At 48.4% G+C, this 121534-nt stretch overlaps 3 protein-coding genes and 1 non-coding gene across 15 annotated transcripts; 3 read left to right on the plus strand and 1 right to left on the minus strand.

Moving 5' to 3' along the window:
* Positions 1–4955: 4955 nt before the first annotated feature.
* WIPF2 (WAS/WASL interacting protein family member 2) lies at positions 4956–52581 on the plus strand. The gene is made up of 9 exons (XM_036268396.1): positions 4956–4997; positions 13184–13288; positions 28024–28152; positions 34671–34803; positions 35477–35593; positions 36371–37027; positions 44914–45120; positions 47372–47473; positions 47712–52581. Exons 3-9 carry the CDS (start codon positions 28093–28095, stop codon positions 47750–47752), a joined length of 1317 nt encoding a protein of 438 aa, XP_036124289.1. The 5' UTR covers positions 4956–4997; positions 13184–13288; positions 28024–28092; the 3' UTR covers positions 47753–52581.
* On the minus strand, positions 17068–17174 carry LOC118635196. Its single transcript, XR_004960520.1, has one exon. It is a non-coding gene; the product is annotated as a U6 spliceosomal RNA (small nuclear RNA).
* A 2454-nt stretch (positions 52582–55035) lies between the features above and the next one.
* On the plus strand, positions 55036–66622 carry CDC6 (cell division cycle 6). Of its 2 annotated transcripts, none has more exons than XM_036268963.1 (12): positions 55036–55262; positions 56521–56711; positions 57611–57892; positions 58015–58214; positions 58459–58634; positions 59045–59151; positions 59610–59749; positions 60797–60897; positions 62055–62119; positions 65159–65361; positions 66041–66181; positions 66488–66622. In XM_036268963.1, the coding sequence occupies exons 2-12, from the start codon at positions 56534–56536 to the stop codon at positions 66575–66577; spliced, it is 1683 nt and encodes a 560-aa protein (XP_036124856.1). In that variant the 5' UTR covers positions 55036–55262; positions 56521–56533; the 3' UTR covers positions 66578–66622. The 2 variants fall into 2 exon arrangements, with proteins under 2 accessions (XP_036124856.1, XP_036124855.1); XM_036268962.1 differs by lacking the exon at positions 55036–55262 and adding an exon at positions 55747–55793.
* A 7109-nt stretch (positions 66623–73731) lies between these two features.
* RARA (retinoic acid receptor alpha) lies at positions 73732–118270 on the plus strand. Of its 11 annotated transcripts, none has more exons than XM_036268968.1 (9): positions 73732–73852; positions 94881–95421; positions 109585–109733; positions 111033–111174; positions 113146–113306; positions 113598–113774; positions 115154–115358; positions 116049–116207; positions 116816–117551. In XM_036268968.1, the coding sequence occupies exons 2-9, from the start codon at positions 95244–95246 to the stop codon at positions 117031–117033; spliced, it is 1389 nt and encodes a 462-aa protein (XP_036124861.1). In that variant the 5' UTR covers positions 73732–73852; positions 94881–95243; the 3' UTR covers positions 117034–117551. The 11 variants fall into 11 exon arrangements, with proteins under 11 accessions (XP_036124861.1, XP_036124860.1, XP_036124866.1 ...); XM_036268967.1 differs by lacking the exon at positions 73732–73852 and adding an exon at positions 82767–83062; XM_036268971.1 differs by lacking the exon at positions 73732–73852 and adding an exon at positions 86497–91000.
* The last annotated feature ends 3264 nt before the right edge of the window (positions 118271–121534 follow it).

Genomic DNA, 121534 nt, shown 5'->3' on the forward strand with positions numbered 1-121534 from the left:
TGATATAATCTAGTATGGGGTAAGCTGTCTGAAATTTTCAGATAAGTGAGTTTTCCTTCTTTTCACTTCTGCCCTCCCAGTGCTCAGCTAGTAAGCAGGATGTTTGTCATCAAAGATCCAGGTATGAAGTATTTAGACACTTTCCATCACTTGTCTTAGAAATAAGGACAGGACTGTCTTTAGCAAATTTTACTTTTTATTTTATTTTATTATTATTTTTATCCTCATCTGAGGACATTTTTGCATTTATCTTCAGATAGACTAGGAGGGAGAGAGAAAAACATTGATGTGAGAGAGACACATTGAGTGGTTGCCACCCACATGACCCCAACCGGGGCCAGGGACAGATTACAACCAAGGTACGTGCTCCTAGTGGGAACTGAACCCGGGACTCTCTGGTCTGCAGGCTGATGCTCTAACCACTGAGCCAAACCGGCCAGGGCAAATTTTACTTTTTATTTATTTATTTATTTATTTATTTATTTATTTCTAAACATTTTTATTTATTTACTTTTATCCTCACTCGAGGACATTTTTTCATTTTGTTGTTGTTGTTGTTGTTCAGATAGAGTGGGAGGGAGAGAGAGAGAGAAACATTGACGTGAAAGGGACACGTTGAGTGGCTGCCTCCCACACAACCCAACCAGGGCTGGAGACAAACTGCAACCGAGGTACGTGCCCTTAGTGGGAACCGAACCCTGGTCTCTCTGGACTGCAGGCCGACGCTCTAACCGCTGAGCCAGACCAGCCAGGACCAAATTTTACTTTTTAAATAGATAATACATTAACAAAATTTGAAGGGTAAAAAAGGATATACAATGAATATTCTACCTTCTGCCCTTAGTCTACTGTCTACTCATAATTCAGTTCATCTTCCCAGAGGCAACTAATATTACCAGTTTCTTAAGATCCTTCGCAGCCCTGGCCGGTTTGGCTCAGCGGTTAGAGCGTCGGCCTGCAGTCCAGAGAAACCCGGGTTGGTTCCCGCTAAGGGCATGTACCTCAGTTGTAGTTTGTCCCGGCCCTGGTTGGGTCGTGTGGGAGGCAGCCACTTGACGTGTCCTTTTCACATTGATCTCTCTCTCTCTCTCTCACCCTCTATCTGAACAGAAAACTGGAAAAATGTCCTCAGGTGAGGATAAAACAAAACAAACAAACAAAAAAATAAGAAAACAAGCGTGACACACTATTAGTACGCTCTACTTTTTCTTTTTAACTTATTTTGGCAATCATTCCGTATAAGCAGTATGGCAGTGGCCCTATACTAGTAGACATTTTATTTATTTACTTATTTATTTTTATTGATTCTAGAGAGGGGAGGGGAGAGAGAGAGACACATGCATATCAATGTGAGAAACATTAATTGGTTGCCTCCTGTCTGGGAGTCAAACCTGCAACCTGAGTGTGCCCTGCCTGGAAATCAAACCTATGACCCTTCAGTGCATGGGATGATGCTCCAACCAATTACTCCAGGGAATAATCATATATATTTGGCCCTTTGCATGTGTGACTGTATCTGTAGGGTAAATTATAAGGATGGGTAAAAGTAGGTTTACAGTTTTCCATATGGAAAATAATACAATAATTAATAAATATAACACAAGAATAGCCCTGGCCAGTATGGCTCAATTGGTTGGGCATTATCCCATGCACCAAAATGTTGCTGATGTGATTCCTATTTAGGGCACATGCCCAGGTTCAGACTCAATCCCTGGTAGGGGGCTTGTAGGAGGCAGCAGTCAATGTTTCACTCTCACATCGATGTTCCTCTCTCTTTCTCCCTCTCCCTCTTTCTAAAAATCAATTTTAAAAATAATAATACAGGAATAAACTCAATGTTTTTCATACTCACAACTAGAAACCTACTTTTACCCACCCTGTGTAAGTAGAGTTGCTGAAGCTGATTTTTTGGGAGGCCCTGTTATTTACTAATTTGACAAGAATTTTTTGCTGCTGTGTGCCAAGCAAGCTCTGGGCTATATGCTGGAGCTAAAGCAGTGAGCAAAACTGAATCAGTCCCTGCACTCACATGGTTATGGTCTAGCAGGGAAGATCCAGTAAACAAATAATTACTTTTGCTTAAATGCTTTAGAGACAGCTAATTGGAAACCTAACCCAGGTAGATTGGGAAAGAGGGTAGTTAGGGAAGGTTTGTGAGGAATGACTTTTAAGGCTGAAACTTAAAGGATGTGGGGAGGACAAAAGACTGTTCTAGGTAGAGGAAATGGCATAGGTGAAGGTCCTGAGGCGGGAAAGAACATGGCTATTTTGAAGAACTGAAGAAAGTTCCAGTGTGAAAAGCAGAGAGGTAGGAGGCAAGGCTTCTGAGTATGAGCTCTCCAAAAATGAGTAAATAGCATAGTGAATTTTGAGCTCAACCTTTATGGCAGGGATTTTTTTCTGTCCTTTCCACAGATATTAGTTTACTGGTGTTAATGCTTAACCATCAACATCTTAAAGAAATCTGATGCTTATACAGTGGAACATGTTCTCTATAAAAACTTCCCTGGATAAAGCCTATTTTAGTCTTGATTTCTTTTAGGTCAAATTAAATCTGTGTGACTGGATTAGGTCTTAAAGGTTTTAGGATCTTAGAACTTGGTATAGATATTAGTGATTATTGGGGAACAATTCATTTTATTAAAAAAAATTATTTTTAGCCCTGGCCGGTTTGGCTCAGCGGTTGGAGCGTCGGCCTGCGGTCCCGAGAGACCCGGGTTCGGTTCCCGCTAAGGGCATGTACCTTGGTTGCAGTTTGTCCCCAGCCCTGGTCGGTCGTGCGGGTGGTGGCCGCTCGATGTGTCCCTTTCACATCAGTGTTTCTCTCTCTCTCTCTCTCTCTTCCTCTCTCTCCCTCCCACTCTACCTGAACAAAAAATGTCCTCCGGTGAGGATAAAAAAAAAAAAATTATTTTTAAAATTCTCACCTGAGGATATTTTTCCATTCTCAGATAGAGTGGGAGGGAGGGAGAGGGAGAGAGAGAGAAACATCGATGCAAGAGAGACATATTTACTGCTTGCCTCCCACACGACCCTGACCAGTGCAACAGAGGCACTTGCCCTTGACTGGAATCAAACCTGAGAATCCCTGGTCCACGGGCCGATGCTCCAACTGCTGAGCCAAACTGGCTAAGGCCAATTTTTTTTTTTTTTAATTGATTTTTAGAGAGAGAGAGGAAGTTGGAGAGAGAGAGACATTAATTTGTTGTTCCACTTACTTATGCATTCATTGGTTGATTCTTTTTCTTTTTCTTTTTTATTAATTAATTTTTGTTACAGATGTTTCTCCCATTGGTTGATTCTTGTATGTGCCCTGATGGGGGATCAAATCTGCAGCCTCGGCATATGGGGATGGTGCCCTAATCAACTGAGCTGCTAGGCCAGGGCCTGGGGGGCAGTTTTTAGATAATGGGGATGATGGAGTGTCAGTTTGCCAGACCTCCTACTTAGGAAACAGAAAACATGTCGATGTTTCTCTTTCTCTCTCTCCCTCCCACTCTGTCTGAACAAAATATTGAAAAATGTCCTCGGGTGAGGAAAAAAAAAAGAAAAGAAAACCTACTTCTAGGGAATATTGACTATTTTTTGTAAGCCTTATGGGGCTAGAGAGAGTGCACAGATGTTCTTATTATGAACTGGCGAATATAATAGTCTGTCATATCCTTCACCTAAACCATATGTCTTAATGTGACACATGATTTTTGTTGGACATACAAATGAATCAGTAGCCCAAGGGCCATTATAAAAAAGCATGAAAGCATTTTTTCTGCAAGTATATTGACTTTTTTCAGAAATTACAGTACTCTTCCTCAAAGCCCAGATGGGCCAGTTTGATTTAGTGCCTTTATTGTGTAATTGGATCAGCTTGCACTATTTTCATAACTTACAGTACACTCTTGGTTTAGCTACCCATCACTAGTGATCAAGGAATGAAAATGTGCACATTTTTCTAGCATTTCAGCAAGTAACATCTGTGTATCTGATGGCTTAAGGGTCTTAGAGTGAGAGAGAAGACACTGCTCGACAGTGAAAGTCACCGCGTTGTTATTAAATTATCTGTGGTGAGTTGGGACTTAATATATTATCTTTGAAATGAGGCATAACACTTCTCTCCATGTGAAGTCTGGATCAACATTTCATTGAGTATCTGTTTATTTTCCTTCAAGCCTTTTTTTTTTTTATCCTCACCCGAGGACATTTTTCCAGTTTTTGTTCAGATAGAGGAGGGAGAAAGAGGGAGGGAGGGAGAGAGAGAGAGAGAGAGAGAGAGAAACATCGACATGAAAGGGACACATCAAGTGGCTGCCATCCACACAACCCAACCAGGGCTGGGGACAAACTGCAACCAAGGTACGTGTTCATAGCGGGAACTGAACCCGGGTCTCTCTGGACCGCAGGTCGATGCTCTAACCACTGAATCAAACCGGCCAGGGCCCTTCAAGCCTTATTATACTTGAGATTGTCATCACTAGGTTTTCCTTCTCACTGTTCTCAGTATGTGCTTCTCTACTTTTATTATTCTTTTTAAGAAATTTATTTCTTTTAAAATATGTTTTTATTGATTTTTTTTTTTTAGAGAGAGAGAGAAACATCGATGTGAGAGAGAAACATCAATTGACCGCCTCCTGCACAACCCTCAGTGGGGATCAAGCTTGAAACCTCAGCATGTGCCTTGACTGGGAATTGAACTGGGACCTCTCAGTCCATGGAATGACACTCAATCCACTGAGCCACACCAGCTGGCTCTACTTTTATATTTGGGTTGTGCTAATGAAGGATGGCACATGGAAGTTGAGGGCTAGTAATATGAGATCTGGCCAGCCTAGAGTGAAAAGAATGGTTATCAATGACTAGGTTTCGGCTCATCTTGTAATCACCTTTTTAATCTAATTAATAATTTTTTAAAACTTCTAAAGATGTTTTATTAACAGATACTGGTTGTTTTTGTTTTTCAGTTAGTGAATTAAATTGAAAACAAGTCCTAAAAAGGATCTAAGGTAACTGATTTTAAGATTTACCCCTCTATTTTTGTGCTTACCTTTACAATTAATTTTGGTCATTTTTTTTTTAATCCTTACCCGAGGACATTTTTACATTTTTTGTTCAGATAGAGTGGGAGGGAGAGAGAGGAAGAGAGAGAGAGAGAGAGAGACATCGATGTGAAAGGGACACATCGAGTGGCTGCCACCTGCACGACCAACCAGGGGCCCGGGACAAACTGCGACTGAAGTCCATGCCCTTAGCGGGAACCAAACCCAGGTCTCTCTGGACTGCAGGCCGATGCTCTAACCGCTGAGCCAAACTGGCCAGGGCAATTTTGGTCGTGTTTTTAAAGTGACCTGGAAATTCCTCACGTATTTGACCTATGGTGTAGAGTAAGCTCTGGAGTGGTGAACATTGGTTACACCCATGCTGTGGCAGAGATTCAGGTCACATTAGGCGGCCTGTTTCCATTAGCACCGAAGTCAAGACACAGGTTCAAGCATAGTAGCCTTTTGATTATTTTCTTTTGGGGGGATTTTGTACTGTCTTTATATCAGTAACAGAGTAGTATTGATTGACCTTATTTTTATTTATTTATTTATTTAGATTGACCTTATTTTAAAATTTTTTGATCAATCTGAATCTTGGTTTTCCTTATATAGTGTTAGAATTTTGAGGGTTTTGGTAATTTTTTTGGGGGGGTACGTGTCCCTAGTGGGAACCGAACCTGGGACTCTCTGGTCCGCAGGCCGAAGCTCCAACCGCTGAGCCAAATCGGCCAGGGCAGTTTTGGTAATTTAAAAAAAATATATATGTACTTATTGATTTTTTGAGAGAGAGAAATATCAATGAGCGAGAACATCAATTGGCCACCTCCTGCATGCCCCCTACTGGGGATAGAGCCTGTAACTGGGGTGCAAACAGGGCATGTGCCCTGGCTGGGAACTGGAAATTGAACTGGGGCCTCTCAGTCCATAGGACAGTGCTCAGTCCACTGAGCTGCACTGGCTGGGCTGCTTTTGTTTTTTTATCAAAATAGTAAGAACACATAGTTTAAAGAGTCAAATAGTACCATAAGTCTTATTATTAAAAAAGAAATAGCTGTTGCATTTCTCCTCGTTTGTCCTGTTACTTTTTTTTTTTTTTTTACTTTATTGATTTTAGAGCGAGAGGAAGGAAGGAGAGAGAGATAGAAATATTCATTAGAAAGAACATTGATTGGCTGCCTCCTGCATGTCCCCCACTGGGGACTGGGCCCACAACTTGGGCATGTGCCATGACCGGGAATTGAACTGGCAACCTCTTCGTTGCATGGGTTGATGCTCAACCATTGAGCCACACTGGCCAGGCTGTCCTTAGTTACTTTTCATCCTTTTACTGTTTTTTATTTCCTGATGTGTATTAACTTCATGTTTCTACATAGTATTATACTCTTATTTCTTGATTTTTTTTTTTATTCTTAGGTATTATCTATTGAGTGTCTACTATGAAAGATGATTTTGCATTCTTATACTTCTACCCACCCTCAACCCTTCCTGCTAACTTCCTAATACAGATATATCATAATCTTGACTAAATCAGTGTTTTGTGTTTTTATATTGTAATCAGAATTCATTCAGAAAGAGAAACCATTCTTGATATTTCAAATAGAATATTAGATGCTTACAAAACCATTGGAAGGCTATGGGAGCATAGGTGAGAGAAAACCATTTTACAGGGATCTGTAAGAAAGTGCTGCTATTAATAATCTTGAATGCCTTAAACACCAGAACCGGAAATTTGCGGAATATTGGAAACTTGCAAACCACATGTCTCTCATCTACTGGAAACCACATACCTGCTCATTGCTACTGGAAGAGCAATAGTGGCATCTACCTTTCTCCTGTCTTCCAGATCTTTTTTTTTTTTTAGATTGAGAGGAAGGGAGAGGGTGAGAGAGAGAGAAACATCAATATCGATTGGCTGCTTCCTATATAGCCCCTGCTGGGGATCTAGCCCACAGCCTTGGCATGTGCCCTGACCAGAATCAAACCAGCGACCTCTTGATACATAGGTTGATGCTCAACTGCTGATCTGCACTGGCTGGGCTATCTCCCAGATCTTAAGTGAGTGTCTTGTATTCTCAGAGTTTAAATCACAACCCCATTGACAGCATTCTGGGAATGTAGTTCCCAGGCCTCCAACCTCTTCTCACCTGCTACTTCATGAGTACAGAGGGGAGTAGTAGTGAATGTTACCAAAAGAGAAAAAAATTAGCATCCAATATAATGATTATGTGTACTATGATTATATTTCCTTATGTATTTTTCCCTAAATGTAATAATTGCCATTCTTTTCTTTCTTTCCTTTTCTCCTCCCTTCATTCTTCTTTTGCTTGAGTTACTGAGTATTAATTACTAGTTGATCCCTAAACTCAGACAAAAGTATAAATCTCTTTCCAATACATTCAAACACATTAGTAGCGCCTCTTCCAGAGGGTTTATGAAAAAGGGTCCATTGGAGGGGGGGTGCCTTTTTTGAGGTCTTGCATTCCTAACTTACCTTTTTTTCTACCTTCCTGACAGTTGGTAGTTTGATTAGATATAATTTAATGTTGGAGATCATATCTCTTTGGAAATTTTAAGCCTTGCTTATAACTTTCAAAAATGGTGTTGTGAAGTTTGATGCTATTCTGTTTGTGGATTCTTTGTATGGGATCTGTTTTTTTTCTCTGAAAGGTTTTAGGATCTTGTCTTTACCTCTAGTATTCTGAAATACAATGATGTTGTGCCTTGGTGTGGATATTTTAAAATTCATGTTTGGCATTTAGTGGGCCTTTTTAGTCTAAAGCTTATTTCTGTCCTGTGTCCTGTGAAGTTTTCTTGTATTATATTTTTGATAATGTGTTCCCTTTTTCATAATTATTTATGTCTTCTCTCTTTCTGGGAACCCCTGTTATCCAGGTGGTAAAACTTTTAAACTGGTCCTCTAATATTTTTTCCTTGCAAATTTCTTTTTTTTACTCATTCAGTGGTCAGATTTCCTTAGTTTTTTTCTTTCATCATTTCTGTTGTATTTTTTACTTCTAGTATCAGTTTTATACATTTCTAAGAGCTCTTTTAAATCTTAGAGTTTTATTTACTTTAATTTGTCAATGATCTTTTTTTTCTTATCCTCACCCAAGGGCTTTTTTTTGCATTTATCTTCAGATAGAGCTGGAGGGAGAGAGGAAGGAAGAGAGAGAAACATCAACGTGAGAGAGACACATCGACTGGTTGCCACCCACACGACCCCAATGCGGGCCAGAGATGAACCGCAACCAAGGTATGTGCCCTTAGCGGGAACTGAACCTGGGACTCTCTGGTCCGCAGGCTGATGCTCCAACTGCTGAGCCAAACCGACCAGGGCTCAAATGATCTTTAACTGAAATATTTTCCTTTGTAGCTCTCTTTTTAAAATATATTTTTATTGATTTTTAGAGAGAGAAAAAACATCAGTGTGAGAGAAAAACAATGTGAGAGAAACATCGGTTGGTTGCATCCTGGAAGCACCCTGACTGGGATTGAACCCGAAACTTGGGTATGTGTCCTGACTGGGAATTGGAACTGGTGACTTTTCCATGCACCCAATGATGCTCAACCAACTGAACCACAATGGCCAGAGCTTCTCTGTAGATCTTAATTAGCTGGGCATTCCACTGTACCACTATTGATACCATCTATGATGTCATGAGGTTAGCGGCCATCAACATTGCAACCCACAGACTAGGCAGTCCCCAGGATCTCTTCAGTGGTTCTAGGGATTCTCTAGCTAAATACTGGTACCACATCTGTTGTGCAATGTTGACAATCTCATCAAAAGTGATATTTCCATCCGGCCAGTGTGGCTCAGTGGTTGACCATCCACCCATGCACCAAGAGGTCACTGGATTGATTCCCTGTCAGGGCACATGCTTGGGTTGCAGGTTCTATCCCCGGCAGGGGGCATGCAGGAGGCAGCTAATCGATGTTTCTATTTCTCTCTCTTCCCCTTCCTTTTTCTCTAATATCAGTAAAAACGGTTTTTATTTTTATTTTTTAAAGTGATATTTCCACTGCTTAATGTTATTTTGCTTCTTTCTGACTGGTGACAGTTCTTTGAGGGCTTTGATGATCAGGGCAGGGGCAGAGGCAGAAGGCACTGCCTCAATCTGGGTCTGTCTGTTCTGAATAGTCAGTTTCACTGATTTCCTTAGATCCTTCCAATCACTGGTTGCTTTGACAGTGTAATCACCAATGTTTTTTGGAGACATGCTCAGGGTGCTGATCTTAGGGGCCAGAGCAGACATGGCACCAACTTCCCCACCAGTAAACTTCAGTGGCATGGTAGAGGCAGCTTGTGTGGGATGAACCTAAGAAAGTTGCATCTAAGCCTCCTCTGAGCCAAAAGCCAAAAAGCTCAGGATATTTTTTAAAATATGTTTTTGTTGCTTTTTTTAGAGAGGAAGGGAGAAAGAGAAAAACATTGATGAGAGAGAGAAACATTAATCGGCTGCCTCCTGCACCTCCCCCTCCCCCCCCCCCCCAGTGGGGAATGAGCCCGAAACTCAGGCATGTGTCTTGACCAGGAAATGAACCTGGACCTCTGAGTCCTTGGGATGACACTCAATCCACTGAGCCACACTGGCTGGGCTCAGAATTTTATATATAAATATTTTTGCATGTTGTCAGGAATTTTGTTTGTTTACTTTGATTTCTACTTTCATGTCAGAGGTTTTCTTCAAATGTCTGATGATTCTTGTCTATCTGTTCATTTTTAAGAACGAGGTACTTGCACTGGCTGGTGTTGCTCAGTGATTAAAGTGTTGGACCTCGGACTGAAGGGCCAAGGGTTCAATTCCTAGTCAGGGGCACGTGCCTGATCCCCGGCCTGGTCAGGCTGTGTGTGGGAGGCAACCAATCAATGTTTCTCTCTCACATCAATGTCTCTCCCCCCCCTTCTCTTTCTACTCTCTCTCTCTCAAAATTAATGGAAAAAATATTCTTGGATGAGGATTAAAAAAAAAAGAATGAGCCCTGGCCAGTTTGGCTCAGCAGTTAGAGCGTCAGCCTGCAGTCCTGAGACACCTAGGTTTGGTTCCTGCTAAGGGCACGTACCTCGGTTGCAGTTTTTCCCCGGCCCTGGCTGGGTCATGTGGGTGGCAACCACTCAATTTGTCCCTTTCACGTCGATGTTTCTCTCTCTCCCTCTTCCTCTCTCTCCCTCCCACTCTATCTGAACAAAAAATAGAAAGATGTCCCTGGGTGAGGGTAAATAAATAAATAAATAAAAATTAAAAAAAAAAAAAAAAAGAATGAGGCACTAATAAGTCCTGGCTCATCAGATGGTGGGCTCCACTAAAGGGCGAATTGGTGGCTGGTCAGTTTCCTCAGAAAGGATCTGCCAGTCTCTTGCCCAGAGAGTATAAGCCCAACCCAGCAGCAGGTGTTTTTTGGAGCCAAGTCAGAGAAGAGAGATGAGAGTAAAAGTTAGACTTTTATTTGACCCCCTATTTTCAACTTGGCACTCCTGCCCTTAGCTGTGACCAGTACCTGGGTTCAGAGGTCCTCTGATTCAGCTTCTCCAATCTTCTGCTTGACAGTATAGGGAATGGAAAAGGGGATGGAGGAATTTATTTCTTGTACAGATTATCAGGTAATCTTCCTGTTTTAGCTATTGTTATTCTCCTTTGTCCAGAGGTACAAGGTGCCTCCAATTTCTGAGCCTTTTCTGAGACTCTCTACTAGGACTCTGCATCTTTCCACTGCAAGTGTTTAGCATTTTTCTTTCTGTAAAGTTATTTACCACTAGTGCACCTGCTTTCCAGCTTCCAAATTTTTCTTAACATATCTCTTTCTGTTGTTTCCTATTTTCTTTCTTTCTTTTTTTTTTTAAGTGTATGCCTTTAAGAAAAATATCCCTTTGGGTAATTTTAATGGTGTTTTATGATAAAATGCATGTAGCACATTCATGTTTAACCAACATACTCATCAGATTTTTCTTGCTGACATCTATTCAGATAGTGTCTGTGTAGTTGATTACTAATACTCCTTTAGTGTTTTCTAGACTTCCCTAACACCAAGAATTGAATAAACAGATTCCCAGATCTTTCTTCTGGAAAATTTATGATTTTCGAAGGTCAAGGATTAGGGCCCAGAGATCTTTTAATGTTTGTTTTTTAACAAATGCCCTAGGATGTGTCTTGACTTCAGGCAAGTTTGGAAACTCTTTTTTAGAAGGATCTTTTAAACCATTTATTGCTATCTTAAACGTTCAAGGCAAACTCCTTAGGTTTCCCCTAATTTTGCTTTTGTATTCAGACTATGTTTTAGACTGTCTAGCTTTGGTCTGGATTTCTAAGTTAGAATGTGTGTTCTTCATCTGATTACTTCCTCTCTTCTCTAGTTAAATGCTGGCTGATGGTAATAACTTTGGCCTTGTGTGACTCCGTTTTTTAGCCAAGATTTGTAAACCTACTGGTTTCTGAGACGTGTGGGTGGGGAGGAAATATTAGTTATAAACATTGAGCTACTTTCTGCATTATTTCATTGTCCAAACCTAGGAATTTTTTTTTCTGACACTTTAAGAATTTTAAAAATTGATTATTAGAGAGAAAGGGAAAGGGAGAGAGAAACATCGATCTGAGAGCAGAACATCAATCGGCTGGCTGCCTCCTGCACGCCTGAGATCAAACTAGCAACCTTTTGGTGCACAGGACAATGCCCAACCAACTGAGCCACACTGGCCAGGGAATCTTGAATTTTTTTGTAAAATGAGAAATTAACTCAGGCTTTGAAAACAGATTTACTTCCCTGGCTGGTGTGGTTCAGTGGTTAGAGTGTTGACCCTCACACCGAAGGGTCTGTGGTTTTATTCCCGGTCAAGGGCACATACCTGGGTTGTAGGTTTAACCTCTTGTGGGAGGCAATCAATAGATTTCTCTCTTTCTCCCTTTGTCCCCCTCCCTCACCCTCCCTCTCTTTCACTCTCTCTAAAAATCAGTAGAAAAAATATCCTTGGGTGAGGATTAGCAAAAAAACCAAAAAAACTCCACATTTATTTTAAAAAAGAAAGAAAACAGATGTACTAATGATCTGCCTTGGCTATATGCAGCATCGTTTTGGGAGATGTTAAAGCACTGTGATTTGAAGTTTGTTTTTAACTTTGATGGTCTGAAAGGGCATGTTCTCTTTTGTGTATTTCTAGATCCCCAAGTCTAAAAAAAAAATGGCTGCCCTGGCCGGTTTGGCTCAGCGGTTAGAGCGTCGGCCTGCGGTCCAGAGAGACCTGGGTTCAGTTCCCGCTAAGGGCATGTACCTCGGTTGCAGTTTGTCCCCGGCCCTGGTTGGTCGTGCGGGTGGTAGCCACTCGATGTGTCCCTTTCACATCGATGTTTCTCTCTCTCTCTCTTCCTCTCTCTCCCTCCTGCTCTGTATGAACAAAAAAATGGAAAAATGTCCTCGGGTGAGGATAAAAAAAAAAAAATGGCTGTATCTTTTACTGCCAACCTGTAAAGCATCTGGAAATGAGATGTTTGCAGCTGTGACTTGCTTGAGGGTCAGGAGCCAAATAGCACCTGTCTTAGTAATGTTGTAGAAGCCAAGTGTAGTACCCTAGTTCTCAGTTCTTGGAAGTCTTGTGGCAATTATTAGCTATTGACTATTAGCAGTTGACTATTTTCTGTACATGTTCCCCCACCTTCCCAATACTTGAGTGCTTTCAGGATAACAGGATATTCTCTTGGCTTTGGGGTATTGTAGGAACTGGGGATATTTGGTGAGGTCATTCCATGTTAGTCTGTTTAGGATGATTTTCAGACATTTAATTTACAGTTCTTGTATTAGTTATCTTTTTATGAAGCCATTCTTTGCAGCTGTGGTAATTTAATTGAACACAAAAGGTGACTTCTCATTGATTTGCTATCATTTTAGATGAGACGACTTGACTCCTGGGTTACCCTGTATCTGGGAATAACCTGTGGTACCTACATATTGACCACATCAAGTAGTATGTGAATAAGTACATTCCTGACTTTCTTTTTTTAGGGCTTTTAAAAAGTAACCTGGGACAAGAGGAAAGAATCATATAATGGAGAAAAGCTGCATTATTAGGATGTATACTTATGTTTTTATTAGAGAAATGATATTTGAAAGGATTTCATCATGTAGTTATATATTGTTCTTCTGCCTCCTTCCTTTTCCAGGGTTATGTGCTGCTTCTAACTGTGAAAAATAATTGATTTAAAGAATAAACCATTCAGGCCTAGTTGTTGAAGTCCTAGGATTTTCAGTTTAAATATTCACAGTGGGTATGTGATTTTTTATTACTTGTTGGATCAATCAGATTTGCTTCATAGTTGAATTGTCTGTGATTGAAAAATGTCTACAGTTGGAAAAATGATTTTTTTCTCTTCATGGAGTAACCTTGAAATTCTAATTAATAGATTTGCTTCATAGTTGAATTGTCTGTGATTGAAAAATGTCTACAGTTGGAAAAATGATTTTTTTCTCTTCATGGAGTAACCTTGAAATTCTAATTAATTCCATCATGCTAGAAATCTGTTTCACCAGAGTTTTGACTGAATTGAATTTCAAGGGGAAGTTAGCACCTTCTTCTTTGAGAAGAAAGTGCTGTGGATCATTTTCACACTATACAAAGCCTTTGGGGGTGGGAGAGTGGTAGACTTTGTATAACTTGAAAGTTATTCTAGTCTGTTTCCTTATATTTTAAACCAAAAATGCCTTAGTGGAGACCTCTACTATATTCTGCCCTAGAGCACATGGAGGTGTGTTCATAATTCTATGTTGACATCAGTTCCCATGTAATTATAGGAACCTGTTGGGCTCCTGCTGTTCGTTAGTCTCCTGGAATGGCATGTGAATATTCTTAGGTAGCTTCTGGCTCTTCTCCCATGTTTGGGTTCTTTGGCTTAGGAGCTGCATGCTATTGTGCCACTGTGGAAATGAGCTCCTACCACCCCATGCTGTACTACATTTTCGGAGCAAAGTTGAAGGGCAGGTGGATAGGCAGGCAGATTACCATCAGGTGACTTTTAACTCTGGAAAATTTCCAGTTAGTATATAGGTCCCTAGCTGTGCTGGCTAATGAAATAACTGATTGAATTTGAGGTTTCCTTAGGTGTGAAGCTATTGGTTCAGTTAGACTTTGGTATTATAGGCATATTAAATGGAGAAGGATACCACTTTTGGATTTGGGGGATGACCTATAAGGCTTCAGATTTCATTTGCTGCCACTCTTTTTACTGTATTCTAGCTGCCCTGGCCTTCTTACTAATTCTCTTAACACATCAAGCTTATTCCCATCTTGGTGGCTTTTCATTTGCTGTTTGTTAATTCTTTTTGGAACGCTCTTCTCCCAAATGGTCATAGGGCTTGCTCTGCTCATGGAGACACTTTGATGAGCCAGGCCCTCGCCCCTGGCCTCTTCTCCTTGCAGTTCTGTCTAAAAGAACATTACACTTCAGCCTACATCTACACTCTCCCTTTGTGATTCTTTATTATTACTATTATTATTTTTAATCCTCACCTGAGGATATTTTTTCCATTGATTTGTAGAGAGAGGGGAAGGGAGGGGGAGAGACAGAAAGAGAGAGAGAGAAACATCAGTGTGAGAGAGACACATCGATTGGTGGCCTCCTGCATGAGCACCGACTGGGGTCAGGAATCAAACCCGCAACCTGTCAGTGTGCAGGCTGATGCTCTAACCACTGAATTACTGGCGAGGGCTCCCTTTGTGATTTTTTGGTTGACTTTTTTTCCATTCCATTTATTAGTACTGAGATACTGAGATGTTTGTTTCTTGTTTCTCTCTTCCACTAGAATGTAAGCCCAAGATTGTAGAAATTTGACTTGTTCAGCTTCTAGAACAGGGTTCATTAACCTCAGCATTATTGACATTTTAGTCTGGATAATTCTTTGTTGTGAGGGGCTGTCCTATGTGTTATGGAATGTTTAGCAGCATCCTTGTTTTCTGTCTACTAGATGCCAGTAGCGTGGCAATAAAAAATGTCTTTAGACATTGCTAAATGTCTCCTGGGGGACAAAGTCACCCCTGCTGAGAACCACTATTATAGAACAATGCTGTGGTATCTGGTGGGTACTCAGTAAATATTTATTGGATGATAGGTGAATTCATGAATGAATGAATTCAGCAAGTTAACAAATTTTAGAACAATGACCTATGTGCATAGCTTCATGTTTCTCTAGATACCCATTCTTCTATCTTTTCTGTTTCTAGCACATTGATCTATCCTTTGCTGCTTTTTTAAATCCTTATCTGAGGATATTTTTCCATTTATGAGCAGATAGAGTGGGAGGGAGGGAGAGAGAGAGGAAAAGAAACATCAATGTGAGAGAGAGACAATGAGTGGCTGCCTCTTGCATGACCCGACCAGGGCCGGGGACGAACTGAAACTGTGGTACATGTCCTTGACCCGAATCAATCCCGCGACTCATTGGTCCTCAGGCCAACGCTCTAACTGCTGAGCCAAACCAGCCAGGGCAATCCTTTGCTGCTTTTTTTTCCTATTCATATTTGCTTGTTCTTTTAGATAGTGCTACTTACTATACTCTTAAGTTTACTTTCGTTCAGTTCAACAAGTCACTATCGAGCACCTACCCTGTGCTGTAAAATAATCGGAGAGAACTATAAAAATATATGGTGCTGTCTGAGCTTAAGAGCTCATTGGGGCCCGGGCCGGTTTGGCTCAGCGGTTAGAGTGTTGGCCTGCGGTCTAGAGAGACCCGGGTTCGGTTCCCTCTAAGGGCACGTAACTCGATTGCAGTTTGTCCCTGGCCCTGGTTGGGTTATGTGGGTGGCGACCACTCGATGTGTTCCTTTCACATCGATGTTTCTCTCTCTCTCTCTCTCCCTCCCACTCTATCTGAACAAAATATCGAAAAATGTCCTCGGGTGAGGATAAAAGAAAAAAAAAAGAGCTCATTGGGTAAAATGGACAAAGATACATGAAATCTTCCTTTCAAGTTTGATACCTAATTAAGGATATAATGTCTAACTGGTACTAATGGGCCACCATAGGGTTATTTGAGTCAGTAGTTATTAAGTGCTCATCAGGGGGAAATTGCTGTTGAATTTGGAATCCAGTTTTAACAAAAAACTACCCATTCACTTTTTACTTTTTTCCATTTGTTGTAATTACCCTTGAATTCTTGCTATTAAGTTTGTTTGTCTAAAACAGTGGTTCTCGCCCTGGCCGGTTTGGCTCAGCAGTTAGAGCGTCGGCCTGCGGTCCTGAGAGACCCGGGTTCGGTTCCCGCTAAGGGCGCGTACCTCGGTTGCAGTTTGTCTTCGGCCCTGGTCGGTTGTGCGGGTGGCAGCCACTCGATGTGTTCCTTTCACGTCGATGTTTCTCTCTCTCTCTCTGTTCCTCTCTCTCCCTCCCACTCTACCTGAACAAAAAATGGAAAAGTGTCCTCGGGTGAGGATTAAAAAAAATAATAATAAAAATAAATAAATAAATAAAACAGTGGTTCTCGCCTTGGCTGGTTTGGCTCAGTGGTGAGAGTATCAGCCTGCGGTCCACAGAGATCCGGGTTCGGTTCCCGCTAAGGGCATGTACTGCGGTTTCAGTTTGTACCCAACCCTGGTTGGGTCATGCAGGAGGCAGCCACTCAATGTGTCCCTTTCACATTGATGTCTCTCTCTCTTTCTCTTTCTCTCTTCCTCCCATTCTATCTGAACAAAAAATGGAAAAATGTCTTTGGGTGAAGATAAAAAACAAAACAAAACAGTGGTTCTCAACTTTCCTAATGCCGTGACCCTTTAATATAGTTCCTCATGTTGTGTTGACCCCCAACCATAAAATTATTTTTGTTGCTACTTTATAGCTGTAATTTTGCTACTGTTATGAATCGCCTTCGGAAATAATGTGTTTTTCAGTGGTCTTAGGCGACCCCTGTGAAAGAGTCATTTGACCCCCCCCCCCAAAGGGGTCGCGACCCACAGGTTGAGAATCGGTGGTCTAAAACCTGGTTGAGAAATACACAGACTGGGCTTGCTCATTTTGAAGTTTTTTTATTTTTTATTATTTTTTATTTTTCTCTCTGTAAAAATATGGAACGCTTCACGAATTTGCGTGTCATTCTTGTGCAGGGGCCATGCTAATCTTCTCTGTATTGTTCCAATTTTAGTATATGTGCTGCCGAAGCGAGCACCATTTTGAAGTTGTTTGATGTGAATGTTTCTTCAGTTGGTTACTTTCTTAAATGGTTATGAACAGCTGATTCATCAACGGATTTTTTAATGTCCATGCTTAGAAAAGTCTTGCCATACCACCTGCCTGGGTTATTGAAGCCAGATTAGGCAAGGTTGTAGTTCCTTCTGGCTGGGATTAAAATACACCAAACAAAAACCCTGTTCTCTGTTATGTGACTTTCTTTGTCCTAGAGCAACTGACTTTCTGTCAAACATTTATGTTCCATCTCTGAAACTATTAGAAAGATTTCTTCTGATTTGAACTATGGGATCAGAAGAATTCCACTGCGGAGAATGTCTGGAATGTTCTCCTGAAGACACAACTGTCTTCTCTTTAGATTATCTAGAGATAGTAGGAAGGTTTGGTCCTGTTTGGTCCAAAGAGGATCTTGAAATGTCTCTTTACCTATTTCTCTTTCTTTATATCAGGAAGAGATTTGATAGAATATTAAAGAATTGAACATGTATTTAAGAAAAGAGATAATTTTCTTGTTGACATCCCAAATTCTTATTCATGTAATTTATTCTTGAAAGGTGGAACTGAGGCCCTTGAGACTTTGTTGGGGAGGCAGCCTACTTTTTAAGGTCAGTTTTTTCCTCTAGGATTTTGTTGGGTACTTTGATACAAAAACTGTAATGTGCTCTGTAGTCAAATCCAAGATTAAAGGAAAGTGCTGTTACCTAAGTCTGTTAGCATGAAAGTAGATGGAATTAAGATTTAGGTCCTTTTATTTATTTATTTTATTATTATTTTTAAATATTTTTTTAATTGATTTTTAGAGAGAGAGAGGAAGGGAGAGGGAGAGAGAGAGGAAGGGAGAGGGAGAGAGAGATAGAAACATTGATGAGAGAGAACATCAACTGGCCGCCTCCTGCATGCCCCACACTGGGGATCAGGTCCACAACCTGGGAATGTGTCCTGACCAGGAATCAAACTGGCAACCTCTTGGTGCATGGGCCTATGCTTAACCACTGCGCTACACCAGCCAGACGGATTCTTTTTCTTTTTAAAATAACTTGCAATTGTAGGCCTTGGCCAGGTAGCTCAGTTGGTTAGAGCATCGCCCCAATATGCCAAGGTTTCGAGTTGGATACCTGGTTAGAGCATATACAAGAAGCAATATACATAGAAGCAATATACATATACAGGAAGCAATCTCTCTCTCTCTCTTCCCTTCCTCTCTTCTTTCCCACTCCCTCCCCCCACCCCTTCTCTCTCCAAAATCAATAAATAAATTTAAAAAATTAAATATATATATACATATATACATACATCATACACACACACACACAATAAAATAACTTGCAGTCGAAACCTGAGTTTTATAACAGCAGAATGTTATTTGAATAAAGGCCCCAAACTGTTGTGGTAACTAGTATACCTCTTAGATTATTTTAAATACATGAAAAAAAGCAACAACCGAATTGGATTCTTTTTCTTTTTTTAAAAAAATCCTCACCTGAGGATATTTTTCTATTTTTGTTCAGATAGACTGGGGGAGAGAGAGAAAGAAACATCAATGTGAGAGGGACACATCAACTGGTTGCCTCCCGCCTGACCCCAATCAGGGCCGAAGACAAACCGCAACCGAGGTACATGCCCTTGACTGGAATTGAACCCGCAACTCATTGGTCCACGGGCTGACACTCTAACTGCTGAGCCAACCGGCCAGGGCACTAAATTGGAATCTTTTCTTCTCAAGGGCAATAGTCAGTATCTTTGTACTTGGAAGTGTCCTGCCCTTAAAATACAGGAATATTTGGGTATAATGTTAGGAAATTGAATAGAAAAATGGTTTTGGTCTTTTGAGGAATAGAAGAAAGCAGTTTATAAAATTGTGTTGATTGGTTTTATGAAGACACCTCTAAATTCTGTGATAAATTTGACATCAGGAAGATTTAAAATAATTCTCTCTAATCTTTATTTAAAAGAAATTGACTCCTAAGGATGTGAACAGCTTATTATACCATGGTTTTTAAGATGGATGGGCTTAAGAAGGGAATGAGAACTGCTGTGTTGCTGAACTAGAGGCAGTCTCAAATATTTCTGAAAATCAGAGACTCTGAAGAGCACAGATGGGGAGGTTTGTTGTTCTAATTTAATAGATCAGAAAGGAAAGATTTAAAATTCTGTAGGGAACTCTCTTTTTTTTCTTTTTAAGTTTAATCTCAGATATGTTAGATTCCTAAAATTGCAATAGACAGTGCTCCAGAAGGCCTGAATTTGTCCTCTGACTAAAAATAGTTGGTCACTAAAATTTATTTAAATTTATCTTTATTGTTGAATGTATCACAGATGTTCCTCATTTTTCTCCTATTGACCCCCTCCTCCCCACTCCCACCTCTCTCCTGCCTTTCCCTACACTGTTGTCTGTGTGCATTGGTTATGCATATAAGTTCTCTGGTTTATTTCTTCCCACCCCTCAACCCCCTTCTCTTTGAGGTTTGTCAGTCTAGCAACCAATTTGTTCTTAATCCCTTCACCTTTTTCACCCATCCCCTCAAACCCCCTCCCATCTGGCAACCAACAAAATGTTCTCTGTTATCTATGAGAATGTTTCTGTTCTGCCTGTTCATTTTGTTTGTAGATTCCATTGTCAATAGATATGTATTCATTGCCAATTTGTTCATATATTTTATCGTTTTCTTCAAAAAGACCCTTCAACATTTCATATAATAACGGTTTGGTGGTGATGAACTCCTTTAACTTTTTCTTGTCTGGGAAACTCTTTATATGGCCATCGATTCTAAATGACAGCTTTGCAGGATAGAGTAATTTTGGTTGTAGGTTCTTGCTTTTCATCACTCTGAATATTTCTTGCCACTCTCTTCTGGTCTGCAAAGTTTCTTTTGAGAAATCAGCTGACAGTCTTATGGGAACTCCCTTGTAGGTAACTTGCTGCTTTTAAGATTCTCTCTGTCTTTTTTTTTTTTATCCTCACCCGAGGATATTTTTCCATTTTTTGTACAGATAGAGTGGGAGGGAGAGAGAGAGAGAAACATCGATGTGAAGGGACACATCGAGTAAACATCGATGTGAAGGGACACATCGAGTGGCTGCCACCCGCACGACCAACCAGGGCCGGGGACAAACTGCAACCGAGGTACGCGCTCTTAGCGGGAACCGAACCCGGGTCTCTCCGGACCGCAGGCCGACGCTCTAACCGCTGAGCCAAACTGGCCAGGGCCTTTTTTATGTGACCCTAGCGGGAACTGAACCCAGGACTCTCTGGTCCTCAGGCCGACACTCCAACTGCTGAGCCAAACTGGCCAGGGCTCTCTCTTTGTCTTGAACCTTTTGCATTTTGATGATGATGTGTCTTGGTGTGGGCCTCTTGGGGTTCATCTTGTTTGGGACTCTCTGTGCTTCCTGGACTTGTATGTCTGTTTCCTTCACCAAGTTAGGGAAGTTTTCTGCCATTATTGTTTCAAATAGGTTTTCAATTTCTTGTTCTCTCTCTTCTCCTTCTGGTACCCCCAAGATGCAAATGTTGGCTTGAAGTTGCCCCAGAGGCTCCTTACACTCTCCTCATTTTTTTGGATTCTTTTTTCTTTTTGCTGTTCTGATTGGGTGTTTTTTGCTTCCTTATATTCCAATCGATGGTTTGCTTCTTGGCTTTACCTACTCTACTATTGAATCCGTGTAAATTATTCTTTTTTTCAGTTAGTGCCTCCTTCATTTCTGACTGTGCATCCTTCATTTCTGACTGGTCCTTTTTTATGCTCTTGAGGCTCTCACTAAGTTCATTGAGTTTCTCACTAAGTTCATTGAGCATCCTTATAAGCAGTGTTTTGAACTCTGCATCTGTTAGATTGCTTATCTCCATTTCGCTTAGTTCTTTTCCTGGAGTTTTGTTCTGTTCTTTCATTTGGAACCTGTTACTTTGTCTCCTCATTTTGGCTGCCTCCCTGTGTTTGTTTCTATGTGTTACTTAATGAGAGGTATGGGGCTAGCTGAGACCAGATGCTGCTTGTTTGAAAGAATTTAGGAAAACCTGAAGCAGGATCCAAGACAGGCCAATGCTGTGGTAAAGCAACTGGCAACAGCTTGGGTGGGCCTGAAAATTGGGTGGAGCAGGACCTCAGGGAATCACCAGGGTGGGGCAAACTGTGAGCCAGGTTGCTGGAAGTCCCAGATATGGCGGCTGTGTGCCGCCCCAGGGAAGGGCTCACCAAGGGAACAAAGGCGTCTGATAGCACGTCTGTCCAGGAGAAAGCTGCCTCTCCAGCCCTTGCTCCAATGCCTGACAGCTCCATTCTTCCCGGTATGTCTCTGGTGCCCCTCGAGCTGCCTCCCCTCCAAGCTTAGAGGGAGAGAGTCCGATAAGTCTGTATGCAGGCCCTTTAAGGAGCTGCCTGGGGCTCCAGCCGCCTCAGCCTCCCTGAGCCTCAGTTTTCTCTGGTTTTACAGCCCGAGGTTATGGGGACTTCTCTTCCTGGCACTGGAACCCTGAGTTGGGCGCCTGGTGTGGGACGGGGACCCCTCAGTCCTCAGAGAGGACCTTCTCAGCCAAGGTGTCCTCCTGATTTTTATCTGCCACACGATGGTGTGGGGCCAGCCCGTCCGCGCCTCTGCTCCTCCTACCAGTCTCGATGTAGCTGCTTCTTTAGTTTTATAATTGTAGGACTTCCATTCAGCTTGATTTCAGGTGGTTTTGAATGATGGTTGTTCTGTAGTTTAGTTGTAACTTTGATGTGGTTGTGGGAGGACGCGATACCACGTTTACCTACCTGCCGTCTTGACCTGAAGTCCGCAGTTGGTCACTAAAATTTGTCTTTTTGTCATAAAACTATATGAACTGTTTAGCGTTCATCTTTAATTTTTTTAATTTAAATTTAATTTTCAATTTATAGTTGACATGAAATATTAGTTTTAGGTGTGCAACATAGTGATTAGACATTTATATACCTTACAAAATGATCACCCCTTTAAATCTAGTACTCATTTGGCATTGGTTCATTTATTTTTAACTAAAAGTAGTTCTCAAAACAGACTTTGAATTAGATTAGTGATGGCAAGGGTCAATCCTAAATTTGTTGGAATAAAGCTTCTCTGTGGATTTTCAGGGAAAGGAAAGTTGTATTAATTTAATTTTACGTAAGTAGGACTGCTCTTGGAAAACATCTATAGAGAGAGCTGATTGTATTCTATAACTAGGATAGAAACTTGGAATGGGTTGAATTTTCATTTGGAAAAATAGTAGAAAATTGTTAAACCCAACCAATTTTTAGTGGAGATTGTTTTCAGTGATTAGTGAACTAGGAGGAGATCAGAGACCTAAGTTTGAGACCTAACTTTGCAGTTGACTCCTGAGCGATGTTGGGCGATCACCATTAGATCAGTCAGTCTTCCTCTCTCTAGTGCACATGCATGCACACTCCTGAAGCTTCAGTGTCCTCACCTGTAAAGTGGCATCGATAATACTCTACTATAGAGTACCATTGTATACTAAATGTCACTGATTGGAGCATGGCATGCATGCAGTCTTTACGGAAGCAGAAGAAAGGTTGAGAGCCACTGCTGGTAGTCAACATTAAAGTCAATCACTTGAAGGTGATTTTTTTTTTGGATGGATCTATTTTGAAATTAAGGTTTGAATTGAACCTACTTTAAGAAGGCATCTTTAAGTGTGTAATATATTAGTGGTCTTTTGCAGTGGGTGACTTTAGAAAAAGATTTGTCTCGTTAGTGATGACTGCTTTGCCTAATAAGTGGTCTCACAGTCAGGCATAAGGCTATTCCTTTAGGTCATTTCTTACTTTGTAGCATGTAGATTGGATCACTTGTGGATATGGGAAGAATTAGGGACTTGTCTGAATCTCTTTTCCAGATCATTCTAGGAGACTGTTTCAGTTGTAGCAATGGAAAAGGTAGAACTGGAAACTCAGAAAAGTTAGAAACTGAGGTGATTGAAATTAGTTGAAAACATTTGTTTCTGAATAGACTATTATGTTTTTTACTATTCCTGCTAGTCTTTTAAAAGAATGCTGTGGGGGCATTGGAGTGTACTGGTAGAGAACCCAGAGAATTGAAATAGAAGAATTTTTTTTCCTCTTCTCCATGTTTCTTTTCTAATTTTGTTTCTTTATTGATTTTTAGAGAGATAGGAAGGGAGAGAGAGATAGAAACATCGATGAGAGAGAATATTGATTGGCTGCCTCTTGCACGCCCCTCTCTGGGGATTTGGCACACAACCTGGGCATGTGCCCTGACCAGGAATCGAACTGGTGACCTCTTGGTTCATGGGTCAATGCTCAAGCACTGAGCCACACCCGGCCGGGCTGTTTCTTTTATTTTCAATTTGTGTCCCGTTCCTTCTCCTCCCCCTGTGATAGATGCTCTGCTTATGAGGATTTACTATTCTGATTTTTTTTTTTCTTTTAACCCTCACCCAAGGATATGCTTACTGATTTTTAGAGAGAGGAAGGGAGAGAGAGAGGAAAACAAAACATTGATGTGAGAGAGAAACATCAATGGGATGCCTCTAGTAGGCACCCAACCAGGAATTGAACCTGCAACCTAGGTATGTGCCCTGACCAGGAAATGAATTCGCAAACTTTTGGTGTATGGGATGATGCTCCAACTAACTGAACCGCCCAGCCAGGGCCTGATCAATTTTTAAAGCCTCATGTGTTCGATCCCTGGTAAAGAAAGACTAAACTTGGCTTTTTCTTTATTTTTTTTAATCCTCACTGGAGGATATTTTTCTATTTATCTTCAGATAGAATGGGAGGGATGGAGAGAGAGAGAGAGAGAAACAGCGACTCGAGAGGGACATCGACAGGTTGCCTCCCGTCAGGGTCGGGGATGAATTGCAGCCGAGGTACATGCCCTTGGCCAGAATCGAACCCGTGATTCATTGGTCTGAGGGCCAACGCTCTAACCGCTGAGCTAAACCAGCCATGGCTAGACTTAGCTTTGAAAGCAGCACCAAGAAGGTATTTCCCTTGGAGGGGAGTCAGCTGCTCATTATTTGAAGTGAGTTCTGACACCATCCACCATGGGAACCACCTAGCCAAAGTGCTGTCCTGTTCATCTGTGGTTGGAGCAAAAATCCCTGTTGGCCAGCCAGCCTATAGTGACATTATACTGGGAGGAGTTGGGATTTTGAAGACCTTCACAGTCATATTTCTGATCAAATTCTACCCACCTATAAAGGTTCTTGGTTTTGTAGAACCTTTGGAATATTTACCTTTTCCTTTCATCATTCCCAAGGCATTGAGATACACATTTAAGTGGTTACTCCTTTAATCACAAGGAAATTTTGATCACCCTTGTAAAGAGTTCATAATCAATGCTCCCAAATGGATTGCCATACTGGATGGATATTTTAGGCTTGGCTTGGTACACATGGTCACCCATCTGTGCTAGGGCCTACCCGTGAATTTTCCTGTGTCCTAATTTCGATAGTCACAATGCTTGGGAGCAGTTCTTCCATGAATTAATTGATGAAGTTGATTACCCTATCCTGAACCTTTTTTGTCGTGTCAGTTATAGTTCCCCGGTGGTTATGTTATTTTAATTTTGATTTTGTGGGGATCATGAAGTGGGATTTTCTTGGGACATCTTTTTGGGGGTATTAGTGTTCCTGGGTTTTGGTTTTACCTTTGCCCCCTACTTTAATATCTTATGGTAAGACAGTTCACTGGCTTTAACTTTAAAATGAGGATTACTTACACATCATAGTAGAGGGACAGCTGTATTGTTGTTTGTTTGTTTTTTTGTAACCTGATAAGTAGCTAAATTTGCAATTTGCACATGGTTTTTATGCTCTCATCAGATTCCAGTGATATGACTATTCTAGGGGCTATTAATCTATTGTCCATGAGTCAGTTATGATCCATGGTCTGTTTTTATATGACCCATGAACTAAATGGTTTTTATTTATTTTTTAATCCTCACCCAAGGATATATATTTTTTCATTGATTTTAGAGAGAGGAAGGGAGTTAGAGATTTTGAAATACTGATGTGAGAGAGAAACATCGATTGGTTGCTTCCACACGTGCCCCGATCAAGGATCGAATTTGCGATCTAGGTGTGTGCCCTGACTGGGAATCGAACCTGCAACCTTTTGGTGAATGGGACAATCATTGCTCCAGCCAACTGAGCAACCTGGCCAGGACTGGCTTTTTACATTATTTTAATTTTTTTAAACATGTTTTATTGAAATTTTAGAGAGAGAGGAAGGGAGAGAGAGAGAGAGAGAAATGTCAATCAGTTACCTCCTGCATGCCCTCTACTGGGGATCGAGCCTGCAACCTGGGCATGTGCCTTGATAGGAGATTGAACCAGGACCTCTCAGTCCATGGGATGACACTCAATCCACTGAGCCACACCAGCCGGACATTTTACATTTTTAAAAAATGCTGTAAAAATCAAGAGAATGAGAAAACAGGCTACAGACTGAGAGAAAATATTTGCAAAACACTCATCTGATAAAGGACTGTTATCCAATTTATACTCTGTTTTTTTTTTATCCTCACCTGAGGACATTTTTCATTTTTTGTTCAGATAGAGTGGGGGAGAGAGGAAGAGAGAGAGAGAGAGAGAAACATCGATGTGAAAGGGACACATCGAGTGGTTGCCACCCGCACCACAAACCAGGGCCGGGGACAAACTGCAACCGAGGTACGTGCCCATAGCGGGAACCGAACCCGGGTCTCTCTGGACCGCAGGCCGATGCTCTAACTGCTGAGCCAAACCTGCCAGGGCCCAATTTATACTCTTAAAACTGATTAAAAACCAGGCTTAGTGGATTGAGGGTTTTCCCATGGACTAAGAGGTCCTGATTTGATTCCCAGTCAGGGCACGTGCCTGGGTTGCGGGCTCAATCCCCAGTAGAGGACATGCAGAAGGCAGCCGATTGATGTTTCTCTCTCTCTCTCCATTTTTCTCTCTCTCAAAACAATTTATACAATTATTTAAAAAAAAAAAAAAAAAAAAAGCGAGCCAAAAGACCTGAACAGATACCTCACCAGATGAGATACAGTGTATACAGATGGCAAGTAAGCATATGACAAGATGTTCAACTTCATGTCGTTAGGGAATTGCAAATTAAAACAATGAGACACCACTACTCACTTATTAGAATGGCCAGATTCTAAAACACCAACACCACCAAATACAAGAATGTGAAGCAGCAGGAACTCTCCATTGCTGTTGGGACTGCAGAATGGTACAGCCACTTGGGAAGACAGTTTGGCAGTTTATTAGCATGTGATCCAGCAATCATGCTCCTATGTATTTAGTCAAATGAGCTGCAAACTTGTGTCTGCACAAGGATATTTATAGCAGCTTTACTCATAATTGCTAAAATTAGAAGCAACCAAGATGCCCTTCAGTAGGTGAATAGATAAATAAATTGTGGTAAATCTAGACAATGGAGTATTATTTAGTGCTAAAAAGAAACCAGCTATCAAAATGAAAATAACACGGAAGAAACTTAAATGCATATTACTAAGTGAAGGAAACCAATCTGAAAAGGCTACCTACTATGGTTCTGACTATATGACATTTTGGAAAAGGCAAATTATGGAGACAATAGAAAGATCAGGGGTTGAGGGGAAGGAAGGATGAATAGACAGAGCACAAATTATTTTTAGGGCAGTGAAACTCTTCTGTATGATAACTACAGTGGTGGGTAATTGTCATTATACATTTGTCCAAACACATAGAATGTACAACACCAGGAGTGAACCCTAATGTAAACTGTGTACTTTGGGTGATAATGAGGTGTCAGTGTAGATTCCATTATAACAAGTGTACCACGGTAAGTTGTAGATAGTTGTGGAGGCTGTTTATGTGGCAGAGGAGGGACATGGACAGGGATATATGAGTGCTGTCTGTACTTTCTGTTCACTTTTGCTCTGAACCTAAAAAAAAAGTTAATTAAAAAAAAAAATCAAGTCTGGCTGGTGTTGCTCAGTGGTTGAGCATCAGCCCATGCACTAAGAGGTCACTGGTTCGATTCCTGGTCAGAACACAAGCCTGGGTTGTGGGTCCGTTCCCCAGTGGGGGCATGCAGGAGGTGACCAATCGATGTTCTCTCTCATCGATGTTTCTGTCTCTCTCTCCCTCTCCTTTCCTCTCTCTCTAAAATCCATAAAGGAAAAAAAAATCAAAATACCCCTGGCCAGTTTGGCTCAGTGGTTAGAGAGTCAACCCACAGACCAAAGAGTTGCGAGTTCAATTCTGGTCAAGGGCACATACCTGGTTGAGGTTCAGACCCCAGCCCTGGTTGGGGTCATGCAGGAGGCAACCAATTGATGTTTCTCCCTCTCTCCCCCTCCCACTCTATGTGAAGATAAATGGAAAAAAAAGTGTCCTCGGGTGAGGATTTAAAAACAAAAAATCAGCCCTGGCTGGTTTGGCTCAGCAATTAGTGTCGGCCTGCAGTCCAGAGAGACCTGGGTTCGGTTCCTGCTAAGGGCATGTACCTCGGTTGCAGTTTGTCCCCGGCCCTGGTTGGTTGTGTGGGTGGCAACCACTCGATGTGTCCCTTTCACTTTGATGTTTCTCTCTCTCTCTCCCTCCCACTCTATCTGAACAAAATATGGAAAAATGTCCTCGGGTGAGGATTTAAAAAAAAAAAAAAAAATCAAAACAAAAAGAATAATATATGTGGCCAGCAAAGCCTAAAATATTTATTATCTGGCCTTTTATTAAAAAAAAGTTTAGAAAGTCTTGGGCTGTATAACAGTGGAACTAGGAAAGAGGTGCTTAGTTTTCTGGTGTTACGCTCATTCTCCTAGTTCTGGTACTCAGTGCCTCAAATGGTGAAGTTTTCATGAATTTGTTTTATTTGCAGGTATATGAGTGACCTAAAGCTGCAAATTAAAACGGAGAGAGAGCAGTGCCAACTGCGAGCAGGGCAAGGATGCCAATTCCTCCTCCCCCTCCACCCCCTCCTGGTCCTCCACCTCCCACTTTTAATCAGGTGGGTAATCCTTCCACTCAGCTATTTCAAAACTTTAATGAATACTTAAGACTTCCTGGTATAAAACATATCATACTCAAAGACTTGTGGTGTAGTAAGATGGAGAATAAGCAAGTCAAATCTGAACTTATCAACTAGTTCTGATTCCTGAGAGGTCCTCTTAGGACCATAATGGCTTTTTGTTTTCTTGTCCTGGTTTGGTCTAAATGGAGATCGGACAGGTGGCATCAGAATAGGAACTGGTGTTTTCCTCCTAAATCTATTTGTTCTGAAAAGGTCAATGCATTATTTCTCTGGCATCCCTCTGAGAAAAGGGATAGCAATTTCTGGTGGTTGTTTCATGCTACCATTTCATCTTCTCTTCTTCTCCAAATCAGTTCATTTTAAAACCTAGTCCATCAAGTCTAACACCACATCAAGAAAGAAAGGAGTTTATGGAATGTATTAGTAAGAAAACCTAAAGGGTTGATAATGTTTTCTTTTTTTTTATCCTCACCCGAGGATATTTTTGCATTCATCTTCAGATAGAGCAGGGTGGGGTGGGGGGAGAAACATCAACATGAGAGAGATACATCGAGTGGCTGCCACCCGTACGACTGCAACCGGGGCCGGGGACCAACTGCAACTGAGGTACGTGCCCTTAGCGAGAACTGAACTCTGGTTTCTCTGGACTGCAGGCCGACGCTCTAACCACTGAGCCAAGTCAGCCAGAGCGATAATGGAAGTTTTAAAAACTGTGTGACTTCTGAACCAAGGAGGCAGCCACTTTTACTGTATCTGGATGGTGTGACATGAGAAGAAACAAACTGGGTGCTTTATCTCATTTTTGTAAAATTTAGAAGCAAAAGTAAGTTTAGAGAATGAATATCCTGGGGGTGTGTGTGTGTGTGTGTGTGTGTGTTAGGTGTTTAACAGATGAGAAACTGTGCTATGAAGAGGAAAAGTGACTTGCCAGCTAATTTATTTCTTGAACCAAGACTAGAATTCAGGTCTGCCAACTTGTTTTTTTCCCCATAACTTCTGGTTTTCAGATATTTTATTTGAAGACATATATGAAGCCCCTTTTTGGATGAAATTTTATGTGGAAGCCCAATAAGTAAAGATAAAAGCAGTGCTGCTCTGGTTATAGTGGGATTCAGCGAGCCAAAGTTTATCCTTGGATCTCTATAATGTCTTGGATTACCACCCTGCATCATGCTATTTTAGTCATTCACTCAATAGCCTTTTGTTGGGGGCTTACTATGTATCAGGGACTTGGCTAGGTATACAATTTAGAAAATCTAGATAATTTTACTCCATATTTACATATTGCTTGACTCTTTTCCAATAAGAATTTATATATATAATTAAAAGAAAGAAAGGGGAAAATATACAGATGAGAAAAAAAAAATCATCTGTAATGCCATCACCCAGAAGTGAGATAGTTTCTGCTTTCAAGGGCTCTCAGCATAATGGGTGACACAGACAAGTCAACAGGCAAATTCCATGCTAGGCACAAGTATATGGGGCCACAAAGAAGGGCACCTCGTCTAGTGGGAGGAGGCAGTCAGAGAATGCTTCTATGGGGCAGGTGATAACTGAGCTAAGTCTTTTTTTTTTTTTTTTTAATCCTCACCTGAGGATATTTTTTTCCATTTATTTTCAGATAGAGTGGGAGGGGAGGAGAAGGGGAGAGAGAGAGAGAAAGATCAGTGAGTGCCTGCCTGAACGGCAACCGAATTATATGCCCTTGACTGGAATTGAACCTGCAGATCTTTGGTCCGAGGACTGACGCTCTAACCGCTGAGCCAAACCAGCCAGGGCTGAGCTAAGTCTTAAAGACTGAGTAGGTTTTAGCCAAAAAGAGAAGAGAGAGGAAGGAAGTTGAGGAAGTAGAATGTGGAAAGGAGCTGATTTGTGAGAAAGCACTCAGAGGTTTAGATTATTACTTGAGAGGGAGGTGAAGCTGGAGGTGTGAGCTGAGGGTTTGGATTTTTCTCCCAATGATGATGGGCAGGTATTGAAGTATTTTCAGGGACAGGAGTAACCTGATTGGGTTTGTATTAGAAAGATCACTCTTAATAGTATGGATAGTGGGTTGAGAGTTGAATCTGGAGACAAAAGCCTGTTGCAATTGAAAATTGAGGGCCTGGACTAAAGCTGTGAGGATGGAGAGTGGAAATGAGAGATACCTAGAAAGTAAAATCTTAAAGAGTTTGGTGACAGATGGAAGGAGTGAGAAAGAGGAAAGAGATTTGAATGACTCTAGTTTGGGGTATTGACTGAATGATGGTATACCCAGGCATTCCCAAGCACAGAATGATGGTGCTATTTGTGGAGGAGGATGTAAGCTCAAATTTGATGTGTTTAGTAATTCTTTAATAATAGTTTTCTCTTTACAAAAGTAATATGTTCAAGAAATTTATGAACTGTGGATAAGCAAAAAGGAGCAATTACCCATAATCCAACTATATAACAGCTTTGTGTATATCCTTTTCTTCTCTTCCTCCCATTGTCTTCCTAGTTTTTAAAAAAAGTGGTTGTGCTTTATCTATGTACTGATTTCTAATCTGCTCCTTACTCATTAATATATCATGAATGGCTTGTCATGTCATTAAATGGTTAATGATATCATTGAAAATTTTTTTGCTGTACTGAAAATGTGGGGAAAAATTAGAGAATACAAATAAATATAGAAAATGTTAAAGTATATAATTAGCTTTTGTTAACTTTTTTTATGTTTTATATATATTTATTGTAGGAAAGCTAGAAAATATGGATAAACAAATAATTATTACTGGAAGTTCACTTTTGCTAGTATTACTATGCATCCTTCTAGAAATTTGCTATGTGTATACTTTTTTCTTCCAAATGTAATCCAGCTACTGTATATTGAGCTTTTATTATACACCAGACACTGCTAAGCTCTTGAAAAGTGTTATCATTTAATTCTCAAAACTACCCTGTGAGATAGGTTCTTAGGTTACTCCTATAGAAAATTGGAATCATGGTATTTTTTTTTTTAATGTTTTTATTGATTTTTTTAGAGAAAGGGAGAGAGAGATAGAAACATCAATGTGAGAGAGAAACATCAGTTGACTGCCTCCTGCAGGCCTCTGTTGCAGATCAAGCCCGCAACCTGGGCATGTGCCCTGCCTGGGAATTGAACTGGAACTTCTCAGTCCATGGGATGACAGTCCACTGAGCTACACCAGCTGGGCTATATGTATTGTTTTATAATATTTTTTACTTGATTGTGGCAAATATTTACTACCATGAAAAGATTTTTTATTTATCCTCACCCAAGGACATTTTTGCATCTATCTTCAGATAGAGTGGGAGGGAGAGAGGGAGGAGGAGAGAGAGAGAGAGAAACATTGATGTGAGAGAGATACTCCAACTGGTTGCCACCCACACGACCCCAACCAGGACCGGGGACAAACTGCAACTGAGGTACGTGTCCTTAGCAGGAACCAAACCCGGGACTCTCTGATCCGCTGGCCGATGCTCTAACCGCTGAGCCAAACTGGCCAGGGCTACCGTGAAAAGATTTTTACTTGTACTTCTTTTTTTTTTTAATCCTCACCTGAGGATATTTTTCCATTTATCTTCAGATAGAAGGAGAGGGAGAGATAGAGACAGAAACATCAATGCGAGAGAGACATTGATTGGCTGCCTTCTGCACAACCAGAGCCAGGGACCAAACCAAAACCCAGATACGTGCCCTTGACCGGAATCAAACCCACAACTCTTCAATCCATGGGTCAACACCCTAACTGCTGAGCCAAACCAGCCACGGCTTTATTTGTACTTATTTAAGAGCTTAACTGGCATCCCGTTGTGTGGTTATCATTGTTCTTTTTTTTTTTTTTTTATCCTCACCCAAAAACATTTTTTCATTTTTTGTTTAAATAGAGTGGGAGGGAATGAGAAGAAGAGAGAGAGAAACATCTATGTGAAAGGGACACATCAAGTGGCTGCCTCCTGCACGCACGACCCAACCAGGGCCGGGGACAAACTGTAACCAAGGTATGTGCTCTTAGCAGGAACCGAACCCAGGTCTCTCTGGACCACAGACCGACGCTCTAACCTCTGAGCAAAACCTGCCAGGGCGGTTATCATTGTTCTTTTTGATCAAACTTCTAGATTATTTTTAGTTTTATGCTATTATAAACTGTTTTTTGTTATTAATAATATTTTTGTGCACTTACTCAATTATTTTCTTTTTTTTTTTTTTTTTTATCCTCACCCGAGGATATTTTTCCATTTTTTGTACAGATAGAGTGGGAGGGAGAGAGAGGAAGGGAGAGAGAGAGAAACATCGACATGAAGGGACACATCGAGTGGCTGCCACCCGCATGACCGACCAGGGCCGGGGACAAACTGCAACCGAAGTACGCGCCCTTAGCGGGAACCGAACCCGGGTCTCTCCAGACCGCAGGCCGACGCTCTAACTGCTGAGCCAAACTGGCCAGGGCTCAATTATTTTCTTAAAGTCAGTTCCTAAATGTAGAATTCTTGTATTAGACTTTTATTTATTTATTCATCTATTTTATTTATTTTTCTTTATAGATTTTAGAGAGAGAGGGAGGGAGAGAGAGAATGATAGAAACATCGAAGAGAGAGGACATCGATTGGCCGCCTCCTGCATGCCCCCCAACTGGGGATCAGGCCCACAACTTGGACATGTGTCCTGACTGGGAATCGAACTGGCGACCTATTTGGTGCATGGGTCGACAATCAACCATTGAGCTACACTGGCCAGGCTTGTGTTAGACTTTTAAAAGGTGTTTAACACATAAATTACTTTCTAGAAAGATCATACAATTTATCTGACTGCAGGTAGTATTGAAAGAGTACCTGTTTCCCTGAATCCTTCTGAGCACCATAGAGTGTTTTTTTATTCTAGACATTTTCTGAACCTCTGCCATGTGCTAGACACTGTACATCATTGCCCACTGGGGTTCCTGCCTTCATGAAGCTAGCAGTCTCTTTAGTTACAATTTTAATTTGTACCAGTGTCATAGGTAGATAATGATACTGTGTTTTAGCCTGTATTTCTTTTATTGTAGTTGATTTTTTTTTCATATTTGCTGGCTTTCTGATTTTTTTTATATAGTAGTGTTGTTCATATTCTTTGCTTATTATCCTGTTGATTCCTAAGTCATCTTTGTATGTTAATGCTCTATAGATTTTGGACACTACCTTTATGTCTATCATATGTTACATTTGTTCCAGATGATTTTTCCTTCCAGTGTATCATCTGTTTGTTTTCTTATATTCCTAAGAGATAATTTGTACTAAGCAAATCTGTTGATCTTTTACTGTATTTTAGTTGTGCTTAGAATGACCTTCTCCTAGCAACTTTTTAATGTAGTACTTCTGTAGTATTTTTTTACACTTAAATATTATAATTCAGCTAGAATTTGTTTGAGAGTAAGCTGTGAGGTAGGTATTTAACTTTATTATTTTTTTCCAAAAATTGCCAGTTATTAACACCTTATATTTAATAACCTATCCTTTCTGATGAAATACATTATTATTATTATTATTATTATTTTTTTATCCTTACCCGAGGACATTTTTCCATTACTTGTTCAGATAGAGCAGGAGGAAGAGAGAGGAAGAGAGAGAGAGAGAGAGAAACATCAGCGTGAAAGGGACACATTGAGTGGCTGCCACCCGCACAACCCAACCAGGGTCGGGGACAAACTGCAACCAAGGTACGTGTCCTTAGTGGGAACCGAATCTGGGTCTCTCTGGACTGCAGGCCGACGCTCTAACCGCTAAGCCAAACTGGCCAGGGCTAACAATTTTTTTTCTTTTTTTTTTATCCTCACTCAAGGACATTTTTCCATTTTTTATTCAAATAGAGCGGGAGGAGAGAGAGGAAGAGAGAGAGAAACATCGACATGAAAGGGACACATCGAGTGGCTGCCACCCGCACAACCCAACCAGGGCCGAGGACAAACTGCAACCGAGGTATGTGCCCTTATCAGGAACTGAACCTGGGTCTCTCTGGACCACAGGCTGATGCTCTAACCACTGAGCCAAACTGGCCAGGGCTATTATTTCTTATATAGAGCTGGGCCTGCTTATGGACTTTCAGTTTTGTTCCATTTATCTAGCTGTCTGTCCCTATGCTCCTGGTGTAGTTGGTCATAGGAATATTTCAAGATTTAAATGAGATAAGAAAAGTAACATGCTTAGCACAATGCCTAAGGCATAGCAAGGGCTCAATAGATGTTTGCCTTGATGAAACTGATACATCTAAAGCATCCAACACACAGACCTAGTGCATAGGTACTCAGTGAGTATTAGTGCAAGCCTCCGATCACAAGCATCTGAATAGGAAGCACAACAGGAGAAACAGGACTAAGAAGAATGGTAGTGCACATTACCATTATGTGCTGTGTGGCATATGTATCTGGTGTAGTTAGACAGGCTTCTCATGGAACCCAATTTGGCTTAAGGTATTATCCCAAGCTTGTGATGAAAGGAACTATTTAGGGTGAACTTACATATTCTTCTTCCTCTAGGCAAACACAGAGCAGCTCAAGCTGAGTAGAGATGAGCAGCGGGGTCGAGGTGCCCTCTTACAGGACATCTGCAAAGGGGCCAAGCTGAAGAAGGTGACCAACATTAATGATCGGAGTGCTCCCATCCTTGAGAGTGAGTCTAAGCCTAGGATTAATTTGGAGATTTGGCTGGGTCTTGAGTGGGAGAGTTTTGTCCTCAGATGGTCTTTGGCTATCTTCCCATCTGTTCATTTGAATACCTTAGAAACTTATTTTGACCTTTGGGAAGCGTTCTCAGGGTTAAGACTGCCGTCTCCCACTGTCACTAGTCCATGTTATGATTGTTAGGGCACATCTTTGACTGTTCTCTCAGACCACCACAGACTCAAAAACCACCCAGCTGAAACCAGTGATGATCTCCTTAATGCTACCAGTGTCGATTCTCAAAGGCCTCTGGAGAATTGTTCACACCTGGCCTCTGAGGCATTGACCCCCCTTACCATCCCCGACTGTGACAGCAGAGCTCAGAGAACTCTGTTGAACATATCTTTATCCAGGTTATCCCTCTGGCCCAAATAAGGGAAGATTGGCCCCTTGTTCCTTTTGTTGTTTTTCTTTCATCACAGCGAAGACTTTCATTCTTACATGAACCTGTGGAGTAGAGAGGCTTTGATCTTTTTTTTTTTTTTTTTTTTTTTATGGAAAGGCAAAAGGCAAGATTGGTTTGTTTGCAAATTAGAACCCAAGTAGAGGAGTTTGTCGTCAAGCTTAACTTGGTCACCAGCTTGGAGCATGTGAAATGAAAGCTCTAATGGTATACTTTTCAGAACCGAAAGGAGGCAGTGGTGGTTATGGCTCTGGAGTAGGTGCCCTACAGCCTAAGGGAGGTCTCTTCCAAGGAGGAGTGCCGAAGCTTCGACCTGTGGGCGCCAAGGATATTTCAGGTATCTGACAAGTACTTTCTGAGAATATTTCCCAAGTGCATTAATTTTTAAAAATTTATTGATTTGAGAGAGAAACATTGATTTGTTGTTCCACTTATTTATGCATTCATTGGTTGATTCTTCTTTTTTTTTTTTTTTTTTTAATAAAGGAGGAGGAAACAGGATTGGCAGACAGAGTCTTTTTTTTCCCTTTATTGATGTTAGAGAGAGATAGAAACATTGATGAGAGAGAACATTGATTGGCCACCTCCTGTATGCACCCTACTAGGGATCGGGCCCACAACCTGGGCATGTGTCCTGACCGGGAATCGAACCCGCAACCTCTTGGTTCATGGGTCGACACTCAACCGCTGAGCCACACTGGCCTGACCATTGGTTGATTCTTGTATGCACCCTGATCAGGAATTGAACCTGTAGTCTTGAATGTATATGAACAATGCTCTAACTAACTGAGCTACCCAGCCAGGGCCCCAAGTGCATTAATTCCTGACTGGTCCCAAGTGGTCCATCTGGGGTTGAGGAGTGTGGTAGAGGTGGGAAGGAGTGGGAGCAGGGGTGTAGTTATAGAGTAGAATAGAATAAAGCAAAGGCATTATTTAAAAATATATTTGGCTTATATCAGCAGTATTTGTTAATGGGCCCTGAGCCAGATTAAAACCCAGCACTATACAAATACTTTCCCTGCTGCTGTGCAGGGAAATGAGGCTGGGTGAATTAGAGATACTGACCAACATATCTCTAGCTCTGTTGACCCAGTGCCGTCTGGTTTATTTGTAGAGAATTTAGCTGGTAAGCCAGCCCTGCAAGTTCCCAGTTCTCGAGCTGCTGCCCCAAGGCCCCCAGTGTCTACAGTCAGCGGGCGCCCTCAAGATGATACGGACAGCAGCCGAGCCTCACTCCCAGAACTGCCCCGGATGCAGAGACCTTCATTACCAGACCTCTCTCGGCCTAATACCACCAGCAGTACGGGCATGAAGCACAGCTCCTCTGCCCCTCCTCCACCACCGCCGGGGCGTCGTGCCAACGCACCCCCTACACCTTTGCCTGTGCACAGCAACAAAGCCCTAGCCTACAACAGAGAGAAACCCTTGCCACCTACACCTGGACAGAGGCTTCACCCTGGTCGAGAGGGACCTCCAGCTCCACCCCCAGTTAAACCACCTCCTTCCCCTGTGAATATCAGAACAGGACCAAGTGGCCAGTCTCTGGCTCCTCCTCCTCCACCTTACCGCCAGCCTCCAGGGGTCCCCAATGGACCCTCCAGTCCCACTAATGAGTCAGCCCCTGAGCTGCCACAGAGACACAATTCTTTACATAGGAAGACACCAGGGCCTGTCAGAGGCCTAGCACCTCCTCCACCCACTTCAGCCTCTCCTTCTTTACAGAGTAATAGGCCACCTCCCCCAGCCCGAGATCCTCCCAGTCGAGGAGCAGGTAAGTTCCTGCAAGCACCTTTTTTTCTATCATACCAAGAGTTGAGCTTATCTTCTCTCTTCACTCTTTTCCCCAAAGCTGTCTTTTAGTGATTGAATATAATAATTCACTTATTTATTCAGCAGGCTTGTTGAATGCCTTTTTGTATGTTAGACTTTATTGTTAGGGAAACAGCAGTAAATAGAGACATTTCTGTTCTCCTGTATAGTCAAGCAAATAAATTATTTTTAAAGATGTATATATGTATGGAGAGACAGAGACATAGTATGTAGATGCTTTAGAGAAATACAAAGTGGAGAAGGGGGTAGGATATACTGGAGCAGGGAATGGGGTGATGATATTTTCAATTACAGGAGTGGAGGTGCGGTTAGTGTCAGGGAAGGCTTTACTGATAAAGTGACAATTTGGCAAAGACCTGAAGACAGCAAGGGCATAAGCTAAGCAGGCATTGAGAACAGGAAATGCACAGGCCCTGAGATGGGACTAGAATGAGTGAGGGGAAGAGTGGCAGAACGTGGGGGTCAGAAAGCTAGATTTCCATGGAAGAGCATTCATTATAAGATTTTGTAGACTTCAGGTTTTATTTTGTTTGATATTGGAAGCCACTGGAAGGGTTGGAATAGAGAAGTAGCATTGATTTACCTTTTAAAAATATCACCAGTCCTATGTTGAGAACACTTCAGGAGGACAAAGGTGGCAAAAAGGACACTGCTTATGAAGCTGTTGTAAGAAGTTGGGTGGGTTTGGGTAAAGACAGGTATTTGGTTTGGGACAACTCAAGTTTGGGGTGCCTGTTAGACTTTCAAGAGGAAATAATTAATTGGTGATTGGCTATCAAACTCTGAAGTTCAGGGAAGAGGTCTGGGCTAGAGAGAGAAATCTGAATGATACTGGAAACCACAAGCTGGGTGAGATCACTAGGGAGAGAATATAGAGAAAAGTCCAAGGCCAGGGGTCCTCCTACATTAGATCAGAGACATGAATACCAAGGAGGGGAAGCCGAGAAAGAGCCTCTAGTGAGGGAGAAGGTAGGGAAAGGAAGAAAGACAGTGTTGAAAAAACTCCAAGACTGAGTGAACCAGAATTCCTGGGTATATATTTCAGTCATGCTCTTTTGTAAAAAGAATATACAGTCTCATCTACCTCTTCTAGGGTTGTGTCCAATGCTACAACTGGGTCAGTTACGTTAAGAAGGGGATTAAGGAAGCCTAGAAGAGGTATTCTTTTTTTAATTTATTGGGGTGACATTGGCCTGAGAATGACATAGGTCTCAGCAATATGGGAGTCATTTTTGGAGACCCCAAACAACATAGGACCTTTTTGGGTATTAGTGGAGTTGTGGAGGGAAGGTGGAAGTGAAAGTGTAACTGGGATGAGTTCACAAATTCGGGAATAGGAGAGAAATTGGAGATAATAATATAGAAATCCCTGAAAGCAGTTCCTGTAACAGGGAGTAGGGGAGTGCAGATAAATGGAATGGTTGCTGGAGGAGGGTGTGGGATTGAGGGTTAGGGTTTTTTCCCTCCCAAGACGGGAGATGTTTCAGTATCTGTATACCGAAAGAATGATCCAGTAGAGAGATGGGGAAAATTGCCTGCATAATGTCCTTGAGGAGGCAAGACAGAATGGAATATGATCCATAGGTAAGGGGTTGGCCTTAGATAAAAACACAGATAGTTCTTCCATAGTAACAGAAGGGAAGGCAAAGCAGATAGGCATAAAAGCAAGTGGGTAGGAGGTGTATAGTGCTAGGAGCATGTGATATGTTTTTTCTGGTTTGCTTCTGTTTTCTTGGTGAAATAGTAAGGTGATCCACTGTGAATGAGGGGAGAGAAGGAGAAGGAGATTGGAAGAGAGAAAAAAAGGGCATGAAATGGTAATTTGGGAGTGTGGGAGAGTGAATGGAGTAGGGAAGTGTGCTTATGATAACCAGGAACACGAACCAAGACTAGGGATCGTCCATTACAGTGAGGTTAGTCAGCTCAGTGTGTGTTCTGTGCATTTGTAGGTACTGAGTCGGAGCAGAGTTGTATTTAACCAGGGTTAGCATTTATTTATTTATTTATTTATTTATTATTATTATTATTTTTTTTATCCTCACCTGAGGACATTTTTCCACTTTTTTGTTAAGATAGAGTGGGAGGGAGAAAGAGGAAGAGAGAGAGAAAGAGAAACATTGATGTGAAAGGGACACATCGAGTGGCTGCCACCCACACAACCAGCCAGGGCCGGGAACAAACTGCAACCGAGGTATGCGCCCTTAGCGGGAACTGAACCCGGGTCTCTCTGGACCGCAGGCTGACGCTCTAACCGCTGAGCCAAACCGGCCAGGGCTTTTTTTTTTTTTTTTTTAATTTTTTCTGGGTTAGCATTTTTTAGGCACATGTGAGTGAGGCAAGGGAGTTAAGGGTGTGTAAGGGAGTGATTATAGCAGTGGACCATGGTCCAAAGCTGGGTAAGAAGGGGATTAAGAAGACCTAGAAGAGGTATTCTTTTTTTTTTTAATTTATTGGGAGGACATTAATTAGAAATTGTGTATTCTTATTACAAGATAGTATGACTGAATGTAGAGAGTGAGGGAGATCATAACTACTGTCTGGGGCTTTCTTAGGCCCAGAAATCTTGACTCCCACATCCTCTTGTATCATTGGACTTTGAGCCACATCTTCCACAAATGGCTTTTGAGCTTTTAAACAATCAATCCCTGCAGATATAGATAATTAAGTAATAATGAGCATATTTTTTTTTTTTTATTCTCACCCGAGGACATTTTTTCCATTTTTTGTTCAGGTAGAGTGGGAGGGAGACAGAGGAATAGAGAGAGAGAGAAACATGGATGTGAAAGGGACACATCGAGTGGCTGCCACCCGCACAACCGACCAGGGCCGGGGACAAACTGCAACCGAGGTACGCGCCCTTAGCGGAAACCGAACCCGGGTCTCTCAGGACCACAGGCCGACGCTCTAACCACTGAGCCAAACCGGCCAGGGCCACTTAAGAATTTTTTAAAAGACCCTTTATCTGAGCTGAGTTTGTATCTTTCTAAACCTGTCCAGGAATAGAAGTGGAGAAAATGTAATTTCTGTGGATTGAGCTGAGTAGTTTTTTTTGTTGTTGTTTTTTTATCCTCACCTGAGGACATTTTTCCATTTTTTGTTCAGATAGAGAGGGAGGGAGAAAGAGGAAGAGAGAGAGAGAGAAACATGGACGTGAAAGGGATACATCGAGTGGCTGCCTCCTGTATGACCCAACCAGGGCTGGGGACAAACTGCAACTGAGGTATGTGCCCTTAGCGGGGCAGACCGATGCTCTAACTGCTGAGCCAAACCGACCAGGGCTGAGCTGAGTAGTTTTAAATGTCTGCAGACTTCTTGCTTCCCACTTCTCAGTTCTTTCTCTGTGGTTTCTTTAGAAATATGTGAAGTTATCAGCCTTATTCTTCTGTCCATTAACCATAACCAACTCTGAGATCTAGCAGAGGCCTCAGCCTGTTTTCCATATCAGAAACCAGAGCAGCAGTTCTTAAGAGGGTGATACACTAAAAAAATTGAGATATGGCCCTGGCCAGTTTGGCTCAGCGGTTGAGTGTCAGCCTGCGGACCAGAGAGTCCCGGGTTCGGTTCCCACTAGGGGCACATACCACAAAAAAAAGAAAGAAAAAATTGAGATATGTTAGTCAGATACAGTTTGAGTATTGGTTCTGTTTGTTGTGTGACATTGGGCAGATCACTCTGATTCTCTGACTTTGTTTCCTCATCTGTTAAATGGTGTTCACAGTACTTTCAGAGATGGTTATAAATAAAAAGTTATGTATAAAAATGCTTTATGAACTGTAGTATGATGATGAATGTTAGAGGTTTTATGCAAAGGACTTCCAGCTAGTTCATGTTATTAACTTATGACAATATTATGTAATAATATATTTTTGTTTCTATATGAATTATTTCTATGCGAAGGACAATGGCCATCCTGGATGCTCAGGGACTAAAAAATCTCACATTATTGGTTCATAGAGTTTGTGTCCTGAATTTTTTCTTTTTCTTTTTTTTTAAAATGTGTTTTTATTGATATTTCAGAGAGAGAGGAAGGGATAAAGAAATAGAAACATGGATGTGAGAGAGAAACATCCAGCGGCTGCCTCCTGCACACCCCCTACAGGGGATCGAGCCTGCAACCCAGGCATGTGCCCCGGCTGGTAATCGAAACAGGACCTCTCAGTCCATGGGAAGACGTTCAGTCCACTGAACCACACCAGCCGGGCTGTGTCTGAATTTTTTTCCTCTGCAGAGTAAAACGTTTTTTTTTTAATCCTCACCTGAGGACACATTTTGCATTTATCTTCAGATACAACGGGAGGGAGAGAGGGAGGAAGAGAGAGAGAGAAACATCAATGTGAGAGAGACACATTGAGTGGTCGCCACCCACACGACCTCCAACTGGGCCAGAGACAAACTGCAACCGAGGTACGTGCCTTTAGCGGGAACTGAACCCGGACTCTCTGGTCCGCGGGCCAATGCTCTAACCACTGAGCAAAACTGGCCAGGGCTAAAACATTATTTTTAAGAGAATTTTTTTTCTTTATGAAAGAATTGATCCCATCATACTTTCCTCAAAATAGGGTTTATCTTGGATTACAAAAGGCAATCTCCCACTCCAAGCTTTCTTTTACAAACTGCTTGTTTCTTAGGGTCCTTGGGTTCTGGCTCTGTCACTTGAAAGTCTTAAAACTAGATGTAATGCCAGTTTGGCTCAGCAGTTGGAGCATCGGCCTGCAGACCAGAGAGTCCCGGGTTTGGTTCCCACTAGGGGCACATACAAAAAAAAAAAAACAAAAAAAAAACCTAGATGTAACAAAGAGCTCAGAAACTTGCTGGAGATGGCAGAACCTTGCTGGGACAACCGTCCCTGAGGGATAGACTTGAAGAGCCAAATGGGTTGCTCTTGGTCCTGCTATATTTTGTCAGGTCAGGTTGGCTCTAATCACCGCCATCTGCTCAATGTCTATCTGGTGTTCTTTTGAGCTTAACTCATTCATTCTATCCTACTCTCCCTGGCCCAGCCCTAGGAGTAGAGATAAATTCTTAGGGCCCTGAGAAATCTGGGTTTTAGGAAAATATTTTGAGGATGACCGAAAAGAGCTTCAGTTTGGGCAGATTTGGAATAAAAACAGGTTCAGAGATCTGCTGGGAAGTATTAAGATTTTCCTTTAATTATTGCCTCTAATGGCCCCTGTCCAGATTTAGAACTTGAAGAGTGAGGGATAATTGAAATTCTGAGTGTCTTTTTTTTTTTTTTTTTTTTTAAGTTTTTTAAAATTGATTTATAGAGAGAGAAAGGGGAGAGGGAGAGAGAAACATGGATGTGAGAGTGAAACATCAATGGGCTGCCTCATGCACGCCCCCTACTGGGGATAGAGCCTGCAACTTGGCGTGTGCCCTGACTGGGAATCGAACCGGTAACCTGTCTGTGCACAGGATGATGCCCAACCAACTGAGCCACACCAGCCATGGCCCTGAGTGTGTCTTATGGGAAGTGAAAGCTTAACATTTACTGGGCCTATCGTGCCAGACCCCTTGTCTGTATACATATCTCATTACTGTTCATGCTTAACTGTGGTCACTCTACAGAAAATCTGACGCTAATTTAGGAGGAATAATAAGATTTGCTCATATTGCTAAAATAGTCTTGTCTGTTAAGCCAAGTAGTCTCTCCATGTACTATTTATTTATTTATTTTATCCTCACCTGAGGACATTTTTCTATTTTTTGTTCAGATAGAGTGGGAGAGAGAGAGAGGAGAGAGAGAAACATAGACGTGAAAGGGACACATTGAGTGGCTGCCTCCCGCACAACCCAACCAGGGCTGGGGACAGACTGCAGCCGAGGTACATGCCCCTAGCGGGAACCAAACCCGAGTCTCTCTGGACCGCAGGCCGATGCTCTAACCGCTGAGCCAAACCAGCTAGGGCTCTCCATGTACTATTTAGATAACAACTATTTATTGGACATGGACTAAGTACCAAAAGACACATTTTCATTTTCCTGGGTTATAAATTTTGGGGGGAGATAAGATATATGTAATATATGTTATGAAAAGTAGTGTGGTGGTAGTGGAAAGAGCAGACGTGCTGAGTCTGTGATATGTAACTTTAGACAAATAACCTACTTCCTAGTTTTCTTATTTGTGAAAGGGAATGATACCACATACTTTGCAGGGGTGGCTGCAAGAATTTTTAAAGATTTAATGCATATAATGCAGCCAAGACAGTGCCTGGAACATAGTGGATGCCAAATATATAGTAGCTGCTATTGTTAGTTAATGCAAAGCACAAAAGTATTAGAACCTATTCCAGTGGTATTGCCGTTTCTTCAAACATGCTTTTGATAATACTTTCTACTTAGTGGCAAATTTTTGTCTTTTAAGGGTGAACTTGATTTTTGAAAATGGCCAAAAAGCAGAATCAGACGTAGGTATGAATATTTTTGTTATTGTTGGTGCAACCTCAGAAATGAGATATGACCATCATGTAATCATATTTATGGATGTGTCTGATAAACTGGGTTTGGAGGCAATTCCAATTGCGGTGTTCCCAGTTTTTTTTGAGCAGTGAGACTATTGTTGGAGATATGTAACTTACGCAGATGTATCTACTATCCATTTTTTCTTTTTCTTTTTCTTTATAGGTTTTAGAGAGAGAGGAAAGGAAAGAGAGAGAGAGAGATAGAAACATCGATGAGAGAGAACATCAATTGGCCACCTCCTGCATGCCCCGCACTGGGGATCAGGCCCACAACCTGGGCATGTGCCCTGACCAGGAATCAAACCGGCAATATCTTGGTGCATGGGTCAATGCTCAACCATTAAGCCACACTGGCCGGGCTATACATATTTTTTAAATAACTCATTTTAGTCTGTACTAAGTGCTAGAATAAGTGACATAACCTGTAAATGCTTTGGGAGACCGAAGAAGGAGGGGATCAGAATAGAGTGTGGATTGCTTTGAGAAAGCCTTGAGAAGATGGAACTTGAGTTGAACCTTAAAGGACAGGTAGGATATGGTAGTAAGGGAAGTGGGATGGCATTCCAAGTATTGTGGGGGAGTCACAAGAGCAAAGCATACATAATTCGGTTTATTCAGCAAAGGTTGATTGAGTACCTACAATGTGCTTTGCATTTGGCTAAGCTTGGGAGCTTAGATGAATGGACACTGCTGTGACTTTAAGGGATGTACAGTATACTGGGGAAGAGGCATATATAATGAATGATTATAGTACAATATAGTAGAGTAGTAGAGATTTGGAGGAGAGAGATATGGAGGTGATGGTGGGAGGGCAGATGAGGGGTATCTAACCCAGCCTAGGAATCAAGAAAGGAAGAGGAGACGGTGAGATCAGGCTGACTGACGTGGTGGGTTACTGTGTAAGAAAGGAGTATATTGGGGAAAACCCAATCAGGGTGGAAACTAAGGATTTGAAACTTTATGATGTAGGAAATGCAAAGCCCATGAAAAATTTGAGCAAATATTTTGGGGAAATCAGTGAGTTGGTGGTGTGCAGAATGGATTGGCAGGATAAGAGATTAGAAGCAAGAACATTTGGGAGGCTTTTTGCAGTAGAACAGGCTAAGTATGAGAAAGCCCTGAATTAGAATTTGGAGGAAGACATGGAAAAGCAGGAAAAAAATAATAATAGGTGGAGTTCTTGACGTACTTATTGTGGGAAATGAAAAAGAATCACACATTTATTCTGAACTTTGGTATCCAGAAGAAGGCTGATGCTATTAAAGAAACAGGGATGAGAGGAGGGTGAATGTGATATTTAACATGGTGCTCAGAGGCGCACAGAACCCCTTCATCCAAACCTAACTGCTTTGGATTTTAATTGCAGCTCCTCCACCCCCACCACCCATGATCCGAAATGGTGCCAGGGATGCTCCCCCTCCCCCACCACCATACCGACATGGGTCAGAACCTCTGAGCCGAGGAAAGCCTCCACCTCCTCCCTCAAGGACGCCAGCTGGGCCACCGCCTCCTCCTCCACCACCCTTGAGGAATGGCCACAGAGATTCTATTACCACTGTTCGATCTTTCTTGGGTGAGTAGCTAGCTGTTTTAGTCTCATAATTCCTGTGGTGATTTATTAATTTCAGTGGCCATTGTAGAATGGGAATGTCATTTGATAACTGTTGTTCACAGCACTTCCTCTCCTAACTTTGTCTGACTTCTGGGCCTTATGCATTTGTCCTTTTCCTTATGCTAATTCTAGGTATGGTTGCTTAGGGATAGATTGAAGTAAAATTAGCAGGTGTCATGCTAACTCTTAAGCCTTTCTCTTACTCCCCAAAGATCTGTGGTTACCTTTTTTTTTTGGTACGTGCCCCTAGTGGGAACCGAACCGGAGACTCTCTGGTCCGCAGGCTAACGCTCCAACCGCAGAGCCAAACCAGCCAGGGCTGTGGTTACCTTTAAGTCAGAGACTTTATCCTCTTCGGGATTATTCAGACAGGAAGTATGCATTCCCTTAGGAAGGAGAGTTCTTTTCTGGCCCTTTAAAAACAAAACAAACTTGCCCTGGCCGGTTTGGCTCAGTGGTTGGAGCATCGGCCTGCGGACCAGAGAGTCCTGGGTTTGGTTCCCACTAGGGGCACATACCAAAAAAAACAAATTTTCTTTCCAACTTGGGCCCAGCATAATGCCTCCTGCAAAAGATGGTGAGAAGACAAGCCATTCCGCCATCAGCTAGTTAGTGACCAGAGAATACACCATCATCATTCTCAACTGCATCCATGGAGTAGGTTTCAAGAAGCGTGCCCCTTAGGCACTCAAAGAGATACAAAAATTTGCCATGAAGTAGATGGGAACACCAGATGTACACATTGACAACAGGCTCAACAAAGCTGTCTGGGCCAAAGGAATAAGGAATGTCCCATACCACAGAAGATTCACTGAATAAGCTCTATGTGTCAGTTACCTACATACCTGTCACCACTTTAAATAATCTACAGACAATTAATGTGGATGAGAACTAACTGCTGATTGTCAAAGTTATAAAACTGCCACACACACAAAACCCCACTGTGCAGATAACATTTATGTAGTAATCCAAAGCCACTAATTAGCTGTGTTACTTTGAGGAAGTTGCTTCACTTCTCTGGGCCTCACTTCCCTTATCTGTGAAATGAGGAGGTTGACCAGATCAGGAGTGTGTCAGATTAACTTTTCCAAGGTTATTAATGAATTTTAGGCCCTACCTAAGAGTTTTTTTTTTAACAAGCAAAAAATTTATTTAGAAAGTCACAGAGGTAAAAAAAAGGTGAGCCAGTTGAGCTGCATGGCCTAGGAAATGAGTTATAGAAGCCAAGCAAGGGCCCTTGGAGCTTAGGAAAAAGAACGACAGAGAGACCTCACCTAGGGGATAAAGGGGAGGGCAAGAGAGAGATAAAGAGAAAGCACATGAGCATGCAAGTGAACCCTGGAGAAAGAAAGGGGTGGGGAAAGGTGAGGTCATGCTCAAGAGAGAGAAAGAGCTATCTTAAAAGATTCCAATTCATTAGGTCTAGGATGGAGTCCCAAGCAAAGGTTATCCAGAAAGAATCACTAGATCCTCTGTTGAGGACTCCTGGGAAGATCTGTACAATCCCTTTCAGATCTAACACTCTAGATTCTTGAATGGTTGACTCTTCTCTGCTCTTGCTCTAGTGTATTCTGATTAGGTGCACCAGGGTTTTTGCTTTGAAGATAAAGTCCTTTGGAATGTCATCTAGCCACACCCCTAGAGCATTTGATCCTTCTTGTAGAGGAGCCATGGAAAGTGGGAGTGGGAGCCATGATATAGCTATTCCCTTGGGCACTCAAAGAGATACAAAAATTTGCTAAATGAGGGTAATCTGGGTCAGAAGGGAATTATCTGGTCAGATCTCTCACTAATTGGTGACAAATATTCCCATTTTAGGTTAATTTCTACCTATTTGTGGACTGAGTTCAGTTGGTTTCTCTAAGATGACTGTGTCAAAGAACTATATTTCTTTCTCCTCCCATGCAAACAGCTGGGCTCCTTTCCTGTTACATGTCTGATTTTTGGTGGAAATATCTTGAAAAAACAACAGTTCAAAGACTAATTGCTTAATGTAAAGAGCCTTTGAGCACATCTTCTGTGCACACGAGGCACATAGAGTGCTGTTGTTGTTGTCCTCCGGAACCTTGGTTTAGTGGGCAAGGCAGGCCCTCACATACATCAGAATGCATGATGACTAGTAAGGGGAGGGTCAGAAGTGGTACAGAGGTATTTGGAAACACAAGGAAGGGACAGAAGGATGATATGAAATAATATTCTGTTCCTTTCGTAGATGATTTTGAGTCAAAGTATTCTTTCCATCCAGTAGAAGACTTTCCTGCTCCAGAAGAATATAAACACTTTCAGAGAGTATATCCCAGCAAAACAAACCGAGGTGAGAAGAGTAGTCATGAAAGTTTTTTCATAATTGCATAGAAAATAGAATTGATATGCTTTTCTTAGGTTAAAATTTGATTCTCCTCATCTACATTTTCTTTAAAAAGCAAAAAACCTGGTCCTCAAATTTTAAAGATTAGCTTAAAGAGCCTCTCTCTCATTTTGGGAATGTTTGGGTTATTCAGGGTCTGGTGGGTGATCTTGTGTATGTGGTTTTTATTGTTAATTTTTTTCAGCTGCTCGTGGAGCCCCACCTCTGCCACCCATTCTCAGGTGAAGCCTGGGGTGGTCCTGTTCCTCAGGAAAAGGATGGACCCTCTCCTCTTCTCAGATGGTCCCTTTCATTCCCCCAAAACCTGCATGAGAACTCCTAACATGTTCCTCCAGTGCAACCGACCTCTAGACTCCAAGCGTCCTCCCAGCTCACCTCCATCTATGCATCTCGTCTTCTGGACTTGGTGATTGGACTCTTTATATTGACAGTAGGGTCTCAAACCCTGCATCCAGCCCTCCTCTGGCAATCCCTGCTAGCCAGATGAGGAAAAAGCTTCCATGTCGCCTGCTTTCCTTGTGGGGAAAGGTGCCTTGTTGTGATGAATTAACTCATTGTTGGGGCAGGGTGGAGAATGGTACTCCTACCTCCTCCTACCCACTTCGGGGGAAGCTTGGCGGATATATCATATTTCATCATTTAGGAGGTTGACGTGGCCAGGACTTGGGGAGGTGGGAACATTTTTAGTGAAACAGGAAAGGAGTTTGCAGAGAAGTGATCTGTTTTAAAGGTCAAGTTTGGAGAAAGGGCAAAGGAATGGGTCTGCTTTATATTTAGGGGTATTTTGGTTTTGCTCTTATCCCACCTCATACTCTCACTCCAGGGATAAGTTGGATATAAACACTAAATATGAATCAGTTGAACTAAACATCTAATAAAAAGAGAGGGTAAATTAACTGGGAAGCCTTTCAGTGCTAGTCAGTTCCTCTGCAGCAAAGGGACCAGGAACCATTTAAGTCCTCTGGGGCTCCCCACCCCATTTCCTCAGAGTGGTGAAGCTGAGGAGTGTTTTTCCTCCCCCCATCACCCAAACCCTCAAGAGAAAAGTCACTTTCATTCATTCCATATTCACAAACCCCCAAAACGTCCAGTGGGAGATAGGAAGATAGGGCTGGGGTCTTGGCCTTAACCTTGACCTTGAGTCCTCGTCAGTCTTTTCTCACGGACCCTGAAGGACACTGGCCCTTTCAGTCCTGTCTAGAAACTACAGCCCCTAATGGGGGGCTCCACGATGACAAACAAGGGAAGGGTGAAGCTTGTTGTGGAGTTCACAGCCCACTGACTGAAAAAGCTCTTTCTGTTCTTTTCTCCAACACCCTTGCCTTTCCAAGACTGCAGGGGTTAACAGCAGAGTAGAGGAGGGTGAGGAAGTTTATGGGTGTTGTCAAAGATTCCTCTGTGCCAAGAGGCACAAAGACTTTGGTGAGACATGTCTCAGCCCAGCTATCTTCCTTAGCAGCCAGCAATATGTTGTTTCTTGTCTTCCAGGTCCTAGTTAAAGAACACAGAGAAAATGGAGGTTCCCAATCTAGACTGGAACTGAGCTTGAATGATGGGACAGGGACTTGCCCTTCTACAGCAGAATAGGACTCCTGGGCTCCACACCCAAGTGGTTTGGTTTGCCACAGCTCTTGCCAAGTGCAGAGGCTACTCAAAGCTTGGAGTAAGAGCAGGGAGGCCATGGTGATTTCTCAAAATGGTTGGGGAAAGTCAGTTAAAAATTTTTACTAGATACATCACAGGCTTGAACTATCTTAGAAACCTTCCCAATCTATTGGATCACAGACTAAGGATCTGTGCATGGTGCCAGGTGAACTTCCCAATACTAGAAGAGAGAGGGTTCAACTTGGGTTATTTGTATGAGGTCTGCTATCCTTTGTCATCTCCTGGACCACATTGATTCTTTTTTTTTTTTTTTTTTGGTACATGCCCCTAGTGGGAACCGAACCCAGGACTCTCTGGTCCGCAGGCCGACACTCCAACCGCTGAGCCAAACCGGCCAGGGCACCACATTGACTCTTGAGACAAACAATGATTAGGTCTATCATCAAACTTTTTCTAATCATTATCATTCTTATTTCCAAACCTACTAGGTAATTACCTCCCAGCAATATCCCTGGCATCCTGAAGTGAATAGAGCTGAGAAGGGGACGCTAGTGAAGGGAAAAGGAGAGAGTACAAGAGTGGATACCACAGCAGAGTTCCAGGGTAGATGCTAACTAGTTGCTAAACTTGGACTGTGAAGTCTTCCCATTTATTTTTGAAATGGGAATTGATGCCTTTTGTACAATGTTATCAAGTGTATGTTTTTTTCCCTTTCCTCAAACATAGAGCATCAAAATAAATATCACAAGTAAAAGCCAAACCCCAGCTTTTCATTGGGGCTGATATCTTCCTCCCCTGTGACCTGCTGTCCCTCATATTCCCCAGCATTTGGACTGTGTCACATGGGTACTGATGTATTTTCATTTTCTTGGCCTCATGAAAAAAGGCCTGGACCTAGATCTAGTCAGATGCATTTTATTCAGCGCATGTTGGTGACACAGTACTTATTTAAATGTCTTTGCCTTATACATTATTTGGTCCCTCTGTTAATAACAGATTTATTATCATGTATATTTACTATTGAAGAATGGGAATGTGATCTTCATAGTTACTGATCTATTTTGTATGTTGTAAAAAGCTTGTAATATAGATTGAAGGTGGGCTGGCTGCAAGAGCACTAAAACTTCTCACCTTTAACCCACTCTTTTTATCTGCTTGTGGGAATGTCGTCTCTTCAGTGGAACATTGGGTGGTCTCATGTTGAGGCTATTGCCCTGTCCCGTTAACCCCCTTATCCCCTCCCAGAAGGAGACATTGCCCAACTAAGCATCAGGAAGCTGTGTTAAAAGCCCTTGTGCGGGTTTGGTTTTATGATGTTTTTCTCTAGTGGGGAAAACTTAATACTATAGTTGTTTCTTACCGCCCTTTCTGGGAAGCAGGGCCGTGGCCTCCAGGTTTTTAAATGAGCTAGATGCCCCTCTTCCCCCTCTTTTCTGGTTACCAAACCTGGATCAAAGCACTTTGATATTCCAGGTGTGGTTTTCCCTATCGTGGGGATTTCCTCCAGCAACAGAGCCCTATCATATTCACAGCCTGGATCCACAGAGCGTCTAGGGCTACCCCACCCAGTGGATGTGAAGCTGCTGTCTCCAGAAATTCATCCCAGCCCTTGCAACTGGCAAAGGCAGGGAGACTAGCCACTGGTCATTGCATGGGGGGGCACCCCGTCACCCCACGGTTTCCCAACTTGGAACCCAGATTTACCTCCATGGAGAGGTGAGAAAAAATTGTAAATAGACTTGCTACAGAGCAACTCAGGTTGGGGTGTGTTTTAATTCTCCTGATCACTTGAAATAATCTGTAGGCTGAGTGCTTATGGGAGTGGGGGAGAAGTGTGACTCCAGGGTCTTCTGCAAAGCTCTGGGGGTGGAGTATAGGGCATCTGAGGCCCTTTGATGGCACTACACTGAGCTGTCTGTCCTTCTGGAAACCCAACCTACAATCAACTGCAAATCAAATTCTTCACATTCCAGTTGTAGTTTCTTTCCCTTTTAAATCTCAGTTCCTGGCTGTGTAGTTAGGGTAGCTTTCTGTAAGCCAACCTAACTTAGGGAATAGAAGGCATTGCAACACTGCCTTTGAGACCCATCGAAGTGAAACAAAACTACAACCACCTTAAAAACATAAAAAAAAAAAAGAATAACCGAAGGAAGGGTTTTTTGGTTCCATTCAACTCCACGTTCATTGTGCCTTTACTTGTGTAGATTTCTGTGCTTTCTTCCTCTCTCCCTCTTTGAAGCAATTAAAATCTTCCTTGATAACTGCTGTTTCCTTTCCTATTATTTCTAACATCTTAGTGGGTTCCCTAATTGTCTTAAATCTCATTTTACTGATGGCAGAGGGGCCAAGCCTACTTTTCTCATCTATCTTTTGTCATTTCCCAAGACGACCAGCATGGAAGTCATAGTCAACACTGAATAAAAGACATGTGTGAAGAGTGTGAGTGTGTATGTGTGTGTCCATCTTTGTCTACACGTGGATCAGTTTCTTTTAAAAAGTAATTTATTGTATGATTTATTTTGGAGTTATATTCTGATTACAGTGCTCTCTCTCCCAATTAGCATTGATTTTTTTTTTTTTTCCCAACCCCCTTTAAAATGTATAATCTGGTCTCAGGATGGATTCTTTGGTACATTTGTTCCTTCTGGATGCTGTGCAGTTTAATTAAACCTTGCTTAAAAACAAAACAAAAAACTGGAAACTGTGTACTCTTGTCTGGAATACCGCCTCATGTGGTGGCATAGAGAGGAGAGAAAATCTGCCTCGTGGTCCAGGTTGTGTAGTGATTTGACTCCAGTTCCTTTGAGGAAGTAAATACCCTGACTTGGGCAGAAGCAGCTGCAGCTTTTTCAAAGTTTTTTTTCCTCTCCACTTGCTACATTTTGAAAGTCATTGTAGGTAGCCATGCCAACTGACTGATTCTGATAGACTTGGTCATTATTTATATTTGCTACCTAACCCCCCTTTGCTTATGATTTCGGGAAACCCAGGACACCTGGCCTCGTGTCCTTTATATTACGATTCTTTCTGCCTGTGTTGCATGGCAGATTCTCACACTGATGCATGGAAGAAAAGGTGGGGGCAGAGCATGCAGACTGTATGTCTTGTTTTTATGTGGGTGTTGGCTGCTTTTCTTCACTGCTTTTTAAGTTGAAATCTTAACTGGCTTTCTTGAACTTTGATTTTAGGTGTAAAAATTAAACCAGACATTCTCTGCTTGCTTTGGTCAACTGACATAATCACTACTCAGACTTATTGAACTTAATTTGCACTTTCATCACTAGCAAAGGTCTTGAAATTGTTTCCCATACTGATTTCATAGTGGGTGTGTGTATGAATCACTTTCACATAATTTAGATATCAGAACCTATGAGGGTGAGAGAGGGAGGGGGGGAAAGGGCTCCTTTCATTTTCATCCATACTTGCCAAATTGGCCGAATTCCTGATTATTTGACCCATTGTTAATATGATTAATAAACTACTTATTTATTTATTTATTTATTTATTTGTTCTTCCTGTGACTTTCAAATGGAGCTTGCCTAAATGACCCTTAACTTCCTAATGCTATAAGCTTTCTCCAACCTATTGCGATGGTATTGCTAATGTATGTGTGTGTGTGTACTCGTACAACAGGATGCTGGACAGGTCCTTCCAGTGTGGTTTGATTCCTTCCTTCATAATACTGTGTGTGAATTAGCAGTTGATAAGGACAGTAGTTTGCCCACTCTAATTATTACTGGGACACTGCTGCTCACTGTGAATGTGCCTCTTCAGTATTCCCTGGCTCAACCCAGATACAAACTGCGACTCCCTGCAAAGAAAGCTGCTTGTCTCTGACTTCCTATTATTCTGCAGAGGTAAGAAAACTGAAATGTCAACCTAAGGATTCTAACTGCCCAGAGAATAACTATGGGGGAAAATACTTCACCTCTGACATCACTGGAGCCCAGAAGTGGAGAATTTCTCCACTTCTGGGTTTAGGTGTGTGAGATTTAAAGGACTACATGCCATCTGTCCACAAAAAAGTGTTCATGCAAAAGGTGGATACGCACTTGGCAGGAATGTCCTTTCCCTACTTGACTCTGTGCCAGGCATCTGCAATATGAAGATGAATAGGACATGGACTTTGCCTCCAAGGAGCTCAGAGTTGGTAGAAGACTTCAGGACAGAAACCTATGCAGGATATTAAAAGGCTTTATGGTAATTAGCCAGGGAAGGAGGATAGTGAGCAGTCCTCCAGAACTTGGAAATATCAAGGACAGAGGCAGAGAAGCAAGAAATAGTTTGGTGGTATGTGCATCACGTTACTGGAATATTGGAAAGGGAAATTTTCAAGTAGTTAACCTTTTAGAGACCTTTCAATCCTGACATTCTGTGATTTTCTGCCTGCTTCCACTATTTTTTGGACCAGTATTAAACTTCCTGGTGAGTGTTTTCATAGGCTCCAATATGCAGGTTAAGTACTCAACGCTTTGCCCTGGCCAGTTTGACTCAGCGGTTGAGCGTCAGCCTGTGGACCAGAGAGTCCAGGGTTCAGTTCCTGCTAGGGGCACGTACCCCCCCCCCCACACACACACACATACACAAAGTACTCAACGCTTCCTCTGCTCCCTCTCTCCCACTGTAACTGAGGGAGATTGTTCACTACCATCCCTTAAAGCTGGCTGGGCACATGGTACCATTTCAGGTTACTAAGGACAATTTGCAGGTGCCCAGTTATAAAAATAAATAGGAACAGTGAAGGTTGCTTCCTAGGTTCTATTACCCTTTTGATAAATACCATCTGGTCAAAAGCTTCCATTCTAGGATAACACTTTTTATGTTCATGGCTGCCTAATATCTTCACTCTTAATGGTTTTCAGCTCCTAGGAAGCCTTTCCAAAATGTGCTTCTTTACCATCTCTTCCTATTTAGAAGTCCACTTTAGAACTGCATCTGGCCCTGGCCAGTTTGGCTCAGCGGTTAGAGTGTCAGCCTGCGGTCTAGAGAGACCCAGGTTCGGTTCCTGCTAAGGGCATGTACCTCAGTTGCAGTTTGTTCCCGGCCCTGGTTGAGTCGTGTGGGTGGCGACCACTCAATGTGTCCCTTTCACGTCGATGTTTCTCTCTCTCTCTCTCTCCCTCCCTCCCACTCTATCTGAACAAAATATCGAAAAATGTCCTCGGGTGAGGATAAAAATAAAATAAATTAGAACTGCATCTATCTAATCCTCTCCCATGTTTAAGTGGTTAAGAGTTTGAGCTGTCAGACTTTCTAAGTTCAAATTCCAGCTCTTCCACTTACTAGTTGTGTGACCTTGGTAATATTTACTCAACCCCTTCCATTTTCATTTCTTCATTTGTAAAATGGAAATAATACCAACTTCGTGGGGTGCTTGTGAGAATTAATAAGGTGATATAGGTAAAATGCTTGAGCTCAGTCCCTGGCATACACTTAGGCACTCAATATTGGCTCTTATCTCCTATATGAACTAACTACAATTAACCGACGATTGTAATATTGTTTTCCTATTTCTCAACTTTATTGCTGCATTTTATTTGATGTTGAAGGATGAAAGATAAATGCTTACCATCACCTAAAATTGGGTTTTGGCCTTTAACAGAACTGGAGGCTTAGCTAGGTTATTAGCTTTGGAAGCTGGCCTATAAATTACTGCTGTAATTTATCTTTTTCATTAAAAGCTCAGCTTGCCTCTTCTATAGCAGTCTTCTCTGGCCCTGAAACCCTAGTGTTTCGCCATAAAAAAAAAGATTTTAAAATTAAGGGGTCATAATTCTCTCCACTCCCCTACGAAGTGTTGATTAATGGGATTAATGATAAGAAGGTACACAAAATATCAGATTCTTACCTTTAACAAAATAAAAACAAAGGCCTGGCTTTATTTCTCACCTTTGAAACACAAATTGAGGATACTGTAATGAGATGTATTTCTTTATGCATGTGTAGAACTTTACAAAAAAACAACATTGGTTTGGGTGTCAGGAAATCTGGGTCCTAGGGCCCTTCTTCAGCAGGATGGTGTGACTCCTAATTAACCCTCTGCACAATTGCTTTATACCTTGCAGGGTTGAGCATTAGATAAATAAAGCGCCTAGCATCATATCTGGCACCCAGAACTGTCCCCAAAATGGTATGTATTATATAGTAGCTCTCTAAAAATGTAGTCCATTAGGATGATGAAAATGGGTAACTGCAGCAGTGAGAAGGAGCAACCACATATTTACACCTCCCATTGAGAGGAAGCCGTAGAAATAAAGCCGCGAGCGACAAAGACTACATCTCCCGCCGGGCTGTGCGGCGTGTGCAGTTCGCCTTTCCCAGAGTCACTCCCTCCGCTACCGCGCGTCTTTCCGCGGAGATCCCGGATGTAAATGTGCACCCTCCGCTCGGTGGGCGTGGCCTCACGGGGGCGCTGAGACCTGGGCTCTCTTATTGGTTGTGGATTGGACGCGAAAAGGAAGGTGGGCGTTGTCCAAGTTGCGCGGCACTCAGGCGACAGCCAATCAGAAACCTGGTTGGACTTTGGCGGGAGGCCGGAAAGCTACGGCGGTGCAGATTTGGCGCGAGGGCGTCTGGATTTTGCTGTTGCCGGTTTGTTTAGGAAATTGTGAAGAATCCCTGAAGCCTTGTGCCGGAGAGGTGAGAAGGACGCGGCATTGAGGTGATGCAGCCCTGTGGGGTGGAGAGGAGAGGATTGCTCCGGGAGGCCTGGGGTCAGGGAAGTAGCGGAGGGGGGTGACAAGGCCCGCGGATTCCGATGATGCCCGAGGTGAAGCGAGGGGAGTTGAGCTCAGACCGCGGGAGATCAGGTGGGGTGAGGGATTCTATGTGCGCCCACGGAGTAGTCTGGCAGTTGTGCGTAGGCAAAGGAGCTGAATGTTGTAAGAGGGGTATGTTCCGCGTGGGTTTGAGAGTTGCGTAGAGGGGGGACTGAGTGCAGAGTGAGGCCTGGGGGGTGATGGCGAGGGGGAGACTGTAGGGATAAAGATATACCCGGTAGCTGGAGTGAGGGAATTAGAAGTACTGTAGAAATAAATCAAAATGAACTTATTGCGTTGCTCAAGTGGGTAAGAACGTGGAGCCAGAGTGCCTGGTTTGCTGTGACTTGGGCCTCTGTGCCTCGTAGTTTTCTCATCCTCAAGATCACGTTAATAATTGTACCTATGAGGCAGTACCTAAAATGTTTGTAACAGCTTCTTACCGTAGTTGGAAGACAAGTTTTTTGCTGTTATTGTATGGATGTGGATGGGAAGCAGAACCGAATGCTAAAATGTTATAACATTATTTACTTATGAAATGTGTTGATCATGGGTATACAGTCCATGTTAGGTATTTTTCTTTTAGTTTTACATCTTGATTGGCTTTCCTGTTCTCTTTTTTGTGTCCAGCTGTGTTGCCATCATGCCTCAAACCCGATCCCAGTCACAAGCTACAATCCGTTTTCCTAAAAAGAAGCTGCCTCGGACATCGAACAAAGCTAAAAACTCGAGCGACGCCAAACGGGAACTGACAAATGTCCAGGCCATATCCCGTTCTCCTTGTGTAAAAAGTCTGCCTCTCAGCCCCAGAAAACGTCTGGGTAAGCTATCCGTTATATAAGTACTTTTCGATTGGTAGCATTTGACCTCCTCTCTCTCTTCAGTAATAAGAGTGCCTGGCCCTTTGAAGCAGGTAAGTTCTGTTAAGACCCTCTATTCACTTTGGTTATTTTCAAGATGGTTGCTAGGTTCTCACTGAATTTCAGAGTTAGGATCACTTTCTGAAGTATTTAATAGTTCTTAATTGAACTTAGTATCTATCAGTATTTTAAATGACTTAGCAGTTAACTGTAATGTATAGTATTTTTAAACTTGCCCTAATAGGCCTTGGCCGGTTCGGCTCAGCGGTTAAAGCGTCGGCCTGTGGACCAGAGAGTCCCGGGTTCAGTTCCTGCCAGGGGCACGTACCAAAAAAAAAAAAGAAATTTGCCCTAATAGTGGTGAAATTAAGAGACAAGGGTGACATACTTATTCTAGAATGGTGATTGGTAATCCTATCTTGTTTTAGATCATTTGTTTTTAATGAGGAGTGATTAGGCAGTGTCTGAAGACATTTTTGGTTGTTAAAACTGAGGAGGTACCACTGGCATAGTGGATAAAGACCAGGGATGCTGCTAACCATTCTACAGGGAACACACATACTCCACAGTGAAGATTTATTTGGCCCAGGATATTAATGGTGCCAAGGTTGAGAAACCCTGTTTTAGAACCATCTTAGAATTTCATCCCACCAAAACCCTTTTGATTTCTATGGCACAGTAGTAAGATTCAGTGCTGCCATCTGGTGGCCAGTATTTGCTTCTAACATGAGAGGCATTGTATTTTGGTGCCTTTGACTGAAGTATATACTCACCTTTTTCTAGGGTAGGCAAAGATCTCTGCAAGTCTTTTTACTAAACACTGCCGTGAATGACCATGTTTTTATTTTAACATGTTTCAGGTGATGACAACCAATGCAACACTCCCCATTTATCAACCTGTTCTCCACCAAAGCTGGGCAAGAAAGAGAATGGTCCCCCTCGCTCACACACACCTAAGGGGCGCAGATTGGTATTTGACAATCAGCTGACAGTTAAGTCTCCTAGCAAAAGAGAACAAGCCAGAGTCCACGAAAACAAAATATGTTCCTCAGCTCGAAAAGGTCAAGAGATCATAACGAATTCTGAGCAGAGATGTCCACTGGAGAAAGAATCTGCATGTGTGAGACTGTTCAAGCAAGAAGGTTTGTTCTTACAGCAGCTGTTAGTGCAGCCTTATAAACAAGGCTGGTAAATCCAAATGAAACCCACTGGGTCTTCTCAGTCACCTTCGTTGTATCTAATTGTCCTTTTATGTCTGGCACAGGCACTTGCTATCAGCAAGCAAAGCTGGTCCTGAATACAGCTGTCCCAGATCGACTGCCTGCCAGGGAAAAGGAGATGGATGTCATCAGGAATTTCCTGAGGGAGCACATCTGTGGGAAAAAAGCTGGAAGCCTTTATCTTTCTGGTGCTCCTGGAACTGGAAAAACTGCCTGCTTAAGCCGAATTCTACAAGACCTGAAGGTACTTAGAGAGTCCGAATTATGATGCTCTTGCTAAAATCACACTTAGTTATTAAGGGTTAAGGAAAAATGGAAGTCTTAGGTGACGTTTTCCCCCAAAAGACATGTTTGGTTTCCTTGTCTAAATCTTTCCAAACGAAAATAGAGCTTATTCTCTTGTATGCTGTTAACTCCTCAAAGACACTTCAGATTCCATCAAATCTTTATCCGAGGTCAAAATAACTCCTATGTTTGCATTTTTCTAGAAGGAACTGAAAAGTTTTAAAACCATCATGCTGAATTGCATGTCCTTGAGGAGTGCCCAGGCTGTATTCCCAGTTATTGCTCAGGAGATTTGTCAGGAAGGAGTATCCAGGCCAGCTGGGAAGGACATGATGAGGAAGCTGGAAAACCATTTGACTGCAGAGAAGGGCCCCATGATGTAAGTATTGCTCTGCCGCATGTTCCTGTCTAAAAATCTGAAAAGTCTCTCACCCATAAACTCACATTCTAGTCTCTTGAATTTATCAGTTTGCTCATAAAAAGAAATTTCCCTGAATTTTCTCTATGAGAGGTCGTTAAATAAGCTTAAAGGGAAAGAAGAAAAGAAAATTACACTTTCCAAATTTTAAATTGGACAGTATTTTTAAACTAATTGCTTGGAAAACCTAAGTGTTACTTTTTCATGATGGTGGAGGGGAGATCATTTGTAGCAGTGACTGGAGATAGGACAAATTATGATCTTCAGAATGGTCTCAGCTGTAGAAACGTGACCTAGAGTCAGCCCAGATCAAGCAGATAGGAGAGTGAAGAAGGTGAACATGGACACTAATTATTTCTCTTTCTATGTAGTGTGTTGGTGTTGGACGAGATGGATCAGCTGGACAGCAAAGGGCAGGATGTGTTGTACACACTGTTTGAATGGCCATGGCTAAGCAATTCTCGATTGGTGCTGATTGGTGAGTGCTCAGTTGTTACTGTTACATGGTGATTCTAAAGAATCCTTTTTAAATCTCCTTAGCTTATTTATCACCTATTATTTCACTTTAAACCAGCTTTCTACTTTCTTATCAAAATAAGGAAGTTACCCTAAAATAATAGTAATTTTAATTTAAGGAAAACCAGTTTTGTTAAGTCTGAATAGAAATGGCATAATACTGCATTTCAGAGACCATTGATTTTTGGAGTATCTGATTCTGCTTATCAGTGAACAATTCTAACTTGAAAAGAGCATTCTGTGCTGACTATATAGATCTTACCTAACGAGTATTGGGTGGGAGCAGGGGGGCAGCAAGTGGGAAGCAACAATTGTAATTCTGGGTTATAACTGGAAATTTTTTTCAGCTTTCAGATGGCTTATTTTTCCTTTTAGGATGATTTGACCAGTGATAGTTAGTGTTCCTTATCTCCTCCTCAGGCATTGCTAATACCTTGGATCTCACAGACAGAATTCTGCCAAGGCTTCAAGCTAGAGAAAAATGTAAGCCACGGCTGTTGAACTTCCCACCTTATACCAAAAATCAGATAGCCACTATCTTGCAGGATCGACTTAATCAGGTAAGTGACAACCATTATACCAAATGTGTGTTCCTTGGATCACCTATGTTGGGGAAACCTAATAATAGCTCTAAAATATTTTGTTTTGATAGCATCACTAAGCATAGATTTCCTCTGGGCCGTAGTGAGAACATTTTTATAAGAATTTTCACCCATGACTCCATTTATTGGGTGCCTCAGTGTTGGGGGGGGGATATATATATATATATATATATATATATATATATATATATATGAGAGGAGCCCTGGCAAGTATGACTAGTGGTTAGAGAATTAGCCCTCAGACCAAAGGGTCAGGGGTTTGATTCCCAGTCAAGAGCATGGACCTGAGTTGCAGGTTTGCTTCTGTCCCTGGTTGGGGTTAAGCAGGAAGCAACCAATCACATCAATGCATCAGTGTCTCTCTCTCTCTCTCTCTCTCTCTTCCCCTCTCTCCCTTCCTCCTTCCCACTCTAAAAAAATAAAAATAAAGTAAGAGAGGAATTACTCAACTGCTTCTTTAGTAAGACCTTTCAAAATAGGGCCTATGAAAAAGCTTTCTCTTTTAAAAATGACCATATAGGTGTGTGTGTGGTTTTTTTTTAATATATATTGATTTTTTTAGAGAGGGGAAGGGAGAGAGAGATGGAAACATCTATGTGAGAAACATCAATCTGCTGCCTTCTGCATGCCCCCTACTGGGGATCGAGCCCACAACCTGGGCACATGTCTTGACCAGCAATTGAACCAGGACCTCTCAGTCCATGAAACAATGTCCAATCCAGCCACACTGGCTGGGCCCAAATAGGTTTTATTTTAGTTTCGTTTTGCTAATTTAACGAAACTTTGCTTTTTATTTTTCACTTAATGAACTTCTATCACATTCCTCAAAATGCTTAAATGTGTAAAACTTCATTTACTTATGAGTAGAAAAGACATCTCTTATAGACCCTAAACGGTGGCCAATCAAGTTTAAACTTATGTGTGAAAATACTTACGTGTGGGATCTAAATTACAGAGGACATAGCCTTATAGTTCCAACTGCCACCTTCTGTGTCTTGTCCAAAGGTACCTAAAGATCAGATTCTGGACAATGCTGCAATTCAGTTCTGTGCCCGAAAAATCTCTGCTGTTTCAGGAGACGTTCGCAAAGCACTAGATGTTTGCAGGTGAGTTATGGCACTGTTGGCTGCTTTTATTAAAAAAAAGAAATGCTGTTTAATTGTCTCGTGTAACTCAAGTGAATGTGGCTTAAGAGGCTCTGTTCTGCCACTTTTTATGCTCAGAAAAGAGGACTTGTTTCTCAGTGGGGAGTTCTGCTTTTCCACCGTGTTAATGTCTGAAACATTATCAGTCCATTACCTACGGAGGGAGGAACAAATGAGATGTTGCTGGCACTCCCTGTGGTGATTATAGATTGGTTAATTACATTTGTATTAAAAAAGACTCCAGTTTACTTTTCCATTAGCTGGTCTCAAGCAGGTTTATTTATGGACCTGAACCATCTTTGCCTTTGGACATTTTTTTTCTTTCCTTAGCTTTTTGTGAGCACCCCTTCCTTCAGTCGGTGGTCCCCACAGTTGTACTCCAGACCTCTCTCCCTTCCCATCCCCCTGTCCCTCCTGCTGGGGAAAGCTCTGTGCTGACTGATGAAATTTCTTCCTTCCCAGTAGGGACACTGGGTCCATTAAAATGATACTTGCTGTGCTGGCCCGTTGGTCCTACCTCCCCCTACTGCCATATAGAAGATCCAGATCTGGCTTATGGCTTCCTGTGGGCAAAGTAGTTTGGAGAGAGCAGTGGGAGAGTAAGCTCTTCCTATTGCTAGATGGCATGATCCTGGATTTGAAAGTTCCCCCTAGTCAGCAAACTACTTGGGTAAAGACTTCAGCTCTGAGCAATAGTCATGGAGGCTGGTGTGGTTTAGCCTACACATATGCCAGTGTCTATAACCGAAGACTTCTTTTAGGTCCGGTGTGGATGGGTAGTACTAGCTGTCTTTAGTCAGCTGCCCACACTATGTATTCTCTCTCCCATCCATGACGTTTTCTTCTCATCCAAAGTGTTATCATTGGCTCAATGTATGATGACCTACTTGGCATCTGTAAGAAGAAACCATGTAGTGTTGAAGTTCTCAGATGCCCTGGTCTGCAAATTATTTCAAGGCAACTAAGTCTCCTTTAGCTGAGACATAGCCTAGTTTTGTTTGGGGGCTTTAAAATTATAAAACATTTTTTTTGTTAATATGTCTGTTTTTGAGCTTGGTGGTTTGGTGTGGTGTTCGGTTTGGCTCAGCCTAAATTAATTTTAGAAATATTTTTTATAGGAGAGCTATTGAAATTGTAGAGTCGGATGTCAAAAGCCAGACTATCCTCAAACCACTGTCTGAATGTAAGTAGTTTATCTCCTTCCCATCTTTTTTCGTAATGGAAGCTTAACTTTTCTGAGGAAAGAGCTAGAAAGATGTAATGAACATAGTTAAATCCACACTCACCCGTGTGTGTGTGTGTGTGGTTTTTGGTCTATTTCATCATCTTAATTTCAATCTTGTCTGCCAGTATTATAATCCATGCATTACTGGAAATGAGTTTCCCAGGGTGTTACATAAACGGTTGGGACAGAGTAGGTTTACCTTCCAAGCTCTAGGAATGAAAACTGGACAGTAAGGTTGGATCAGCTTCTCTCTGGGTGCTTAGGTTGTGTGCAGCTTAGGTCTCAATATAGGCGAAAGTAAAGCCTGGTAGATAAGAGTCAGACAGTGAAAGAATTGAGTTCAGCTTGGGATATCTCAAGTCTTTAAACAAGTCTAGGAGGGTGGAGATATAAAGATAATATTGCTGCAGTAAACGGCAAGCTATTGCAAAAATGGAAAAATTAATTTTCCTGTCTCTTGGCTATGGCAGATATTAAATGGCCATGGACTACACTATCGCGTCAGTATTTAATATCCATTGTTAATCTTTAGAAACAGGACTGTCTGGTTTGATTGTTTCTTCTTCACTCCTGTACTGGTTGAAAGTTATTAAAATTGTTTCTAGCACTGTAGTTCCACAGAGAACACTTTCTATTTTTCATCACCTCGTTGAAAGAAAATTAATAAAAATACTTTAGAAGTAGCCAAACTTAGTGCTTAGGGTGATGGTAGGTAATATATGCCAAGGCATAGACTAGATATTTGTTTCTAGTCAGCTTTTCAGACTATTCCATTTTTTCCCCCACTACCGAATAACACATAGGTGTGTCAGTGACCCTGTCAGCACTACTGACACACACATAGCTGAAAGCTGTTATAAGTTCCTAGTGTAAATTATTAGACTAATCTGATTACTGACTTGACTTCTGGTGTATGTGATTGGCTTTTAATGGCTCTAGAAAGCTATAGGGAAACTGACTTCAGCTATACAGAGGATGGGGCAAAAGTAGATTTACAGTTGTTCGTATGGAAAATAATACAGCCCTGCCTGGCTGGTGTGACTCAGTGGATTGAACATCCTCCCATGGACTGAGGTCCCGGTTCGAGTCTCGGAGCACATTCCTGAGTTGCAGGCTCGATCCCCAGTAGGGGGAGTGCAGGAGGCAGCCAATCGATGTTTCTCTCTCACATCAATGTTTCTATCTCTCTCTTCTCTGTAAAAATTCAATAAAAACATATTTTAAAAAAGAAAATAAGCCCGGCCAGTGTGGCTCAGAGGTTGAGCACCAACCCATGCACCAAGAGTCTGCTAGTTCAATTTCCGGTCAGGGCACATGCCCAGGTTGTGGGCTAAACCTCCAGTGGGGGGCATGTAGGAGGCAGCCAATTGATGTTCTCTCATCGATGTTTCTATCTCTCTCTCTCTAAAATCAATAAAGAAAATATATTTAAAAAGAAAGAAAGAAAGAGAGAGAGAGAGGAAGGAAGGAAGGAAGGAAGGAAGGAAGGAAGGACGGAAGGAAGGAAGGAAGGAAGGAAGGAAGGAAGGAAGAAGGAAGGAAGGAAGAAGGAAGGAAGATAGATAGATGCTCAGTTGGTTGGAGCATCGTCCCAATATACCAAGGTTGTGGGTTCAATCTCTGGTCAGGGCACATACTAGAATCAACCAATGAGTGCATAAATAAGTGGGACAACAAATTAGTGTTTCTCTCTCTCTCTCTCTTTCTTCCTTCCCCTCTGTTTAGAAAAATCAATAAAAAATAAAATAATGTAATAAATAATACAAGAATCGACTTTCGCATACTCACAACTATAAACCCACTCTTGCCCCACCGTGTATAAGAAGACACTTTCTAATAAACGGCACTAACTGAACTTCTTTGACACTTAGCGAGTTCCCCAGTATTAAAGATATTCAAACAAAAGCTGGGTAGGTGACCACTTGTTGGGATTGTTTCAGAGGGGACTCAGCCGTGGGGTAGGGAGCAAGACTAGGCCTCTAAATTTCCTTCAACCTTAAGATTCTGCTACTTGCTCAGTGAACTCCAGTTTCTCCACTACTGGTGGGGCAACTGCACATGATCTCGGGAAGTAACTTTAGGTAAAGATTGTTACAGAGCAAATCCCTCCTGTCTTGTGATTCATGCATCTCCAAACAATGAGGCTATAGTCCCATGCAGCTTGTTGGCTGCTTCCCAACCTCCAGCCTCTGAGATGGTGCTATCTGCTAAGATATCCAATGACATTTTCTCAAGTGTTGCTCTACTGTAGATCAGCTTGGGCAAGTGAACCAACCTCAAAGGTCATTTGTGGAGGCTGTCTCGAGGACTTACATAGGATTGACTTTACTGTCCACATTTAGCCACTTGTTTGATTCAACATATTAGATCATTTTTCCAACTTATTTCTTTTCTTAATTACTGGGCACAGTAATCTTTGCTTCAAGGTTCTGTTCTTCTTTACCTTTGAGATATTAGGAACTTCCAAGGCAAGACACAGTAGTTCTCTGTCTGGTCCTTATTCTTGCATGAGGTGGATTTTTGTCTCTCCGAAATGAAATTGTGCTCTACAGGGCAAAATAGCTTAGTATTCTTCCCAAGTCATCCCACATTATTTTGGCTTTTTTCTTTATTATTTTTTTTTTAGAGAGAGAAAGTAAGGGGGAGAGAGAGAGAAAGAAACATCAATGAACTAGAACATCGATTGGCCGCCTCCTGCGTGCTCCCACTAGAGGTTTTGCCCACAACATGGGCATGTGTCCTGTCCGGGAATCGAACCAGTGACCTCTTAGTGCATGTGTTGACGCCCAACCACTGAGCCACACCTGCCGGGCTATTTTGGCCTTTCTCTAAGGATAGCATTGTCTCTCATTCTTTTGTTTCTAGTTCCAGAGTTGGAACCTCTGCTTTGCCACTACATGACTGCACTTGAATTTTCTTCAGCTAAAACTTGCTATCATCTGTCTCAGTACACACAATTTAAAAAATCTAATTAAGCTTGATTTATTTATTTTATAGGTAAATCATCCTCTGAGTCACTGGTTCCGAAGCGTGTTGGTCTTAGTCACATATCCCAAGTCATTTCAGAAGTTGATGGAAACAGAATGACTTTGATCCAAGAAGGAGCACAAGATTCCTTCCCTCTTCAGCAGAAGATCTTGGTCTGCTCTTTGCTACTCTTGACCAGGCGGTGGAAAACCAAAGAGGTCACTCTGGGGAAGGTTAGTGGGAATGGCAGCAGATGGAGCTGGGGTAGAGGTGAGAATCTGTTTTGCAGAGCAGATATTTTCCAAAGGCCTGTCATGCTCCAGCTGATAAGAATTAAAAATGGATTTTAATAGTAAGAATAAATACTGGTGCCATATATAAAAGGAAGCTAACTTTTTTTTTTTAATCCTCACCCGAGGACATTTTGTGATATTTTGTTCAGATAGAGTGGGAGGGAGAGAGAGAGAGAGAAACATCGATGTGAAAGGGACACATCAAGTGGTTGCCACCCACACGACCCAACCAGGGCCAGGGACAAACTGCAACTGAGGTAGATGCCCTTAGCGGAAACCGAACCCAGGTCTCTCCAGACCACAAGCCAAAGCTCTAACCACTGAGCAAAACCGGCCAGGGCTAAGGAAGCTAACTTTGTTTCCCTTAGATTGTGGTTGAGAATTTGCCATTAATCATCTCCCTTTCTATTTCTGCCTCTCTCTGAAATATAAAGCCCTTTTCTGCATGACAGTGTACAGTATGTTTTTGGCAATATCTACAGAATGCCTGTTCAAAGATTTTACTGAAAAGGGGGAGGGATAATTTTTTTTTGCAAACCCAGACTCACATTTTTAAGATTATAAGGTTACAAGAGATATGACTTCTAAGCAGCATTTGTTCTTCCTTGTTTTCTCCCAGTTATACGAAGCCTATAGTAGCGTCTGTCGCAAACAGCAGGTGGCAGCTGTGGACCAGTCAGAATGTTTGTCACTTTCAGAGCTCTTGGAGGCCAGGGGCATTTTAGAATTAAAGAAAAACAAGGAAAACCGCTTCACAAAGGTACAACCGACTACTTCTTTGTAGCATTGCTTTTAATTGTCCTGTTTTGGAGAGCTTGTTTTTTGCTAAAGTAAAGGATATAAAATGACTGCAATTAGATAAACAATTTGTATTTTGTTAGGTAGAGTTTAAGATCTGTGAGGATGGGACTGGGGCATGAATGAGATTTTTTTTTTTCTCTAGGCCATTGAAAAAGCAGTGTAACTTGTCTCTTGTGAGAAAAGTTTAACATGGTAGACCTTTACATAATACAAACTTTGTCTTTGTGAGTTCTCCACTGTGAAAACTTTTTTCTCTTCTTTCCAGGTGTCTTTGAAGACTGAAGAGAAGGAAATAGAACATGCTCTGAAAGACAGAACTTTAATTGGAAATATCTTAGCTACTGGATTGCCTTAAATTCTTTTATTTTATACTAATACTCCACTTGAAAGTATCCAGCTAGTATTTAGAGAGCTAAAAAGTCTTCATTTTAGTACTTTATATATTTATATTCAGGTCTGAAAACAAATACGACTTTTTTTATTTGAAAGTGATCAAATTTAATCGATAGATTCAAGAATGTTTACACAGAATATAACATCTTTAGGTCTTATTATTTTGGGGGGAGTCTTATTTTTATGCATTAAAAATTACCAAGTAGACCCTTTTAAATTATATTTACTACCTTAATATGCTTGCAAGGATACAGATTTATGTTGTGAAATGTATACATATTTACCTTTTAGTTTCCTCAAACATTGGTACATTTGAAAGAACTTTTGCACTAGAATCAGAAGAATGAAAAAGGGTGATCCAGGAAAGGAATCAAGTCCAAGTGGAGAGTTGGAGGATGCTTCGTGGTCAAAGGATTTCTTTCTTTTTGGAGGTTCCTGTGTTCACGTTGCAGAGACATCCACATTGTGACATTTTAAAGACTCATTGAGTTTCTTAGGCACTCCCCAGGGTGTGGGGTTGTAAGGAGAATGGAACTACGGACTGTGAATATATTTATTTTCAAGTTGCATTCTTTCTTGTCTTTGTAAGCAATCACATATCCAGGGCTCAAGCTTTCAGGCGGCTGTATGAAAATTCCTCCCTAAGCTGTCCCTCGGTCTCTTCACCCACAGATGAAGCCTCTTGTCTTAAGATGCTTTTGTTGGGAGTTGGATTCTTAACTAAATCTTATCTTTTTCTAGTCTTATCAGATAAATTAATTCATATGGTTACTCAGGTCTCCCCTTTTCTGGGTTTGGTTTCTAGTGGCATAAAATGGCAATTTGTGCTGGGGACACCAGAGGGCACCATGACAACGCTGACTGCCTTGAAAGTGCAGACCTGGGGCTGGGGCAGTTTGAGGGAAGGGGAAACAAGCTGGATTCATTTGGGAGACTGCTGTACTTTTATAACTCAAGCAAATTCTTGGAATGCAAACCATATGTAATATGAATGGTCTGAGAACCAGTGACCAAGTCTGTTCCCTGAGCTCTTCTGCCTCCTCCTACCTTTCTGACAGAGACTTGAGTTTGGGAACTTGATATGTGTACAAATGATCTGTTGGCCACTGTTTCATTCATGCTGTCCACTGTATCCTTGCAATGTGATCTGGGCTGCAGCAGGTGGTATGGGATAGAAGAAGGGCACACGGAGCCCTCTGAAATGAACACTACCCACGGGTGTGTAGCAGAGCTCACACACTCTTGTCAAAGAAGTCATTCCCTCGAGGTAATCTGCGAGTGGAGAACAGTTCTCTGTACCTAGAAACTTGGAGAGTGTCTGGGGCTATAAGGGTTAACAAGCATAATTGCAAAGATTGTCCGAAGGCTGATGGAAAGCAGAGACTGAATGGGATTGAGAACAGATGCGAGGCTTGATTTAAATTACATTTTATTGGATGCTGCAGCCTTAAGAGACGTGACTGCTTTACAGTTTGTTTCCACACTGTGGGCAGCTGCTGTCTGTTCTGTGTCCACAGTAGGATCCTGCCCAAAAAGGAGTGGCCTCCCCACCTCGTTGTATTTGAGGCTTGGCGCCTTCCTCTTAACTGTAGGGCTTGAGTCAGGAACATGGCTTGACTCGCAGTGGGGCTGCTGTGTATCCATGGCACAGAGCCAAGATTGCGTTTGCAGATTCAAAGGGGCCAAATTTCTTTCCCCTCTACCTTCTTTCTCTCCCTTTCCCCTGATATTTGGAAATAGGGTTTTCTGTGTACTGGTTGTTGGTTTCTTTTCCTTCAGTCACCCCCACCCCCATCAATTTCTAGGTCATTGCTGCTCTTAAGACTTCAGCAATTGGAACAGGGTTGGTTCTGTCGATGATGCGTGAAGCCGACCTCGAGTCCCTGCTTGGCTTCCGCTGCCCTAGTGGGGGCAAAAGCTCATGTATGTTTGTCAGTGAAGTCTTAAGTGTAAATCAGACGACCAGGGAGCAGATTGAGAGGAGGAAGAAAGTCCTTTTCTTGCTGGCTTTTCTCACCAAGGCTGAGAGCTATGGGAAGAAGTGGGATTTTTAGTGGGATGGGATGGGCTTGTGGTTACTAGTGTTTGCCAGGATCATAGGCTGTTTCACATAAGAGTAGTGGCAAAGATGCTGACCTACATTCTTCCTCTTGAAGGTGGTGGGGTGTGTGTGTCTATGTCCTGGTTTACTTATTTCTTCTCCTCCAAAGAAGCAGATTAAGCTTCCATAGAGTGTTGTTGGGTATTGCCATGGAAAGAACATAGACACAATAAAGTTGGTGTTTCAACCCCAGAGCTGCCACTGATATTTCTGGCTCAATGAAGACTTGCCTGTGGCTAGATAACTGGCAAGAGTGTGTGAGGTCCAAGCTACCCAGAGATCAAAAAAGTTGGCTCTCTTCTCTCCTCCACCGCCCCCTGTTCCTCCCTGCCTTTAAGACACACCAATAAGCCCTGGCTGGTTTGGCTCAGCGGTTAGAGTGTTGGCCCATGGACCAGAGAGTCCTGGGTTCAGTTCCCACTAAGGGCATGTACTTAGGTTGTAGTTTGTCCCCGGCCCTGGTTGGGATCGTGTGGGTGGTGTCCACTTGGTGTGTCTCCCTCACGTTGATGTTTCTCTCTTTCTCCCCCTCCTGCTCTACCTGGAGATAAATGCAAGAATGTCCTCGAGTGAGGATAAAAAATTTAAAAAGATATGTTCCCCCATGTTCATAGCAGCACTATTTACAATAGCTAAGATCTGGAAACAGCCCAAGTGTCCATCAGTAGACGAATGGATAAAAAAGCGGTGGTACATATACACAATGGAGTACTACGCAGCTGTTAAGAAAGAAAGATCTCTTATCCTTTGACTCCATGGAGGGACCTGGAAAGTATCATCCTAAGTGAAACAAGCCAAACAGAGAAAGACAAGTATCATTTGATCTCACTTATTTGTGGAATATAATGAACATAACAGTCTGAGGAATGGGGTAGTCCCAGAGACGTGGAAGTGGGGTACAGACTGACAATCCCCAGAAGAGGGGGTGGTGGGGGAGAGATAAACCACAGAACTTATATGCATGTATGCATGAACAGTGGACATGGACAACAAACTGTGGACAGGGCAGGGAGGGGGGAATCAGTGGGGGAAAAAGGAGAAACATCTGTAACAAAAATTAATTAATAAAAAAAAAAAAGACACCATAAGAACTGGGAAGTAGGAATGAGACAGACTTGGAAATTTTTTTTTAATCCTCGCCCGAGGATATGTTTTTTATTTATATATAGAGAAAAATACCAGTCAGTTGCCTCTTGTAGGTGCCCTGACCAGGGATCAAATCCACAACATTTTTTGGTGTACCGGATGATGCTCCAACTAACTGAGCTACCTGGCCAGGGCCAGACTTGGAGATTTTTAAAAAATATCTGTAGAGAGGTATCACCTTGACTACTGAGGGAGACCAAAAGAGCCAAGCTTAAGGTTTTATGTACATTTGTATCTGTCCCCAGCACTTCATGCCTCGTACATGGTAAGTGTTCAATGGACAATTGTTGAATGAACAGATAAACCAAGTAAGATGCTGCCTTTCCCTCCATCTTGACAGTTCTAATCTGGAGATAAACATTGCTAGTGCTTTTTCACAGAGGTGGAGTCCCCCCCCACCCCCCCACCCCCGTGAAAGATGGGTGCTTCATCTTAAAAAATACATCTTGGCACAGTTGTGAAGGTTTATTGGCCTCACAGATGCATTCCAGTTGCTCCCTCTGATGTGGTATTTTGCTTGAGGCAACTTCTATGTTGCTCCCAGGAAGCTTTGGCTGTGGAGAGAGCGTCCTCCCTACAGGCTGGGAAGAGGGGTACCTGTCTGGTTGTTACCTCGTGTCCCTAGAGACTGGCCAGAAGCCGTGCCTCTCACAGGCAAGGGATTAAGAAAGAACCCACCTTTGATGTCCCACTTTTTAACTTTTGGGGAAAGTTGTAACTTTAGGTTCCTCCTGAAAAGATGTCCTCTAGGACATTCTCTTTTAAGCCACACATAGTGGCAGGTCTCCCCCTTCTCAGAAAAGGTGCGATGTGTAGGGAGAAGGCGTGCCCTCTGGCCTCCCCTTGATTTTCAACCCCAGCCCCAAGGCATGGCAGTAGAAACTAATTGGGTGCAAGAGGTCTTGGTAAAGACTGTCTGAAGACTGGCAAAAGGAGAGACCTAGCTCCTTTTTTAAGAAGCTCTAATTGAGTACTGAATCAGCCTCGCTCCCTTTGATCCCACCTCTTTTTCCCACACTGCCTGAAAGCGCTAGATCAGCACTTTATAACAAGGGTGCGCCTGCTCCCCACACCCGCCCCCCTCTCCTGACGCTCTCTGCTGCCGCCATCCACTGCTTGTCTCCTTCAGTTAAGATAATGAAGATGCTGAGAGATAAAATGTGTATTTAATAAGGGTGGGGGTGGGGAGGCAGAAGGGGGCAGCCAGGGCCTTCCCTTGGGGCCTAGCCAAGACTCAAGCTGAAAGCAAAGCTAGAGAGTAAGACTTGGCCCCAGGGTGTGGGGGTTTCTGGGCCTCAATCCAGCTGACTTCACTGCCTGCTGTTTGCCCTAAATTCCCCCACCTCCACCCTCTCACCCCCACACTCCTTTCTTTCCTCTCTTCTTGCTCCCAATGGGAAAAGAGAGTCTTGCTTCAACTTTATTTTCAGCTGGTAACTTGGCCTTTGGTGTGGTGTCCCCCACCCCAGAGTCAGCTGCAAGGTCGGGCTAGGGCAGCCCCCTCTAGCCTAAGCCTGTAGAAGCTGTGGGTTCACAGTGTGGGGTGAAAAAAAGCTGGAGTTAATGAAGACCAGCTGCTAGTCTGGGTTCTGCCTACAGCTAGCTGGAGGCCAGTCTTTGGTGGTGGTTAGAGGTATGGGGGTGCATGACCTCCATCCCTGGGCACAAGGATATCCTGTGGCAACTGAGGCTTGTGCTCTCTGAGCTTGGTTTTATCCTTAGTTTGTAAGAGGGTAGTCTGTTTCCCTCTTCCCCTACTCCTCCCCTCCCCAAAACACTCAGCCCTTATTGAGCTTTATAACTGTAGTGGTGGCCCAGCTGAGATCTGAGGATCTCCAAGCTCTTTTGTAAACACTCATTAACTCCCTGGGAAGAACCGAGAGCCCTGTTTAACAGCTGGGAGAGAACTGAGGCACATCAGGGTGAAAGGCTTGACCTGAGCTCACCCGATTCCACCCTGGGGCCCTCCATCCTTACTGTCTAGCTCCTCTCCCCAGTTCTTCTTGCAAGACACAGAAAGAAGGAGAGGCGATGCTGTTGCCCTCTCCCCTTCTAGGGAGAGGCCATGCTTTGCCCCTTCCCTCATTTCTGTCTCTGATTTTCCCTGGCCCTTCACCCCATGACATTTCCCCAATTCTGCTGCTAGAGCCCTGTGCAACTCTCCTTGCAAAACATTTTCAATCCAGCCCTCCAAATACTTCCCATACACCTTTCCCTGGTTCACCTGGCTCTCCAAAAAACGAGTTCTCCCTTTTGAGCTACTGGGATCAGCTATCCTAAGCTTGGTTTGTAACCTTGAAGTTGATGTATTTAGAGGCCCTTCTGCCTGGCCCGTGTGGCTCAGTGGCTGAGCGTTGACCCAGGCACCAAGAGGTCCTGGTTTGATTCCTGGTCAGGGCACATGCCCAGGTTGTGGGCTACATCCCCAGTGGGGGGCCTGCAGGAGAGGGGTATGCAGGAGGCGGCCAATCAATGTTCTCTCTCATCCATATTTCTATCTCTGGCCAATCAATGTTCTCTGTCATCCATATTTCTTTTTTTTTTTTTTTATCCTCATCCGAGGACATTTTTCCATTTTTTGTACAGACAGAGTGGGAGGGAGAGAGAGGAAGAGGGAGAGAGGGAAACATCGATGTGAAAGGGACACATCGAGTGGCTGCCACCCGCACGACCAACCAGGGCCGGGGACAAACTGCAACCGAGGTACGTGCCCTTAGCGGGAACTGAACCCGGGTCTCTCTGGACCGTAGGCAGACGCTCTAACCGCTGAGCCAAACCGGCCAGGGCTCATCCATATTTCTATCTCCCTCTCCCTCTCTCTCTAAAATCAATAAAGAAAAAAAAAGTAAAAAAAAAAAAAAATACAAAAGAGGCCCTTCTGCCCCCTATATTTATCCCAATAGTGTGTAGGAAAATACTCTCTTTAACTTATCATTCTGGAGAAGTTTCATGATCCTATTAAGGACTGGGGAGGGGGCACTAGTTGACCTCTAGGATCTGCATCCTGTTCTGCTTACAATTGCCATTCCTGGTGTGGATGTAGCATAGATCCTTCAGCCCCACCTGCTCATACTCTCACCTGTATATGGATATCTGCACACCTCCATACACTCCCAGATACCCATCAATCTAAGGATATAAAACTACCAGTTTCCCTCCGGCCGGTGTGGCTCAGTGGTTGAGCGTCGTCCCATGCACCAAGAGGTTGCCTGTTGGATTTGGGTCAGGACACATACCCAGGTTGTGGGCCAAATCCTCAGTGGGGGGCATGCAGGAGGCAGCCAGCGGATGTTCTCTCTCATTAATGTTTCTATCTCTCTCCCCCTCTCCCTTTCTCTCTAAAAAACCAATAAAGAAAAAAAAATTTTTTTTAACTACCAGTTTCCAACTACCTCAAGTCATTCTGTCCTTTCTACTTGCTGGAAATCAGTGTTTCCCGCTGGGGTGACCTCTGAGGCATTGAGGCATAGTGGGAGGGCTGGGAGAGGGCCGTATCTATGAGAGGGAGAGAAGTGAGGACCCACCCCAAACGAATATCCCCTTCCCCAAATTCTCAATTACTGAGCACCTTAGCAGGAGTGGTAAGCAAAGCAATCTTAACCCCATCTTCAGCACCAAATTCATTTTCTCAGGGCAGGCAGGAAGAAATGTCTATTTCCTCCTATCTCACCCTCAGCTGAAGTCATCCATGTGCTGTGTATTTAAGACGGGACTGTTCCTGTCCCCAGCCCATGACTCAGTCCCCCGTCTTTCCCCCGGTGCGTTCTTCCTCCCCCATCAATCCTCCGCGCTGCACCCGCTGACCCAGTCTGGGCTGGTGGAAGAGGGCGGGATTGCCACTGGTAGAGACGGGCTTTAGGACCCAACGGACACCCGTGCCTCTTGCAGCAGTCTAACCCAGAAGCAGGGGGAATCCTGAATCGAGCTGAGAGGGCTTCCCCGGTTCTCCTGGGAACCCCATTGCCCCCCTGCCGGCGCACACCTGAGCAGGTAGGACCACTCGCACCCCTTCCCCATTCCCCCTCGGTCGCCTTCCGCCGAGCCTCTCCCCTTCGGATCTGGTGGTTTCCCTCTCGCCTGCTCAGGCTTTCCCCGTCCCTCCTCCCCCACTGCTCACGGTAGTCTCGGGAGGTGGGAGCCTGGGAACAGTGGGGTGTCGGAACGCTCAGAGCCCCTGAACCCTCCGGCGCCCTTCCTGCACTTCCTCGAGGCAGTCCCGTTCTCTAGCCAAGAGCGGAAAGTGGGGGGAAGGACTGCCCAGGCCCCACGCCCTTGCACCCTCCTTTGCAGTATTGCCTAATACCCCTTCCCCCACCTCACCTCGACAGGAGAATTGCCTGTGCCCCGGTAGTAGCCGAGGGAACAAGAGCAGGACGGGAGTCTCCCTGGGGCATTTCTGTCTTGCTTCCTCTCTGCCTCCGGGCCCCAAGAGCTCAGGACTTTGACCCCCACTGCTTACTCACCTTGAAGGAGAAGTAATGTCTCCTTCCAGGCACAGCTCACACTTGGGTGGCCAGAGGCTTGGCTGGAGGGTAGTGGAGGGTGGTGGTGGTGGTGGGGGGGGATTTGGTAACCTTTCTGCTAGGGAAAGTTCTTTCAGCTTAGAGCCCCATCCCTGCCAACCCCTTGAGCAAAGATCCCTCACCCAACCTGTGTGTGTGTGTGTGTGTGTGTGTGTGTGTGTGTGTGTCTAGACCATGTGGTTTGGTTGTAAGATCTATAAGCTTTGGCTAGAGGTGTCTGAGTGCATTGAAGGGGAGAGATCCCAGAGTATGGCCCAGGCCAGAACAGGCTCAGCCCAGATGGCTGGGGAAGGGGGTGTGGACCAGATCACAGAGGCTGCCCAGCCTTGCCAGCTCCCTGGGCTCCTTGGCTTTCAGAGCCTTAGCTCCTGGTGTTACCCCCTAAGCTTCCTCCCTCCTTCAGGCTCTCTGGGAGAGGGCTGCATGGCACGTACTGATTACAGTGGCTTCTTTACCCCTCCAGCATGGGCTCTGCTCTCTGAAGATCTAGGGCATCTCATTCTGGTTTGGTGGGTTTGCAGGAGGGGTGTATGAGTTGTCTGAGTAACCGTGTGTGAGTATGTACATTGCTTCTGGGCATAGTAGACTGGGGAGGGGAGTGACGGAAGAGACTGGTCACACTTTGGGGAAACCTCTCTGGGTGCTGGGGGTTGGTGGCATGTCCTCCAGGTGTCCAGGTGTGGGGGTGTGCTTTATACTCCTCCACAGCTCCCTGGGTTCCCTAAGGGTTGGTTTTGGAAGAAAGGGTGGATACAGACTTAGTTCTGCTCTTGATTCAGAAAGAAAAGTGGAGATTCTGAGTGTGAGCCGTGAACTGAGTATCAGAGACCTGAATTTGAGACTCAGCCAGGTCATTTCACTATGCTCATGTATACAGTTTCTTCATTTGTAAAATTGGCTCTCAGTAACAAGCCCACTTGTTCAATCAGATACGGCTGTAAAGACCCCATATGACAATTTATCATAAAGCTCAGTGCAAATGGTAGTTATGGCTGGGGGAGGGTTCTAGGATGGGATTCTCGTCCTAAATCTAGGTCAGTCTCTGTCTTCAGTGTCCTTCCCCCATCCTTGCCCATCTGGGGGATGGAGGAAGCAGGCAGGGCTGTTGCTCCAGGGGCTGCAGAATCCCCCTAATGCAGGTGGTAGCTGTGGCCAGAGAGCCTGTGGTCAGAGAGGATAGATTCTCCACCAGGCTTTTCTTCCTCTGGGCTCCACACCTCTCCCCTGAGCCCTGTCTCCATCTTTCTGCCATTCCTGCTCAGCGTCCTTGTCCCTGTCTCTCCCCTGCCTAGTGGCCTCCTTGTCCAGCTCACTGGGCAGGATACCTAATCGGATTCGACAGCTGAGATATGTGTGGTGGCTGAGAGCAGGCGGGAGGGAAGCCAGTGGGAGGATGGTATGAGGGCTGCCCCTGGCACTGCCCAGGCCTCCCAGGCACCACCTTGTGCCTGCTGACTCCTGGCTTGGCTTGGCTCCGGGGAAGGTATGCCAGAGGAAGCTCAGGAATGAAGGGGCTGGGGTCTGAAGATTAGGGGAGGAGGAAACACGCTTTTTGATATTTGGTGGCCTTAATGTCAGTGCCTCTGACTCTGACAGGGAAGAGAGGGCAGCAGGCGAGAGCAGGGCTGGCCCCATCCTCTGCCCGTTCCCATCACCCCACTTTCTTCTCTCTCCTTGTTCAGAAATGTGTTCACTTTCCCATCCAGCCCCTTTGGCCAGTTCCTCCTTATGGGTCACACCTGGGAGCTGCTGGGGGCTCCACACGTTTGCCTCACTCTGGGCTGCTTCCTCCTCTCCAAGGTATTTCTCTCACTCACTCTCTGGGCTCGGTGCCAGGACTCCTGGGTTTCCCGCCTGCCTCATGGTGCAGGGCTGCCCTGCAGGCCACCAGAGAGTCGCTAGGCTGGTTTCCTTCCTCGTGCGTGGGGAGGGCCTTCTCTCAGGGCTGGGAGGTATCAGAAATCCCAGGTGGGATGGGTGGGGGCCCTGGAGCCCCTGGACTCCTCCCTTCCAGCCTCTGACTTAGCTTGGGGGCAGGCAGCACATGCCCAGCCTGTTTGCATAGGCCTGTTCTAGCCTTCAGGCTTCCATCCTGACGTGTGGGTAGCCGAGGTCTTCTGCTATCCTTTTTAGCTTTCCCCCCCATGCTATCTGGGGGTGGCTGTTGAAACCCCTATATATGTATGCACACATTTGGGGATTAGCATAATTGAGGTTGGGGCACTATTTAGTCTTCCCTCCAGCTGGGCCAGGATGAAGGGAACCGGTACAAACTTCCCCACACCAATTCTCTCTGCCCTCAAAAGACCAGTCAGTGGAGCCAGACCCTGCCCTCTTGGTGCCCACAATGTGGTTGGCACTGATTTGTCAGAAATTGGGAAGGTTTCCCTGTAGACCGCTTGCCTCCTTTCTCTTCCTCTCACAAGGTTGGGACAGCTCTGTGATTGTAGGCACTTATGGGCAGGCCTCCCCCAGGGAAGGGGTGTGGGATGCCCCCGAGATGGCCAAGTTGGCACTAGTCCCAGGCTGGAGTGCTGGACATGGTTCCGAGCTGGGAGTTTGTGGGGGAGAGCAGGACATGGGCCTCCCTGCCCCCCTCATTTCCTGCTCTTTGGGCAGCTGTGGGCGAGAAAGGCTGCAGGGACTATTTTTAGTTGGTCTGTCCCCTTGCAGGAGGGACGTGCAGAAAAGCACGGGGCAGGGAGAGGGGCTGGCCAAGGTGAGGGTAAGGAGGCTGGCTGGGGCCTAAGGAAGGGCCAGAGGGGCAGCAGATAGAGTAAGGAGTCATGTTGGGCAGGGGCAGGACGTTGTGGAGAGGTTCCTGACCCGGGTAAATGGGCTGGGCTGGGCAGAGGAGTCCTGGGGACCCCTCAGGGCTGTCTCTGTCCAACTAGACATGGACTTAGAACCAGAAGGGGCTGTAGAGGCCATCTAGACAATCCCTCCCCTTACAAAGAGGGAAACAAGCCTGGAAAGGGGACGTGACTTGCCCTAGGACACTCAGCTGGTCATTACTGCCCAGGCTCCTTGCATTGTTTTTCTCCTGTCATCATTGTCCCTCACCACACCTGTGTGTGCCTACCTCCCTTCCTGCAGCAAGGAGGACCCTAGGCCAGGTGCCTGGTCCATCTGCCTGTCTGCTTGTTTGTGCAGGGTCTCTGGTAAACCCCAGCTTGGTTTGTTTATAAGTTTCCACCACGTGGAGACAGTCTGCATCCAGGTTGGAAGGAGGTCAGGGTTGGGGTTTGTTTAGGTGGCCTGTGGCCACTGGTGTGAATCTCAATGCTGGGCAGGCTCCAGCGGGCTCACAGGCTGGTGAGCTGTGGGGCTTGGCGACAATTTAGAGGAGCATCCTGTCTCACTCCATTTCAGAGACTCAGAGAGGGCCAGGGATTTGTCCACAGTGGCGGGATGGACTGGGGACAGACCAAGGACTAGGATCCTGGATGTCAGTTTGCAGGCTCTCCAGTCCCCTTTGTGAGCCCCACCCTGCCACGCCTGGGTCATGCTGGTTGTTTGCCAGTCTCCTTAACAAAGGAAGGGAGCAGGCTGAGGAGCAGGGAGATGGTCACAGGCTTCGAATCCGAATCCCAAGTCAGAGACCTGGAGGCAGGGCAGCTGGTCAAGGTGCTGGGGGGAGAAAGTACAGTGGAGAATTACGGTCCCTCAAATCCAGTCTCCTGCCTCAGCCTCATTCCCAGAGCCACCATGTTTCACAGCTGCAGGAGGTGCCATTCCATAGACTATGATGTCAGTAACGCCCCCTGGAGTTGTTCAGGGCCCTGCCAGTGTAGCCAAATGTGGTGCTTTGCCCCCCCCCCCCCCTTCTTCAAATCAGCTTCAGATCCAGCTGCAAGGAGATGTTTGGACGGGCCTTAATCCAACACCCACTCGCCACCCTGTCTCCTGCCACTCAGCATCTCCTGTTCCTCTGCCTCCCCCCTCCCCCCAGCCCATCTCAGTGGGCCACAAATTGTGGCCAAGTAGCCCCTCCCCCTCTCGCCACTCAGTTTCTGTCTCTGGGGGGCTGATATATCATGCCCCCCCATCAGGCCTGCCGCAGTGTGTGAGAAATCAATAGTGCAAATGGATTGAGGTTGTTCAGCCTGTCGACTCCCCTTGGGCCCCATCTACTCTCCTGGGACTTGGGGAGTTACTCCATCCCCTTCAGGCTCAACATAGAGATATATACACCTCATGGTTACAGCCAGAGCACTGAGCATAGGAATTATTCTTTTGGTCCGTCTCTGTCTCAGGCTCTCTCTCTTTCTCTCATATATTGGGCTGGTCTTAGCATGACAAATACTCTTGAACATTTCTTTTCTAGCTTGGGTGGAGTGGGGGTGGAGGGGCTTAAAGGGCTGTAGGCTGCCAGCCAGAGGTGGGAGGGAAGCAGGTGGGTGAGGGAGACTGTGCCCAGGGAGGAGGACTAGCTGGGGAAGGATTGGGTGACAGCCCACCCCATCAGCCTCTGGTAACTCAATCCCTGCACCCCACCCTCCTGACTCCCCTCCTGATTCCCCTCCTGCTCAACAACTTCAGCAGCTGCTGGCTGAAGCAGGGCTGGCAGAAGTGTGTATGAGTGCATGTGTGTATGTGGGGGGGGGGTAAGAGGGGCTGTGGGGGCAGGAGGTGCTGCCAGGACATGTTAAAGGAGACTCATAGCCTGGGTACAACTTGGGTGGCAGGAGGCAGTAGGGCTGGTGGGAGAGTGGGTGGTGAGTGATAGGCAGGAGCAGGCTGAAGGAGGGCAGGGCAGGCTGGGGGGCGTGCAAGGGGGTCTCACAAAACTTGTCTGCACTGGAGCAGGGCCTGGTGTGGTAGGAGTGGGCATGGTGAGGGGGCAGGGGCAGTTACAGTCATAGCTCACTCCAGAATTCCTGTTCTTCACCAGGGGGAGCATGTAACTATGAAGGACACAGCCTGTCTCTGTCCCCAATCCCCGGGCTGTGCCTTCTGGGCATCACAGTCTCAGTGACTAAGTCACTTCTGTCCTGGGGCTGGCAAGGTGCCAGGCTCAGCTCTTCTCGGTAGGTGAATCACTGCCCTGGCATCTCCCCCGGATGCAGCTGAGTCACCCGGCTGTGCCTGCTGGGCAGGTGGGCACCAAGCATGGGGTGGGGTTGGGGGAGCCATATGCATAGTCCCAGTGTCTTCTCTGATCTTTCTGGCATGTTCTGGCCCCATGCATAGACCTGCAGAGCCAGGCAAGATGGGGTTTCTCCCATGTGCGCTGTTGAGGGGGTAAAGGAAGAGGTGGCAGGATACTGCGTACAAATATGTTTGATTTGGAGTAAAGGGGTGGGGCGAGTTAAGGAGGTGACTGTGGGTTTGAATCTTAGCTCTGCCATTGACAAGCTGTATGACCTTGGGCAAGACAATTTCCTTTTTGAGCCTCAGATTTTCATCTGTAGGATGGAAACAGGAGCCCTGTCCCAGATTACCCTTCTGGTCTGTGAGAATCAAATGAGGTGGGGCCATGGGGGTGTTTGTGGGAGGAGCTCCTCTGCGGATGAGCTAGGAGACTGGGGAGGGGAAGAGGAATCAACTGAAGCTGGTTCCAGTTCCAGCAGACAGCTCCCAGCCCACCTGCATCCAGGTGGTCTTGGTGGGGCAGTGCTGCCCAGCCTCTGTTCAGATGACCAATGATATTATTCTCTAGAAATCCCCTGGAGACCGGGAGGGAGGCCTTGTTTTGCTAGAAGTGTGGGCCTTCCTGGGGTGTCTCAGAGCTATTTTGTATCTTCTTGGACTGCTGCTGGGGGCTGTCACTGGCCTTGCACCTATCAGGGTTCTCAGATTTCCTCTAGTGTGGAGAAGGAGCTCTGTCTTCAGAATTAAGCAGCTCAGGCTCCTCCCTGAGCCTTTCTTCTGTGTGCTGGAGGGGAAGGGTAGGCCCCCAGGAGTGTCTTTCCTAAAGAATGAGGAGTCCCTTGGCCTGTGGCTTTTCCCCCTCTGCTAGTCTCTGGCTGCCTCCTGCACTCTTTCCCCCTCTCTGAATTAGAGACCTTAGGAGATGGTGGGTAGGAGCCCTGCTGTGGCCCTAGCACAGCTGGAGTGCAGCTGCTGCTGCAGATTGGACTCCTGGACTCCCTCCCACCTGGGACCTCTCCTGCCTCCTGGAGTCAAGCCAGGGGAGGGCTAGATATTGGACAGCCAGTACTGGGTGCCCGTGCAGGGAGTGCACTGAAGGTGGGCAGGCTGTGTGCTTGTTCACATGGGTGCCAGCCTTATGTGCATGGGTGTCTGACCCCCTATGGGGAGCAGGTTTGTGGATGCATGAATTTCTTCCCTCATCTGCATGGGGATCTACTGCTGTATCTGTTCAGGAGTGTCTCCCATTCTCTGCTTCATGTCCTTGTGTGTGCACAAATGCCTGTCTTTTTGTTGTTTGAGAAAGAGGGATTGGGAAGGGAGAGAGAGAGAGAGAGAGAGAGAAACCTTGTGGTATAGGAGGACTCTCCAGCCAACCGACCTACCTGGCCAGGTCACAAATGCCTGTCTTGTATGTGCTTGTTCTGTGTGCTCATGGATGTGCATACATGGGTGCTCAGGCGTGCACGTGGGAGTGTACACATGTGTGCTCTGAGCGTGCATGTGGGTGTCCTGAGTTTGCATTTGTACACCTGACCCCATGTGCTTGCAGGTGTATATGAAGGCCACACTTGGTGGGCGGCAGTATACCTGTGTTTATGCACACTTGCATTTTTGTGTCCATGATCCCTCTGACGACCTCAGCTTGAAAGAAGACTGGTAGAATCTAGGCCAGGGGAAGCCTGTGCCCGCTGGGGGTGGCTGACGCTGAATCTCCTCCCACACTGGTCCCTCACCAGGGCGGCGCCCCCTGCTGCTGGCTGAGCTCAGGCTGAAGGCCTTTGGGGTTGGGGGGCTGGGGGAGAAGGGGTTAAGCGTTGGCGTCCACATCTGGGAGCCATTGGCGCATTCCTGCCGGCTGAGAGCATGTTTGCGGATGGATCTGGACGGGACAGGGCGGGCGGGGCTGGGCGGGTGGTTCGCACCGGTGGACGGAAATCCAGACTGGAACGGGAGACAGCCGTCCAGCAGGCGGGAAAGGGCCTGGGGAAGCGCTGCCAGGCGCTGTCCCTGCACCTTTCCCCTGCTCGGAACCTCAGGGCAGAGCATCCCGCAGACCCGGCTTGTCTTACCTTACCAAAGCTGGGGGCCAAAGCTGGATAGAGGCAATCAGATACCTCAAGCCTAGACCTGGCTCTGCAACCAGTGCGACAGTGAACAAAACCCTTGCATCGCTCCGGCCTTAGGGTTCCTCGGCCTTAGGGTTCCTCGGCCTTAGGGTTCCTCATCTGTAAAGCCGGGGGCCCTTGGACCGGTGGGTTTGGAAGGTCTGCCAGTCGGATCAGGCTGTCTCGTTCCCCAGCTGGAGGCTTGAGAGTGTGGCACTTCCCCTTCCAGTGGGAAGTCCTCTGGGGGCACTTGTGGCCACTTCTCTGACTGGGAACTGAGTTGGGGGGGTTCCCTAGTGATTCCACTTTGTGCTTCCCCCCTCTCCCGACTGCTAGAGTTGGGGTATGACCCTCCCAAACGGAGCAGCAGGCTGGGTGGGGGCACGTGGCTGTGTTGGGGACCGGGGGTCCTGCAGATGGAGAGTGATTCAGAGCCTGCCCAACTGGAACAAGAATACGAGCTTCTCTGGCTCCTTTAGTCTGGGTTAGGAGAGAGAAGCTTGAGTCCAAGAGAGTTCTGTAGCTTGGAGGGGTGCTCCTTGGCGCCCCCCTGCTTAGCTCTTGGAAAATCCAAGAGCCGCTGCTGCCCTTTTGCGGGAAGGCTACTGCGGGGGTGGGGGGTGAGGGGGGAGGCTGGTTGCTGCTGAGGGGTTGGGGTGGGCCAGAGTTCCTCTGACCAACGACCCACTCTCGCTGGAGAGGTTTGGGGGGGAAGCCGAGAGGGGTGTGCTTGAAGGAGATCTACCTACTCTTGTACTCCTTTTTTGCTGATGAGAAAATTAAGATTCAGAGAAAGGAAACGACTTGTTTAAGGTCACACAGCTCTCAGCTCCAGCTGGTCCCTGGAGGAGGATTATAGTTATGGGAGTCAGGGGCTTGACAGCTAGGCCAGAGACAACTGTATTCACTTCCATATTACGCTGCATCTCTTCCCAGGTATAAGAGTGTGTGTGTGTTTGGGGGAAGGGAATGTGATATCACACACTGCAGTCCTTTCTCCACCTAGCCTTTTTCCATTCTTTGCGCAGAACTTCAGCTCCTCGCTCTGAAGCTCTCCTTTTGGGGCAGAGGGAGGGATTCTCGCAGATTCCCACGGTCCAGCCTTCTGCTAGGCGCGGCTCCTTTAAGACTCGCCCAGTCCCGGGTCTATTAAGGAGAGTGGGGTGGGGTGTGAGCCTGTGGGCCCGCCTCTGGCTGGTGATTGGTTGGTGGGGGGCAGGGGCGGGCCTCAGGGAGAGGGCCTCCCCCAGCTCGGTACCCTCCGCCCCCCAAGTCTGGGGCTCGGGGTAAAGTTTCAGCCTCCGCACGTGACTCGCCATGGCCGCTGTCTTCGGCCCGCGCCGCTGAGCCGCGGTCCCCAGACGGCTCCGCTCTCGGGATCCCGCTTCCCTGACGCCGAGCAATACCGAGGCGCAGGGTCAGGGCAGACGCCGTGCCCGCGGGCGCACGGACGGATTGCGTCCACCGGCTGCGAGGTAACCTCTCCCCCCATGATTTTGGAGAGCCCTGGGCTCCCGCGGGCATGGGGCCCCTTGCTCTGCTCTTGATAGGAGCTGCGGAGGGAGACCCGTGCCAGGCGGGTCCGACGGGAACCCGGGGTTCCCTGGGCTTCCCAACCCCCCGCCGCCGAGCCCAGGGTGGGGGAGCCCCGTCGGTGCGGCGGTCCGCGCCCGTGCCTTCGCGCGCAGCCGTGAGACGTCTGAGGCGGTCCGCGCGCGTGTCCCGGCGCTGGAGCTGTGGCAGCCTCGCTGCTGCGAACTCTTGCTCTCTCCTCTCTTCAGAAACAAGCAAAACAAAAAGACTTTCAAACCTGTTTGGGGAGAGATCGGATGCCCAACGGACTAGCCCCCACCTTCTTTTCCTCCTGTTATCTGAGCCGTTCTGTGGTTTGGGGAGAATCAGCCCCGGGGGCCCACCCCCACCAGAGGCAGCCGGCTTGAGGGGCGGGGCCCGCTCAGCTGGTGTCCCCCTTGGAGTGAGAGGAGCCGTCAGAATTGGATTCGGGAACCGGGGCACTCGGGAGAGGGATGACTCTGGGTCTGGCGCTACCATGGGGTTGTGGAAGCTTTTGGGGGGTGAAGGGGATGGAATACACCGGTCGTCTTTGCTCTGCTGAGGGTGTCTGGGACGTGGTGCCACCCACGAGGCGGGGAAGCTGCTAGCCAGATGTGTATGTGGGAGGGGGGCACTGGAAAATCAGCTTGGCTATGCCCACTCTCTGGGCACTGCCCTATTGTCAGGCTGCTCCGTGGGAAGGGGGTCGGGCCCCCAGAGTGCTAGGCTGGGGATGTGCACCAACTCATACAGAAATCAGACCAAAAAACGGCCCCTCCCAGTCTTGGAGACATTTCTTTTCTTCTTCTTCTTTTTTTTTTTTTTATCCTCACCAGAGGACACTTTTGCATCTATATTCAGATAGAGCAGGAGGGAGAGAAGGAGGAAGAGAGAGAGAAAAACATTGATGTGAAAGGGACACATCGAGTGTTTGCCACCCACACGACCCCAACCAGGGCTGAGGACAAACTGCAACCAAGGTACGTGCCCTTAGCAGGAATTGAACCCAGGACTCTCTGGTCCATGGGCCGATGCTCTAACTGCTGAGCCAAACCGGCCGGGGCTTGGAGACATTTCTTTACCATCTATCTATCTTGGGTAGGATGCCCACCTGGTGTGGGTTCCCTCTTCTGTAAATAGCTTGCCTTCTGCCTGTGGGCTATGTGCACATGTATATATATTCTCCAAGGGACTTGCTCCTGAGAACTTCTCTACTCCCCCACCCCTGCTGCATACCCCAACCCCTACCTCTGCTGACCACTATCCCCTACTCTAGTTTCCTGGTTAGGAGATTCAGGGATGTCTCTTGTCCTTCCATGGCTTCAGTGGTCGTAGGGCAGGGTTGTTCTGGATAAGTGTTTCAGTAAGAACACCAGGTCTTGCTGGGAAACGGGCTCAAGCCTTAAACTCTTCCAGGGCCTTGTGCTTGATGGGGAGGCTGGGCCGGGGAAGCCCCAGGTTGGACTGGGGATGGCTTGGAGTCTTGGGGCTTCCCCTGTGTATGTGTGTGGTAGGGGGTGGAGATGAGTCTGGGGGAGGGAACAAGAAGAAGAGTATTTGGAGCTGAGAAGTTGGGGGTGGTTGTGGAGTCAGGGAGTTTGTGGCTGTGAAAGATGTTGGTGCACTGGGAGGGGCAGGGACATAAGTTCTGCCAGGGAATCCTGGCCATGTGGGTCCTGAGACAGTCTAAGGTCAGACTCGAGTGGGCCCTTGGGAGCTGAGGATCTTGGATTTGAAGGGATTTTGCAGGTGTGAAGGAGCGTGCTTGAGGTGGTCACTGCAGGAGTTTCCCCACCAGACTTGTGAGGGCAGTGCAGAGGCCTTGGCAGTTCTGCGAAGACCCTAGGCTTGGAATGGCTTAACCCTGGCCACCTCCTCCTACAGTCACTAAATCTCTGTCCTTCAGTTTTACCCCAGATGCCCCTGCTACTACTCTGGGACATCTCTCTGGTCCCCCTCCTACTCCCAACCATGTGGCAGCCTGGCAGGAAGCTAGCTGTGGGCAGCACCATTCTGATCACCCCCATGCATTCCCCGCTGGGCACAGTCACCCACATGTGCCATGACGTGGTTCCTGCCACCCTGTCTAGTGTGGGGGAGAGGGCATTATTTGAGTGGGTCTTCAGGTCTCTTTTGGGGGTATCGACCCACACCCCTGTTAATTAATTTTCTTTTCCCTAAATCATTTGGTCTTGGAAGTTGTCTGTGCCCTCTGGTACCTTTCCCCCCAAGCCACTCCCTGCTCAGAATCTAGAGTCTTAGGTGGGGTGCTCAGAACTGTGTGACAAGAGGGTGGGCTCTGCCCTAAAACATTCACCTCAGTGCCCAGTTCCCTGTCCTCTGGGTGGCATGAGCAGGGCAGGACCTAGGATGGACTGGAGGGGTGGGTGTGTTTGGGTGTCTAGGGTATTTTTGTGAGCACTGTCAGAGGTCTGGGGTGAAGGGCATCTGGGAAGGTAATCCTATCCCTCTGATGAATAAACAGGGTTATCTCCACTTGAGCAGCACCCCACACCCTTTCTGGTGGTGGTGGTTTTGAGAGTGTGGGAAGCTGGCAGGGCCCCTGGCAAGATGACCAGGGTTGTCTTAACTTACTGGGTTTTGGGAAAGGAGTGTGGCAACAATACCCCAGCTCCTAGGGCTTTGGCTGCACATCCTCCCTGCTGCCTGCTGTCTTTCCTCCCTCCCTTCCCCTCTCCACCCTCTGGCTGCTGTCTGGAGCCCACACGGTTTGTGGGGGGATGTGGGATGGGGGTGAGGGCCTGGATCTCTGTGTGTGTCCAGGGAGTGTTCTGGGGATTGGCAGAATTGGCTGAGGGTGTCTGGGTGTCCCTGCAGGGTGGGCCGAGGGCAGGGACCAGGCCCAGTGTGTGAGAATGTGTCAGTGTTGGTGCGTCTGTCCCCAGTCTGGCTCGGGTGTGGGTGTCTCTTGCTCTGTCTGGATCTTGCCTCCCGCTCCAGTCCCCGCCCCCCCCTTCCCCAGCTGGGACCGCCTGCTTGCTCTCCCTCTCTCTCCGCAACTGGAGCCTCCCTTGCTTGTTCCTGGAATTTGGAGAGGAGGAGGAGGAAGAGGCAGGCAGACAGACCTCCCACACTCTAGCCTGCCTGCCTGGCATCATGGGGAAATGAAATAGGCGCTGTGGAACTAAGGTTTCCTTGGCTTCCCCAGACTCTGCAACACACATCACAGAGTAGGGGGAGCAGGTCTCACAGAAGGGGCATGGGCTGCCCCCCACCTGCAGCTTGGCAGCGATGCCTCTTTCTTCCATCCTGCATCCTGCCCATCGGGGCCCCTGCTGGGACCTCCAGGCACCACTGTCAGTGTGGAAGGGGGGTGGGTGGGTTGGGGGATTAGACTGCTGCCAGCCTGGCCAGCACCTGTTGCCAACCCCCAGCCCTGTAACTGGAGCTGGCCTGGGAGGGGGCTGCAAAAGGACAGGTGGAATTTCTGCAACCAGGCAACCCCCCCCAACCCATTGGATATGCCTTTCCCTTCCCAGAACAAGGAAAGCCTGTCCCCTCCCAAGTGTCAACCTGATCTCATGGATGATGTCCCTATTCTGTCTAGGGGGGCAGGGCTTGGGAGATGGGGAAGGGTATGAGTTTATTGCTATTTGCCCAATGCCCCCCACTGGTTGCAAGAGCCTGGGCTTCCCTTATTCAAGTTTTCTGAGCTCTGCTGCTCTGGCTGGGCTGGGGGGCATGGTGGTGTGGGGATGGGGGTGGTTTTCTGTTAATGTTTTAATTGCATAAAAACTGGGAGCTCAGCTCCAGGCCAGTGGGGAGTCTAGGTCTGGCTGGCCTCCCGGTTTGGGCTAAATATAGTCTGGGACATCTGCAGAGAAGGGGAGGGGAGTAGAGGGAGGTTCCATTCCCCCCACCTCTGGCCAAGGTGCCCTCTCTGGGCGGGCACCTTGGAGCAGGGAGGGGGATTCTTCAGCACAAAAGGCAGGGAAGAGGTGGGTGGGGGCTGGGCACAGACAAAACCTCACTGGCCTGGAGGCCAACAGAAGGCTGGGATGAACCCGGAGGCTCAGGACAGCCCCGGAGTGGGGCACGGAGTGGGGCACAAAGGGCTGGATCCAAAGGCTCTGCTCTCCTCCCCTCAGAACTGCCTGAGGTCAGGCAGTCTCTGTGTGTCACTGCGCCCGACTGTGTCACCGTGACCCACTCGCTGTGTGCTTGTGTGTACACACCTACCTTGGAGTGGCTCCCGCCCAGTCCTTCCCCCAGAGCCTCTGTCCCCTGGGTCCTACTGCAGGTCCCCAGCCCTTCCTTCTGTCCCTTGCCCCACAGCGAAACCTTCAGCCCAGGAATCGAGACTTGAGAAGGGGAAGCTGCGGTGGGGAGTTCTCTGATCTCCAGTCACGGCAGGAAGTGGAGGGGAGGAGGACAAGGGGGGGGACCGTGAGTGGCAGGCGTGGAGGGAGGGCCCGGCAGTCCTGCAGCCAACTTCGAACACTGTGGTAGGGGGTGGCCAACCTCCGGGCCACCCTTCTTCCCTGCAGCTCCAACTGGGGGAAACTTAGGGAACAGCTGATTTCCCAGGGGCTGCTAACAATCTTCATCATCCTCCCCACACTGAAAAAAAAAAGTCTTCCTGTCATGTGACTGTCACTTCCTGTCCCACTGTGGTTCCTGGGATGTTTGTTGTTGGTTACTATGGAGATGGCCGCTGTAGGCTTTACCCTGGTTCTTGTGGGGAGGAAAATGCCCTTCCCCCTAGGCCCACAGTTGGAGGGGACTTGGGGGGCCCTTCTTGGGGCCGTTTCAGGCTAAGTGTGTGTGGTCTCTGATGCCCCAGATCCGCCAGGACCCCCCAGACTTCTGTCTGTGGGAAGGAGTCACAACTATCTACTTAGACGAGTGTTGGGGGGGGACTGTGACCACACCAGGCTGTGCTTGACTGGGGGACTGTGTGAGTCTGAGAGCCTGTCCCTCCAGCCTGGGTCCCGCTGCCTTATAAAGATGCCAGCTCGTGTCTCCTGTTACTTTTGGAGCCTTCTCCCATCCTGTGTTCTCCTAGAAACTACTTTTCCTAGGGAGTGTCTGTGGCTTCTTGGGGTCCAGGCTGGAGTGGGGTGGAGCTCTAGGCAGGATCCCTGGTCGTGTGTGTTTTTGGGGGGAGTGGGAGGTGGTGCCCCCATCCCCAGCCTGCACCAGCTTCTCCCTGATCCTAGAGGCCTTGTGCTTAAGGGGCAAGCCATAGGACAGTGACCCATTCTCCCCAGCACCCTGGGCTTCTCTGTTAACTGGGGATGCAGAGGGGAAGAGATTCCCCCAAGTTCTAGCCCCAACTGAATATGCGTGGTGTAGGAAGTTCCTGGGGGGTCAATGGAAGGGGGAGTATGGGGCAGGACAGAGTCTGACTCAGGCCTGGTCTGGGGTCAGAGCCAAAAGGATATCCTGAGGCAGGAGGGGGTGGCGTTCCCCGCTTCCCTGCAGCCTGGGTCCCCAGGGAGGGATGCTGCTGGGAGGGGACTGGTGGCACCGAGTCCTGCTGACGGCCAGTCTGCCCTAAGACTCAGAATGGGGCAGTCACTGGGCTGGGGCAGAGTTGAAGGGATGGGAGCATTGCTGTAACCTTACACACACACACACACACACACACACACACACACACACACACTCACACGCTTCCTGTGTGCTCCATCCATCCAACGCCCCCTTTATGAGAGGGTTGTGCTTCCTACACTGTGGAGGCTGGGAGATGGTGGTGAGGGGGCAGCTGCCAAGGTGAGGGCGGGGAAAGCCCCATGCCAGGATGGGTGTGAAGACGGTGGTTTCCAGGCTGGGGGGTCCCCTTTTGTCTGTGCCCCTTTGGTCCCCCCACCCGGACAGAGCTGCCTTTGTTTGGTCCACACACTCCTGTGGTCTGGCTGTGGCTTGGGTTGGCTCATCTCTTCCTCTTCCTGTTTCTTCCTTCCCCAGGGCTGCTCCTCCTTGAGGCCTGGGCTGCCCCCTGCCCTTTCACCTACTCTCTGCTCAGAGGAGGAGACTTCAGCTCTGGTTCTAGAGGGGACCCTCAGCCACCCTGGGCTTTGGAGGTCCTGAGCACAGCTCCCATGGGGCTCTGGGCTGTGGTCCCCCAGGGGTGCAGGAGTTGGGGACATTGCCTTGCCCATCAGAGACCCCCATTTCCTCCTCCCAGAACTTGGCCTGCCTTGGGCTTGGGCTTGTCCAGTTGCCTTTTGTGCCTGTTTCTCAGTCACTGCCGAGACTGTGGCTCATGGAAGTCAGGGAGCCCTGCATAGCTGGGGCAGAACCTGGGGCCGGGTGGGCACAAGTTAGGGAGACAGCAGACCCACTCTTCTTGAAGCAGGTGCTGTGACTTGGAGCAGCAGGGCAGTGGCAGCATCCAGAGGAAGACACTGGACTTCAGCCCTCCCTTCCCCCTCCAGGGATGTGCTCCGGGCCTGCACATGCTTGGGGCAGGTTTTCAAACAAGTCCTAGCCCCAGCGAGGCAGGCCTGGGGTTCTGAGGTGCCCCCCACCTGTCTCAGCCTAGCCCAGGTGATCCTTCTCATATACTCCTGGGGTGGTCTGCCCTGCAGCCCAGACACTGGTAAGCAGAAGGTAAAGGAAGGACCAGAACGGCCAGATTGTGGGCTTGCTGGGCAGGGCTGGGTGAACGCTTTAGCTAGAGGAACCCTTGGGAAAAGGTAGTAGTGGTCATCACTGCTCCCCAACTCCTGCCTGCAGATCTGAGGAGCAGGGGGAAGGGAGAGGTTGTGGCTTTGTGTGAGTGTATTTTTCTGGAAAGTTTATAAATAGTTCCAGCCCACTGCTCTGGTTTGAAATCTGCCCCGTCCCGCCCTGCCTTGCTTCTGGCAAGGTATGGGGTCCAAAGGGGCCAGGTGTGTGTTTCTGCCAGGGCTGGAGTTCCACAAGTTGAACTTGAGCTTTGGGTGTCATTTGCATATGATTCATTGACTGTCTAGAATTGTTAGGAAACCCCCTGTGCCCCCTTCTCTTAAGCTCCCCAATCCTGATTTCCTTCTCTCAGCCCCTCTGGGACTGCCTGCCTTCTGTTCCCTGGGAGCCAACGTTTCAAGAGAGCTGGGGAGGAGAGAGGAGAGGGTGACTGAGCCAGCCAGGTGTGGGGACCCCTGGCTCCTCTCCCCTGACAGTAGGGGAGGAAATGGTCAATTTCTCTTCCCCTCCTCCCCTCCCCAAATCCAAAGGTTTCCCTTTTTTGGTTTGTGAAATGAAAGAAGGGAATTTAGGAAAGGGTTGTGGTCAGGCCTCCACCCACACCCCAAATATCCCTCTCCCCACATCCCTCTCCTCAGTCTGGGGGAAGCAGACCCTGGAAAGTGGGTAATTCTCTGGTCCAGCGCTGTCAACAGATGCTACCCAGCGTTGGGAAGAGGGAAGGGAGAGCAGACACTGCCCAGGGAGGCCCTGGGTGGTGCTGAGAGGTGTGGGGAGAGGGGGGGACCCAGTTGCCCAGCACCTCCTGTGTGCCAGACGCTGTGCTGGGTGCTTTCCAGGACTTTTATCTCTTAAATCACACAACCAGTTGTTGAGGTAGGCAGTCCACAGTCGAGTAAACAGATGCTTGGAGAGGTTAAGTGACTTGCCTAAGGTCACCCAGAGTGGCAGAGCTGAGATTTGACCCTTCAAACCTCTGGGGTTTTTTTCTACCATCTTCAAGGTGCAGCCAGCTCCTGCCTTTCCCTGTAGGCGTGTGACTCTGGGGAATACCACGAATGGGCAGCTGGGGACACATGACCCTGGGAAGGATTCTGGCACCTTGGTGAGGGAGGCCCCAGTGGGCAGGGTGTGTGGCTGATGGCAGGCGCGCCAGCCCACACCCCTCTTTCTGCTGTGCTGAGTCGAGGCTCAGTGTGTCAGAGGTGTGGGCTTGTGGTTTTCTCTCCCTGGAGGGAGGGTGCCCGTGGGGAGTGGAGGTGGTGGGCATAGGGTGGAGGTTGAATGTGGGTAGTTTGTTTTCCCTTTCTTCGGTGCCGGTTTCAATTCTGTGACTGTGTCTTCTCCACCCTGGGTGCAGGAACTGGGGTCCAGGTGTCTCCTTGAGGGTCATGGCTCCAAAGGGACCTTCTGAGGCAGTCTGTGCTCTTTTGCTCTGTCCCATCATCCATCCCTGTTCCCTCACTAGCCTGGCCCTTGGCCCATTTCTGTGATCTTTACCCCCTCCTGCTGCTACAGGCCCTCCCTAAGGGACTGAGTAACTTTGCACCAAGTTTGCAGGCTTAGCAGCTGTAGGCAGAGTGAGGCGCAGATGGGGGTGGGGACACCTTCCAGACTCTCCCTGGGGTGTGTATATGTGTGTGTGTGTTGGGGGGGGGGGGTTGAAGTTTGGTCCAATTTCACACTCTTCAGGGGCAGAGTTGAGGCATTAAGGTGACTACTTATGCCTCCTGTGGGGGCAACGGTGGCTCCAGGGGGTCCAGACTGGACTAACAGCCATTCCCAACCCCTCCGAAGCTGGTCAGGATGCCTGGGTCTGGCGTGAAGGCTCCCTGGGCCTCCTCTCAGAGAGGCAGGCCCAGTGTGCATGTGAGCCCTGCGGAGTACCTCTCGAAGGTGCATGCACCTCTGTGTGCTTATGGAGCCGGGCGTGCTGGGGGCCTGGACGTAGACAGGCGGGTACGAAGGCCAGCCTGGCTGTGGTGTGAGGGCCAGGGGATGTACAGCTTGGGAAATTGTTGAGCTGTGGTTGTGTGTCTGCGGGGAGCTGTGTCCTGGGGCTGGGCACGCAAGCCCAGAACCATCTTCATTGTGTGGTGGAGCCCAGGTGTGGAGAGATGATATCTGCAGGTTCCCTCTTCTCTCGTGCGTGCCCACACACACACAGGCTGGGTGTGCAAGCGTGCTCTTGCCCACCTGTACGCTTTCCATAGATCTTCGCGCATGAGTTTCTTCATGTGTGTATGTGACTGTCAGTACTGATGAGGCTTAGCCAGCCCCTCCTTCCCTTGCCAGAGTTCCGTTGTGTGGGGCCCCACAGGGGTGTGGGGGGCCCAGGGCGGCAGCTGGCCTGATGGGTGGGGCCCCTGTTCCTCTGACGTCAGCTCTCTCAACCTGGGAGGGAATCCGAAGGCGCCTGGGGAGGGAAGACGGCACCTCATTCAGGAGTAAGGACAGAGGTCTGATGATCGTCATAATTAGCAACAGTAAAAATCATGGTCATTAACAAGGTCCAGATTTTACTCCTGGGAAAGCTGTCCCCTCCCTAGCAAGTACCTATCCCCACTTCCCCCGCCCTGGCACAGGCTGGCTGCCTGGCCCAGCTGGGCCCAGAAGCCCTGGCCTAATCCACAGTGGCCTTGGCAGGAACTCCCCCTTCCCAGGCATAGTCCTCGGCCAACTGCTGCCCATGAGCTTGTCCACTGGACTCTAGGTCTGAGCCTGGGGAACCTGGAGCCTGGAACCTGATAGGGCTTGAGCTCGAGGGGGAAGGGGCTGGAAAGGGAGGCAGCCCTTATTTTGGGTCTCTGTGGCCTTTCTTCTCTTTTCCCTTCCTCCCTTCTCTCTTCTCTTTTTTAAGTATTTTTTCTTTATTGATTTTAGAGAGAGCGGAAGGGAGAGGGAGAGAGAGACATTGATGAGAGAGAACATTGATCAGCTGCCTCCTGCATGCCCCCCACTGGGGATCGGGCCCACAACCTGGGCATGTGCCCTGACCAGGAATCTGGCGACTTCTTGGTGCATGGGTTGATGCTCAACCACTGAGCCACACCAGCCAGGCTTCTCTTCTTCTTCTTCTTTTTTTTAATCCTCACCTGAAGATATTTTTCTATTTATTTTCAGATAGAGTGGGAGGTAGGGAGAGAGGAGAGAGAGAAACATCGAAACGAGAGGGACACATCAACTGGCTGCCTCCCGCATGACCCTGACCAGGGCCGGGACGAACTGCAACCGAGGTACATGCCCTTGACCAGAATCGAACCCGCCACCCATTGGTCAGCGGGCTGACACACTAACCGCTGAGCCAAACTGGCCAGGGCTCTTTCTTCTTTTTAACAGCTTTATTGAGATGTAATTCATATACCATAAAATTCACTCATTAAAAGTGTACAATTGAATGGTTTTAGTATATTCAGAGTTGTGCAACTACCACCACAATCAATTTTAGAAGATTTTCATCACTGCAAAAGAGGCCCCATACTCTCAGCAGTCACTTCCCATTTCCCTCAGATCCACACCCCAGACCCTGGTAAACCACAGTGTACTTTCTGTCTTTATAGATTGCCTGTTCTGGACATGTCATGTCAGTAGAATCATACACTATGTGGTCTTTTAGAATTAGTATAATGTTTTCACGGTGTATCCACATTGTAGTGTGTAGTGTGTATCAGTACTTTGTTCCTTTTTAGGGCAGAGTAATATTCCATTGCACGGATATACAACATTTTATTTCTTCATCAGTTGACGGACATTTGGGTCTACGTTTTGGCTATTATGAATAATGCTGTTATGAAGGTCCAGTACAAGTTTTTGTGTAGACTGACCCTTTCATCTCTCAGGTAGATACCTAGGAGTGGAGTTGCTGGGTCATTCTATGATAACTCTATTTAACCTTGTGAGGAACTGCCACACTGTTGTCCTGAGCAGCTGTTCTCATTTATATTCTCACCAGAAATGTATGAGGGTTCTGATTTTTCCACATTCTTGCCAGTCTTTATTATCAGTCTTTATGGTTATAGCCATCTTAGTGAATGTGAAGTGGTCTCTCATTGTTTTTCGCCATGTTTCTTTTTGTCTTGTATGTATGTACTGCGTATACATGCACATATACGCGCCTTTATGTGTATTTGTGTATGTATATCCTCCTGTATAGCCCAAGTGGACTGGAAGAGTCTGCTGTGGATCTGCTTCTCTTTTTCTCTCTCTTTGCTGTTTGTCTTACTGTGTCGTGGAGTCTGTGGGTTCATCTCTGTCTCTCTCTACCCCATGGTGTTATCTGTGCATGTCCTCTGGTCCCAGCTGTTCAAACAGGGTGTGGATCTCTGTACACACTGGTGGGGGGCATCTGGCCTTTCATCTGTGGCCCACCTCTCACTCCCTCCACTGATGTTGCTTCTGCAGAGTATGTGGGTGTGCTCTGATTAGTCTCCCTCGCCCCTTCAGTGCAGTCCCTGCCTCCTGACACACTGCTCACCCCAGGCCCATCGTGCTGTTAAGCACTGGAGGTGATGCCCAGGAGTCCTTAGTTTGCATTTCCCTGTTTTCACGTATGTAAACAGGCCTCCTCCCCTGGCCTGTGGAACAAACCCATCTGGGGTGCTGGGGCTTGGATTTGGGGGGGAAGTGGTGTAAGAGGGGCCCCTGGCTTAGGAGTCATTTTTCTGAGAAGTGCCTGCCAATGCTTTAGGGAAGCGGCTTTTCCTCCCCCTCCTACCCTCCTCCAGCCTCATTCTTTGCATCTTGACCTCAGGTAACCCACACTGGGGGCAGGAGCTCAGCTGCCTACCTCTGCCTTGCCGCAGGGGATCTCTAGGGTGGCACTGTGGACCCTTTACCCTCAGGATTGTGGGTGAGAGGCCTCTGACTCTGTCCCTGTCTCCCCAGCCTGGCTGTGCTGTGCTGCCACCCCCAGCAGTGTCTGGGCCCTGCTCCCAGGCTGTCTCTGCCAGCCGGGCATGGTGCCAGCTGTCTGCTCAGCCGGGTGCCACGGGAAAATCTCCGGCCGCCCAGGTTGGGGAGCTCCACGGGGAATGCCCTTGTGTCCGCTCCTCAGTGCCCACTCACCTGTCTTTCCTCTTTCTGCAGCGTCACAGGACATGACCACCCCAGCCGCCTAGCCGGGGCCCATCTAGGAGAGGCATCCTTTTCGGCGTCCTGAAGGCCAGCTCTGGACCTTCCCAGGAAAGTGCCAGCTCACAGAACTGCTTGACCAACGGACCGGCTCTTGGGACGTCCCCCAACCCCTGGCCCCCAGCTAGAGTGGGGGCTCCAGGAGACTGAGATTAGCCTGCTAGCCTTGGACAGCAGCTCCAGGACAGAAGGGGGGGTGGGTTGACCACCCAAACCCCCTCTGGGCCCGGGCCCCATGCCCCGAGGAGGGGCGGCCTGAAGCCCGCCAGAGCCTTCCACCAAGACTGTCTGCCTGCCTTCTGACGGTGGCTGCTTGGCATGGCCAGCAACAGCAGCTCCTGCCCAACACCTGGGGGAGGGCACCTCAATGGGTACCCGGTGCCCCCCTACGCCTTCTTCTTTCCCCCTATGCTGGGTGGACTGTCCCCGCCAGGCGCTCTGACCACTCTCCAGCACCAGCTTCCAGTTAGCGGCTACAGCACGCCCTCCCCAGCCAGTAAGTGGGGTGGTGGGAGGCTGGGTGGGGGAGCTCTGGAGGGCAGCAGGCCTTGGAGCTTGGCCTCTGGGTACATCTGTTCTGCTGCAGTGGTGAAGTCTTCTCTCGACAAGGGGGACCATTGGGGGACTAGAGGATGAAAAGCTTGTAGGCTGATAAGTGTTTGATGTTGGGGGCCACAGAGGGAGAGATGAAACAATGCTGCTCTGTGGTGCCCCCTGAGCCCCCTCCTGTGCTGTGCTGTTGAGGGCCTTATAAATAGCTGCAAGGACTGGACACAGAGGCTGGAGGCGGGTAAACAAACCTCTCAGCATTTGGTGGAAATGGCAGCTCTACTGAGAGCGGCACCCACCTACTCCCCACCCACTCCAGCGTCTCCGAGGGAAAGGGCTTGAAGGAGCAGAGAGGGGCAGGCTGCTGGAACCCCTTCCACTAGCTCCGCCCCGTGGGGGGGCGAGCGGGAGGGACCCATGAGCAGACAGGGCAAGTGTCCCAGGAGGGGTGCTGGGCCTGGACTCTGCCTATGGACACATGCGTAGTCTTGGCAGGGTCTGTGTTTTCTCTACCGCCTCCCTCTGCCATGGAGGTTGCCTGTTAGCTGGATGGGGGTCTCAGTACCCTTCCCTGGCTGGCCGAGCCAGGTAGTGGGAGGTGGCGGCGGCTATGGCCAGCTGGCAGAGTCCAGGCCTCAGGCCTGCCAGGCCGCTTACAGTAACTCTGGCCCCCAGGGCCCAGCTGGGCGCCAGGCCAGGGCTTGGGGGGAGGAGGGAGCCGGGGCCTGGCCTGGGGCTGGAGGAGGGGTGGAAGCAGCAGCTTAGGCCATGGACCGGCCTGCCGGTCAGCTGCTGACCTGGGAAACGTGGCCCACCTCTCTGGTGGGCAGGGACTGAACACCCTGCGCCGGGCACCCACCACCCCTCCCACAGCCACTCGCAAGCTGCCTGGCACTGCTGTCCTGTGTGCCTGGCTGGGCTGGGTCAGTGCCCCCTTCTCAGTGCGGGGGCAGCGCACTCTCCCCAGAGCCAGGGAGTCTCTTTGTCCCTGGGGCAGGCCCTGGCTGGGCGCCTCACTGCCCGCACTGGCCCAGCGCCCACCGCCACCACTGCTTCCTGGTTGCCTCCTCTGGCTCCGCCATGCCCCCTTCCTCGCAGGCCCCACCAGCTGCTGGGGGTGGGAGCGCTCTGTCTGCGCTCCTTTAGGCCCCCACCCTTTAAGCCCTGGGGCAAGGGACAGTCAGATACTGCCTCCCTTTCTACCACCACCCCTTCTCACTCCTCCATCCTGTTTCCTCCCTCTTTCTGTCCTCCTCACATAGGATGTGAGGCGGGTGGCACAGTGACCTGGGAGTCCGGAAGATTCTGGCCTGGTCTCCCAGTCTGTGCAGGTGATGGAGAGGCCAGCCTCAGGGCTCAGGGTTGCTGGGAGTGGGTGGGTGTGGCTGTGGCTCCTAGTAACCCTATAGGGTGGTTGCTGCGTCCGCCTGTCCGCAGGGACTGGGGTTCATGTTCCCACCTTGGATGACTGGAGTGTCTACTTCCTGTCAGGGTGGGATTTTTTTAGGGAGGAAGAAGTTGGGGGCCTTAACCTGGTGCCAGGGGACAACTTGTCTTCCCCAGATGGTGCTCCCCTGGGGCCTGGTCTCAGAGAGGGTGGGAGGGGCCTGGCCCCTGTCCTTGCCCTGTCCTGTGCCAGGAGAGTGTGTGCTTTGCCTGCTCTGAACGTTGCAAGCTTCTTCCTCTTTCTAAGGGGTGGGTGGGGAGGGTTTCCGGGTTCCCCATTTCCCACCCTGGTAACCTTTTCCCCCAGGGTGGGGTGCCCACATTTCAGGCAAGTAGAGGCGTCTCTGGCTTTCTCCACCCAGGTTAGGCAATGCCCCTTCCTGCCCCCTCCCTGTGTGAGCCAGCTCCTCTCCCCTTCCTCCTGGTAAACAACAACAGCTTCTCTTCCCTCCTAGACCCTCAGCTTCTGAGATTCTCCCTAATGTTCCCCCTTTTCGGGGACCAGGGGCATCTCCCTCTTCCTTGTGCAGGGCTGGGGGCTGAGCCCCAGATCTGGGTTTGGAAGCACGGCAGCTCAGTATCCACACGTGTGGGAGATGGAGGCAGCCGCGCCTTCCCGCCTTCCCCGCTCAGGGGTGGTGCTGGGTTCAGGCAGTTCCGAGGAGAGGTGGACCTCCCTGCCCCCATTCCCATAGGGAGCAGGGATAGGCTTCGTTCTCTACCACCCTTTTGTAGGAAACCTTGCTAATAAAGCTCCCTCCTCCCACTTTCCACCAACAGAGGTGTTGGGACATTCCCTCTCCCCCTCCCATACCTCTCCCCAAGTCGGGAGGAAGCTGGACCTTGGGTGTCTTGCGGGTATCCTTCAGAGACCCAGTGGCCTATGAAATGACATAAATGTTCTCCAGGTCACTGTGGGGAGAGGTGGGTATTTGTCTCACTATAGTCTCTCAGAGAGTCAGAGTGGGAGGTCCCAGAGATGGTACAGGATCCCCCACCCCAAACCAGCCCCTGGGGCTCAGTCTCCTCTGAGCGCTGGTATTTACCGTGGAGGGCCGGATCCTATGTGCACTGTGGTGAGGGTCAGGGCTGTGTGTGTTTTAGGGGTGGGTGGGGTCAAGGCTGGCTGTGTGTTGGGAAGGGAGTTAATGGTTTGTGTGTATTGGGTGAGAGGGTCAGAGAGTTGAGTGTGTTTTGGGGGAATCCAATCCGGAGGAGCTGGGGAAGGGGTATCACAGCTTGTGTGCTGGAGGGGCTGTGACTCCGGGCACAGTGTTTAAGGGGGGGGGGCTGTGGATTGTGTTGTGTGTTTGGGGAGGGGAAGGTCTCTAATTCTTAACATCTAAGCTAGAGGGGAAACTAACCTACCTCTTTTGTGGCTCGCCCCAGGAATTCCAGGGTGGAGCAGGAGGTGTAGTTTGAGTCGGGCTTTGTCAGTTACTCATCTGGTAACCTCTCTGAGCGTGTTTCTTTGTCTGTAAAGCAGGGCTATTACCAGAACCTCCCAAAGAGGGCTGAGATTGGGCAAGGTCATCTGTGTAAGATCATCCACAGGGCACTCAGGTGCATGCTGTGCTTGTGGTGACTGCTGTCTCACTGACGGGGAAAGGGGCCCAGCCCCTTCTGGGTGGGAGTTGGAGAGAACAGGCTGCTAATATCTGTGGAGCACCTACTGTGCATTTGGGACTTTATCCCGGTTTTACAGCTCCTTAATCCCCACAGTCCTGGGAGAGGGACATATCTCCATTTACACGTGAGAAAATAGCCCTGGTGGAGGTTGTGACTGAGTCCAGTGACCGGGAAAGCTGGGCTCTTTTCCACCATCTAGATTGGCAGCTGGGGGAGGGTATTTTGGGGGGCACTCCTGGGTGTGGGTAGTCCTGAGGGGGGCAGTGCCAGTGTTGAAACTCCTTCCCCGGTGGCTGAGGCCCTGCTTCTGCTTTAGGAACTCCCACCTTTCCCCAGTAGGGGGCGCAGGAAGCCCCCCACCCCCACCCCCAAGCCTTGCCCTCTCTTCTCTGTTTTGAATTCTGAAGGCTGGAGGGAAAGAGCGATAAGAGGCCTGGGCCAGATCTCCATCCTGTCCTGGAAGCTGCGGATACAATCTGTTCACACCCATCCCACCCCCGAATCTGCCCACTGCAGCCACAGGAGTTTGCAGAGCTTAGCAGGCAACCTTCCCCCATCTCCAGACAGACACTGTAGGAACAGAGTGTAAAAGCCACAGTTCATATTCTTATTTTGTTTCAGTTTGTGGGGTGGGGGCAGGGAGGTTGGAAGCAATCAGTAGAGGAGCCAAGAATGGGAGCCCCAAAAGATTGGCTCACACTTTTTCTGTCCGCGTATTTGCTGTGTGCCTAGACGCGGGAGAATGGCCCTGGGGTCCGGGACCCTGGGGAGAGGGAGGAAGGGGTGTGCCCTTCTCTTTGTCTCCTCTGCCACTCTCTCCCCTTTGCAGTCTGTGTCCTCCCTTCCTCCCTCCTGCCTACTCTTTCCCTGGACAATAGGAGGGACAGCCCAGGGGGTGGGGGTACAGCTAACAATGCCTTTCCTGGGGTCCAAAATGTAGAGTCAGCCAACAGAGAGTTGGTTGGGGTTTTAAGTGAAAATGGAGCCCCTCACCTTTTATCTGGCAGCATTAATAATGCACAGGCCCCCTCTGGGCAGGATCCCAGCATGATTTCGGGGAGGGAACGCAGGGAAGGAAGCCTGTCCTCTTAGCTGACCAAGACCTGACATTATGTCTATGCCGTGGTAAGGGCCGTGCGCCCATGGGGATGTGCCAGTGCAGGCCCTGGCTGCCCTTCAGGGGTGGTCTATAGAAAGAGGAAGTGTTTCTCTTCTTTACTTTGGGGTGGTGCCCATACTGCCTTCTTCCTTCTCTTCCTCCTCCTTCGTGGAGTCTGGATAGCCAGTGGAGCTGGGTCTCCCTAGGTGGACTGGAGGCCCTCAGCCTTGGCTAGATCAGAAATAGAGGCCCTCCTCCCCATTTTGACTAATGGGTTGCTGGGAACCTCAACCAGCCCACAGACCAAGGCCCCAGTGGGCAGCAGTCTTAAAGGACAGCTCTTCCTGTCTGGCCTTGGGCAGGTCACCCAAACTCTCTCTGTCTGTTTCCTCCTCTTTAAAGCAAGACTCCTAATCCATCCTTGGCTGGGCGAGTTGCTGAGGCCACGGTGACCTGGTTGCTGGTGAGGGCGTGGGTGCTTCAAGTACCCTTGAAGTGATGAGCAGTGATGATGAGGGGCAGGTGGAACCAGGAATTGTCTTGGGGGATGGCCACTCTATACTGGGACCCACTGTCCATCTGGCTCAGAGCCTCATGATTTCATGTTTATTGTCCTCTCTAGATGGGGTTGGGACAGGAGGGAGCCCTTCCTGGCACAAGTGGGGGCCAGTTGAGCCCACACCTACTGAGGGCCAGCTAGGTGCACAGCCCTAGAGGAGCTGTGGGGACAGACCCGAGGCCTGCAGGCCGCTGCCATCAAGTTTCCCCCACCATCCAGCGATCTATTTCCCCTCTTGTCCCACTGCCCTAGTACACTGTGTTCTGATCTGACCTGTCCCACGACCTTGCTGTTGCCCAGCACAGGCATCTCACTCCTGACTTCTCCCCTTCTCCAGCTCCAGAAACCCTATCCATCCTTCAAGGAACATCTTGAATCCAGCCTCTTTCCAGAAATGTTCTGAGATGTTCCCATAACTCGCTACACTTCTTCCTCCTTTGAATGCCTGTGGGTCCCTATTTTTTTCTCTTATAACACTCATCTCTACCATGAAGTGACTTCTCCCCACCTAGTTCCTGCCGTGAGCTGTAATCATTTAGGAGATGTTTCCCTACCCCCAGGTCTTTGATGGCAGGGAGTCTCAGATCCCTTAGTACTTCGCAGCTGTGAACACAGAGCCTAGCACAAAACTGATGTCCAGGAGCTACATCATTTGGGAAGAAAGATACTAGGGGCTGTGGAAACATCTGCCCTCTTCCCCAGCAATGCACTTACTGCCAAGGCTTGCATTCATGCCCCAGACAGACCTCAGCATTCCATCTGCAGCCCAGACCTCACTTCAGAGCCTGTTCCCCAGCCCAGTAGATTTCTCCCTTTATATATGTGTGTGTGTGTTTATTGATTTTTAGACAGAGAGGAAGGGAGAGAGAGATAGAAACATCAATGTCAGAGAGATGCATCTGTTGGCTGCCTCCTGCACGCCCCCTACTGGGGATCTAGCCTGCAACTTGGGCATATTCCTTGACCAGGAATTGAACCAGGACCTCTCAGTCCCTGGGACACGTTCAACCCACTGAGCCACTCCTGCCAGGGAGGACTTCTGTACGTTTGAGCCTCAGGAACTTTGCTGTTGCACAAGCTACACACCAGCCCTCATTGCTGTCTCCTTTCCTACCCCCACCCCCTTGATTCTACCCTCAAAAAGTTTCAAGAATCCACCTTCCTCTATCAACACTGCCAGTATCCTAGACTACATTACCACTGTGTGTTGTCTGGATGACTGCAGTAGCTTCTAATTGGTCTTTCTTGTCCTCATACAATCCATTCTTCACATACCTGCTAGAAAGATCTTATAAGTGCCCAGCTGGTGTGGCTCAGTGGTTGAGCATCGACTTATGTATCAAGAGGTCACTGGTTCAATTCCCAGTTGGGGCACATGCCCGGGTTTTGGGCTTGAGCCCCAATAGAGGGTGTGCAGGAGGCAGCCAATTGATGTTGATGCTTCTTTCTCTCATAGATGTCTCTCTAAAAATAATAAAAATCAATAAAAAGTATTTTTTTAAAAAAAGAGATCTTATAATGCTGTAACTCAGATCTTGCCTCTCCTCTGCTTGGAATTTTCCTGTGGGTTCTCCTTGCATTTAGGATAAAATCCAAAAGTCTAATTGAAGCCAACAGGCTCACCTGGTCTGGTCTCAGCCCACCTTCCAGCCTGGTCTCCTGCCCGCTTTCCTCCTGAAATTTATGCTCCATCTACCCTAGTCCTCTGTGAGTTCCTTGAATGAACTCACCAACTTATGTAGCCCCAGGACCTTTGCACAGGCTCTTTCTTTTATGGGACTGCACTCCTTCCTACTCTTTGCCTGAATAACTAGGTCTCTGCTTTGAAGTCCTCCCTGACCCATCAACACCTACATTAATTCTCCTTCAAAGCACTGTATCATAATACCAATGATCTGTTTGCAATATATATAATATGCTATATATATTGCATATATATTGCATGTTATACATATATTGTACATATATATACATATATATTCACAAGTATTTGCTTAATGGCTGTTGCTTCATAAGGTCTGCAAGGACAGGCTCACCAGCGTATTCATATAGGAGGTGCTCAAAAAATACAATTTTTGTCCTTGAATTGGCCTATCGTGGTAGGAATATGGGCTTTTTTTTTTTTTTAGGAATATGGGCTTTGATGGCAGAAAGTTCAAATACTCTACCCTTTATTAGCAGTGTGATCTTGGACAACCTACCTAGCCTTGCTGTAAAATAGAAACAATGCTTTCTTTTCTCTTGGAGTTGCTGTGAGGATTAAATGGCAATATACATATGTTAAAAACCTGGCTTCTGGAAAAATATCCTTGGAAAGCACGTAAATTCCTATCCCCTCTTGGAACGAGGGAGCTCTGCTGCAGGGTCAGAGGGAGTCATGGGATACCCTCTCCTCCAGGCGCACCCCCTCCTTCACGGACCTACCCAGCCTAGGCCTTTCTTCCAATGAACAGGCATCCCGAGGGCTTCCAGGAGGAAGTGGTCAGCTGGAAGGCAACAGTTCTTCCTTTGGTCTCGCCAGGGCTGGACTGTGCGGTGGGGGGCTGAGCCTGGTCCCCCGCTGGGAGATGCCCTGGGCGGTGCTTGGTCACCGGAAGCACGCTGAGCGTGGGGAGGAGAGCCCCGGCTGCACGGCTGCACGCCAGTGTGCTGAAGCACCGCACTGCCCGTTGGGTTCCGGGCGGGCCGGCCGCCAGTCACACATGATGTCACAGACAATGACACAAGCCAGGTGTCTCAATCCGACACAGCCCTGAGCTGCACAGTGTCACACCCGGGACACCGGCACGTCTGCGTCCGTGGCGCTAGCCCTTGGCCACTCGCACCCCGGCCCTTCTTTGCGCCCCGCGGCCACGCTCCGCGCCGGGAGCTGGCCCAGGTCGGCTGGGCAGGGGGCCGGCCGGCGAGACCCACGGGCGGGCTGGCGAGCGGGTGATGTCACGGGCAGCGGTGGGTGGGTCACCCGGAGGTGAGGCGCCGCCAGGCGAGTTCAGCGAGAGTTCAGCCGCATTGCATTAGGCAAATGAGGCCCGGGCTGGGTGGGGGTGTGTTATGGGAGGACACCGGGACCACCCCCCTCCTCCCCGCACCGTGGCCTCCCCCGCCGGGCGCCGCGGGTGCGGGGACTGACCATGCCATGGGGGCGGTGGGGAGCCGGAACTGGGATGGGGGAGACATCCGCCCCTCTTCCGTCCAGGCCTCTGCGCGCAGCCCCCTCCTCTCCCGGTGGCCGCCTCCGTCGGTACTCGGCACTCGGCTACTCCTCCAGAGCCTCTTCCTCTCTGTCCCTTCTCCCCGCCCCATTCCCAGGCTCCCCCTACTCGCCCAGCCGCATCCCGCCTCTCGTCTCCGTCCCCGCGGTTCTCCTGCTGCCGCCAGACCCTTCGGGAAAGGGTTAAGCCAGGGGGCGGGGCCTGGGCAGGACGGGGTGGGGGGAGGGGTGGGTCCGCAGGGGATGGGGGGCGCAGGCTGGGGGTGGGGGGCAGCGGCCGCTGGAGCCCCGGCGGCCGGCCTGGCGGAGGCGGGGCCGCAGGGGTCCCCACCCCCACCGGTGTCCTCGCCCCGGAGAAGCCGGGAGCCCCGGCAGGGGAGGAGGAAGTGCTCGGTGAGCCCCCGCCTCCCGCGCTGATCCCGCCCCCGCCCGGCGCACTTGGGGAGCCGCGGGACTCTGCCTCGAACACCATGAGACTCGAGACGGGAGCCCCCTCGAGGTGAAGCCGCCGAGTTCCCAGGCTCGGCCTGGCGTTCCCGGGGGCAGCCGAGGGACCCCCCTTCCCCCAGCACACACAACTTCCCTGCTTTTCACCTGGAACTGGAGGAGCGGCGGGCCGACTTACCCGAGGGACTTTGGGCAGAGGGCGGCCCCGCCGGGGTCGTCAGTCGGGGCGGGGGACGTGCCCCTCGCCCCTCTGCTCTCCTTGGATGGCGCTGTCGGCCGAGTGAGGGAGGCGACTCTCAGGACTTCCCCGCCCCGGATCTCTTGTCTGTGCGGAGATGTACGAGAGTGTGGAAGTGGGGGGGCTCGCCCCCACCCCCAACCCCTTCCTGGTGGTGGATTTTTATAACCAGAATCGGGCCTGTTTGCTCCCAGAGAAGGGACTCCCCGCACCTGGTCCCTACTCCACCCCGCTCCGGACTCCGCTTTGGAATGGCTCAAACCATTGTAGGTACCAGCCACCGCTCTCCTATTGTAGGGGGTGGGGGTGGGCAGTGGAGCTTCCGCTCGGACCCGGGATTCGAGCCTGGGGGCGTGGTGGGTCCTGTCTCTACCCTTCACTTTCCCTTGTCTCTTGCTGAAACCCGGGTACCTTTGCTGGACAATTCGACTCCCGGAGTAACCCTCGGCGCTAATTCTGTTCCATTAGGGCTAAGGAACTTTGGGGATTCCTCCCTTCTGAAAACATTTGTTCATTTATCCTACTTCTTGGAGGGGGACATGAAGCCCCTTGCCCCACTTCATATGTTCTTACTTGGAATCTAATAGCTTCACAGCAGAGGGGTTCTTTCTCCCACCCTGGAGGGTCGGGTAAAAGGTACCATTTGTGGGCTTGTCTGCTCTGAAGAGGATCCCAGATCCTAGCCCTTGCCCTTGTGTCCTTAGAGTGGGTGTCAGGGAAGCACTGGATGTCTTTGGTGTTAGCAGTGGGGTGTGGCAGGAAAGGGCAACTTTATTAGACACCCCTCTGCCATCCTAACTGACCCTTCCATTTTGGGGAGGGGCACCTGTCCATCTGAGTGTAGTCCTGGCCCTAGACACTTGGCTGGCATCTTGGAGGCTTCTGCCCTAGGAATGGAGAGAGAGCTGCTCTGGTGGGAAGAATCCTCTTCCCCCTAATCCTAACCAGGTTTGTTCCCTAGGAGATGAGTGTGTTTTTGGTGGGTCTGGGGCTACTCTGGAAAGGAATACATCCCTTCCCAACCCAGCCATGTCCTTTTGTTACCTTGTGTTCACTGGGGGACAAGGAGCAGGTACTGTCCCTTCCTAAGGGGTGCTAATGAGAACCCTGGAGTCCTGGCAGCCTGCTTACCTTCTCTTCTCAGTGTCCCCTGTCTAGGTTCAGGCTCCTTTGGTAGGGAGGGGCTCTGCCCTGTGGGAGGTGTGATGCCCGGGGTGCACTTCTGGGTGTGTTCGTACCCAGCTGTGCGGGTAGTGTACTTGGGTGGGAGAGAGCAGCACTCCCCTGCGGGGTTTATTGTTGTAAGGCTCGGGTCTCTTCCCAATCCCCTCAGGGCTCAACTCTTCCCGGTAGCTTCTCTATCCTCCTGAACCTGCTTTCTCCCTACTGCCTGCAAGGGAGGAGGGGGTGGAGTGGGTCTCTGGAGGCCTGGCAGATTGGAAAGGGTTGAAGGGCAACCCCCAGCCCTTTTGCTCCAGGAGAGAGACTGAGACACCTCACCTCTGCCTCTCCCCGAGCTACCTTAACCCAAGCCTTTGCTTTTGTCCTGTCCTCTGACCTTTGCCTTGGGGGGGGGGGGGGGGAGCAGGGAATGTGCAGATTGGCTGGGAGGCTGAAGGCTGCAGACTGTGGGAGGGACAGAGATGTGAGTGTGGGTTCACTTTGGCAAAAACAGAGAGGTGAGAGGGGTGACCCCAGCACCCTTCTCCCCATCCTCCCTGAGCTGAAGGAAGGTGTCTCACCACCTCCCCAATTGGGTAATTGGGGCAGGGCTGCCAGGGTTACCCCCTTCACCACCTTGACTACCAGAGGACTAGGGGTGAAGCAGGGATGGGGAGACCTTAGGCGCCTGCCCTGTCTCTTCCTCTGCTGGTGGGGGCAGTTCAGCTCTTCCCAGCCCAACTAAAGGGGAGGAGGGGGAGTGTGGAGTCCAACAATCTGAGGGTTTGGTGAGGCCGGCCATGGGGAAATGGAGGCCTGTCCCCCACACTCTGTCTGGGGTGGGGTAGTGCTCCAGGCCTGGGCCCCTGGTCTTGTAGTACTCATAGGTGTGTGTATGTCATTGGGCTCAAGCCCATGCTGTGAGCTGGGGGAGGGGTGTTCGGAGGTACTGCAAAGACTTGGAGGCTGGAAGTGGCAACAAGACCCTGCCTAGAGTACACGGGTCACTACCACTACCTTGGCAGTGTGTGGCGGTCCTCTGGTGACAGGAGCCCTCCGGCCTCTTCACTCCTTCCTGCCTCGGGCAGCAGAGGTGGGGAGAGACAGCATGTGGGCTTTGAGAGGAAACCTTCCCGGCCCTGCAGGGCCCTGGGGACGTTGCCACCCTCCCTAGAACTCCTGTTTGGAGGCACTAAAGGACAAGGGGTACACCAGGATGTAGTTCCCCATCTGTCCCCCACCAATCTCCGCTGCTCACGTCTCCGCCCGCTCCCAGACGTCCAAGAATGTGAAGCACGTGGCCCCCATACTGGGGGGAGGGGAATAGATGCTTATCGGTGGCCGCTGGGCCAGGGGCCTTCTACCAAGATGCTGCACTCAAGTCGCCCCCCACCCCAACTCCCGGGAGGAGGAAGGACAGTACCAGGGCCCTGCGCCCCCTTCCCATTGCCTCCCCAGGGGCTGCAAGGGGAGCTGCAGAGGAGCGGCGCCAGCTGGATTGGGAGGGGAGCTGCTGGCCAGGGGCCCGGCTGATTTCCTCCTGATCTCCTCCAGGAAACCGGCCCCTTGTGCGAGCCTGCAAAAGGCTCTGGGGCCTGGGGCGTGGGGAATCCGGAGCGCTCTGCGCCTCCTGCCAGCCTGGAGGGGAGCGGGGGAGGGGCACCCTGGCAGCGCGCAGGCCGAGGGGACCCAGGCTTCCTGGGCCGGTGCCAGCCCTGTGCTGGGCGCTGGAACTTTGAGCTGAGAAGGTGTGGTGCTTCTCCAACCTAGTCTTTCTGCAGGAAGAGAAGAGATTTGTGGGCTGGGGCCTCTGGGGAGGGGCCAGGCCTTGGCAGTCCTTCCCCCATGGCTCGTGTGGGCAGACTTAAAGCTGTGTCCTTAACTCTTGCAGAGGCTTTGAGGGTCCCTGAGTGCCCCATGCCTTCCCAGAGTACTGGCTGGAGGCTTGAGGAGGTGGGCACTGGGCCCTGAGACTTTGGGTTCAAAGGGCACACTTGGAAACCTCAGCTCTATTACCTAGGCGACAGGTGGGATGTGCTGGGGGTGGGAATATAGACCACGTTATAGTCTCAAAGGCAGCCCGCTGGCTACCTGGTGGGTGGAAGGGAGGCCCCACCCAGCCCAAACTGTAGCCCCCGCATCGAGTCATCTCCCCTTATGCTACCACAAAACAATTTTACAAAGCACATTCTTTCAGTTCCATAAACATGCTCCGGACTTTGCCTGAGCTCCAAATGTCTACAGACCTTTGCCCCACTACTTTGACTCTGAACTTAGAGTGGTCTGTCCCTCATCCTGATATCCTGTGTGTCTCTCTCCATGCCACACCTCCTTCTTCTACCCCACTCTGAACCCCAAAGCTCCCCCTGTTCCTTCTCCCCCTCCAGTGTGGTACATTTTAGAGGTGGGCCTTGTGGAAGCCAACCCTGGCAAAGGGCTGATGGGAAGGGGAGGCAGGTCAGTGCCTTCATCCTCTGCTTGTTGGAACACTGACTGGGATTCCAGGCCACAGCCCCCCCTCAGCCCCCCACCCGTGTCCTTGGCACCCCCCCCACACCACCACCAGTCTGGATTGTCTATTGTTACTCCTTTTACGTCTTGGAAAAAGTTAGCACAACAAAGGGCTCCTTTGTCGTTCACCCCTCTGCCTCCTGGCCTCACCCAGGCCCCCCAAGCCTGCCCCCCACCCCAGCAGCTGTTCTCAGGCCTCTTGCCTGTCTGATTTGCTTGTCTGGCCTGCTGCAGAGTGAGGTGGGGGAAAACCAGGCCAGGGCAGTTCGGTTTTGGGGTGAGGAGCAGAGGGCTGGGAGGTGGGGTCAGTGGAGAGTCTGTGAGCTGGTGGGGGTATGGACATCCGCTGTTCCTTTGCTGGGGCTGGTCTCTGAGCAGGCAGGGAGCGTGGGCCCACAGCAGTGCCGGTCAGCCAGGCTGGCCGGGGAAGCGGTGCCCAGGCCCTGGCAAGAGCCAGGAAAACCCTGCCAAAGTTTCTGGCTTGGTTCCCTGCCACCCTGCCTGGCAGTCCATGATGTGTCCGCAGGTAAGGGTGGTGGTGCGTGCAGCCAGCCCCCAGGGTCCAGGCTCTTCTTTTCTCCGTGCCTGGCCTTTGGGGCCATGTGACTCATGGCCATAAGGTGCTTGGGCCAGAAGCTCTGGGCCCTTTTGAATGCCAGGACCTTGTGTGCTGGAGTTTGGGGTGAGACTAGGTAGGATTCTGGGGTATGGTAGGAGGTGGGGACCTACCTACTGGGGAGGCATCCTTGGCATTCCTTGTCTTTGGACAAATGGACTTCTCGAGCCCCAGGAGGCTGCTGGGTGGTTTCTTGGGAATCTGGGATTGCCTTGGTCACAGTTCCACCCAGCACAGTTCACCCCTGGCTGCCCAGGCTTTAGGCACAGACAGCTCCCACCCCGTCCAGCCTTGTTCTGCCTGGGGTGATGGGCATGGGGCCAGGCACTGGGGAGGGTTTGGCTAGTGAGGGCTGCCCTTGCTGGCTGGGTCAGCCCTCCTGGCTGCCCTATTGGAGCTAAGTAACAGGAGGGGAGGGTGGGTAGTAACCCCGGACATAGTATTGAGGCCAGACAGACAGACCATTGATGGGAACAGACCCCCATTGTCATGCTGCTCCCCCAAGTCTGGGCACCCAGACCAGGGGCTTCCGGGGCCCATAGGGACTCCTCTCTCTGTCTCCAGGGGGGTCCCCCTGCTTATCAGGGAGTCCCTGCCTGCCCTAACATTTGCAACTCTTCTTTGCTCACCCTGCCTTGAGTCCCTGGCCAGAGGATTGTTTGGGTGGAGGAGGGGCTATGGCTGTTGTCAGAGAGGAGGGGGGGAGCGGAAGCCCAGGGGGTGGGGGAGTGGCTGGCTTTGAATATCCTGTTGACCCCAGTTTCCTCTGCCCCTAGCTTGTGTCCTCTTCCCTCCCTCCTCATAGGCCTTAACTCCTTCCTAACTGGGGCGATGGGTCCAGGCTGCCCAGGGGCCAGGGCTTTAGAACCAGGCTGACTCCCACCCACTGCCCAGGTACAGCCATGTCCATGTACACATCTGATGGTTTATCAGCTGATCTTTCTGGGTTTGAAGGTGGAGTCCTGGGGGAGTAGATAGGAGTGATAGGTGCTGATGGCTTCATTGGCAGCCTCATCCCCAAGTCTGGCTGGGAGTCCCAGCTTTGCTGAGACTGTGTTCCTGCCCCCGAGTTTGAATCGGGGCAGAGGTGGTGAGGCTGGGAAGGGCTGTTGGGAGAGATCAGGAGGCAGATGGGCACAGTATTAAGGATGGCTACCTGGGTCTCTAACTGCCCCTCCCTCTTCTCTCTCTAGCCATTGAGACCCAGAGCAGCAGTTCCGAAGAGATAGTGCCCAGCCCTCCCTCGCCGCCCCCGCTCCCCCGCATCTACAAGCCTTGCTTTGTCTGCCAAGACAAATCCTCAGGCTACCACTATGGGGTCAGCGCCTGTGAGGGCTGCAAGGTGAGTTGAGTCATTGGGAAAGACAGTCCTGATTAGATAAATGAAATGTCCCCACTGCCATGTCCTGGGAGTATGCTGATGGGGGTGGGGGTGTCCCTGAAGCTGCTGTACTTGTTCCTGTGTGGAAGGTCGCAACAGTCTTGGAAGAGAAGAAGCCTGCAGTAGAAGACCCCGTAGATGAGCAGGGGTCCCCCAAACCAAAGAGGTCCCCTCCTGCCTGAGCTCCTTTCCCTGTCTCCATCCTCCCTCCGGCGGAGGGCTGCTCTGCCGCCGCTGCTCAGGTTGCCATGGTGAGCTGGCTGCTGCCTGGCTCTTGGCCGGGGACCCAGGAGGCCTGCCCCCAGTGGCCCTGCCTGAACCTCCCCATGGCAGCCTGGCAGGAGGCAATTAGGAGCAGGCGCCTTGCCTTGGCCTGTCCTTCAGATGCGCAGGCTGTGGGCTCCCCAGTGTCTGGCTGGATTTCCCTGTGCCCACGTTAGGCTCCAGGGTACAGATGTGGTTGCACCTTCCCAGTGGCTGTGGGCAGGGCCTCCCCTTTTCATCTCCCAGGGCCTGAGCCTCTGTACTTGTTTCTTTCTCAGAGGCTGGGGCTCAGAAACTGTACAGTTTGGGGGCTTAGGGCTCCAGACTGCCCCTCAGCCTGGAGTAGCTGTCCCCCGGTGTGGGGCCAAGATCAAGGGCAAAGCCGAAGGCCTCAGGGTGTGTGTGTTTGCCTGTCCTGTCTGGTGGTTCCCTGTCTGTTCCTGGTCTGTCAGTTTGTATCTAGTCAGCTTGTGTGTGGAGCTCCTAAGCAGCCCGGGTTCGCCTGTGATCAGTCTGTGCACATCTTCCTGGCTGGCGAACACGTGTCCTGCTGCTTGGTCCTGAGAGAGTGTGTGTCTCCATCCCTCATGCCAGCCTGTGTGTGTGCCTGCATGGCCTCTCCTGCTCGCCTCTCTTCCTGTGCTCCGAGCCCAGGGCTGTGGGTTGCAGACCTCTGCCTCTCTCTCCTCTGGCCCCATAGCCCCCTTTTCTTGACCCACCGGCAGCCCTGACATCCTTTTCCCGAGGAGGGAGGACGCAGGGTCTGTGGGTGTGGGTTGGGGAAGACCTCTCTGCTTACCTGCAGTGTAGAGGCAGGTACTGGGGTTCTTTTGGGGGTGTCCTTATAGGTGGGCCACTCCCCCTGTTCAGGTAGGTAAGGGCCACAGGCTTGGGGGTAGCAGCAGCCTGGCCTTCTGAGCCCCTGGCTGAAGCCACAGGCTGCCACGGCTCCCACTGTGGGTGTGGCTGATCTGACTCCCTCCCCTCCACACTCAGGGCTTCTTCCGCCGCAGCATCCAGAAGAACATGGTGTACACGTGTCACAGGGATAAGAACTGCATCATCAACAAGGTGACCCGCAACCGCTGCCAGTACTGTCGGCTGCAGAAGTGCTTCGAAGTGGGCATGTCCAAAGAGTGTGAGTGCAGGGCCAGGCCAGGGGCCGCACGCCAGGAGGGCCTGTGGTGCTCCTAAAGGCCAGGGGGCAGGGGGCAGGGTGAGTGTGTGGGCCCATGGTTAAGGGTGGTTTGTGTATAGCTACAAGGACTGGTCTGTCCATGTATCCAGCTGACTGCAGCCGTTCCTGTTTGCACGTGGCTGGCTGTGTGTGCTTGTGTGTCTGATGCAGGTCAGTTGGCTTCCAGGCCCTGCTGGGTTTGGGGCAGGGCTCAGAAGCATCCCCAAGTGCCTTTGGATTGTGCATGTTAGGGAAAGGCCCACACTGAGGGGTACCAGTTTGTGTGTGTGTGTGTGTTTTGGGGGGGTGCAGCTGGCATAGGGATCGAAAAGCCATTGTCCAGCGGTGGAGCCTGAGCCCTGGAGTTGGAAGAGAGAATTGGGACTTCTCAGATCCCAGCAGGACGGGGGTTTCCAGTTTGGGCTCAGCTGAGGCTGGATGGAGGGAGGAGGGAAGGTTGGACAGGGAGACCCTCTTGTGTTGAATCATGGGTGTTGCCGTGGTGACCGGTGATTGATGATGTCAGAGATAAATGACGCTGACAGACGCCTCCTTGTCTGCGTGGCCGTTGCCATGGAGCCTGAGCCTTGGGGGATGGGGTGGGGGAGGGGGCTGCAGGACCCCCTAGCCCTTTGTAGGTTGGGCAGTGGAAGAAGTGCGGAAGGGGTGTGGGGGGACCGAAGAGGGTACAGGAGAGGAGGGATCCTGCGTCACCCTGCCACAGGAGGCAGGGGCTGCCTTGTTAGGAACCCAGGAAGTGGCGGCTCCATGCTGCATAATGAGTGACAACTCGGGACCTTCAGGGCTCAGCACTTCCTCCTCCCTCTGCTTCTGCCACCTTCCACTCCCAGAGCTTTTCATCGCAGAAGGACCAGGGTGGGGACCCCCTCTCCCTCCCACCACCATCTCCCCCTTTCCCTCCCTCCTTCTCCCTGGCTGCTCTGTGCCCCGGAGCTGAGCAGCTGCCATTTCAATAGAATTAAAGCTTCCGAATGATAAACGTCTTGTCACAGCTGCAATTTTCTCTTCCCAAATTATCCCCCCACTCTCCCTCTCCCTTCTCTCCCTTGCACTTTATTGAATTTGCAGAATCGACATGAGTGATCTCCAAATTATGCCAGCTCCCCCCCCAACTCACTGCCCCCTCCTGAGGCCCCCACCCCCACCCTCTCTTCCTCCAGCGTCAGCAGCCGCCACCACTGGCCCTGTGAGTGATTGTGTGTCTGGGATAATCGGCTGGTAACGACCCCATCGCTTCTTTAAAGCCGAGTGGTGTGTGCGGCTCAGCGCCCCCGGTGATTTGTCAGCTCCCCCAGCTAATGGGCCAAGAGATTCTCCTGTCCGGCCCCCCACTCTCAGGCTGGGGAGCCCTACACCTCCCCTGCCAGAGGAGAGGAGCTGCTTCCTCCTCCAGCCAGTCCCAGGGACCCCCAGGGAGACTGCTGCCGGGAGGGCTGGGGACCAGCGGAGGCTTCTTGTTCTTGGAAGCAGAGGGAGTGGGGGGCTGGGAGGCAGAGCAGGAAGGTGGGACACTCTGCACACTTGCTTTCAGACTAGGAACCCACGTGTTCGGGAGTGTGGGCTGGAGTAGGTGTGTGAGGGTGTGGCCACAGTGGCCTGGAGCTGTGGTCTTGGGCCCTCGGGCAGGACTTGGCGTGTGGGTCAGGTGGGCATGGAGGGTGAACCATGAGTTGACGCCTTGTCTGCCCGTGCACTCGTGTGTGCGCGCCCACACGCGCTTATGTGTACACACATAGTATGTGCGTTTGTGTGCGGGTACGTTGTTGTGTGCACTCCTGTGTGTGCCCACTGGGTGCCGACTTCCACAGCCGGCGGCTCTGGTGGGAGGAGCTCCGGCGGGGATGGACTGGGACCCGGGGATGGACCGCTGCCTGCCCCTGCCCTCTAACCACTGGCCCCTGCCCCCCACAGCTGTGAGGAATGACCGGAACAAGAAGAAGAAGGAGGCCCCCAAGCCTGAGTGCTCCGAGAGCTGCACGCTGACACCAGAGGTTGGGGAGCTCATTGAGAAGGTGCGCAAAGCGCACCAGGAGACCTTCCCTGCCCTCTGCCAGCTGGGCAAATACACTACGGTACGGCTTCCCCTGGCCTGGCGGGGTGGGGTGCACCCAGTGCCACAGGCCCAGGATGGCCTGTCGGGGGGTGGGGGTGGGGACAACTTGTCCTACCAGGCTGGCTCCCCTCACTCCTGCCCAGGCCTCCACGTCCTCGCCTTCCCCTCTTTTCCCTTCTCCTGCTTCCTCCTCTCAAAGAGCTTCTCAGCAAGTGCAGGCCAGGTTCAGGGCAGGCCTGCGGGGCTGGTGGCGCCAGGCCCAGAAGGGGTGCCATGAGGAGGAGGCCCTCATTCTCCCTTGTCCTCTCAGAACAACAGCTCAGAACAACGTGTCTCTCTGGACATCGACCTCTGGGACAAGTTCAGTGAACTCTCCACCAAGTGCATCATTAAGACTGTGGAGTTCGCCAAGCAGCTGCCTGGTTTCACCACTCTCACCATTGCTGACCAGATCACCCTTCTCAAGGCTGCCTGCCTGGACATCCTGGTGAGGGCCTGCCCCCGCCCACCGGGCCGCCCCGCCCACCGCCTCGCCCCGCCCACCGGGCCTGCCCCCGCCCATCGGGCCTGCCCCCGCCCACCGCCCCGCCCCGCCCACCGGGCCTGCCCATTCCTTGGAGGATGCCCTGCCACCCAGTAACCACCTTCCTTTAACATTCGTCTGGAACAGACCCATCCAAGTGCCCCACCCACCCGAATATCTACCCTTCCTCTCCCCCTTGAGTCCATTTGGCCACTTGGCCACTTAGCCACTCAGCACCTGGATGTACACGAGTTCACCCACTCACCCACACACATTCACCCACCCTCACCCCAGCTTTCTGTTGAGACTTCCACCCAGCCAGCCGCCTTCCCCTCTGTTCAGTCTGTAATAAAGATTCACCTGGGACCCTGTGTGCCCAGGCCTTGGGCTGGGTGTCAGGAACAGAGAGGAACACAACACTGTCCCCTCTCTTGAAAACCTGTTTTGGGAGGCAACAGATACGTAAACAGAGGTTGCAAACTGGGATAAGTGCTGGCTGGGGACGGGAATGCTGTCTCCCCTCCGTGCAGATGAGAAAGCCACAGCTGCTGGGCCCCAGGGAAGAGGTTCAGAAGAGATGGCACCTAGGAGTGTAGGAGGAGCCTGGGAGAGGGCGTCACTAGCTCAGGACAAGATGGGACAGCCTGCTGGTGTGAGTCCAGCTGGAGTCGGGGCTAGAGGGTGGGCCGGGTTGGAGGCAGGATGGGTGTGGTAGGGATTACCAAAGCCTTCACTGAGGAGTCTCCTCCCTGTCATTCATCCTGAGGGGCTCAGCCCTCTCGGCCCCCTCCAGGCCGGGGATCTGGGCTGTGACTTTCTGGTAGGAATGGGCAGGTGCAGAGTGTGCCATCCCCAGGCTGCCTCCCATCACCATGCCCTGGATGCAAGAGGCAGGGTTTGACACAGTAGAAGCTGATGTGCATGTATTGAGCTCCTGTTGTGTACCCTGTCCTGGGAACTGTGGACATAGTTCACTATGATTCTTGCCTGGAAATTCAGTTTCTAGAGAATTCTAAATTCTCTTCATGAGGACAGGGGCTGACCCGAAACCAGACCGATACAGAAGCTGCTTGCCATGTGTGGCCATTTAAATCGAAATGAACTAACATGACACCGGTCAGTTCCTCGGTCGCACCAGCATGGTGTGTGTTCGATGGCCACGCTGTGGCTGGTGGCTACTGTGTTGGGTGATGCAGACTTAGGATGTTTTCATTATTGTAGAAGATTCTATCAGGCTACACTGGTCTGGCTGCCTGCCAGGTGGCCCTGTGGGGATGGATGCTGGTGCTAGAAGTGCTGGGGGGATGGGTGAGTCCCTGAACTTGTGCCTCCTCTGCACCCAGATCCTGAGGATCTGCACGAGGTACACGCCCGAGCAGGATACCATGACCTTCTCGGACGGGCTGACTCTGAACCGAACCCAGATGCACAACGCCGGCTTTGGGCCCCTCACAGACCTGGTGTTTGCCTTCGCCAACCAGCTGCTGCCCCTGGAGATGGACGATGCTGAGACCGGGCTGCTCAGTGCCATCTGCCTCATCTGTGGAGGTGGGCAGGGGGCCTGGGCCCTGGGGCCAGCCCTGGGTGGTGTTGAAGCCCCTCACTAGGATGTCCAGGGATCATTAGGTCAGAAAGGGGCCTGCTCAGAGGGGGAAACCAAGTCCCAGAGGGGCAGGGTCTGGTCTGTGGCCACACAGAAGGGGTGAGGCAGTGGAGACCTGAGCTCTGGTTCCCCACCTGGTCAGACCACCCAGGTTCAAGTCCCGGCCAGTTTTGATCTTGAGCAGGTTGCCAAACTTCCCTGAGCCCCCCACTTCTGTAAAATGAGGCAGTAATTGTCGCATAAAGCTGATGGGCTGATGAAAGTGGTCATTAGTAATTAGAGTGCAGTGTGCCCAGAGTAAGACACAGTGACTGTTGGCTGCTGTTACTATTTTGTTAGAAGTTCTGCATTATCGTGCTGGTGTCCACAATGGGTAGGAGCTGGAGACCTGCTTGAGCATCTTCTGGCCGCTTGAGGGCTGGCTTTACAGAACGCATCCTCAGCTCCTCTGCTTACATTTAAGGGCCTGTATCCGAGCGCACAGCCCACCTTCACCGCCCGGTGTGGAGAGGTCCAGGAACAGACGCCCAGCTTGTGTCTTGGTCGGGCGCGCCCCCCAGTGGCCAAGGCTGGGAGCACATCGGTGTTCTTAGGTTGGCCAGGGCAGCGCTCAGGGGGCACCTGTGCTTTCTCAGACCGGCAGGACCTGGAGCAACCAGACAGGGTGGACATGCTGCAGGAGCCGCTGCTCGAGGCGCTGAAGGTCTACGTGCGGAAACGGAGGCCCAGCCGCCCCCACATGTTCCCCAAGATGCTGATGAAGATCACGGACCTTCGAAGCATCAGTGCTAAGGGTGAGGCTCCCACACCTTGAGGGAGGCCCCATGTGCCTACCAGGACCCAGGGCCAGGTCCCCACATCTCAGCCAACACCCAATGTCTTTGTGCCCGGGACGATGCCCCACTCAGCACCCAAGCTGTCCCTGTCTGTCTAGGCAGGTCCCCCAGAGACCCTATCAAGCCCAGGTGACCTCCTGCCCGTGAGCTCTAAGGTGGCAGTGTCACCTCTGCATGGTGGTTAAGGACACGGCTCTGGAGCCAGGTGGTGTGCGTGTGCCCTTGAGCAGGTCACTTCACGCTCTGACCCCAGCTGAGGAGTGAGGTAGTGATGGTGCTCAGAGAGTCTCCTTGAGGTGTCAGCAGGAGAAGCCAGGCCATTCAGCACAGAGGAAGGGCCCAGTGTCAGACCAAGTGGTCTCACCCGCGCCTGAGTTCAAGACCATTTACCCGCTCGCTGCCCCTCGGACTTGGGGACTTAAGAGAGCTGCTGTGTCAGAGTCAAGCCCCAAGTTCAGTGCGTGGTAGATACTGATACTGGAAGCACTGATTGTCCCGCCCCCTGCACCCTCCCTCCTGGAGCTGGGGAGTGGGTGTGTGCTGACCTGTGCCCTCCTCTCCTGCAGGGGCCGAGCGGGTGATCACGCTGAAGATGGAGATCCCAGGCTCCATGCCGCCTCTCATCCAGGAAATGCTGGAGAACTCAGAGGGCCTGGACACTCTGAGCGGACAGCCGGGGGGTGGGGGGCGGGACGGGAATGGCCTGGCTCCCCCACCCCGCAGCTGTAGCCCCAGCCTTAGCCCCAGCTCCAACAGAAGCAGCCCGGCCACCCACTCCCCGTGACCGCCTGCGCCCCATGGACACAGCCCTTGCCCCTTGCCCGGCTTTTCTCTGCCTTTCTACCAACCATGCAACCCCAGCCAGCCCTGCCCCACCTGTCTTCCTTCCCGGGACAGGAGGAAGGAGGTGGCTGCTCCTTGGACAGAGGCCTGGGTGCTGTGGACTGTTACTCTGCGGCCTGGGGCAAGGTCATGAACTGAGTGAGGACCCCTGGTTCTGGGTCTCAGGATGGGGCCTGGGGGCCTCGTGTTCATCAAGACACCCCTCTGCCCACCTCGCCACATCTTCATCACCAGCAAATGCCAGGACCTGGCTCCCACATCCTCAGAACTTGCAAGCCATTGCCCCCCGGTTGGGGAACCCCCTTGCCTCGGTTGGTGACAGAGGGGGTGGGCCAGGGGTGGAGGGTTCCCCTTGTACATACCCTGCCATACCAACCCCCAGGTATTATTGCTGGTTTTGTTTTTATTTTAATTTTTTTGGTTTTGATTTTTTTAATAAGAATTTTCATTTTAAGCACATTTATACTGAAGGAATCTGTGCTGTGTATTGGGGGGAGCTGGATCCAGAGCTGGGGGGGTTGGGTCCTGGGGGTGGGCTCCCACTCTCTCTCCATGTCCCTGCGTCCCCCTGGCCCTCTCCCCAGCCGTTTCTCCTCAGTTTTCTCTTTAAAACTGTGAAGTACTAACTTTGAGGCCTGCCCTCCCCTCCTTTGTGGTGGGGAAGCCCCCAGCCCCCCCCCCTCTGCCTGACCACTGGGTGTGGACCGTTCGCCGCAGCCCCTAGGAGGAGGGCATCTGCCACCAGAGATGGGTCGGGGCCAAGCAAAGGGGGGTCCTCAGAACATAACGTGTGTTCCCCAGCCCTGTGTCCTTGGCTGAACTGCCCCCCATCAGGGTCCACAGGATCTAAGCCCTCCTACCCCCCACTGTGAAGGGGCTGGCCAAGGGGTCTGAGCTGTCCCTGCCCCCAGCCTCTAAGCCACCAGCACCACCCACAGGGCCCCCAGACACACACATACATAGGCCGCCAGACACAGCCTGAGTTCCTCCATTTCCTTGGCCTGCCCCCCAACCCCACCCCACACCCGTACTCCCTCCTTGCCCCGCAGGACGGGTCTAAGGGGGTCCCTTCCCTTCATCCCCTGCACCCCTGGGCTGGGGGAGCTGGCTCTGCCTGGCCCCCCTTGCCCCAGGGTTGGGGTCTCATCCCCCAGAGCTCACTGGTGCACCTGTTACTGTTGGACTTTCCACTGAGATCTACTGGATAAAGAATAAAGTTATATTTATTCTACACATGCCTCAGCCTTGCTGCCTCACCGCCTTCTCTCAGCATCTGGGCAGGGGGCTGGGGCTGGGGCGTCAGGCAGCAGCACAGGGCCCCTCTTGTGCTGTGGTCTTCGACACCCTGTGGCAAGAGACAGGCCTGCCCTTGGCGAGCCCTTGGTCTGTGTCAGGGAGCCCCAGTCTGGAGGCGAGAAAGGGAGAGGGGGAGAAACTGCCCTCACCTGGAGGGATTCGCCAGTCTGAGGGAGGGTGCCAGCCCCTGCTCTCCAGGAGTCCTGGGCTGCAGAGGAAGCCCTCGGAGTTGCTAGCCCTCAGGAAGCCGCAGGTTGGGTCTGGGGTCCTTTAATAGCAGAGGAGTTCTATTTTTAGAGTGAACAGACTTGACCTCACTGCAGAGTGGTAGTTGGCATGGGGACCTGGGTCAGGGAATAGAAGCTTAGGAGGCCAGCCTGTCATCCCTCTGCCTCCAAAGAGGACTGCCCTGCCCTCTGCCAAGCCCTAGGGCTGCCCTGTGAGCAGGAGGTACAGAGGACAGGTTGCAGGAGAAACTGGATGCACCTGGTTGAGAGGATTGAGTGTGGCAACCCTCAAGGGTCCTCAGAAACCAATTTTGCCCACCCCTCACACCACACATCAAGGCTCAGAGAGGGCAGTGCCCCTGTCCAGGGTCACACAGCAAGTTGGGCTCCCACCTCTCAGCCAGGGCTCTCTCCTGGATCTCTGAAGTCCCAAATGAAGCGACAAACATCAATATCGGGGAGGGGGTCTGGAGAGGTGGCAGTGGAAGCTGTGTTTGGGAAGGGTCAGCTGCACGGCTGGGCAGGAAGGGGTCTCTTCCACCGGAGTCCGCATGCCATTTCTACATCAGCCACCAGGTGGCGGCCGACCCTCGCTTATCTCACTCTCTGGCCCTGGCGGGAGCCAGCAGGCAGACACTGCCTTCCTCTAGTAAATATTTTCTCTCACTTTCTTTGTGAATCTGAAATGAAATGTAACACAACATACCTATACACAATATGCTACCACACTGTATTGTAAGGAAAATTAAAGGAAGAGTACTATGAATTTCAATATGTAAATGCTTGGACACAACCACATGGCAGACATGACATAGTCCCATGTTTGTGTCCATTTTTAATGGATACTTTTGGATCTAAAAGAAGGTCAGAAGCCACTGTGTCCACTGTACGTGAAGCACAGGAACGTTAAAGAATATGGTTGGATGTTGAACTAAAAACTGACAGTGTAGCCCTGGCCGGTTGGGCTCAACGTCGGCCTGCAGACCAGAGAGTCCTGGGTTGGTTCCTACTAGGGGCACATACAAAAAAAAAACAAACAAAACTGACAGTGTATAACAAAACCACGCAAAAAACCACCCAAATGAAACCCTTAATGGTCTGCGTGGATAGCAGTTCAGTGGGACATTCGAAGGTCGAGTGTGACAATTCTTTGGTGTGGGACAACCTCCTGGCATTCTCAGTCCCTGCCCCGAACGCGGACAGGGTCCTCCTCACGTCATGACTAGAGCCGTGGCCCCTACGTTACAAAGCGCTCCCCTTGGGGTAGTACCTTGCTGCTGGGACCCTGAAGGGCTGGAGGTCGCCCACAGTGGTTCACAGTTCATCACTGTAGAGCAGTTTCTCAGCCACGGCACACGGGTGGACATGTCGTGCCCAGGACTTCTTACTGAGAGGCCGTAGTGCACATGGCAGAGTGTTCAGCACATCCCTGCCCACTAGAAGCTGGATGCGCCTTCCCCTAAGCTGTGAGTTCCAAATATGTCTGCAAACTTTGTCAAATGTCCCCCCGTTGAGAAGCACTGCTGTGGAGTCTGGTCTTCAAGGACTGACATGCTCCTCCATGGGGCCGGGGCCTGTCCGTCATGGGGGGACTGGCCCAAGGATGGTGGCCCGGCTATAGCTTGGGGAGAGCAACGGTGGGGTCTTGCTTGGGCACACAGGAGCCCCGGGAAGAGAAATGTGACCTGGCCTGGGCCAGGGCTAGGAAGGCTCTCCCAGCTACAGTTCTAAGGGGACAAGTTAGCCAGGTGGGATGCAGAAGTGATCAATAGCTTCCTGAGATCAAAAACTGTCTCCAGCTCTGTGTTCTCACCATTTTCAGTTTTCGGTTGGAATGGCGGAAGAGGTGAGGCTGTAGAGGTCGGAACAGGTCCAGTCAAGGCCATTTGAGGAGCAGGACTTGATCCTGAGGCGATGGGAGTGGAGGACTGTAAGCCAGCAAGGGGGGCATTCAGGTTGGAATCGCAGGGGGCAGGGGCAGAGGCTGTGGGAGAACTCTGGGCTGACGGTGGACAGCTTCAGAAGGGGTGGAGAAAAGTGGACAAGGGAGAAAATGCTTGATGGTAAAACGGGTGGACCCGGTGATTGACGGGATGAGAAGGAGGGCAGAGGACAGGCTACAGCAACAGTGGGTGCAGGTGTGGGGAGACACCAGCAACTGCGAGAACTATGAAAGCTGAGGTTGCATTTGAGGTGCTGGTTATCCCCACCTTCCCTGTCCCTCACTGCACTCCAGCCACACTGGCCTCCTTGCTGGACTCCAATACCCCTGGCATATCCCTGAGCCTCAGGGCCTTTGCTCCAGCCACTCCCTCCAGCTGGAATGCTCTTTCTGGACACTTGCGACATTCTGCTGCAGTGTCCCTGGAGGATGCCACTCTCTCTCTCTTTCCTCTTACCTCAGCCCGGTGTATATTCTATATGTACTTATTATCTGCCTTCCCCACCAAATTGTAAGCTCCAGGAGGGCAGGCTTTGTTCACCACTGTGGCCCAATATCTGGATCTGCTCTGTTCACTCCGGCAGCCACCAGCCACAGGTGGCAGCTGAGTCTCGACCTGTGGCAGGTCCAAACGGAGATGTGCTCCAAGTACAAGACACACACAAGATTTCAAAGACAGTACAATGCGAAGAATATAAAGTATCTCCTTAATCCTTTTTTATATTGATGATGTGCTGAAATATTTTGGATAGACTAGGTTAAAGACAATATATTGCTAAATTAATTTCACCTGTTTCCCTTTACTTTTTACTGTGGCTAGTGGAAAATCTGAAACTACACAGGTGGCACACATCTTACTTCCACGCGGCTGTGCTGGTCTCGAACACGGCCTGGCATATAGTAAGTGCTCAACGCATATTTGTTGAATGGAAAACAGCTGGGCATTTAGGTCTGAGTTTATGGGGAGGGGTCCAGGC

Source organism: Molossus molossus, unplaced genomic scaffold (assembly GCF_014108415.1).
Source record: "Molossus molossus isolate mMolMol1 unplaced genomic scaffold, mMolMol1.p scaffold_m16_p_19, whole genome shotgun sequence".
In the NCBI taxonomy this organism is placed as follows: Eukaryota; Metazoa; Chordata; class Mammalia; order Chiroptera; family Molossidae; genus Molossus; species Molossus molossus.

What these genes read in the sequence shown, in the direction of transcription:
- WIPF2 (XM_036268396.1), top strand. Translation starts at nt 28,093, where the DNA reads ATGCCAATTCCTCCTCCCCCTCCACCCCCTCCTGGTCCTCCACCTCCC. An exon ending in CACTGTTCGATCTTTCTTGG is followed by an intron (nt 45,121 to 47,371) that starts GTGAGTAGCTAG and finishes TTCCTTTCGTAG; the next exon opens with ATGATTTTGAGTCAAAGTAT. An exon ending in TCCCAGCAAAACAAACCGAG is followed by an intron (nt 47,474 to 47,711) that starts GTGAGAAGAGTA and finishes AATTTTTTTCAG; the next exon opens with CTGCTCGTGGAGCCCCACCT.
- RARA (XM_036268968.1), top strand. Translation starts at nt 95,244, where the DNA reads ATGGCCAGCAACAGCAGCTCCTGCCCAACACCTGGGGGAGGGCACCTC. An exon ending in GCGCCTGTGAGGGCTGCAAG is followed by an intron (nt 109,734 to 111,032) that starts GTGAGTTGAGTC and finishes CTCCACACTCAG; the next exon opens with GGCTTCTTCCGCCGCAGCAT. An exon ending in TCGAAGCATCAGTGCTAAGG is followed by an intron (nt 116,208 to 116,815) that starts GTGAGGCTCCCA and finishes CCTCTCCTGCAG; the next exon opens with GGGCCGAGCGGGTGATCACG.
- CDC6 (XM_036268963.1), top strand. Translation starts at nt 56,534, where the DNA reads ATGCCTCAAACCCGATCCCAGTCACAAGCTACAATCCGTTTTCCTAAA. An exon ending in GAGACTGTTCAAGCAAGAAG is followed by an intron (nt 57,893 to 58,014) that starts GTTTGTTCTTAC and finishes TGTCTGGCACAG; the next exon opens with GCACTTGCTATCAGCAAGCA. An exon ending in AAAGCACTAGATGTTTGCAG is followed by an intron (nt 60,898 to 62,054) that starts GTGAGTTATGGC and finishes TATTTTTTATAG; the next exon opens with GAGAGCTATTGAAATTGTAG.